This window comes from Neomonachus schauinslandi, chromosome 13, assembly GCF_002201575.2.
Source record: "Neomonachus schauinslandi chromosome 13, ASM220157v2, whole genome shotgun sequence".
Classification (NCBI taxonomy): Eukaryota; Metazoa; Chordata; class Mammalia; order Carnivora; family Phocidae; genus Neomonachus; species Neomonachus schauinslandi.
The window spans coordinates 80,243,591-80,387,769 of NC_058415.1; the positions used below are offsets into that span (position 1 = coordinate 80,243,591).

At 40.2% G+C, this 144,179-nt stretch overlaps 2 protein-coding genes across 2 annotated transcripts; one reads left to right on the forward strand and one right to left on the reverse strand.

The window, feature by feature from the left end:
• Positions 1–13,369: 13,369 nt before the first annotated feature.
• CNTRL (centriolin) lies at positions 13,370–88,789 on the forward strand. Its single transcript, XM_044920482.1, has 42 exons — positions 13,370–13,580; positions 15,637–15,767; positions 19,223–19,353; positions 20,731–20,872; positions 23,228–23,414; positions 27,202–27,395; positions 34,186–34,305; positions 34,964–35,192; positions 36,553–36,662; positions 39,095–39,289; positions 43,964–44,117; positions 45,214–45,434; positions 48,388–48,564; positions 50,991–51,125; positions 55,030–55,175; positions 55,758–55,965; positions 56,443–56,622; positions 58,454–58,633; positions 59,402–59,518; positions 59,803–59,947; positions 60,443–60,594; positions 62,239–62,428; positions 63,905–64,218; positions 65,135–65,340; positions 67,579–67,771; positions 71,038–71,168; positions 71,294–71,434; positions 71,534–71,660; positions 72,647–72,811; positions 73,562–73,721; positions 75,050–75,165; positions 75,248–75,465; positions 77,526–77,683; positions 79,647–79,720; positions 80,869–81,057; positions 81,480–81,705; positions 83,010–83,215; positions 84,223–84,363; positions 84,939–85,211; positions 85,376–85,438; positions 86,691–86,897; positions 88,438–88,789. Exons 1-42 carry the CDS (start codon positions 13,370–13,372, stop codon positions 88,459–88,461), a joined length of 6,987 nt encoding a protein of 2,328 aa, XP_044776417.1. The 3' UTR covers positions 88,462–88,789.
• Positions 88,790–90,212: 1,423 nt separating this feature from the next.
• Positions 90,213–118,495, reverse strand: RAB14 (RAB14, member RAS oncogene family). The gene is made up of 8 exons (XM_021691275.2): positions 118,233–118,495; positions 105,704–105,762; positions 104,542–104,595; positions 103,097–103,274; positions 98,748–98,814; positions 94,221–94,308; positions 93,844–93,874; positions 90,213–92,859 (listed from the first exon to the last, which is right to left on the reverse strand). Exons 2-8 carry the CDS (start codon positions 105,753–105,755, stop codon positions 92,682–92,684), a joined length of 648 nt encoding a protein of 215 aa, XP_021546950.1. The 5' UTR covers positions 105,756–105,762; positions 118,233–118,495; the 3' UTR covers positions 90,213–92,681.
• Between the last annotated feature and the right edge of the window lie 25,684 nt (positions 118,496–144,179).

Below are 144,179 nucleotides of genomic sequence, written 5' to 3' on the forward strand. Positions count from 1 at the left end.
TCCCATGTTTATGACTCAGAAGACTTAATATCATTAATATTGCAATATGCCCCCAAATTGATCTACAGATTTAACACCATCTAGCCCCTTCGGCTGTGGCACCTAATTTACGGTTTTTATTGTTCCAACTATGCTCTAGCCCCGCTGATGAATTTCTGGTTTCCTGAAGTTGCTCTCTCAAATATCTTTGGTCTTTGACAGGCTACCTATTCCCTTTGCCTTAGATGCTCTTCCCACCTTCCTCATGTGAGTAATTCCCATTGGTTGTCTTCAGGTCTCAGCCTACAAACGCTTTTTTATAAGGTATCTTCCTTGATCTACTCTGAAGAGAATAATGCCTCTTTCTGTGTGTGCCTTGAAGACCCTATTCTTACTGAATACTTAAACTTTCTATACAATTCCACCAATCTCTTTTTATATTCTACTTGTCTGGATTCCAGTAATGAAATGTAGTCATGTCTGGTAGGCAGGGCTGAGTCAAATTTGCTGTATTTACTGAACAAAGGAACTGAACAAATTGAAGAACTCACATGCTGATTTTGTCAAATGATGCTTCTTTCTTTAGTTTCCACCACCAACTAGGGTAGTGGTTCTGAGTCTTGTCTGCACATTAAAGTCATCTGGGGAGCTTTTAAAAATCTTGAGTCCTAGGCCATGCTTTGGACTGATTAAATCAAGGTCTGAATGGGGTGGGGTGGGCAGGCATGAGTATTTTTAAGCCCCTCTCATAATTAAATATACAGCCAAGACTAAACCACTGTTCTAGAAGTAGATTCTCTTCTATGTGACTATTTCCTAGGATCAGTTTGATCTCTTTTCTTTTACCTTTTTAGAGTACCAGCTGGAACCTAAGCATTATCCAAATGAAGGTCACCTAAGGCATAATTACTAGGGAGGTCCTCAGAAATTATTACAAGAGGTAGTTAAGAGGAGTTCAAGTTCCTGCATCAGGCTACATGGAGATGGGAAGATAATTCTGACAATAGACATTGCCATTCTGACTTTCCTTGGGTTCAGCCTCAATAGGCTATGCTTGAGCCTCCAGGAAACCCCAATAACAGGCTGGCTAAAAATGCTTACATCTCCATGGGCATTGAGAAGACGAGAACTCAGTAGTATGGTTTTGATTGGTTATAGTGGTGAGTAGCATTAATAATAACAAAGAGTTAATTATATCTGGACAGGACATAAAAGGAAAAAAAAAAAGAGGGTGCCTGGGTGGCTCAGTTGGTTAAGTGACTGCCTTCGGCTCAGGTCATGATCCTGGAGTCCCAGTATCGAGTCCGCATCGGGCTCCCTGCTGAGCGGGGAGTCTGTTTCTCCCTCTGACCCTCCCCCTCTCGTGCTCTCTCTCTCTCTCATTCTCTCTCTCTCAAATAAATAAATAAAATTTAAATAAAAGAAAGAATGATGACGAGAGGCCAGGACCTTCTGGTTCAGGAGACTCCTTCCTCAATACAAAAGCACCCTTATCATCAGACACCAACACCCTCAGCACATACCTTTTGCACTTTGGCAACAGAGTGGGCTGCTTGGATTTCACTTATAGAAAGAACTTGCCATCCAGCTGCAAAGAGCATATTAGTTAATAGCTTCCAGTTGTTAATGCTTTCAAGACCCACATTAGCTTTCAAGCTGAGGCTGTGCCCTTCCCAGGCAGCCCCGAGCCAATGACTTAACACTAGAACCTGGCCATTTCTATGTAAGAAAATAACTTTATCTTTTAAGACTGAAAGATGATGATAATGTTAACTGTAAATTGAAGGAGGTAAGCTAGATGATATGACTAAACCCTGAAATTCTCTCTAGTTCTTACATTCCATAAATCTGTTAAAAAGAATCTAGTAAAGTTTTTTTTTCTTTTTTTTAAGATTTTATTTATTTATTTGACAGAGAGAGACAGAGCAAGAGAGGGAAAACAAGCAGGGGGAGTGGGGGAGGGAGAAGCAGTCTTCCCATGGACAGGGAGCCGGTAAGGGCCTGATCCCAGGACTCGGATCACCAGGTCGAAGGCAGACGCTTAATGACTGAGCCACCCAGGTGCTCCAAGAATCTGGTAAAGTTTTATATGGACTGTCAATCTTCCTCATCTCTGATTCACTGGTCAATATAAATATGGTATTTTCCTTCTTCTAGAAATTTGTCTCTAGTTCACTTCCCATTCTGATGTTATCCTGAATTTATTCCCTTTTGATGATATCTGTAGGGTGATATTTTGAGACCAAGTGAATATCTTATTCCCCAACTATATTTCATGTAATGGTTTCAACATCTCTTGATGATCTGTGTCTGAATCAAATATGTTACGGGTTGCAAAATGGCAATTTCCTAACTTGGGCATTTCATCTGTATTTATTAGCTGGAATGCTTCTGAAAGAAAGGGTTTCCCTTTTGTAGAAATTCAAAATATTAACTTACAAAAGCTTTAAAATTAGGAAGGAACTTACAGGAATCTAGAGCTTAAAATATTTCAAAGCTAGATACAAGCCAATAGCATTTGGAGACTATACTGGTCTTACATATTCTCTGGTCACATGGGAGAGCCACTCCAACCCTAAAGAGGTGAAAGACAAATAACAGTTTCGATTCAGGTGGTATGGTTCAGAGACAGAGGGGTTCAAGGTTTGCCTGAGTAGGGTCTGGTTTGGACCTGAGCACAAAAGGCCTGTTGTGGCCTTTAGATCTGAACTCACAGGGCAGGCCTCAAATTCTTCAAGTCTTGGTGTCATTTCAAACATTGGCACTGGAAACAGCCCAAGGTTAACCTGGATAGGGTTGTTATAAATCACTGGATATTGTAGGTCCTTCCCATCTGGACCCAACCCATACATGGATTCACATGGAACACCACCAAGTCTCTAATTCTATTTCATTATCAGAGTGTCTTACTTTTCTGTATTTCCCACTACATTGCAATCTCTTTCAGGGTAAAAACTGTGTCTATCTCATTCACCACTGCACCCCCACAAACCTGGCACATAATAGCATTTATTTTAAAATACATCTGTAATTTAGTTAACTTTTAAAGTCACAGAAAGAAATGGCAGTAGCAGAAGCTTCATCCCTGCCTGACCAGCTAGTCTGATTCTCCTCTAAAGCAAATTTGCAAAATCATTAAACTGGGTTTCAAAATGAGGCAAGTTCAAACAAACAAAATAACTTTGCTATCATTAGGAAAGAACCAAGGGACAGCCAAGCGACTCTACCATGGCTAATATTTGTATTGTAAATGCAACAGAAGGAAACAACTTCTTCATATTTTGAGTTAAATACAAATTAGTGTGGAATGAACGAGGTACCCTCATTCCTTTCCTATTCTCACTCTTGCTTTGGGGAGGGAGGTTCTTTTAGCATGCAAAGAGACGCAGTTAATATTCTAATTACCTAGAGAAAGATTTCCCCTCTGACATCTCTAAGGCCTGAGGTCTAACACCCTCATGCTAGACACTAGTAGAGGGTACTGTATCTGGATGAAGGAGGAAAATTTGGCAATAAGGGACTGGAGAGTACCCATCAAGGTTAACTGGATATGGACTACCCACAGGAAAAGTGTTTTGCACTATCCTCTGGATTTTGTGTATATTTTTGCTGGAATCAATTATTTTTGTATATTTTGTGTATATGTTTGATAGCATTGATAATGAACTACACCAGCACACCATGATTTGATAATGGAACCCACCTGAATATCATTATAGACGGCGAGGCATACCACTGAGGTTACACAATAAATCCAATTCTCTGGTGGAAAAGAGAAAAAGAAATGAATGTCAAAACAAACAAAAAACGATAGAACTGAACTTCAGCAACGTACACATTCCAAACTAACAAATATCATCTAACGTCAATAAAAAATGGATACATCTTCCTTTTAAATTTAAAATCTGGAGCTTTTCAGGAATTTAGGCTTGTTCTACAACTCCAAGGGCTTCCTTCTGTGTTGCATAAATAGTGGGAGACAGGTAGGGAACATCATTCATGTAAATGTGAATGTGAATAGTGCCCCCTGTTGGAAGTCACCCGAACTTCCTATTGAGGTGAACCCACTTCTGAGGAAAAACTAGAAGTGCCCAGTGTGGCTTATAATATGGCCTCTCTTCCACCTTCTTCTTTTTAGCTTCTTCACTCCAAATTTTTGCACCAACTATAATGATCTACTTAACAACCAGCTGATTGTCATGCTCTTTCTTCCCCCTTTCCTGGGGTTTGCACAAGTTGTTCCCTTTGCCAAGCAAATTCTTCCCCCACTGTCCTACACCTTGACTAAATTCTTTTCCTCTTTCAGGCCTAAGATGAAATATCACTTCTGGAAAACCTTTGCCTAATATTAAAATAACTAAAACATATTGAGAATTTACTATGGGGCAGGCACATCTCTAAGTTCTTTCACAGGCATTAACTTTTATAATTATCAGGAAAACTGTAGGAAGTAGGTATGATTATCCCGTTTCATGGATGAGGAAACTGAGGCACGGGTAGAGGGAATTTCTAAAACATTGTTACAAAGATGGGACCATGAACTCTCTGATGGTTAGAAAGGGATTGAGAGCAAATGGTTAAGAATGAGGGACTGGATATCATAATGAAGTTAAGCATTGTGCTGAGATGGGGGTCTTTTGAGCAAATGAGTTGTTAAGATTCGAAGATTATGGTAAAAGAGAGGTAGTGGCTGCATTGGAGATTTCTGGAGATGGTGAAGCCTCTGATGGTGACACGGTTCAAGCTACAAGCTGGGAAATAGGAGGCTGGGGTGGAGGAAGGTGTCCTTGAAGAGGTTTTTGGTTTTTCTTAAAGATGTTATGTTTGTTTAGAGAGCAAGAGTGGGAGGCAGAGGAAAAGAAGAGGGAGAATTCCAAACAGACGCCCCGCTGAGCATGGAGCCCCACTTGGGGCTCGATCTCACCACCCTGAGATCATGACCTCAGCAGAAATCAAGAGTCTGAGCTCAACCGACAGAGCCACCCAGGTGCCCTAACGGTCTTTGTTTTTAATGCACAGTATCTGCTAAATTTTCTTCAAATAATTGCTGGATGGATGCGGTGAAATGCAGCACTTTCAGGCAAGCCCTAACTCAAGTTTCCTCAGATGCTTCTTGCTTTTGCTTCTGTCCCCAAGCAGAGGAATATTCTCCACAGCCCACGGGAACATTCGCTGCCCGGATTCCCAGGCTGGTCTCGCTCCCTTAACCTCAGGTGGCGGCTGAGTCCAAGCCCAGCGCTTCATCGACGTCTGGCCTCACTGGTCCCTGAAGGGGAGAATTCGTCTCCGAAAATAGGCCGCGCAAGGAGAAGCTGCTGCCAGCGTCGGAAGGGCGGAAGCTTGGCGGCAGCACCAAGTCTGTCTTCTCAGGTCGGCCTCTGACCCAGCCCGCCCCCCGCAAGAGCGTGTCGGAGCCTCGGCGTGAGGCAGCTGCGGCTTCGCCTCAGGGAAGGGAGATGGGCTAGTCGGCGGTGGCAGCAGGAAACTTCACCCCCCACAGACTCCACACATTAGGAAGCCTTGCGTCCCTGAGTACCTGAGGCAGAGGCGGCAAAGGCGGCGGGAAGCCCGGCCCTGCCTCCTCAACGGCTCCGGGAGGGGCGTGGCCTCAGCAGGCCCCGCCCACGCCGCGCGCGCGGCCCCCAGGCAACCGGCACAACACAACAAAATGGCCGCTGCGCCGCTGGACGCCTAGAAGGAAGAAGCTGCGCGTCTCCAGCCCGCCTCGTCCCGCGGGCCTGCTCCGCTCGGCTCCCTGGCGGTAAGTGCCAGGCCTGATCGAGGCAGTTCTCGGGCATCGGGCGGAGCCGTGGGGGCCGCTGGCGAAGGCGCGAAGGCCTGGACCGAGCGTGGGGTGGGCCGGCTGGGGATGGAATCGGGGGCGGGGGCGTGTTCCTGGGAATTGGGATTGGATGAGAAGGAGGGGAGGGCCCGAAACGGGCGTGGAGAGGAGGATCAAAGAGGGAGGTTTGGACGAGTACTGAAAAGGTTACGGGTGGGGATGGCGGGGGCGCTTGGGGATAGAGAACCGGAATGTGGGGAGGTGTGGACTTTGGGGGTGCGGCGCCGAGAAGGATGGGGGTCCCGCCACCCAGAGGAGGAGGGAGGGACCGGGGTGTGCCAGGTGTCTGTGGGGAATGAAAGGGATAAAGAAGGTTTGGGTGTCCTCACGAATGTCGTGGTATTGGACGGCATACAGTACATGGACAATGATGAAAGTTAGGATATGGGGAAGAAATGTTAAATGGAAGAGCAAATATTTTGTTGTATAATGGTTAAAGGATGGGTGAATTTTCATGTCGAAACTTGGGTTCAAGTCTTGATTGTGCCACCTTTTAAGTGTTACTTAACCCACTCTGTGACTTTGGGCATCTTCCTTAATCTTCCTGAGCATGTTTTCTCGTTTGTAAAAATAACTGCTGATTACCTTTGAGTCTACACTATGTGTCAAATTCAGTTCTAAGTCCTTTGCATGTATTAACTAATTCAGAATTTAAAATAACTTGCATGAGGTAGCCATCTTCAGTTTAAAAGTGATGAAACTGAGGATCAGAGAGGTTAAGTAATTTGCCTAATGTCACACAGTAAGTGGAGAAGCAGGATTTGAACTGGGGTTGTGTAGTCCCAAAACCCAAGCTCTTAATTCTCAGTGAAACACTGCCACTAGTAAATGAGGTTAATAATTCTGACCTTATACATCATCTGTAAGAATTTAAATTTGCTAATGTCTTTAGAGTGCTTAGTACATTCCTCTTTTCATCCATTTAACAAATATTTTTTGTACATCAAACAATAGAATCTCTGCCGTATTATAGCTTAGAAGCAAGCAATAATCAAGTTGTTGTACAAATGATTAATTCTAATTGTAAGATGTTATTAAAGGAGACCACTTGGTGCAAAGACCGTGTATAACAGGGAGATGTAATCCTTTTGTGCATCTTGAGTGTAGAAACACCGCTTTCTCAGTTCTATTTTTAAAGCCTCACAGTTCTTAGTGCATAAAAGTTACTCAATAAAATTGAATTACTGAATAAATAAATTAATGGGAAGAGATGGGCGGCATCGGCTTTTAGGATACCTGAGTAGAATGGAGAGAGATATGAGAGGAGAACCCAGGATATTAATAGGATGAAGACGGACACGGGGGGTCAGGGTGTTAGAAAGGAAAGGTTAGTAGTCAAGCAATCAATCACATTGGGATGAAGAGGAATGTGTAGAGGTTTGGCTATATTGTTGGAGGAGGAGAATAATTTGAAGTCAGAATATTGGAATGGATTAGGATGTCAGGATATTTGCTGAGATGAGTAGTTTGGGGAATCAGGACGGATATAGAAGTGTTGAGGTAGGATACTGGAAAGAACTACAGATAAATGGAGACTAATAAAGTGTTAGGAAATTTGGACAGAATTTGTGAGGAAACTTGGCAATGAGAATGGGATGAAGGATAGGAGGCAGAGCTTGACAAGCACAGGATGGGAGGACTGCCTTTGGTGAGGAGTGGGAATCAGCATATTTGAAAGGACTAGAGAAAGTTAAAGCGTAAGGTATTTAAATGTGTCAGAGGGTATGGGATGAAGTGGAATTGTAGGGAAAGTACTGAGATGTGATGAAAAGGCTGCGGGATGGAGAGGGATATGGAGGTCAAGAAATGGGGATGGATATTTGCATATTGGAGTGGACTGGGAAGAGAGAGGGAGGGTTTGGGAATAATGGAGGTCTGTCTTGTTTGGAGAAGATCAAAGAAGATGGAAAATTAGAAGTGTGAGGAAAGGCTGAATAGAGGTGGAGGTATGGTCTCTAGTAAGCTATGTGTCAGGGCAAGGGAGTGACAAGATGGATGGTGTTTTCTGACCCATCAGAGTCATATGACTCTGATAATACCATCATTCCAGTAACTTTCTCTTGCACTGCAAACCCCCTTCTGGGCCTTCAAAATACGTCTCCAGCTCTGGACTTTTTTGCTTGTTTTGTTTTCTCTTTATTCTACCTCTTCATACGCTCTAGCCCTACCCCTCAGCTGTCTTCTTTCTTTTTTTATTGCTTGGTCTCTATGTGATTACAAACTACATCTAGGGTCAGACAATATCCCCATTTCTCCCTTAAAATTGTAGTTGACCATTTACTACATCTAGTTGCTGGTCTCTGAAATAATGTTAGCCATTCTCAAACACAGCTCAGTTCACTATTACTGAGTTAGCTATTTTATGAGATTGTAATATATATCTGTTGTTTCAGTGACCAAGCCTTACAGGAGCTATGGCAGCCCGGGGCAGGGGAGGGGGGAATCTGGGAATGCATTGTGCCTTTGGAACTATCACTTAATCTTTCATGTTACAATTCATAAAAGAAAGGAATTGATCTAGGGGCACCTGGGTGGCTCAGTCGTTGAGGTCTGCCTTCAGTTCAGGTCATGGTCCTGGGATCGAGCCCTGCGTGGGGCTCCCTGCTAGGTAGGAAGCCTGCTTCTCCCTCTCCCGCTCCCCCTGCTTGTGTTCCTGCTCTCGCTGTGTCTCTCTCTGTCAAATAAATAAAATCTTTAAAAAAAAAAAAAAGGAAAGAAAGGAATTGATCTAGATTTCAGAAATCCATTCTAAAATGTTTTTTTAAATCTATAAATGAGTAAAGCAGAGTTTTTCTGATCAAGAGAGGTGACAGAGGACCTCATAATAGTCTAGTGAAGCACTGAAAGGTCTTAATCATTAGAATGTTATGAGGAGAATTCATGATGGTTTAGTATTGTAAGAATTTAGAGAGAAGACTAAGATGTGGGATACAGAATAATTGCATTGCATAAAAATATAAGATGTGCTGCTTTTTTTTAGCCAAGAAACTAAAAAAAAATATAAAGCGTATCTCTGTAGCATATGGCAACATCCTATTATTCTAATTATATAATTTTCTATCCTGTTACAGGGTAGGGAAAGATATGTAGAATTGAGAGCTGGTCCCTGTCACTCCCCTTTTTTATTTTTTTAATCTCCTGCCTTTATGAAAACTACATATAATTCAGGAATAAATATATTTAATTTTATTTATTTATTTACTTATTTTTATAATTTTATTTTTAAAGCACATGCCTCTTAACTATCCTCAAGTTTGAGTGTATTATTCTTATTTAGAAAGAGACACCCTTACAGGTCAGTACAGAATCAGTATTACTAAGAGATTTGTTTCCATGGCAGAGTGGTGTGATAGTAGCGATAGAAGTTTTTGCCACACTTGAGAAATTAGGACCAAAAGCATTGTCACTGGCATAAAGAGCAGTTATGTGAATTGGAGGAGGCTTTTCTGATCTATATGAAAAAATGAAAGAGAAAGTAAAGACACATAGAAGTTTGCAGTTTATTTTTTTTTTTTTGAAAGATTTTATTTATTTGACAGAGATAGAGCACAAGTAGGCAGAGCGACAGGCAGAGGGAGAGAGAGAAGCAGACTCCCCGCTGAGTGGGGGGTCTGATGCTGGACTCGATCCCAGGACCCTGGGATCATGACCTGAGCCGAAAGCAGACACTTAACAACTGAGCCACCCAGGCGCCCAGAAGTTTGCAGTTTAAAGTGAAATGGACTGTTGGCAAAAGGCAGTTGGCCATATTGTAATGTAGAACTGTGAGATAATAACCACTTTTTTAAAAATTTTATTTAATTATGTTAGCCACCATACAATACATCATTAGTTTTTGATGTAGTGATCCACGATTCATTGTTTGCGTATAACACCCAGTGCTCCATGCAGTGTGTGCCCTCCTTAATACCCATCACCAGGCTAACCCATGCCCCCACCCCCCTCCCCTCTAACACCCTCAGTTTGTTTCTCAGAGTCCACAGTCTCTCATGGTTTGTCTCTCCCTCCGATTTCCCCCCCTTCATTTTTCCCTTCCTTCTCCTAATGTCCTCCATGCTATTCCTTATGTTCCATAAATAAGTGAAACCAACCATATGATAATTGACTTTCTCTGCTTGACTTATTTCACTTAGCATAATCTCCTCCAGTCCCATCCATATTGATGCAAAAGTTGGGTATTCATCCTTTCTGCTGGCTGAGTAATATTCCATTGTATATATGGACCACATCTTCTTTATCCATTTGTCTGTTGAAGGGCATCTCTGCTCTTTCCACAATTTGGCTATTGTGGACATTGCTGCTATGAACATTGGCATGCATGTGGCCCTTCTTTTCACTACATCTGTGTCTTTGGGGTAAATACCCAGGAGTGCAATTGCTGGGTCATAAAGTAGCTCTATTTTTAGTTTTTTGAGGAACCTCCACACTGTTTTCCAAAGTGGCTGTACCAACTTGCATTCCCACCAACAGTGTAAGAGGGTTCCCCTTTCTCCACAACCTCTCCAACATTTGTTGTTTCTTGCCTTGTCAATTTTTGCCATTCGAACTGGTGTAAGGTGGTATCTCAATAATCACTTTTTAAAAACAAATGTAGCAGGTCTTTGTTCTCTTCAAACTAGTCACCTTAAGAAGATAGATCATGAGTTCAATGGTGCTATTATATTAAATTTTCTCATTTTCCTTCAGGAATTGTCTTATAGTATATGCTATCTGTTGATCAAGGTCATTTAGTGTCATTTATTCTGGTCTCTTTGTGTGAGGCACCATGCTAGGCTCTAGAGAGCAAATCAAACATGATCTGGACTCCAGAAAACTCAGTCAGCAATATGACACAGTAATGAAGACACGGGCTTTGAAATCAGATCAGGATTCAAGCCTTGGATTAACCAATTAGTTATGGGACTTTAAACAAATTACTTGACCTTTTAATCTTTAAAGGGGGAGATGATAACACCTATTTCATGGAATTGTTATATTTGATCCTTCTAATGTAATGATACAGGTAAGAGCTTATCACAATATTTGACAGATGGTAAAGTTAATGTTCAACCTGGGAAAATACTAGCTGAAGTGATGGGTCTGATTTTCTGGTGAGATGTATAAATAATTCTGAAAGCAGGACCCAAAGAGGAATTCCAGACATGTTTTGGGTAAGGTCAGCATTCCTAGAATGACTATATCATCATGGAAAGATACTACATCTCTTATTTGTTGGTTAATTGATTGACTATATTAATGGCGCCTCTCTTTTCCATGTATTAAATATGTTCCAACCATTTAACAAATAAGTTTCTTCATAATCCCGGCCTGTATAATAATACCTATATACTTGTGAAGGTGTTCACACATCAAACCATTATAATATCTTGTTCTAGTACCACTTTGTATAGCATTAACATTGGAGCTGCCCAAAATCTTTGCATTGAAAACTTTTCTAAAAATTAAAGATTTTATTTACTTGAGAGAGAGTGAACAAGAGGGAGAGCACAACCCAGGGTAAGAGGCAGAGGGAAGGGGAGAAGCAGACTCACCCGCTGAGCAGGGAGCCCAATGCGGGATGCAATCCCAGGACCATGGGATCATGACCTGAGCCGAAGGTAGACACTCAACTAACTGAGCCATCCAGGTGCCCCAACTTTTCTAAAAATTAATTTGTGTTTTGTCTTCACATTTTAAGAAGGGAGAATAGGGGAGATTATGGATATTGAGCAAAAATAGGATCATTGCCTTGCTGAAGACCTATCCATTTTATAAGATTTTTTTCTATCTAAAAGTTTGTCAAACTTACGATTTTTGCAATGGTTGTACTTATAAAAGTAATTGTATATTATGAAAATTTTTTTTGTATAAACCTAACCTTGCACATTAGGACTCTTGGTGTAGAGGACTAATATTGCACAAGAAGATATCCTTTTGTTGTGGTACTAAATAAATGCATTTTATCAGTTCTTCATGAGTAATTCATGAGATAAAATTAATCATCTGCTTTCTGCTAAGTTCTGCCCTAGGCCTGGAATAAATCAGTGAACAATATCCCTACTTTCATGGAACTTACATTCTACTAGAATAGTTATGTGATTTGACTTACAAATTAGTTTGAGAGGAGAACTGATTCTCATCGTTACTATAGCTAGCATTGTGTCTGACCTAGTCATTTACCATTCTGGGCTTTAATTTTCTTTTCTGAAAAGTAAAGGGATTTGACTAAGATCCCTTTCATCAATAAGTGCTTTCATTCTTTCTGGAAGACCTGAACTTCAACAAAATTGATTTTGTGGACAAGCAATAGTAGGCATGCGAGTTTGAAGCGATCAGATGTTTTTCAAATAGCATTAGACAAATCTGAATGCATACCAGAAGCATAATGTTTAACGAAGAAGGCAGATATAAAAACTATTCTATGATTTCATTTACATAGAGATCAAAAATAGTTTATTGAGTGCCTGCCTGGCTCAGTTGGAAGAGCATGCGACTCTTGATCTCAGGGTTGTGAGTTCGAGCCCCATGTTGGATGTAGAAATACTTAAAAATAAAAATCTTAAATAGTTAAAAAAATCTCTGGTATTGGAAATCAGGGTAGTGATTACCCATGTATGTGGGTATGTGGAAAGGGGGTATAAGGTGGCTTCTCGGGGGGGGTCTGGTAATATTCCATTTCTTGATCTGGATATTGGTTGTATTCACCGTATAAAAATTCATGGAGCTGTACACTTATAATTCGTGCGTTACTCTATATGGGAGGAATGGGGGAAGTGATAAATTCAGTTTGGACATGTTCAGTTTAGGGTGGCAATGAAATATCAAGTAGGCAGTTGGAAACAGGAGTCTGGAACTCAGAGAGAGGTTGGATTGAAGATATAAACATCAATATACAGGTGACATTGGGAGCCATGGGTGTGCATTAGATTGTCTAAAGTAAGACTGGAGAGAGAATAGAAGAGACTTGAGGAGCTCTGACATTTGAAGATTGAATAGAGGACTGTGAGCCAACAAAGGAAGCCAAGGAGTGGCCACAAAGGCAGGAGGATACCAGGAGAATGTGGTGTCCCAGAAGTGAAAGAAGAAACTTTATCAGGAAGGAGAGAGTAGTTGTCAGTATTAAATACTGCTGGTTGCCAGACATTTCCAGCTTCCTATATGCTAGGACCCTTTGTGGGTATGAGGGGTATTGTGACTATTTTGGTCCAATAGAGAAGAGAAATGACAGGTAAGACTTCTGGTTGGAGCATGTGTCAATACAAGAGCCTCTGGAGGTCTCTTTTCCCTCTGGCAAGTTGATCAGCAGTGTTTGAAGCAGTGTCTGCTCCCATCGGCTTGGAATAGTATGGGTCCTAGCATCTATAGCCTCTGAGTCATCTTCAGAACTCTAGAAATAAGGGCGCTTAGCTGGCTCAGTTGGTAGAACTGAGTTCAAGCCCCACTTTGGGTGCAGAACTTAAAAAAATTCTAAAAGTAGATTAATAGTTTTGAGAGCTCTAAAAAATTAACCTTGTTAAATATGCTGAAAACTCTCACAGGTTTTGGTGGACACTCGGCTTTAGTCTTGCCATGAAGAAAAGTTCTCAACAAAAATTTTCCAATGCAAAGATGCCACCATCACCTCACTCTCCTAGTCCACCATCCCTTGTGTCCAGTATGAGATCTAGGTCACTTTCACCTCTAAGTGGATCTGAGACTCTTCATTTTGGAGGACAATGGAATGAGCAAGTTGAGATTACAGATGAAAACACGGTGCTTTTGGACTACCAAAACCATAAAGGTAATGCTTTTTAATCTAAGAATTTGAACACATACTCTAGAGATGGAAAATTACCAAACTTACACTTTTTGTCCAAGAGAAATATATATCTTTGTACTAACATGACCTATTGTTTATACCAACAGAAAGTATATAAGGACAGTGGAGGATGAAAGCTTCTGGGTGAGGGTGAAGCCGCCTGAAAGGGTTTGGAGAAGGGAGTTTCCAGAAAGAGGAAGCTTTATTTCCTATGGTGCAAGAGTACCTTAAAGCTCATACGCCAAATTTACCATCGTCCTTGGTTAGAGGAAAAGCCTATCTGTTCACTTCAGAGTGGAGTGCCTTAATTCAGTACAAAAATGTAATCTACCCTTGGGCTAGTCCCGTCTGCTTATTGGCAAACTGCTTATCGTGTCCCCCTAAGGGACATGTATATGTTCCTCCAAGGTTTTGTTTTTATTTTTTTTCTTAAAAGCACTCTGTTCATGTGGAAATCTGTTTTCAGAAATACATTCTTTTTTTCCAAGAGACGATTTAATGAAACTGAATGTGAATGAAAACTATGTGATTTCTTTGCTAAGTCATGAAATCACAGCTATCTATCTGCTCAGTTTTGATTACTAAACCTTATCAGCTATTGAGTTTAGACTATGCTCTTGCTGTCAGTTGTACACTGTTGACTCTAATTTGATTAATATTTTAGAGTATTAGTCATTTTCTTTCCTAGAATAGCCCAAATTAAAGGAAAAAATAATTTTATTTTGAACCAAAATAAATGTAATATTAACTTACTGTAAATAATCATAGGGACACTTTGTCGTACAGCCTGGATCTGAACCCAGGATTAATTTTTTCTGACTCCTAAAGAAAGAATTTTCTTTTTACAGCTGTGATTGTAAAATGTAAGATGGCTTTACCTTTCCTAACCTTAGGACAGGGTGTGCTGTCCATCAAGTTAGAACTTTATAAAATATGTTGTGTTATTCTCTGTTTAAAAGAGCAACAAATTTGAGTTTCTCACCATAAAAAGAAAAAAAGGATTTTTAAGAATTCCAGTGTTTCTGAAGTTTAGATTGGAATTAAAAAAAACAAACAAACCGAACAACCAGATTAGTGACAGCTTATTTAAAACAAAACAAAACAAAAAACTAGGTAATTTAGCACTGTAATAAATGGATAACCATAAAAAAAACCACAAAAAAACCCCCAAAAACTAGGGGGCGCCTGGGTGGCTTAGTCCGTTAAGCCTCCCACTCTTGATTTTTGGCTCAGGTCATGATCTCAGGTCTATGAGATCTAGCCCTGCTTTGGGCTCTGCTCTGGGTGTGGAGCCTGCTTAAGATTCTCTCTCTCCCTTTCTTTCTGCACCCCTCTTTCCCCTTCCCTCTCTCTCTCTCTCTCCTCCTCTAAGGAAAAAAAAGTAATATCAAAAACATTGCTAAAACTTCAATGCTGCATGTGATTAAAAGTATAAGTTTTGGATTCTTTTGCCTGGGCTCAAGTCCTGGATTTCCACATCATTAGCCACGAGATCTTGAGCAAACTATTATCATTTTTTTTTTTAAAGATTTTATGTATTTATTTGACAGAGAGACAGTGAGAGAGGGAACATAAGCAGGGGGAGTGGGAGAGGAAGAAGCAGGCTTCCCGCCGAGCAGGGAGCCAGATGCAGGGCTCAATCCCAGGGCCCTGGGATCATGACCCGAGCCGAAGGCAGATGCTTAACCGACTGAGCCACCCAGGTGCCCCTATAATTTTTTTAAATAAACGGGAATAGTAGTTTCTGTTTTAAATGTTGTACAAATTAAATTGTAAGTGTAAAGCATATAGCACAAGCTTGGCACAGAGCTAATATTTATAAAGTATAACTTACTGACATTACTATATATGTATGCAATTATTATAATATAATGCTATATAAAGTAAAATATTATCAAAACATTGCAATTGGAACTAACCAGCTGTTTTTATATTTGCATGGCTTAAAAAAATTTTTTTTTTGTTATATAACATCAAAATAATTTGCTTTTCAGAGATGTCCTCTTCTACTGATGATGATCTGTTTTTGTAATTTCAGAAGCTGATTCACATGCAGGAATCCGATATATTACAGAGGCCCTTGTTAAAAAACTTACTAAACAGGACAATTTGGCCTTGGTAAAGTCTCTGAACCTTTCACTTGCTAAAGATGGTGGCAAGAAATTTAGGGTAGGTTACCAGCATTGTTTTTTAATTTTTCTATGTTTTAAAACTGAAAATTAGGGCGCCTGGGTGGCTCAGTCGTTAAGCGTCTGCCTTCGGCTCAGGTCATGATCCCAGGGTACTGGGATCGAGTCCCACATCGGGCTCCCTGCTCGGCAGGAAGCCTGCTTCTCCCTCTCCCACTCCCCCTGCTTGTGTTCCTGCTCTCGCTATCTCTCTCTGTCAAATAAATAAATAAAAATCTTTAAAAAAAAAAAAAAAACTGAAAATGAAAAGATTATATTAGATTTACAGTAACATCTCATCCTAATGTCACCTAATTTATAGCAGACCTTGTATTGTTTCCAGTGAAAGTTCTGTATCAGAAGTATGACATCTTCACATTCATAAGATCCTATTATTTTATACATTATTGGATTCTTTCTAGAGATGGGGTTGGCAAACTATAGCTTGTATGCCAAATCGGGCCTGGTGCCTATTTTTGTAAATAAAATTTTATTGGAACACAGCCATACTCATCTGTATACATATTGTCTGTGGCTGTTTTTGCAGTATAGTAGCAGGGGTAAATAGTTGTCACAGAGACTATAGGGCCCATAAAGCCAAAAATATTTACTATGTGACTTTTTCGAGAAAAAGTTTGCTGATCCCTGCTCTGGAGTGTTTATTACTTTATTCGTAAACTATACAACATGAACACATTGTAAGAGACAACTTAAACTTTTTAATTGGAAAAAATATAAACTTAAAAGCCTAATACATTAGTCACAAAAATTAAGTCCAGAAGGTTGAAGATTTAATGAAACCAGAACAAAACCCACAAAAATGCTATAGAAGTATTAGGAAAGAATATAGGAGAGTATATTTTAGAATCTTAGAGTTGGGAAAGCCCTTTTGGCAAGCACTAACCCTAATGCCACAAAGAAAAATATTGACAGACTTAGTGTACATAAAGATTAAAGTGTTTAATGAAAGATATCTTTTAAAAAGTTAAACTGTCAGGGAGTGTTTTCAACATATATAACAATACCCATATGCTATAAAGAGCTTCCACAATTCAGTAAGAGAGATAACTCAGTGGAAGATGTGCAAAGGATATGAACAAGGCATTCACAAAAGTATTATAAATGGCTAATCATAACATGAAAATATGTTCAACTTTATTAAAAAAATATGAAAACAGTAGTTTGATACCATTTTCATTCTTGTATGTCTAATGGACAAGAATTAAAAGGATTATTTCAGTGTTCAGAAAGGTGTGGGAAGTGGATATTATCATATTTTTTAGTGGGACATATACATTGCTCCTGCATTTTAGAAAGACAGTTTGATAGCATTTATCCAAATTTCAAGTGTACTTATTTGACCCAGCAATTGAGTTTATACTTACTGAATTTATACTTACCAACCCAGCAGTTCTACTCCTTGATGTCTGTTCTACTGATATTACACGCACATGTATCCAGAAGTATCTATATAGTCATGTTTATTAAGCATTATTTAAAATAGAAAAATTGGAAATAACCAAATTTCTATCAATAGGGAATCAGTTAAATAAATTATGGTCCTGTAGACCATGAAATACTGTCAAGTTTCTTAAAAAAATAAGTTAGAGCTCTATGTATTAATGTGGGACAATGTCCACAGTGCATTTAATGAAAAAAAAAATTCTAAAACATTTTGTATAGTAAGGTCTAAAAATTCTGTTTTTCTATTTGTGTATATATGGATGTAAATGAATAGAAAGATACAGATGTTTATACGTCAGCCTCTTAACAATGGTTACCTTTGATCAGTGGGATTTTTTTTACAGAGGCCTGGGGACTTGATGAAGAGAGCTTCTTATGTTTCATTTGAAATTTTTTTTAGAATATATTTATGTCTTACTTGTGTAATTAAAAAGGAAAAAGGAGACATTCTGGAGTTTACAAATTGCAAAAATGAAATCAAAGTACTAAATATTTACTGTATGGTAATTATATGCCAGGCATTATGTTAGGCTGTGGGAAAAGGTACACAGGTAAATAAGTTTAGTTTCTGATCTCTGGGAACTTAGAGCTTCCTAGAATGCCTGGGATTAAGAGGAGAAATAGTGAAGGGGAATCAGAGAGAGAGAGAGAAAGCACACACAGGAGAGGCATATCCAATGAAGAAGTCTGAAGGGGCTATTAGAACAGAAGATCTAAGTGTATGATGAATGGAGGCCAAAGGAGGGAGAACTTCAAGCAAGAATGGATGATATAAAATGTCACAGAATCATAAACTAGGACGAAAACTTAGAAGTCATTTGGATTTGGCAGTTAAAAAGCCCTTTTATTTTTCAAACCAACTGGGCCTTTGTATTTTTCTACTCTGCCTGTTATTCTCTGCCCCGAGAATTGTTATTAAGGTCTCAGTTCAGTGTACTACCTCTGTGAGGCCTTCCCTTACCACCCAGTTGCCATTAGCTACCTTCTCCGTGACTCTCATTCTTTCTGCCAACAAATGTTTATTCAGTGCCCACTCTGTGCCAGGCATTTATGCTTACGCAGTGAACACAGACAAATCTGCCCCGTCATTGCCTTGTAGGCTGTCACATCACGTTATCTTTATTTTCTTGTTAGTACACTTCAGTGTCTGAAAATGTTATTTATTGGCTTTCTCTGTGAATGAAAGCAAGAACCTTGGTTTCCTTATTCACCAATGTATTTCTATTATCTAGGACAGCCCCTGGCACATAATCCATGTTTGATAAATATTTGTGGAATGGATGGATGAATGGCAATCTTGGAGAGAACTATTTGAATACATAGTAAAAGCAGAAGATATTTTGCCTTACCAATAGAATAAATGGAAGGCAGAATGAGCAAATGTACACAACTCCTGTGAGAATGTGGTCACCAACAAAGGAGCTAAAATGATAGCTTGATAGGAAAACAAGTTTAGCAGGAGGTGATTTGTTTTGTATGAAAGAGGTTGAGCCTGTCGAACAAAGGCTCCTGTAGCAGGGGAGTTGTCTAGTTCACTGGTGTCCGTTGCCTGGCGGTGCATCTCGTATGTAGTAAGTACATAATGGGTATCTATTGAATAATGGGGAAGATTCAGGAGTGAAAGAGATTAAAGATGCAAGACCGTGGCGAGAGGGGTACATGAAGTTATGCAAGAGCGTAAGTACCTAGCTGAACTTCGAAGAAGGAGAGGAGGGAGGGGCATAGAAAAGTTGAAGTGGAGGAACAGGTGAGGTGGAATTCTTGTTGGATAGTCTTGATTTCCTTGATACATAGGAAGTGTTGTCTACTGAGGGGTGAGGAGAGCTGCTATTTCTGGTTGAAGGAAGCTGTGCCAAGGGATTGTCCAGGAGAGCAGGAAGGGTTTATTCTCTGGTGACTGATCACAACAGCGCCTGATGCACATACATACATGTTGTACTTTATGTCAAGGCATCTGTCATATAAAGTATTTACTCATTTATTTCCAATTAGTATATCGAAAATTTGGAAAAATGCGTTAAACTTGAAGTACTGAATCTCAGCTATAATCAAATAGGGAAGATTGAGAAATTGGACAAGCTGTCAAAATTACGTGAACTCAACTTATCATATAACAAAATCTGGTAAGTAAATACTTCTTTAGGTAGCATTGCAGGGTTGTCTTTGCTAAAGAGGTAGATTAATGTTGCCCACATCACTGAATTGAGAGTCCTTGGAAACAGCAGGTCCTTGGATCCTCATTCATTGCTAGTCTAACCCTTCACATATGATAACTGGTTTCTTGTTTTGGCATTACTAAAGTACAGAATAATATCTTTCTAGCATTATCACAGGAGATACATGAATACCAAATTTTATTTTAATTCCATTTTTGACAGGAAGTTTTCACAGATAGAGTCTTTGATCCACTGCCTTACTACATTAAGAAAGTTGACACAAAGCAGAGTGTTTTAACCCTGTCATTTTGATCTTAACGATATTTCAATGTATTTTGATCCTATGTGTTTATCCTGATGTTCTTTGTTCATTGCTGTAATACACTCAGTCATGCTTCCACTTCATTATATATATTACTGTGAGAAATAAACATAATAAAACTGACAGTGGCAAAAACCACACATAGAAAACTTGTTATAAACAAAATGATGCAAATATCGAATCTTGAAAATCTTTATATCTGTATACTTCCCTCCACTTTAGACTTGGAACATACAGTGGCCAACAAAACAAAACCACTAACAGCGGCAGAAGCTCTAATATGGCAAAAAAAGAAAGGGGAAAAAAATGGAATCAAATCCTTAATATAAAGTTTGTATAAAAAATAACTGATCCTGATAAAAATAATTTCAATAAAATAAACATGAAAATAAAGAAGCTTGGAAATATTTGCCCATAGAAAATTTACCATGGAATTAAAATGACAATTAAATTGTAATCAATTAAATTGACAATTAAATTGGGAAAATATTTCATCAATGAAAATTCATCAATATGAATGATGTTTTATTGATCTAAGTATTCTGATTAAAATATTTATGTTCATAAATATAGTGTCCATAAATATAGAGAATCCATCAGTTCAAAATGGCAGCCATATCCTGCTGTCATAGCTAATCTTTTGGTGATGACTTAGGGTAATAATTAAGGATATCTCTTGTGCAGGACTGTATGGAACATAGGCTGTCCACTAGTATTGCTCCCAGTGGGTAGTGATAATGCCACGCCACAGATAGACTCTCCTTTTCTGTGTTGTGGGATCCTAAAGTCTGATAGTAAGATGGGTAGGATTCCTGGACCCAGTAACGAAGAGTTGGCAGCTTAGCTGTTCTGGTCAATTTCTTTTTAGCCACTTTTGTTTGGTTCTCGTTTATAAAAGGGTTAACAAATTATAATTATGAAAAGTAACCCCACATAAAACCAAGGCTATTTATTCTTAAACATACAGTGGAGGAACTCTATCATTGTATTTACTAAATTTGATTTTATCCTTTGCTTTCCAGCAAAATTGAAGGCATAGAAAATATGTATAATCTGCAAAAGCTAAACCTTGCAGGAAATGAAATTGAACATATCCCAGTATGGTTAGGGAAGAAGTTAAAATCTTTGCGAGTCCTCAATCTGAAAGGCAACAAGATTTCATCGGTAAGTTATTCAAAGTAGTAAAATTTTTTTTTCAAATTTTTAGACTTGTTGAAAAAAATATTAAAATCTCAGTTTTTAAAAATGAGATTTCTTGGGGTGCCTGGGTGGCTCAGTCGGTTAAGCGTCTGTCTTCGGCTCAAGTCATGATCCCAGGGTCCTGAGATTGAGCCCCACATCAGGCTCTCTGCTCAGCCGGGAGCCTGCTTCTCCCTCTCCCTCTACTGCTCCCCCTGCTTGTGCTCTCTCTCTCTCTGTCAAATAAATAAATAAAATCTTAAAAAAAAAAAATGAGATTTCTTCATTTAAGGTTCCTGGTCCTTTGACCAGAGATCAAATTTAGGCATAACCTAGGACCCTCTAGGGTATTTAAATATAGGCATTTCTGGTTTTGCATGGTTCCATGGTAACTGAGAGTTGACCTCTTAGGATTTTTGCATCTATCATTTCCTTTGAGCCTCAGAAAACTTTTCTTAAGGAGGAAGTAAAGGGATTATTTTTTGAATACTATCAGGTAGTATCGTCTTTTTCCCATTTTCAGGTTAAGTCTCTTACCCAAAGTCACGCAGCTTGTGCCAGAATCCAGGTCACTGAATGCCAGGAACTGAGTACTTTTTTTTGTTTTGTTTTTTTTCACATGAATTAAGCTTGATTATGTTATAATCAGGTGTGTCAGGTGTTATAGGAGGTTAATCACTAGCTCTTTTATTGTAGAGCAACTTCGTTATCATGGCTCACATAATCTGATAGTCCTGTATGCTTTCCTTTGGAGTATAATTTATGATTTTTTTCTAACATTTATACAGTTAGGTGTTTAATAAAGTATTTGTTAAGGGACGCCTGGGTGGCTCAGTCAGTTAAGTGTCTGCCTTCGGCTCAGGTCCTGATCCCAGGGTCCCGGGATTGAGTCCCGTGTTGGGCTCCCTGCTCAGCAGAGAGCCTGCTTCTCCCTCTGCCTGCCACTCCCCCGTTTGTGCTCTCTCGCTCTGACAAATAAATAAATAAAATCTTTTTTAAAAAAAGTATTTGTTAAGTAAAAACATTGATTTACTTAAATCTATATTAAAATTGGAACAATCATGCTCAGAGAACATCAGTCATAGAATAGACAATAAAAGATGTGCTTCCTGGGGCGCCTGGGTGGCTCAGTCGTTAAGCGTCTGCCTTCGGCTCAGGTCATGATCCCAGGGTCCTGGGATCGAGCCCCGCATCGGGCTCCCTGTTCAGCGGAAAGCCTGCTTCTCCATCTCCCATTCCCCCGGCTTGTGTTCCCTCTCTCACTGTGTCTCTCTCTGTCAAATTAATAAATAAAATCTTAAAAAAAAAAAGATGTGCTTCCTAATATGGGTCTAGACCTGCCTTCTGTGACCTTGGAGAATCCCTTTATCTCTAAAACTCACTGTTTAAATTGGAGAAAAGAAACCCTACCATGCCTTCTTTACAGGGGTGTTATGGGGCTCAGATAATATGATAGATGTGAAAATGTTTTAAAAACTTTAAAACACTAAATAACTCCTTAAACCTTCACCAGTGGAAGCCAAGTATGATAAACAACATTTGTTTAATTACTGTGCAGTTCACAATGTCCATGCTTTCTTACTTCATCTTTCTAAAGGTCTGGTAAGGTGACTCTGTACCATTTCACTGCAACAGCCCAAGAGCCTCAGAGCCCAAACCCTATATCATGTTGCACAGCATCACCTTGGAGCTCTTGGGGCTTATGCTGTGATGGAAAGAGGTAGCCATGAATCTAAAATTTGCTATAAATATTCCTCCCAAGTAGTCGATTGTTAGATAGTACTCAGTGTCAACTGATGTTAACAGGAAAATCATTCAATAAATATTTATTATCATTTCTAACTTTTTATTACTTTCTCATCCCAGTTTATATTTGACATTGTCATCAGTAAAGATTTACCAAAATCCTTTTTATAGCCATTTGTATTTGTGATGTGTTCAGTCAGTATAATGAAAAAATAATAGGTTTAAAGTTACACAGATGAATTCAAATCCTGTTTTGTCCATTTGTAAGCTGAGCTTTGGGCAAGTTATTTAACTTCTTCGAACCTCAGTTTCTTCATCTACAAAATTAAGATGTTGTTTCTATCATAGATTGTTGTGAGGAGTCGTAAATGAAATGGCATATGGAAAATGCCTAATACTGCCCTGATACACTATAGATACTCAGATACTCACTGTCTGTTCCTCCCCTCACACCACTAATTTTGGATAATGGGTTCCATGACGAGGTTCCTTGCCATGTTGATAGCAATTTTCTTGATTTATTACTTTCTTTAGGTATGTTTTTGTTATTTTAAAACTAAATTATACAGATACTAATATTATATATAATTTCAGCTCCAAGATGTAAGCAAATTGAAACTACTTCAAGATTTGACTTCTCTGATCCTACTTGAAAATCCAGTTGTGACCCTTCCTCATTACATCCAGTTTACCATTTTTCACCTTCGCTCACTGGAAAGTTTGGAAGGTCAGCCAGTAACTACCCAGGACAGACAAGAAGCTTTTGAGAGATTCAGTTTAGGTAAGGTGACATTTAAAAAAAAAAAAAACTAAATTTGGGTGGGGGAGGAATTTATTTTCAGAAGTTATCCAGAAAAATATATTGAAGTGTGAGCTTTATAATGCTATTAAAATTTTTTTGAAAAATACCCCCATAAACCAATTAACATCAATGTCATTATACAACAATTATACATTAATGTCACTAAGAACCAACAAATATTTATTGAGCATGTACTGTGAGCCAGGCACTGGATCTGGCACTAAGGATACAATGGTGAACAAGACATATGGTACTGGACTTCATGCAGCTTGTATTTTAGTGGAAAAGAACGACAAAAAGCAAGCAAACCCAAATAAAGTAACAGAGGAGAGAACCCCCTTTTGGCAAAGGTGGTATAAAGGAATGGCTCTCTGAGAAGTGACATATAAGCTGACGGTATAGGCAGGAGAGGATTAGCCATGTGAAGAAAGATGTTCAGAGAGAGGAACAGCTTGCACTTTCAGGCTGGAAAGCCGCTGGTAAATTAAGGAACTAAAGGTTCAGTATGACTGGAGGACAGCTCAAGAAAAAGTTGGGAGAACTGGGGGAGGGGCGAGATGACACAGGGCCTTGGGGTTTGGATTTTATTTCAGGTGCAGTAGGAAGCAAATGAGAAGTTTTAGGCAGCAGTGGGACATGATCCACTTTATATTAAGAAGATTATTTTTAGAGTACACTTATCCTGATGAACACTGAGTAATGCATAGAATTCAATCATATATTATATCCCTGAAACTAATATAACACTGTATGTTAAGTATACTGGAACTAAAATTTTTTTAAGAGAGGGGCACCTGGGTGGCTCAGTTGGTTAAGCGACTGCCTGGGGTCCCAGGATCGAGTCCTGCATCGGGCTCCCTGCTCAGGAGGGAGTCTGCTTCTCCCTCTGACCCTCCCCCATCTCGTGCTCTCCCATTCTCTCTCTCAAATAAATAAATAAAATATTAAAAAAAATTTTTTTTAAGATTATTTTTAATGCAGGATGGAGAATGATTTGGAGCAGGGCAAATGGAGATAAAGGGACATGTCCAGAGGCTGTTGCGGTAATCCAGGATAGAAGTGTTGGTGGCCTGTATTTAGGTGGTGGATGTGGAATAGATCAGTTTGGGAGGTAGAATCAGCAATACTTTTTAATGAATGGGGTAATTCCTAGGATTCTGGCTTGAGTAAGTGGTTGGATTGGTGATATTATGTATACACAAGGGAGACTTTAGAATACTGAGTTTGAATGTCTGTGAGACAACCAAGAAGAGGGTTAGAAATATGAGTCTGGAGTTCATAGAGACATAAATGTGGGGGTTGTCTACATAACAATTATGCTTAATCCCACTGGAATTGATTGGCTCACTCAGGCAGGGGTTGAGAAGAGCAAGGTGAGCCATCTAAGGAGACCGAGAAAGAGAGGCCATGTAAGGGGAAACCCAGGAAATAGTGGGTTGCAAAAGCCCCAAGAAGATTTCACGAGAGGAAGTGGTCAGTTAGGTTGAATGTTGCAGACATAAAGAAAAAGTAAGATGAGGACAGAGAGGTGCTTTAGATTGACAATACATGATGGTCTTGACCAGCATGGTTAAGGAGTGGTTGGAACAAATGCTAGATTATAGATCCAAGAGCGAATGGAAGGGACACATTTGGGTGAAGGTTTGAAATTTCCTCCCACAATTTCTCTCTCCTAGTACCTAATAAATGGATTTTTAAAAAGAGTAGAGTTTAAGTTAAAAAAAATTCACCAGTAGCTTCCAGACCAGGAAATGGGCAGAAGAAAATGCAATAAACCTCAAAGCTAGTAACTGAAGAAAGAAAGAGAATATTTGAGGGTGGAGTGGAGAGACCATCATGGCTCAATTCTTATGGTCCTTGAAAAGACAAGATGAGATCAGAGAAAAGAGGAAAGATTGTCTCTTGATATGAGGGACACTTTATCAGAAGGGAGCAAAGGTGTGTGCAGGTGTGGGTAGTTTTGTGGCTTTGGTGGTGGGAAAATGAGAAAGTTCCCATGGGTGGTGTCTCTTTTCTCAGTGTAATAGGAGATCATCAGCTGAGAAAGAAAATGGAAGGAGTATGGGAGGTTTGAAGAGAAAGAGGAAGGTATGAATTAACTATTTTAGAGCATTAGGAAATGAGTTTGTAGGTTCAACCATTTGAAATTGATGTTAGTCCATTTTGGCTTACAAAAACGGTATAGGAGTTTTTTGGCTTACAAAACGGTATAGCAGTTTGGCTTACAAAAACGGTATAGCAGTTTCATATGGTCTGATACAATCCTTGAGAAATATGGTAAATATTTATTAGTTTGGATCTCCTAACTCAATATTTGTTACCCTGAGTTTATGTTTTGGAATCTTTAAAAATATAAATAGTGCATAGGAAAGTCCTCATATAAATACACTTCTGGGGGAAATGTTTAAATTACCTAGGCTTATTTATGACTCTGAATATTAATTAGGAGCCTTTAAGGTCCTTGGGATCCAGCGGTGAGCCAGACAGATGCAGTTTCTGCTTTTACAAAGCTTTAGTGGGAAAGGCAGATGCATAGATATTTGACCACATTTTATAACTCATTGTGTGAGGAAGGACACAGCAGAGGTACAGGGTGACCTGAGAGCATCCCTGGGGAAGCATCTCACCTGGGGAGAGGATAGAGTCAGGGCAGGCTTCTCCAAATATTTTTCAAAACTAAGACCTGGAGGGTACAAAATACGCTGGTAGGAGATAGAAGAAGAAAGTTCCAGACAGAGGTGTGAATAAAAGCCTGCAGGGGCGCCTGGGTGGCTCAGATGGTTAAGCATCCGACTCTTGGCTTTGGCTCAGGTAGTGATTTCAGGATTGTGAGATCAAGCCCCCAGGTCTGGCTCTGTGCTCAACAGGGAGTCTGCTAATCCTTCTCCCTACCCCTCTGCCTTTCCCTCTCTCTCTCTCTCTCTCTCTAAAATAAATAAAATCTTAAAAAAAAAAAAAAAAAAAGCTTGCAGGTAAGAAGAGGCATCACAAATCTCAAGAAATGGAGTCACTTCAGAAAGGCTGCAGTGGGTGTACTTGAAAATGAGGCTGGAGAGGGAGTTTGGGACCAAATCATGAAGATCTGTGTGAGTTCTTCATATAAGTTTTGGATGCTATCCTATCCATAGTAGGAAGCCTTTGAAGGATTTTTAAGATCACAGAGTATTTTGCAAACCTACTTGCAGCATCCTTTAAAGTGTAATTACTAATATCAGATAAAATAGTACATGTTTTTAATAGGAGACCTGGAAAAAACCTCATTTACCAACATGCTAATTGAATGAAATACTTGGAAGTAAAGTGTTATCTTTTTTCTTTTTAAGATTTATTTATTTACTTGAGAGAGAGAGAGAGAGTGCTGGAGAGCGGTGGGCGGCGGGGGCAGATGCAGAGGGAGAGAATCTTCAAGCAGTCTCCCCACTGTATGTGGAGCCCGATACTGGGCCAGATCTCACAACCCTGAGATCATGACCTGAGCTGGAACCAAGAGTCGGACACTTAATAGACTGAGCCACCCAAGTGCCCTGTAATGTGTTATCTTTTAAAATTGTTATCCAAATGATAATGCGTTCTCACATTTAGATATAAATCACTTGCTCGCTCAAGATTGTCTTTTTTTTTCCCCGAAACCATAGTGAATAGTCTTCAAAGTAGAATTGTATTTATATTATTCTAAGACTTCTTTTGCTATTATTTGAGAAATATTCTTACCTTTCTTTAAGTAGAAAATATAACTATTAATAAACTATTAAATTTGTGCTGGCAGACGAGGTAGAAAGACTGGAAAGAGATCTGGAGAAGAAGATAATGGAAACTGAAGAGCTTAGGAGTGAGCAGACAAGGTTCCTTGAGGAAATTAAAAGTCAAGATAAATTGAACAAATCCCTGAAAGAGGAGGCCAGGTTACAAAAACAGAGCTATGAAGAGATGGAGAGTAACCTAAACACAAAAAATGAATTGGTAAGCCTGTGTTTTACATTGCTTTGACTATATTCTCTTGAAATAGAGAATTCTTTGTCCTTGGGTCTAAAAACAAAACTTCTTGACTGTAGAATGAGGAAGATGTGGTTTAACAGAAATTTGTGCAGAAGTTTCTACAAATTGTAGTTGACCGTGCACTGCATGACATGGGTCCCCAAAGGACGAATACTATCTTCGCTGCATTATGTGAAGTATGGTATCCAAAATAAAGGAGGACAGTGGAACCCCACACTGAGGAGTTGGTCAGACTGCCCCTAGATGTTTGTATTTTATTTTTAACAACAACATTGTTGGTGAGACTGTATATTGGCAAAAACTTTTAGAAGGCAAATTGGCAAAATTATCCAAATTTAAAGGGACATACCCTATGTTCTATATATTAGAAATATTATATATACTTATTTAATATATAATAGTTATATATGATACACATTTCTAATACATTTTGTGGAAATTGTAGCAAGAATGTATAAAGATATTATGTATCTACACATATACACATACATACAGGGATATTCACTACAATATTGTTTATATTAGTAAAATATTGAAAATAGCTGAAATGTCCCTCGGTGGATATCCATCTGGTAGAATAATTGTGTTGCTATTAAAATGAGGTAGAGCTGTATGTCCTGATATGGAGGTATGTCTAATCCATATTGCTATGTGAAAAAAGCAAGCTATGAAACCGTATATCAAGTACAATGCTTTATAGGTAGTATATATAATAGTATAAGTGTATGTAGGGGAAAATGGTAGATATGTACCAAACTTTTGACAGTAGTTATTTCTGGGGAGTGGAATTATAAAGCACTTTCAAATTGCCATTTATGCATATCTGTAATGTTTAAATTTTATATAATTTGGCTTTATGGTTGAAATAGGAAGAAAAGATATTTTAAAAGAGATTTAGACAGATTAGATAGCTTATAATCAGAAGGTGCCAGACCCAGAGACTGCGAAGGCCTCAAGACCACGCCCTGTGGGGAGTGGCCAAAGCAACAGGGGTGTCCAAGCTGGAGAAGAGGCAATCTAGTGAGCTATGACAGTTATCTTCAGAGAATCAAAGGACTGTTTCTTGGAAGAGGGACCAAAGTTACTGACCAGGATCCCATGAGATAAAATTAAGAAATGGCAAATAGAATTATAACAAAACAATTTTTCATTTAGTAATAAAGAAATTTCTAGGGGCACCTGGGTGGCTCTGTCAGTTGAGCATCTGACTCTTGCTTTCAGCTCAGGTCATGATCTCAAGGTCATGAGATGGAGCTCCACGCCCAGCATGGAGCCTGCTTAGGATTCTCTCTCTGACCCCTCCTCCCTTAGCCCACTGCACCCCCCCCCCGCCCCTCCCCGCCCCGCCCCGCGCATGTGCTCGCACGCGCTCGCTCTCTCGCTCTCTCTCTCTCTCTCGCTCTCTTTCTCTCTCTCTCTCTCTCTCTCTCTCTCGCTCTCTCTCTCTCTCTCTCTCAGGGAAAAAAAAAAAAAAGAAATTTCTAATAACTGTCCTAAGACAAAATGTGATAACTCTGGAATGGGGTTGCTGTCACTGAAACTGGCATATATGCTCAGGGCTTAGAGAAAAGATAAAAGACATTAGCTAGGGAGATGGGCTAAATGACCTTAAAAGGCCTTTTCAACCCAGAGAATCTGATTCTGTAAAATAATTAGGTTACTTTCCTTGAAGGAAAACGTAGCTATTGCTACTCTCTTTTTTTTTTCTTTTGACAATTCTTTTTCTGATCTGTGCATAACTTAAGAGAATTTGATTTCTCATATAACTAGTGATATCCTAGATAGTTCTCTTTCTTTTTGCACCTCCCTTTCAAGATGGGCATTCTGCCTTGAATGACTTGCTTTGTTGACAAGAACTCTGCTTAAGCACTTTTGTTTTTTAGCAAGGAAAGAGTGTTTCCTTCTCTGTGTAGAGATGGAAATTGTTACTTGAAATCTGAATACTTTACTACCTCTTTCTTGAGCTCTTCTTTGCCTGAGGAAAAAGATGATTTATAGCAGGGGGACATGATGAAAGACAGGGCATCTTCCCCAGCTCTGTCAGTTAACTATTCAGAGCATTTGTGGGTTTCTTCATATGCCTCTTATTTGCAGGTAGTTTTCAAATATGTCAGCCATATTCTGAAGGCATATTATATATGATGTTAATAATCTGATAATTATCAGTAGTTTTATATTATACATCTGTTGCTCTCTATTCCATAATTCCATAATGATGATTAATTAAATCATTGGAAACTTACGTGACAATCAATTTTATTTTAGCAGCCACCACTTAACATTTGTATGTAAAATACAAGTATAGAGGCACCTGGCTGGCTCAGTTGGTAGAGTGTACAGCTCTTGATCTTGAGTTCAAGCCCCATGTTGGGTGTGGTGCCTACTTAAAAATAAATAATAAATAAAACTTAAAAAAAGTAAAAGAAAATACAAATATAAAAATCAGTACTTACTATGGTATTACTTGATATTTGTGAACATTTAATAAATTTTCCTGACTTACTGATCTTTTTTATAACATAGAATCCATCTTTTATTACTAAAATAAAAAAACATAATTTCTATATGCGGACTCCCTGGTACATGTTAGTTAGCTCATTGAAAAACTGGGCAAGGGGTGCCTGGGTGGCTCAGTCCGTTGAGCGTCTGCCTTTGGCTCAGGTCGTAATCCCAGGACCCTGGGATCGAGCCCTGCATGGGGCTCCCTGCTCAGCGGGGAGCCTGCTTCTCCCTCTCCTGCTCCCCCTGCTTGTGCTCTCTCTCTCTCTCTCTCTCAAATAAATAAATAAAATCTTAAAAAAGGAAAAAGAAAACCTGGGCAAAATGTTGCATCTTTTGACTTTGCACTATCCCAAAATTATGGATTATTATAGTTGCTAATATTCTTTTTTCTACTTATGTTGATATGTTTGTGCTGTGAATAAATGTTTTATAAATTGTCAACAGTTTTTGCTGGGTTTATTTTCAGTAACTATTTTTGGTTAGAAGACATTGCTCTTCTTTATGTCATTGTTATTTTTATCATTAACCGTTTAAAAACATATTGACATATGAAGTTAGTATATATTTATCGTAACAAATTTAGACCACACAAATGTATACAGTGGAAAATGAAGGTCTCACTCTTTCCCTTCCCTATTCTCTGGGTGTATATAATCCTTTTTAAAAGTTTTCTATGCTTAAATGTACGCATATAGTTATATAATATATATGTAATTAAATATATGTACCTTTAAATATTTTGCGATAAAAAAGAACCTTACTATATTTTTTAATTCTGCATCTTATTTTTTTACAAAGCAGTATATATATCATAGCTCTCCAAGTTATAAAACATACCCACACACATGTGCACACACACATATACACACATATAAATCTTTTTTACTTTTTTCAAAGTCTATATTGTTCCATTATATGGATACACAATAATTTATTTAACCTACTCTTATTGATGAATATTTAGGTTGCTTCCATTTTTTTATTAGAAACAATACACAGAGAAAATCTTTGTAAATATGTACTTATGCATTCATAATAGTAATTCCTTGGTATAAATCACTACAAGTTGGGGTGCTTGGCTGGCTCAGTCAGTAGAGCATGTGACTCTCAGTCTCAGGTTCATGAGTTCAAGCCCCACGTTGGGGGTAGAGGTTACTAAAAAAAAAAAATAATTTTAAGAAATCACTACAAATGGAATTACTGTGTAATCTGCATTTTAAATTTTGGTAAATATTAAAAGCATATACCTGCTTTATGGTTCTACAGCAGTGTGTGAAAGAACCCAATTCCCCACTTGAAATTATTATTTTGAACTTATAAATAGGATAGGAAAAAAATGGAATCTCATTGCTTTAATTTCACTTTTTTTTAGTTGTTTGAGAGTTAGTATTGCATATGTATTTATTAGCTATTTTATAGTCTTTAAAATTTCTTTTTTCTTTTTTTAATCAACAGGCTATTTTTTATTTAAATTCAATTAATTAACATATAGTATATTATTAGTTTCAGAGGTAGAGTTCAATGATTCATCAGTCTTGTATAACACCCAGTGCTCATTACATCCCTGTGCCCTCCTTAAGGCCCATCACCCAGTTACCCCATCCTCCCAACCCCCTCCCCTCCAGCAACCCTCATTTTTTAAATTCATGTTGTTTCACCTGTTTTTTTTAGTATTCCAAAAGACTATTCTGTTTCAAAAAGAATTCTGTATCTTATTCTAAGAGCCCACAACTGAAAAATATTTTCCATTATCTTCTGCAGAATATCTAGTGATAATATCATCTACAGTTATATAATGCTTTCCAGTTTCATAAAGTAACTCTTCACATAGTAGGTCATTTAACCTATAAAAGAAACATAATAACATTAAAGTAAAACTTCTGGTGCCATTTAACTATAATAGTCCCCCTCTTCCGCCACCAACAAATATTAATTTAATTAACTTTAATGTTAATATTACTCTTTGTCTTTTTGCAACTTATTTAACTCCTGTTCTTCAGTTTCCTCATTTTTAATATGAGGATGATTTACCTGTCCTGCCAGCCTCACAGAGTTGTGAGGACTAAATAAGGTAATGAATATGAAAACAATTTGAATTGAATTAAGCTAAGTAATGGAAGGTGGTAAATCTGTAACATAGAATGATGATAAAATGTGTGTCCATATAAGAATGGTGCGGGTTCTAGTAACATTATCTTCCTAAGGTAAGTTGTCAGTAAAGAGCAGCTTCTATTACTACAGCTTAACTCTCCAGAGTTCTCCAGGTGATGGCCTCTGTTTGCTTTTTTCTCCTTTTAGCCCTTGTCTTGGTTTCTTGCAGATCATTTTCTGACGATTCTTTATTCTTCCTTAAAGGTAGTTCCTTCAGGGCTGAATTGCACACTGTTTTTCATGGTTTGCATGATAACTTGTATTAATATGCTGTGTACATCTTAAGTTTTGAAACTGGCTTGCCTTCTCAAGAAATGTGCTTGTGTGTGTATGTGTAATTTTTTTAATGGTTGTGTACATAGGACAGTGAATTTGAATGTGAGGGAAAGAATTTGTATCATTTTTCTTACCGGTAAATATGTTAACTGCAGTCAACTCTTGATTATCCACAACTAATACTGTAAGTAGCCTACTTTCCAGGTCCTTTGACTCCTAATTTGCTCTCATTTTTGCATTTCTTCAGCAGACATTTATTGAATGCTTACTAAATGCTAAGGCTAGTACTAAAAAGACACAAAGGTAATTTAAAAATGCACAGAGTATATATTACTTGCCTGCAGAGACCAAGCCATACATTGTCCACGGTTCCAGTTGCATTTGCCTTTGTTTGGCCCTACTGCCAATGATCTTTGGGAAGAGAAACCCAAGATTAGTTGATGCTATTGGTTATGAGTTGCTTTCTTGAGATTCAGGGACTTAAAAGCATTCAGTGAAAGCATCAATGTGGGTAATGTGCTGGACACCCTACAGCAGGACATCAAGGGCAGCATCGTATAATAGATGAAGTGTTAGATTGGAAATCAGGAGACTTGTAACTGAACTCTGCCTCTTCACTACGAGCTGTGCAACTGGGCAAGTTATTTAACCTCCTGGTGCAGCTTTTACCATTTCATAGGGTAGCTGTCAAGAGTCAGTGAGATAGCACACGTTCTGGCATATGTGAGCACTTGATCAAGATTACCTGTCATTCAGTTTAGCATTACTTCCACTTGCACGGATAATCAGGAGATGACTGTAAGCTAAATTGTGCACGACTTTGAGTTCCTGGGCCTTGTAAAATGTTCATGTTTGTTTATGTTTTATTCTCTTCAGCTTGCATTATTTTCATATTAATGAAAATTTTCTGCATGTTTTTTGTCTGATATCTACTATCTGATGCTGTCAAAAAAAAAAAAGGCAAAAATCACTTAGTGGACCTTTGAAATGAACTCACAGGATTGGTTCAGGAGGAAGGCAGCTGATAGTGGTAGTTAATAAAATATTTAGCTTCTGCCACTAATCTAATATGTAACTTTTGACAAGACAGTTCACCGATCTAGGACTTAATTTCTCTATTTGTAATTCAAATAATTAAATTGGATGATCTCTTTTCTTCTAGTTCCAAAAATTTCTAAGAATAAGTAAAAAGTTGTAATTATAGTAGAATTACTTTATTAAAAATTTAATATTATATATTGGGATCTGATTGACCTTATTCACATCCTTTATCCTCTATTACAAAAGTACTGTTCAGAACACTGAGATACTACAGCAACAACAAGTACAATTAAAACCAATCTCTTATTTTCATCCTTCTCACTCCTTCTTGTGAGTCCTTTGTAATTAATCCCAGATATCATCTCTATCCATAATTTGAAGCTATCATTAACATTGCAGAGTAAGTTAAGTAAATTAGTGTTAATTATTGAAAAATCAGGAAGCAGATACTTAATAGAGTACTTAAAAATAATGGATACAGAATTATTTTCATGTTTGGGTAAAGCAAATTTAAATGATTTTTTTAAATCTTTATTCCTTGTATCCTATTGAAATAGCATATAAACTTCAAAGGTCTTTTACGTGATCTTTTATGAAGTGATAATTTTATACTGCATTCTTTATAATACTTTAGAATGAAGGTAAAATACTGTGAATGTTCTGCTATTTGCTGTGGGGTTTAAAACAATCTAATTATTAGTTATGATGGGAACTTGCCGTGCCATTGTACCTTTATACTAACTTACTGACACTATGTGTGTTTCATATCAACTTGGGGCTGTAGCTAAAACAGAAGACCGTGGAACTAATGCGAGCATGTCAGAAACAGTATGAGATGGAACAGGAATTGGCCTTTTATAAAATTGATGCCAAATTTGAGCCACTAAATTATTACCCATCAGAGGTGAGTTTAACTTTTATTTATTTATTTACTTAGAGTTTAACATTTTAGTAATCCAGAGTTAAAGCCAACAGAGAGTGGAGTGGGGTAAGGTGGATGGTAAAAATGTTTAAGAGACTTTATCAGTAACCATTCCACTTTCTTGTTATGAGGGCATCAGCAGAGTAAACGTATTGTGGTTGAATCAGTGAATTTTTTGGTTCAGTATGTTAGAGCAGCATCCAAAAGAGATAAAAAGCCCCAAGAGAATCTGTGTGATTCCAACCAATAGTTCATAAAAAAAAAATCAATTACTAAAATTTATTAGACTGAGATTTTACTTACATATCAGCTGCGAAACCAAAATAAAACACCTAAATCTCTGATTGGAGAGATTAAGCAGTGCTATTAATCACAAAACTGTAGGCAGTTCTTTAATCAACCAAACTAACCCCACTTTTTGGGGATAGGAGGTATTCTTAGAGACCATTTTTTGTTTTAGTTCTTTTTTGGTATATTAAGAGTGAGATAAAAAATGGTATATATTTTTCAACTTCTAGGCATGTAGGATTAATATTTAGGCAATTCTGTGATATGTTCTTCACTAATAAAATGAATAATATCCCTTGGCTGCTTAGAAGTTACTTATTGAACCATAAATATTTACTTATTTTGCTTTTAGTATGTCGAAATTGATAAAACCCCAGATGAAAGCCCTTACATTGGCAAATCCAGATACAAGAGAAATATGTTCACTACAGAGAGTTATATCATTGCAAATGCCCAGACAGTAAAGATCAAGAAGATGGAGCCAGACGAAGGGGAACAACTCAGAAATGAGCATGTGAACTTGGGAGCCGATGCATCACTGGACATACAACTGGAAGACAAAGAAAAAAAAATAAGTGCAGGTTAACAAAAGTTATTTTAAATTCTTTTAAAAATATAAAAAGATTGAATATATAGGCAAATTTTGTTTTATAATTCTTTTCATTAAACATGCCGAAGGTACTTATTTTGTTGTTTACATGAAAAGCCTAAAAAAAAAGTAGTGATTCATTGAGCAAATCATTTTTTAATGATTCTTGTTATGGTTGAAAATGGAGTTCTTGACAGTAATTTGGTGGCAGCATGTCCAGGGGATCCAAGAATGCTTAAATCTTGACCTGCCAGCAGGTCTTTCTCACTGTTGGAGCTGCACATTCAAAGATATAATTGGTCATAATTGTAGCAAGTACCACTTTACTGATTATTATGCATGTAGCCAAAACCTAAAGCAGTGCTTTGGATAAGCTGGATCAGTGCACCCTCCTTAGGCTTGGGCCTAAGACCAGCTTCTGACTCTTACCAACCTGTCCCAAAACATCTAATTGAAAGGATCTTACCACTTCTTGGCAAGTCATAAAGAAGAAGTCAATCCAAGAGGGCTCTTAGAGACCCTGCCAGTGGCATACTCTAAATCCACTTACCCAGTGAGCTGCATGGATATGGAAGAAGAAAGCAGATCTGAGTTTATGTATCCCCCTAGTAATTGTGGCCCATTCTGGGGCTCTCACCAATCCAGTGAAGCAGCTCATCTTCCCTTGGTTGGTAGCTAAATGGAAAACATGGAAGGCCAGTAGAAAGGTTGGCTTGGAGAAGGGTTGAGAAAAGAGACTGAGTTGTCTGTCTCATACACCCTGTACAAAGTTCCGGAAGAGGAAAGCAGAAATAAATCAGATATATGTGTAGACTAGCTTCAAGGGTCTCATAGTTTTATAGGAGGCAGGGAGGGAGGGAAGGAGAGAAATTGGAAATTTGAGATAGAGAGTAATTGATTTGAGATCACCCCCAGCTGGAAGACATTGTTCAGTGGTGAATTTCTTGATACCAAGCCCTATCATAAAGTAATTACCTCTAACAGAGTTTTTGTAATAGCTTGAACCTAATTATAACTTAGTGACACCTAAATGCGTATTTACCAATAAATCCTTATTCTCTCAGAAGAGTTCTTTAGTGTTGGATGCATCAAGTAAAGCCCCATTTATGTTAAGAATTTTATGAATAAAATGATCAATTATAATTCAATAGCATATCAAAAAACTATTCTAGAGATTAACTGAGTGGAAAACTGTCATAAATCACTTTTCTTTTTTTTAAATTTCTGTGATCTATAACAACAGAATTTAATTGGGAGGAGGAGGTTATTGTGAAGAAAAAAAATCTGGTAGAAATTTGAGAATTCAAGATTTTTCTTGTGTGTGTCTATGTTCATGGTTTTTAAATCTGCAGCACAAACTCGACTATCAGAGCTACACGATGAAATAGAAAAGGCAGAACAACAAATTTTAAAAGCTACTGAAGAATTTAAACAGCTGGAAGAAGCTATACAACTTAAAAAAGTACGTAAAAGCCAAGTAGCAATGCAGGAGGAAATGAAAAAAATGAAATGTGTTTTCTTCCTTCATAACCATGTTAAACATTTTAAATCAGTGCTGCCTAATTAATTACGTAGTAACAGTTTTCAGCATCAGCTGTGGTTCTAGTATTTTCCAGTTACATTTTCCTTCCATTCATGATGACATTCTATTAACATTTTATAAAGCATACAGAAATAAATTACTTATAGTTTATGTAAAAAGAGGTGTTCTGTCTACTCTATTATGAAAGTGTCTACTTTACCCGGGGAGGTTGATGCTTTCTGTTATATTGGTTCTTTTTTTTTTTTTTTTTAAAGATTTTATTTATTTATTTGACAGAGAGAGAGAGAGAGAGAACAAGTAGGCAGAGAGGCAGGCAGAGGGAGAGGGAGAAGCAGGTTCCCCGCCGAGCAGGGAGCCCGATGCGGGACTCGATCCCAGGACTCCGGGATCATGACCTGAGCCGAAGGCAGCTGCTTAACCAACTGAGCCACCCAGGTGCCCCTGTTATATTGGTTCTAATTTACTTAAGCACTACCACCTTTAAGATCCTGGGACCTAGATTAAGAGTCAGAAGACATCTTTACTATACGTGCACATTATCAAACACAAGCAGCAAAAATGTAAATGATATAAAATATGGTGAACAAAAAGATGGAGGTGTTACACTCTCAGAAATTACCAGAGTATGTCATGAAGAAATAAATAGCTTAAACCCATGATGTAATTGCATAGGGAGTATTTAAAAAGGAAGTATCTTGACAGTTTTTAAGTGTGTAAAAGGTTTTACAGTTATTTGCAACTTTTAAAAATCAGTATTTCAAAATTATGTTGGTAACTGCATGCATACCATAGTAGGTAAAACAAGAATGTGAAGTCCAAATTATAGATTCTTTCAAAAGATACACTATATTGTGATTTTAAAATTATATAGTAACTAGAAATTGATTCAAGTTTATTGGAAGCTTACTATATGCTAGCCCCTGACTGGGGGGCTATAACTTAGTGACACCTAAATGCGTATTTACCAATAAATACCAATAAATACTCAGGGCTGGGCCCTGAGTGATGAATAAAACAGGTATATTTCCCTCCCACATGGACAGGAAATAGGCCATGAACAAGCATTAAAAAAGTAAAAAGGAAATATAGTTAAACAACATGTGTGTTGTAGGAAAAAAACAGAAAGTTAGGAGAGGCAATAAAAAGGATATAATTTAGATTGTGGAGCCACAAAGGCCTCTCTGAGGAGGTGACATTTGGGCTGACACCCAAAGGATGTGAAGGAGCCAGCGAGGTAGTGTTAGGGGATCGAGTATTCCAGGCAGTGGGTGCAAAGACCTTCACACTAAAGTTTTCTCTGCCGAGGGAGGGAGACTGTGTGGAAGATGAGGTCAAAGATTATGCCAGGCTTCATAGGCTGTCCTATGGTAGAGAGTAAGGCATTTGAATTTTAGTCTGAAGGTAATGGGAAGCTTTTGAAGGACACTAGGTAGTAGAATGACTGATCCTGTTTGTATTTTTATAAGGTCACTCTGGCTACTGCCTGAGAGTGAAATAGGGTGAGGGAGACAGAAAGAATGGAGATGGGTGAATCTCCTATGGGGCTGTTGTTCAGTACAGGCAAGAGATGGTAATGGCCTGGACTAGGGGGGCAATGGTGGATGTGGAGGGAAATAAACTGATTGTCAGCAAAATTTGGCAGGTGAACTGATCAGACTTAAAAATGGATTGAGGGGTGCCTGGCTGGTTTAGTTGGAGGAGCATTCGACTCTTGATGTTGGGGTCATGAGTTCGAGTCCCACATGGGGTGTAAAGATTACTTAAATAAATAAAAACTTAAAAAAAAATGGATTGAAAGTGGGAGATGAGGTAGAGGGAGCCATCAAAAATGATTTTAATAATTAAAAAAAGAATGTTTTATAATAATGTCGACCAAAGCCTATATAGGTAGATCAATAGATGTAAATAATGTACCTAATTTTTAAATAAATGGATGCTTACAAAATGTGCTTGAAAAGTTATTTTATGAGTACATATAAGCCTAAATTTTCATTATACTATTAATTTGCTTGACATGCTCATAACAGGGGTAAGTACTATATAAAGATGACTATTAATATTATGGTTATTATTGTTAATAATTTACAAGTTGCTTATACTGGAATTGACAACTTCACTTTTACCTGCTTTTATGAGTTTTCATAAACTTTTATAAAATAAGATTTTCTACATGTAATAAGCATAAAGTATAAAATATTAATGGAATGCCTAGATGACTTTAACATTTTACTTTATTAAAAAAACTGGTAGAGCACAGAATACCTTTTTAAATTTTAGAAGTTTTCTTTAAATTTGTAAATCACTGTTGCTATCCTCTGTTAATTGTGTGTTGGGGTATGGGGGGTGATTAGGTTTCAGAATCGGAGAAAGACCTTCTTTTCAAGCAGTTGAGTGGTAGGATACAGCTTCTCAATAAATTACGCCAAGAAGCTGTGGATCTAGAAACACAGATGGAAAAGCAAAGGCAAGAAATTGCTGAAAAGCAGAATGATATCAAGGACCTGCAAATAGCCATAGATAGCCTGGATTCCAGAGACCCAAAACATGTAAGTAAATGAAGATATTTTGGCTTGTTCTATAGGGACTAGAATATCATTCCATCTAGAAATTATGTCTCCTCATTTTTAGCCTCAGAGTTCTTTCTGAAAGTTTTTTAGTTTGCTGCACAAATTGGAGTAATACATATGTTTATGTATGCGTGTATGTCATATATATCTGTATGTGTATTATATATACCCATATGTCTGTATATACATAACATACGTGCATATATACTTATATATAGAAGTATATATATCTCTGTGTTGAAAACAAAACCTAAGGCTTGAAGGAGATAGCTTTCAGTAGAATGATAGATGCATGGTACACTTACCTTTTTTTAAGTGGCTGTTGAATATCATTATATTCCAAATCAAGAGAAACCTGCTCCATGTGCTGTCCAAACAAACCTCTTACCCTTTCTCTTTTCTTGCTTTGTTTTCTTAAGAGCAAGGTGGTGAGATGAGAGAGCTGAAAGGGGTTTAGAGTCCTTTCTCTACCTCTTCTTTAATCCTTTATGCAAATATTACATTAAAGCTATTTGTTGTTTCATATTGTTTTGTTTTGTCCTTAAAAAGGAAACATTTCTCTAGACCGTGTCTTCCTAATATGTGGCGAGAGGTGGTCTGGTGGCTGCAGGATGGACTTAGGTTCTTGTCTCTGCCTCTGAGAAGTCTTACTAATGGCTTACATTTTACCCAATATTTGTAAAAATATTAGTAAAAATATTTCCTGCATATTTCACTGCTATACTTTGAATAATAAGGTTATTTTTTAAAAGAACATTAACATCTCTGATTTAAGAGAAATCATTAGAATTTAACATGGTAAGGTCAATGCACCATCATTACTTTAAATACTGGTCAAATTATTTGGTTATCCCTTTAAATATTTCAATAATGTATTGTAGGTAAATTTTTTTTTTTGCAGGCCAGCTAATTTTGACTAAAGGTAACCATATCATTCACAGAAATAAGGCCTTTTCTAACAAAAGCTTAAGTCTAAGTATTAAAATTGAAACTAAAAGAGGACTTGATTATTTTAAAGAATTTTCGTTACATGAAAAATCAGATTTTAAGTAATGTGTAATATGGTCAATAATATCTTGCCTTATTGCATTAATTTGTTTGGAAGTCTGCCACCCTATGTAGGGCTCCTAAGGACAGGAACTATATCCTACTGCTATCTGTATTCCCGGGGGCCAGCCCTCTATTTATGAGTGTTTGCATCTGGGAAAGGTAGGAAGGAACCCAGCGTGTAGGCACTATCCAAAGCTGCTTTGCTGCTCCCTCCAGTACTGTGATCTATGAGTCTGATTAGAACCTAGATTGTATGTTTGCTTTTAACAAATGAGTTTGATATTCTTGGTAGACAGGGAGCCTAATCCTCATGGATTTCTGTAAAGAATTACGCACAGAAAGGAGTTAAATGAGAAGCAGGAATGGCATCCACATTTTGAAAGTCAGTCAGTCTCTGCTCTGTTAGAGGGGATGAAACATACAAACCTGTTTAAGGTTCCTTTTTGGTATTGTTAAAACGACTAATGGTTCGTTTTTAAGGTTATAGCTTTAGTCAAAGCCCCAGAGGGTGTCTCTTTAATTTGTTCACCGAGAGGGAGCATCTTTTTCTAGTTTGCACAAAGTCACCTTCTTGGCTAATGTTAGGCTCCTGTTAGGCATCATATTCTACAACATGTGATCATTTTAGCAAAAGGGAAAGAATCAAGTGTGGTATCCCTGCATATTTTTCTATAGATGGAGACAGATTTTATTCAGTTAACTTTTATTATCTAATCAGATAAAGTGCAAATAGAATTTAAAAGTAAAAGCTTGAGAGATTAGAAAACATTATGTGGCTCTGAGATATGATGAGAACAAATACATTAAGTGCCAATGAAGTCTTCCATGTTGGGGTTTTTGCATATACTGGTGAGGAGCTTCATCCCAGCATCCATAGGATTGGTGACTTTTTTTTTTTATTTGCAGAAGATTAAAATGTGATTTTAAAAGATTGATTTCCTAAATTCACCCTTTTAGGAAGAGGCTGAGCCCATGCTGTGCTACGGCAGTGACCCTTTACCCACAAGAGAATTAAAGGTCTACAGAGATTAATTATTTTTAAAATTAGCTCAGAGCCAAACCAGTCAAGTTTTCAACAAACAGAAGCATTTAACTAGGTTTCAAAAGGAAAAAGTACTATTTAAAAATCAAATCCCATTTTAGCTATACAAAATGTACATAGCTAGAGGCACAGACACCACAGCAGCACACATAATAAAGGAAGATTTGTGTTGTTCTTCCCTACCTGGCAATGCCCTGTGCAAGCGAAAGGCAACTAACTGTTCTCGGCGGGCAATCGGCCTGTAGTAATGTTGCAAAGGTTGTGCGTGATTGGCCCTTGGGAGCTTCCTGTGTTGTGATTTAAAGCGCGGAGGGTGGGGCCTGCCTACAACGCTTGCTCGTGATTGGACGAGCTGGGCTGCCGCTCACTCTGCCAGGAATGTGGTTTGAAGCTCAGGGAAGTTACTGAGGCTCGGAGGCGCTTACAAAAATGTGGCTGTCAGAGAGGGAAGTGCATGTGAATTTGAAAACAGCTTTAGAAAGCCCTCCCGCCCACTATTTCCCTGTCTCAACGGCTCAGTTTTAACAGGACAAATTTTAAGTTAAGGTATGATGATTTTCTCTCTCTTTGTGCAAAAGACTTGAAAGGAGGAGGAGTCAGAGATGTAAGTTCCTGTTTTTATAACTCGTTTGTGAGCTCCATGGTCGTGAAAATCTCAGAATGTACTTTTGTTCCCATGTGCTTAATGCAGATCATTGGCATATTGAGCTTTTTTTTTTGGTCCTGCGTGTAAGGAGATTTCAGTGGAATTTTTAATGGTGAATTTTAAAGGTTTAATGATAGAGACATGAAGGCAGCTTTTTTTTTTTTTTTAATTCGTTCGTGAGCCATAAAAATCCTAAATTTACTTAGAATTTAAGCTGTTATCTGCAGTTACCTTCCCAGAAAGATTTCAGATGGGTATTTGGGGAGGGCAGGGAAGGAAGAATTTTGAAAACCCGGTCAAGTTTTACAATAGTAAAACAAAAACGTTCTGAGCAGGCTGCCATTCACTTGTTTCTTAAAAATGAAGGGACTTTTCTTTCTTGTCTTTGGAGGCAGCAGAACATCTAAAATATTCTTTTATAATAAAATGAGTATTAGACTTGAGAGCTTGGAGTTGGTTCTGACTGTGATGGAGTTGTTTCTCCTGATAACTCTCTCTTGGTTTATTGTTCTGTTCCTCTGATCTTGTGGGGGCAAGCTTGAGCCATGAGGGTGTGAGTGAGAGGGAATTATTTTAATGTCTCCACAGGAACAGTTGCCTCTGAGGAGACCTGGGCAGGTCATTGGTAGATCTGGGATTCATTTTCCTCACATGTAAAAGGAAGGGTTAAACTAGACCGTTGGTTCTCAGGTTTTTTCCCCTGAGCACACCTGAAAATATAATCTAGTCTTTTCAGTTTACAGTAGCTCCCAAATGCATGGCTGTCGGGGTGTGAGTGGGTATGTGAGTATGGGAAAGCTCTGCTTTCTACCAGGGGCATATGTCCTAATAGAGGAGTGTGCCTCCAGAGGGCCCTCCATCTTGAGAATCACTGGGCTGAATGGTTTTGGAGGTTTCTCTCGGCCCCCAGTTTATCAAACTGAAAAATAAAATGTTTCTTTGTACAAGGAACTGAAAATAAACCTCAATTCCAAGTATTTCTTCCATGTCCATTTTTCCCTAAGAAACCTTTTTTTAAACTACGTGCTTTTTTGATTAAAAAGGTGACTATTACAAAAATTTTTAGATATTAAACATACTCATAAAAAAGAAAAAAACCTCCTGTAATCCTTCTACCCAGTTATAATTTCTTTTTAAAAAAATTTTTTTTAAAAGATTTTATTTATTTATGTGACAGAGAGAAAGCACAAGCAGGGGGAGCGGCAGGCAGAGGGAGAGGGAGAAGTGGGCTCCATCCCAGGACCCTGGGATCATAGCCTGAGCCGAAGGCAGATGTTTAACCCACTGAGCCACCCAGGCACCCCCCAGATATAATTCTTGTTAACATTTTGGAATATAGTCATTTTCTATGGATATGTGTATATATAATTAACTTTTTTGAGACCTTGTTAGAAGACACATGCAGTGCCAGGAACACTGAACTTGGCTACATTACCTCGTAGGTGTGCCCTTGGAAAAATCATTTAAATTTAACCTCCTTGATTTTCAGTTATCAGATCTAGGAAATGGAGATGATTTCTAGATCAAGTTACCACGAGATTTAAATGAAAACTACCTGTGTGAAAACAACACAGGGCCTGACACAGACTCAAATTGTTACATTTTATTTTCCATTCTTCCTTTAGAAATGTTAAGCATTATTTTTTTTTTTTAAAGATTTTTTAATCTATTTTTTGACAGAGAAAGAGACAGCGAGAGAGGGAACACAAGCAGGGGGAGTGGGAGAGGGAGAAGCAGGCTTCCTGTTGAGCAGGGAGCCCGATGTGGGGCTCCATCCCAAGACCCTGGGACCATGACCTGAACCGAAGGCAGATGCTTAACTGACTGAGCCACCCAGGCGCCCCGCATTATTATTATTTTTAAAAGAGTTTAAAGGACTCAGGGTTTTGTTGATTTCTTTTTCTTTTCAATTCAGTGCCATATGAAGGCTCAGAAAAGAGGTAAAGAACAACAACTTGACATTATGAACAAGCAGTACAAACAACTTGAAAGCCGTTTGGATGAGATACTTTCTAGAATTGCCAAAGAAACTGAAGAGATTAAGGACCTTGAACAACAGCTTACTGAAGGTGAGAATTTAAGTATGATTTAAGGTAAATCAGTATTTAAATTTGAACATTTAAGATATTTCAGTATTAACAAAAGACAACTGACACCCTGTCCGGCATTAATCCAGATATTAGCTGAATATGCTTCAGCTGTTCATACTAGTGTTTGATAGGGAAATATTCGCAGAGGACCCAAAAATGTTCACTAGAAGTAAAACATTTTTTCAGTTTTAGTTTTGTTGCATCGATTTTCTGGTGAGTCAGGTCATTGCATTTGGTAGGCAAGAAGTCAGTACATGATCATGATAAGCTCTGGCATGTCATTGTCTTCTTCCAAAGCCTATGATCCTTTCAGGAACAAAGAGCTCATTGACACCAGGGCATTCAGTGTCTAGTTCTAAGGGGAGTGTGGAAAGAATTTGATGATCTACATTTGCAATGCAGATTTAGATTGTGACATTGCCCTGCTAGTGGAAGAGGAAGATAATAGAGGTTGTAGTGGTGAGGGCCTAGGATGGGGTAAAAAGAGCCCACTTACCGTTTTGCCGTTATCAGCTGTGTGACGAGTTATTTCTATCTCGATCACTAGTTGTTGGGAAGATTAAATGAGGTGGTGTTCATAAAGTGCCTGGCACATAGTAGGTATGCAATATATGGTTTGGGCTTTTTTGTAAGTCTTCAAGTTACATGTTTATGCTGCCAGTTTGGGATTAGTCTTGTATGTTGAATGGTTTTATTTTGTGTATGTAGCAGCAAGGACTCAACAGTTTTATTGAACATTTTTCATTATTTTATTTGGAAATTTATTTGGAAAAGTTTATTTTCATTATTTTATTTTAAACTTTTTACAGCCCGAATTGAGCATTTTATAAGCAGTGCCCACTGAATAAACTGTTTTTATTGTATAGCTAGTTAATACTACTGTACTATGGATAATAGAGGGAAAAACAATCATTATATTTTGAAAAAGAAAAACAAGATGGTACAAATCATTGAAAGCTTGGAATTTCTTTCTTAGCCAGTAACAAATAACTAAAGAGACTAAATGCAGTAATTCTATATCTTGAAAGCATTTTCTCACATACATTATCACCTTGCCTTTTTCCATTTTGCATAGGACAAATAGCAGCAAACGAAGCACTGAAGAAGGATTTAGAAAGTGTCATCAGTGGGTTGCAAGAATACCTGGAGACTGTCAAAGGCCAGGCCGCTCAGGCCCACAATGAGTGCAGAAAGCTACAGGATGAGAAAGAGACATTGCTGCAGAGATTGAGTGAGGTCGAGCAGGAGAGGGACCAACTGGAAATAGTGGCCATAGATGCAGAAAATATGAGGAAGGTATGATTTATTTCTTCTTGCCTGTTTCCTCAGCCTCAGAAGTAGGTGATGTCCAAATTAAGTTAGCTAAGGAAGTTAGCAACCCTGTAATTTGAAGTGACAAAAAGTATTAATGGCTACTTAATGGGGTTTTTCCCTTTAGTAGTGAAACACTTGGAATCACTATTTTTCTTTTACTAAGAAAAGGAAGATTATTCTAGCTGAGTTTTTATCCCTGAAAGGGGTTGTTATCAAAGAACGCTAAAAAATAGGAAATTGTAGCTATTACAGTTGGTTATTAAGTGTTCGTATTTTGTTATTTGTGCAGCGAAATTAAGCACAACATAATTTTCTTATTCTTGTTGTTATTCATAATTTTAACTTTGTTTTACAAAACAAGACACAGTGTTCTAAATTATACCCTTCCATACCTGGTTTGTTGCCATTCATTTGGAGATTTCACTTGATCTCTTTTAGTTGTTTGACAAACTCTATCATGTATGAGAACCCAGATTCCCAAATTTCATCCCCAGTAGGACTTACTCTGGAAGTTTGAATTCATACATTTAATATTATGAAAATTCTCAGGCAGATAAAAATGACAAAAATTATATTTAACACCATGTACTCTGAACTCAGCTTAAGAAATAAAACATTGCAGATCATAGAGAGGTAACAGAATCTCATTGAATATACTTAATTCCCTGCATCTCTTTTATTATATATGTGGCTATCCATAAGCAACATGTAGCATTGCTTTGCATAATTTTAAGATTTGTATAAAAGATAATCATTGTGTGCATATTCTTTGACCACTTTTTTTCTTCCAATTTCTGTTTTGGGGAATTATACACATTGATACATATAGCTGTAGTTTGCTTATTTTTATTAGTGTATACAGCATTCCATTATAGGTACTGCCACAAATTTATTGCTTATTCATTGTCCTCTTGGAGGACATTTAGGTGGTTTCTGGTCTTCTGCTATTACGATATTGAGTGTAACATCCTTGCACACATCTTGAGCATGGGGACTATATTCAAGATTGGAACATAAGTCAGAGGGTATGTGCCCCCCCCTCAACTTCACTAGACATTGTCCAGTTACCATCCATAGGGATTCAGTCGGTTTCTACTCCAACCAGCAATGTGAGCACCATCATCCTTGCCAACACCTTAGTGTTATCTGACTTTTATTTTGAAATAATTTTAAATTTACAGGAGAGTTGCGAGAATAACACAAATAACGCTGTGCCATGCATTCAGAGTCATCAATTAATATTTTGCTACATTTGTTTTCTCTTTCATATATAATTTTTACATGTTTTTATATAAATTTTTTTCTAACCATTTGAGAATTAGTTGTGGACATCACCCTCCTTAGCTCCTAAATATTTCATCATGTGTTTCCTAGGAATAGGGACATTTTCTAACATAGAGTATCTAACACAGAATGATTATCACATTCAGGAAATTTAACATTTTGTCAGTCTTAGTGTTTGCCATTCTGCTGAGTTTGAAATGGTATCTTTTTATTATGAAAATTTTACATTTATAAGGAACGTTAAAAGAATAGTTCAGTGAATACCTGTGTGTTCTCCTAGATTCAAAAAATATTTTGCTGTATTTGTTTTTTTTTCCCTTGAGTTATTTGAAAGTTGCAAACATCAAGACATCATCCCTTAAGTACACAGCTCTTAAAAATTAGGACATTTTCCTACATCACTACAATGCCATTATTATACCTAGAAAAATTAATAATTCCCTAATGTCATCTAATATCTGAACCATATTCAAGTTTTCCCAGTTGTGCCAAGAATGTCTTTTGTAGCTGTGCATGTAGATGTGTGTGTGGAAACCAGGCTAATGGTCCTGTAGAGTGTCCCACGTTCTGAATTTGTCTATTATTTTCTCATGATTTGTTTAACTTGTTCCTCTGTGCCCCATGTAAACTCATATCTTGTTATAACTGCATTTTCCCTTGATTACTGAAGAGATTGGGCACCTTCCCTTTGTTTATTTGCTATTCAGGCTTCCTCTTCAGTGAATTCCCTATTCATATTTTGTGTCCATTTTTCTATTGGATTGTCTGTCTTTTTCTTAATGATTTGTAGGAATTCTTTATATATTCTGGACCTTTGTTGGTTATAAGTGGAATTTGCCTCTTGCACAAGCAACCCCAATAATTCAGATGCCAAGTGGTTTTTGGACCACCCCTGAGAAATCCTTCTATAGAAGTTCTCGTCACAAGACCCTCCTCTTTAATTTAGAATAGTTCAATCTCGTTTTTCAAGATCCCAAATAAATAGGTAAAAGCTGAAATAATCATAAAAAACAGATGGACTAAAATGAATCAGAACTATGGTATGCTAATCAATATGTACTTATATTCTTGTCAGCACTCATTCAAGTTACTGTATCATCCTTAATTAGAGAGTGCTAATCCCATTTTGTTCTAATAAATGAACAAGCTGTGGTTTAATAGAAAGGGTGTGGGTTTTGGAGTCAGAGATCTGCGTTCATATCCTATCTTTTTTAAGCTACACAGCCCTGTGCAATTTACTTAGATATTCATTCTCCAGTTCGTCTTCTGTAAAATGGGGATAATACTGTGCCTTACACAGTTGCTGTGAAGATACGATGAAAGAATCAATGTGAAAACATTTATTCCAGTGTCTGATGGAAAATAGGCCTTTTCTTCTTACGTATTCAGACACATTTGAAGTATCACACAGCTGATTACTTTGGAAAACATGTTGGTAGCTTACTGCTTTTTCTGATTACATTTAGTCAGGATTTTGTTTTCCAACCTGGATACGCACAGCCTGCAGCTTCATTGTATTGCTAATGAAAACTTTCCGTGCCAGGCCAGCATTAGCTGGCCATTTGGTTCACAGTGCTCCAGTTACTTATAGTGACTTGCAGATGCTTATGCAGAACAGGGAGGGTTCCATAAACATACCGAATCCTTATAGGAGCTTGCAGAACTAGAGAGTGCCCTCCAGGAGCAGCATGAGGTGAATGTGTCCCTGCAGCAGACCCAGGGAGATCTCAGTGCCTATGAGGCTGAGCTAGAGGCTCAGCTGAAAATACGGGATGCTGAAGCCAGCCAGCTCAAGGAGGAGTTGGAAGAACTTAGAAGGTTCAGCCAGGTAAGTAGGGGCATAAAGCCATCTAGAATCCGATTAACATATCAGCCTTTCTTTAATTTAATGTAAGATGAAACAGTTTTTAATATAATGTATATGGAATGATGGGAAGAGTACATTTTTCGAGTCAGAGGTTCTGAGTTCATATACTACCCCTGTGAGCCCCTGTGTGAGCATGCAAATCACTTCATAGCTCTTGAGCCTCTGAAAAATGCCTCCTTGTCTATAAAATGGGTTATCGTGAGGATAAGGGAGACATTGGGCATGAAAGCACCTAGCAGTTGGTGTTCAATAAATTCTAGTTTTTCTTTCTCAAAACAAGGTTAAGAGACCTCTTTTAAGTTAGTGTTATATTTTATTTTGCTATTTTCTGTTTGGTTGGATGACGTATCCACTCATTGAAATTGTACTCTCAAATTAGAGAAATAATTATTCATCCAAAGCCACTTACCAACTGGCCATTGAGGGCGGGTGCTGTGGGTGCTGCAGTGAGTGGCACAGACATGGTCACTGTCCTTGTGGAGCTGACAGTCCAGCAGTGGGAGAAAGAAGGGGATAGCATTCTGTAGCAGGGGAGGGGTGGTTAGGGAAGACTGCCGTAGAGAAATGTCTCAGCCGAGACTCAAAGGATGAGTTGGATTTTGGTGTGCAGAAGGAGCGGGGGTGAAAAGGGTAGGGATAAGGAATGAGTGTTCTAGGCTGACGCAAGGAGAGGGAGCGTAGTGCATTTGAAGTGCAGAAAGTATGCCTCTTGGATGCTAGGAGCAAGAAGAGTAGGGAAGAGGGAGAGAGAGAGACAGAGAGGCAGACAGGGGCCAGTTACTGCATATTCTTTATCAAATTAAAAATGTAATTTTGTTGGGCGCCTGGGTGGCTCAGTTGGTTAAGCGACTGCCTTCGGCTCGGGTCATGATCCTGGAGTCCTCGGATCGAGTCCCATGTCGGGCTCCTTGCTCGGCAGGGGGTCTGCTTCTCCCTCTGACCCTCCCCCCTCTCATGTGCTCTCTCTCTCTCTCATTCTCTCAAATAAATAAGTAAAAAATCTTAAAAAAAAAATTATAAAAAAAAAAATGTAATTTTGTTTAGCTATTATTCATACAGGCTGCATCTTTCTCCAGGAAGCCCCCTGTGACCTTCCTCCTGTGGCTGCTGGAAATCTGGGTTCAGGATCCTACTTTAGTTTTCCTGTAGCCTGTGCTCAGTCAAAGCATTTTAGATTTTTAGATCCAAAATTTTTAGATCAGCTTAGATTGTCCATCTCTCCCGCTAGAGTCGGAGCACGGTGACTACCCAGATTGTATATGCCTGTTTCTGTTCTCTCAGTCCCTGGCACATAAAAGGGGTCAAGATGCACTTATTGGATGGAAGTGAAATAGAATAAAATAGTTTGAATCCCAGGAATGTATGGAAAATAGCATTCATGTGATTAGAAAAGGAAATAAAAATAGGTCATGCTTATTATAGTAATTATGGTAATTTGTATCCCTTATCAGATACCAAATGACCACCTGACAATTGTCAGGATTATATTTTTCAAGAGTATCAAGTTTTACAAAACCATAGTTGATAAGATCAGAGTACAAAAAAATGGGAAGTTGGGGGGAAACAATTAAAATAACAGTAAATACAGATTTCTAAATAATAATAAATTCTAGATGCCATCTGATTTCAAATAAATTCTCTTAAGTTTTCAAGCCAGCCTTTACTAGCTTGAAATCTATTGTCCTTTGTATTTCCATTGTCCTTTTTTTTTCCTCATAAGTCTTGACAAAAATATTATAACAGCCTAGCCTTTTCACAGATTTACTTGATATTAAGAGGGATATTCCCCTTCTTGGGAGGAGCACTACCAGAATTGGTCTTCAAGCCATATATTGAGAGTATGGAGCATAATAGATCTCTCTGATCTACAGATCTCTAATTGGTATACATTAGCTGTATGAAATCGCTTGTGAAGCTTATTAAATGCAAATTCCTGCCCCCCCCCCCCCGATGCTTCTGGCCCATTGAGGCTGAGATGTAATCTGGGCATCTGCATTATTAACAAGCACACCAAGTGATTTTGATATAGGTATTTGAGGACCACAGTTTGAGAAATACTAGTCTAAGGGAAGGAAGAGCAGTAACTGTTGAATCACTCATAGAACTTTTGAAGGTAGGTACTTGGGCCCACCCCTGAGGTTCTATTTGGTATATCTGAGCTGAGCTGATTCTGATGTCTACTCTTTCTTAAGTATTAATGGTTGAAGGAGGCATGTGAAAAAGATTAACTTGGGCTTTGAAATTTGAACATACAAACATAAAACCGAGTTATTATAAAACCATAGCTATCAAGGGATTGTGTGTGTATATAAATGTATTTATGCCTTTGTAGATTAAAAAAAGTGTTGCTATTTATGTTTTCATATTGTTGCTTCCCATGGCAATAGTTAGAACAATCGGCCCTTCAAGAGGAACTTGAGAAGGAAAAGCAAGCCCTCAAGAATGCGGTCAGAAAAGCCCAGCTCTCAGAAGGAAAGGACCAAGAAAATAGTGAACTCCGCACACAGCTCAGACAGCTGCAGGTAGAGACATGTCTGTTCAGGATATATTCTTACGTAGGACACCCTCAGTGTCTTCAGTCAGATACTTAACCTGCTCCAACCTGTAGTAAGCAACTTGAATTATTAGAAAAGAAAGATTCTGGATGGGATGGTACCATAGCCTCTGTTCCCTTGTGAGCCCATCTCCGTAAGATTATTAACACAAACATCCTTTGTGTTGTTCTGGTGGTGTGAAGAGGTAGAGCCAGGGTCGGGAGTACACAGCAAGGACTGTGTAAACTCACAGGTGAAAGCAATACCTGACATTTCTCCGAGAAGCAGATTTGTCACCATACTGAGCTAAAAGGATCAGATTGATGCATTCTTCTTCCACTGAAATATCTTTGTAATTATCCAGGAATTTAACTAGAGTGGGTTGCAGAACTTCTTAACTGTAAACAATTTTCACAATCCCCTCCTCAGAAAGGATACTATTAAAAATGCAGTCATGGGGCGCCTGAGGGGCTTAGTCGGTTGAGCGTCCAACTCTTGGTTTCGGCTCAGGTCATGATCTCGGGGTCATGGGATTGAGCCCTGGAGTTATGGGATCAAGCCTCATGTCATGTCGGGCTCCCCGCTTAGTGGGAAGTCTGCTTCGCCTCTCCCTCTGCCCCCTCCTCTGCTTGTGCGTGCGTGCACGTGCATACTCTCTCTCTCTCTCTCAAATAAAATAACTAAGTCTTAAAAAAAAAAAAATGGAGGGGCGCCTGGGTGGCTCAGTTGGTTAAGCGACTGCCTTCGGCTCAGGTCATGATCCTGGAGTCCCTGGATCGAGTCCCGCATCGGGCTCCCTGCTCGGCAGGGAGCCTGCTTCTGCCTCTGACCCTCCCCCCTCTCATGTGCTCTCTCTCTCTCATTCTCTCTGTCTCAAATAAATAAATAAAAAAAATCTTAAAAAAAAAAAAAATGGAGTCATTTTACATCGGGGGGGGGTTTGCTTTGGCAGAGTATTTTTACTGCCACTGTCACAATAATCTGCCTAACAAACTGCCAGAGAAGCAGGTGGACAGGATTTTCCAGATAATTAAACTCTCAGAGAGCACAGATGTCTGAACAAACAGGTACCTGGATCAACACTCAGGTCTCAGTCTGTGAGGCCAAGGGCCACTTGGCTGACTGAGGTGGCATGTGTTATACTTCACCAGAAATAAAGGGGCAGAGTGGCCATGGTTTTAGGGAAGGCTTCCATGCGGGGGATTGTAGTAAGACTAATAAGCTCACCCAAATTCTCTCTCTTCTTCCAATGCCTTGAATATTTTTTCCTCAAAGTTTAAGGAAATGTAATAACCTAGAATTTAATTTTTGATGCTATCAGCTTAATTTCTGAAGCAAGTATCATAAAAGACATACAGATTTTCCATTCTTGTTTGACTTGTGTGTCAGGTGTTCAATAGATTACTATTTTTTACTTTTACTATGGAAATTTTCAAATAATCACAAAAACAGAAGAGTCTTAGGTCCTTTTGTTTACCCTGCTTAAACAGTCAGCATTCTGCCATTCTAGGTTCAGTCAGTCCACGTGTTTGTTTTGCTGGAATACTTCAAAAGAAAATCTCATACATCTTTATTTCACCCATAAATACTTCAGTATACATCTCTTAAAGAAAGAGACTAAAATGTCTTCTTCTGGGGCCTTCTCCTCCAAGTTAGAAACTGAAGTCAGCTTTCCAGAATGCTTAGCCCATGCTGTGAGACTACCTTCTTACTTGGAACTCGGTCCTTGGCCTAATAACCTCCTGAGACAGAGTTCAGGTTAAACTCACTCTGCATTTGTCTTTGTCAGAAAATCATTTAGCTGTAATGAACCAAAACCTCCTAACACGAGCTCCAGAAGGGAGCCAGAGCTGCTGTGTCAGTCAGTCTTTCAGGAGCTACAGGGCTCTCTCATTTCTCCTTCTCTGACTCTGTGGGTGTTGTATTTGCCCACCGTGGACTCCAGCCCTGAGCTGACATATCTTTACAAGGCCTGCTCTTATGGACTTGATGTCCTGGATCTTGGTCCAAACTTTGGAGAGAGTGAGAACTTGTTTTCTGGCTAGTCAGCAGATTGTCTGGCCTTGGGTCAGGTCACCTGTGGCCAGGCTTAGACAGTGGTACAAATCTGGGCACCTCAGGGCAGTGGGCAGGACAGTTTACAGATAACAGGCAGTTAACATGTTCATTGCAAGTCTGAATTCTCCATTTTAGTTAAGAGTATTTCACTGAGTTTGAAGGTTAAGTTAATCACTCAGGTGGAATATAGGTGTTCAGGTGAATACAGTCAGCACCTTAGGATGCAGAACTATTTTTCTTTACAATTTAAGGTGATTTTAGCAGTTTCTTTTTACTTGAAAGAGGCATTGTCTGAATTTAATTCTTGGGATATTGTGTTTGTTAAGAATAAAAATATGCTGGCATGTAACAAATACTCCCACAGAGAATTATAAGTTATTAGAGAAGTTTCAGTATTAGAGGTTTCATTTTTAGTTGCTTGGTAGACAGAGTCTCATGGCAAAGTGTTTTTTGATTTTGTTTTTTTTAACTTTGAATTATGGACATTTCAAACAGATACAAAAGTAGAATACGGAAATTAATCCTCATGTCTTCACCAGTTATTAGTGCGTGGCCAGCCTTACCTCATCTGTCATGCCTGCCATAACACACCCCTCACACCTGTTCACACACTGAATTATTGTGAAATAAATCAAAATCTTGGGGTGCCTGAATGGCTCGGGTCATGATCCTGGGGTCCTGGGATTGAGCCCTGCTTTGCATCGGGCTCCCTGCCCAGCAGGGAGTCTGTTTCTCCTTCTCCCTCTGCCCCTCCCCCCCCACTCATGCTCTCTCTCTCTCTCTCTCTCTAATAATAAAATCTGAAAATCTTATTTTATCTGTAAATACTATACAAAGGCTTTTTTAAAAAGCATGAATAGATAACACTTTATATCTTAAAATTATAGTAATTCCCTAATACCAAATGCCATATCATATGCAGATTTTCAAGTTATCTCATACAGTTTGGTTTTGTTTTGTTTCAGAGAAAGAGAGAGAGAGGTGGTGGGGGAGAGGGAGAGAGAGAATCTTAAGCAGGTTCCACACTCAGTGTGGAGTCCAGTGCGGGACCCAATCCCATGACCCATACCTCTCACAGTTTTGCCAAGTGTTGGTTGGAATCAGGATCCAAATAAAGTGCACACATTGCATTTTGTTGACTTGATTCTTAAGTCTGTTCTAATCTATAGGCTTCTTCCTTCTTTCCCCCTTTGTAGTATTTTAGAGAAAACCAGGTCTTTGTCCTGTATAGTTTCCTGTATTCTAGATTTTGCTGGTTGCATCTTTTCTGGTATTGATTAATATGTTCTTATGTTGCCTATGGAGGCTTATTTAGATTCAAGTTAGTTACTTCTCAGCAAGAAGACGTTCACAGGTAGTGTTCACAGGTACTTATTTTTGTATCACATCAGGAAATACTGTAATGCCTGGTTCTGTCTTTTGTGACTTTAGATTGATCAGTAGATTCAGATATTTGTCAGCCCCAATAGAAAGCATTTTTTTTATTGTATTTATTTTTTTATTTATTTTATTTGTCAGAGAGAGAGAGAGCGAGCACAAGCAGGGGGAGCGGCAGGCAGAGGGAGAAGGAAGCAGAGGGAGAAGCAGACTCCCCGCGGAGCAGGGAGCCCAATGTGGGACTCAATCCCAGGACCCTAGGATCATGACCTGAGCCGAAGGCAGACGCTTAACGACTGAGCCACCCAGGCGCCCTAGAAAGCATGTTTAAAGAACTGGTAAAGGAAGTTGAATAGAACTATCATATGACAAGTACTGTAGTCTGTGTATGGGTATGTGTGTGTATTTTAAATTTGTTTTGGTAACTTTTACCTCCCCATTTCACCACCATCCATAGGATGACAATGACCTATTAAAACAGCAACTTAAAGACTTCCAGAGTCACCTTAACCGTGTGGTTGAGGGTTTGATTCGTCCAGAAGAAGTGGCAGCTCGTGTGGATGAGCTAAGGAAAAAACTGAAGTCAGGAGCTGGGGAAATGAGGTAATGAAAAATCAGGACCTCCAGGTATTGAGGTTGCTGAGTTATGAAAATAAGGTGCGTATAGACTCACCTTCCCAAGTTCTGTTAACGGCTGATTTCTTTTGTAAGCGTTCCTGTGTCATATTTTCCGTGACTGAGACACAAGATTGCTTCATTCAAACTGCCTATCACTGATTTTTTTACATTTAGATCATTCATACTTTTTGGTATTATTTAATTTAAAAAGCAGAAGTTTTAAGAGTAACTCTTTTCTTGAAAATTCCTTGCATATGGTCAGGAAGTAGAGCCATATTATGCATTTTAAATAGAAAATAAATATCAAAACCAAGGCTGATGTAAATACATGAAATGGACATTTATTCTTTGAGCAAACATCCTTAGCCTGCTAGGAGCCTGTGTTTCCAGAGTGACAGCAGTCACTGCATCAAACAGTGACTTGCACTTCAGGGGTGCTGAGTTGCCGACTACGGGTCCCGTCCAGGCAGCTCTCTCTGCTCCCGCACGGCTACCAGCATGTTTGCGTCGCATCCGGCCCGAGACCTGAACCGTCACCTTTATGCCATCTTCTCTTCCCCTCCCCAGAATCCATACTTCTTCGGATGTCTTAGGGAAAAGTCTTGCTGATTTGCAGAAACAATTCAGTGAAATCCTTGCACGCTCCCAGTGGGAGAGAGAGGAAGCACAAGTGAGAGAGAGAAAGCTCCAGGAAGAAATGGCCCTGCAGCAAGAGAAACTGGCGAGCGGACAAGCAGAGTTCAGGCACGCCTGTGAGAGGGCCCTGGAGGCGCGGGTAAGGAAAGGGCGAGAGGCAGCTGCGGGGCGTGTTTGGCCAATACTCCTGTTCTTTCAACAAATTGCAGTGCTTCCTTCTCATGTAAATACGGACACATACTGTTCTTTTCACTCTTCACGAGTCAGACTGCCTGTGACTGAAATTCAACCCTGAATATGGTTACTGATGTCAGTCAGGCTTCTTTGGGGCTTTGTTTTCCTTGTTTTGGAAGCAGGTGGGCATGCAGGTAAACAATACTACATTGCTGGGGTGTAGTGTCGTGCCAGAATCTGATTTTTTGGATGCAGTTCTTTTAATGATGACGCAAACATGAAAATCCTAGATTTTAGATCCTAGAGAACATTCAAGATGAAACCATGCCCTGTAACTCATTAGTACCAAATTTCATTACCTTCTTTAGTAAAATGAAATGTGATTCCCTAAAAAGTTTTTATTTTGCCTAAAAATCCTCTTCAAAACTTGATTTCCTCACAGATTAGTTTTGATAAGAGGCAGCACGAAGCGAGAATCCAGCAGTTGGAGAATGAAATTCACTATTTGCAAGAAAATCTAAAAAGTATGGAGGAAATCCAAGGCCTTACAGATCTCCAACTTCAGGAAGCTGATGAAGAGAAGGAGAGAATTCTGGCCCAACTCCGGGAGTTAGAGAAAAAGGTGGGGAGGACTCGGAAAGCGTGACACCTGGGTCCTCACACCTGGGTCCTGCCCCCCAGGAGCAGGCCCTCAGGGCGGAGTCTGATCCACAGTCACCTGTGGCAGCGTCACTGGTCCAGAGGTGGACTGGACCCAGGGGAGGCCAGGATGCATGTGGTCGAATCAAGGTCCTGAGACAGGTGCCGCATAGATGAAAACGAGAGAAATGGCGTGCGAGGAGGGACCTTAGAGCTTCAGTGCTGATGGCCTCCTCAGAAACCCCTCGCCCAGTTGGACACATCCATACATCCATGGGCAATTACTGTTTAACTCCTCATCTTCCTTTCTAACATGCCGGCTTCTCTCCTTGCTTCTCCATCCCACCTCAACCGTCTCCTCCCATCGTCACATCCTCAACCTTGTGCAGCTCAGAAATTGCGCCCACCGCCTCGGAAATCCTGAGCTAAGCAGCCCGCGCTTATCATAACGCTGTCCACTGCACCCCACGCTGACACGTTTTCAACCTCACTGACAACTCCAGGGCATGAATCCCACCTTTTCTGTCTGTTAGGGTTTCCTGTCTACCTTCCTCATCATCGCCCAACCTAAATTCCATGGTCCCCTTGATACCCATTTTTGCAAATGTCCTCAAGTCCCTTGTCCTTTTCTCCTGTCTCACTTGCCCAACAGAACTGCAGCTGTATGCTTTGGGCTGATACCCATCCTGAGTATTCCTGCAGAAAAATATCACCCACCCAGGCACAGTGGTATCGTTACAATCTCTTGGTCCTCAACCTCAGATGGGCAGCATCCCCCTTCTCTCTGGTCAGTTCTCTCTCCCGTGCTCCACTGTTTGATACCTTGTCACCCCGCACACGTGCCTTCTCCCTTCTCCCAGCCTCAGTGAATGACTTGCTTCAGACTTGACCGAGAACCTTTCAGTTCCCAAGTCCTGTCATGTCCGCCCCCAAAATATATCTGGAATATAGTTCCTTTTTTCTTCTCTGATGCCACCACCCCCATCCAGCCATCATCTCCCTTCTGAACCACTGGTGTGGCCACCTGACAGATGACCCCGCTTCCCGGAGCCGCCACCATGCTCTTTCAAAAACAGGCATTGACTCCTGTTAGTCCCAACCCCCACCCCCACCCCCAGCCACTTCCCCTGTCCAGGAACTTCTGTTGTTTTTATGAAAAAGACCTAAATTCTTAAGCCAATGAGGCCTGGCATGATTTGCCTCCCTCCTGTTCTCACCAGGCTCCTTCTTTCAGTTCCTCAAAAATGCCAAGTTCTCCTGGCTTTCCCACATGCCGTTCCCTCTCCTGGACCATGTTCCTCCATCCTTCTCTCTGACTGCCCCCTCCCCACCAATCTCCATCTCTCCTGCTGTTCTCTCAAATAGTACCCTGTTCTGTCCCTTGATAGCTACTAACCACCATTTTGAGCATGTGTTTGTTTATTATCTGTCTCTCATAAGCTCCTTGAAGGCAATAGCCCAGTCTGCTTTATTTACCACCATATCCCAGTGCCTGACTCAGCAGTCACAAGGGGCTGGTCCATCACTTGGTGATGGTGCCAGGAAATGGTTTTCCAATGAATGAATGAATCTGTGATCGCAAAGGTTCTTGACTAAGAAGACTGATTTCATTCTAAGTTTACCATACAATTTTGAATTCATTTTATTTATTCATTCACTCAGTGAATATTTATGGAGCACCTGCTTTGTACCAGGTATTATTCTAGGTACGGGCTGGGTAGCAGTGAATAGAGTCCCTGCCCTCATGGAGCTTGTGTCTTAATTAATTGCTGCCAAGTGATTCATCTGTTCAATTAATGTTTCTTTTATTTTAGAAGAAACTTGAAGATGCCAAGTCTCAGGAACAATTTCTTGGTTTAGATAGAGAATTGAAGAAACTAAAGAAAGCCGTGGTCGCCTCTGATAAGCTAGCCATGGCTGAGCTCACCGTTGCCAAAGACCAGCTCAAGTCCCTTCATGGAACTGTGATGAAAATTAACCAGGAGCGAGCAGAGGTGAGTCCACATGTCTAGAATAAGCTTCCACTGGCCCTGCTGCCCCAAAACATAGCCACTTGTTTATTGCTTTTATTATTATTTTGTTATAGACTTTGGTTGTCTTAGAAACCACTGTAAAGTTGCTGTCTCCCTTTAGACCTAAGGATTGTATTTCTCCTGTCACAGCCCTGCCGTGGGTCCTGCCCCCTCCTGAGCCCTGACAGGAACCATCAAATGAAACATACTGTCCCCGCCTCAAAGTGTAGCGCTTTGCCTAGGGAGATGGCTGTGCATACACACCTGAACCAGGGTTTTAAAGGCTGGCCATCTCATCCTTCCAAACCCCAGACTTTTCATCCTGTGCAGTCAGATAACACGTGACCTCTCGGGCTGTTCTGCCTTCTGACTGAAATGCTGTCTGTAACGGTTTGAAAGGGGGCAGATGCTCATGAGATTAAGACAATAGATCATAGGAGAGACAATCTAATGATGAGAGTCCAGAGAGACACTAGTTGTGGAAGACCGGAGAATAGTGAAGAAAAAGTTAGCTCTGGTTCTTTCTGATGCAGCCCCCTGCCCACCTGGCCCCATGCAGGGGTGGAGCCAGGCTGCCAAGTGATGGGAACAGCACGGGACAGGGTGGGACTGGCGCCGCACACGCACACACGCACTCACGCACGCGAGGCTGGCGATCGGACGAACACAGAGGAGTCTGAGAGGAAGAGAGAAATGAAGGAGACAGCGAATGATGGCAGTGCTGCCTCTCTCCTACCTCTGTCCCAGTAGGAGCTGCAGGAGACGCAGAGGTTCAGCAGAAAGGCAGCACAAGCGGCCAGGGATCTGACCCGAGCAGAAGCGGAGATCGAACTCCTACAGAACCTTCTCAGAGATAAAGAGGAGCAGGTCAGTGCTGGGGTCTCCCCCTTATTGGGCCTGTATCAGTTGCTCAAAGACAAAAGTAGTGGAAGTGGCCACTCAGAGAATTTGGAAGTGTAATCAGTGGTTCGTCAGCACTTGGTCCCCTACTGCGTGCCGGGCGGAGTGCGATTTCAGTACAAGGAGTGACGCAGCATCCTCGTGAGTAAAGCATGGGTAAAAGTTCTAGAAGTACTAAATCAAGCTGCAAGGATAAGTGCACCTGGGAAAGAGTATTTGTGGGCAACTTTGTGTATGTGATTTTTTAATAGTTTCAAAATGAGATGGTGAAAGTAGATGTTGGCACTGGAGGAGTGAACTCACAGGTGCTGGAGATGGAGAAACTAAATGAGACAATGGAGAGACAAAGGACAGAGATCGCAAGGCTGCGGAATTTACTGGACCTCACCGGGGCTGGTAAAGTATTGGGCTTTGATTTGGGTAGTAGTTTTAAAAACAGTTGTTCTAAAATCAAATCATGTGAAAAAAAGATCATCCTGTTTGTTTTTCACGTAGCAAATTTATTTAACTGTGATAGATCAATTCCATGCTTGATTTACAGAGCTGTGATAATTAGCTTAATGAATAAAAACAAAGAATTTAAAAAACATTTTATGTAAGTGAAGTATTAAGGAACTTGATTACAATGAGACGAGATTTTTGAATTTTCAAAAGGAATAATGTTTACAAATCTGTTCTCTTTCCCTGGCTTACTTTATAAATGAACAACAGAGGGGTATGTCTATCCTCTTTAAGTGTTAGCAAAAACTTGTTACCATGGGACAGGCTGAAAAGTCAGCTTTGAGGAGCTGATCAAAGTCATTGGCTGCCGTGGCATCACTTGGGTACGTTGAGAGAGGAGGGAAGTAGAGGATTTCATGCTAAATTTCACAGAATGGCTTTCTTTTGCAGATGTTAACAAAGGAAGCTTTGAAAATGTTTTGGAAGAAATTGCTGAACTTCGACGTGAAGTTTCTCATCAGAATGATTACATCAGCAGCATGACCGATCCTTTCAAAAGACGAGGCTATTGGTACTTTATGCCACCATCAACATCATCAAAAGTAGGAAGTCTGTGATGCTGGGAGTGTGTGTATACTGAATTTTCTTGAAGGAAATGTGACAGTGTTCTCATCTCCCAGTTTGTGAAGAAGGTCTCAAGAACAATATGTCTAGGCTAAGCCATGCATTGAGGTTCTTAAGTGTTTATAATATTTGAGATGAAAATAGGGCCTTCCTGGGAATATTGCTGTTGCCCGTCCATGCTCAGGTGGTATGTTGTGGGTCCGTGAAAGAAGATTCTGCAAGGGGATAAGGTGACGAGCCCAGAGGGCCTGTTGGAAATGGGTAGAAAATTGTGCAGAGGCTGACAGAAAACTGGGCACCTGGATTTCATTTGATTTTAGCCAACATTTCATTCTGTGTTCATGAAATCTAGGTCAGGTGCTAGGTGGGATGGGGTGCCATGAGGAATGAATGATGTCCAAGAGCTCATGCGCTGGTCGGGAGACCCGTACACCAGTGTAATTACAACAGTGGCATGCACGTGACAACAGACTTGACCTGTGTGCTCTGTTGTAGAGAAGTGTTAGGGCTTCCTTGCATGGGGAAGTTCAGGAAAGAAGGCTTCACACACAGTCATGAGGTCAGCACTTAGCCTTCAAGGGGTGGGCTTTTAGGAGGGAGGAAATGTGTGGAAGGGGAGAGTTGGTTTAGCTGTGGTGAGTAGCCTTGTGGGGTTGGACGGTTGGATGGGAACAGTGAAAGGTGAGGCTGGGAAAGTAGATGGGGCTCATGCTTTTGAAAAGGGCCTCAAAATCTCTTGCACTGACTCAGGGAGGCCTTGAGGACCGCGGCTGTGTAATGTGATCAGAGCCGTAGTTTAGGAGGAGTAATCGGGCTGAGTGTGGGGGCCTGGCTTGCGGGGGGTGAACCGGGGGCGGGGGCGGGGGGGCGCTGTGTGAACTCATTCCATGAGGGACAGAAGCCAGAGCTAGAGCAGTGGAGCTGGGGGAGAGATGGCACCGAGGGATGTCCAGGAGACACAATGGTCACGGCTTGGGGCTTGAAGGTGGGAAGTGAGGAGAGGACAGTAAGCGGCCCGCATCTGGAGCAGCGGGGCTGGATTACCTCCTGCTAGAATCAGCAGACAGGCAACAGTCAGGGAGAAGCGGCTGACACACGGGCATCCCAGGGCTGTGTAGACTTAACCAGAATCCAGACAGCCTTGACATCCAGGGCTGAAGGTGGAAGCTGTGTAGGTTAGATGTAATATTGTAAGGCTGAGCTGGGCGAGGGTTTGGGAAGTAGACCTATTTATGACTGGGAAGGAGGGAGGGTAGCAGAGTAGAGCTTCCCAGCCACACCAGGCTCCCAAGACAGCAGGAGACTAATATCCCATATGGCCTTGAAAATTCATTGGTTTCCCTGGCCTTCATTGGTGGGTCATCAGGGAGAAGGCAAAAGGGGAGAAGCCACCAGGAAAGATGAGCACTGGAGAAGAGAGGCCGACACTCAGCCCATTTACCTGACTTGACTGTGTAATCATGTCTCACTTCTTTCTGAAAAATGAGAATTAGAATCTATGAAAAGAAACCAGTTCTTTCTCAACTTTGCTACATCTCAACGATTGTTCTAGACTTTGGCATTTCTCCAACTCAGTCTTTTCATTTCTAGTAAATAGTGGGCTCTTCTATCATTTATTTTAGGTTTCCAGCCACAGCTCCCAGGCCACCAAGGACTCTGGCGTCGGCCTAAAGTACACAGCCTCAACTCCTGTTAGAAAACCACGTCATGGACAGCAGGATGGAAAGGAGGACAGTGGTCCTCCACCTGTCTCGGGATACTGGGTGTATTCTCCCATCAGAAGTGGGTTACATAAATCGTTTTCAAATAGAGGTAAGTTAAATCACAGAAGGAAAGTTGCATTTCTCTTTTATTGGTTCCCTGAAATCCATAAGACACAATCCAGACTCCTTAGCTTGTTCTGCAAGGCCCTCTGTGCTGCGGCCTTGGCCAGTGACCTCTTGTCTCCCCTCCCATTACTGTCCCACAGTCAGCCATCCCAGCTGCCTAAGATACCCAAAGCATGCCATGTTCCTCTAACCTCCCTGTTTTAAACCCTTTGTTTAGAATGTCCTTCTTCCTTCCTCTCCTAAATCCATTCCTGTTGAACGTTCAACAAGACCCAGGCCCTCAAACAGCACTCCTTAATGGAGCCTTCCTCCACCCTGCCTCACCCAGGCTGACTGAGCGGCTTCGTCACCTGCGCTCCTGGAGCATGGCAGGTGCTTACCTCCTTGTGTCATGGCATTGACTAGCTCGACTAAAATGAAGTGGTTTTTTTAAAGATTTTATTTATTTATTTATTTTATTTATTTTTTTTTTTTAAAGATTTTATTTATTTATTTGACAGAGAGAGACACAGCGATAGAGGGAACACAAGCAGGGGGAGTCGGAGAGGGAGAAGCAGGCTTCCCGTGGAGCAGGGAGCCCGATGTGGGACTCGATCCCAGGACCCTGGGATCATGACCTGAGCCAAAGGCAGTCGCTCAACCGACTGAGCCACCCAGGCGCCCAGATTTTATTTATTTTTTGACAGAGAGAGAGACAGCGAGAGAGGGAACACAAGCAGGGGGAGTGGGAGAGGGAGAAGCAGGCTTCCCGCCGAGCAGGGAGCCAGACGTGGGGCTTGATGCCAGGACCCCGGGATCATGACCCGAGCCGAAGGCAGACGCTTAACGACTGAGCCACCCAGGCTCCCGTAAAATGAAGTGTTATAGGTCCATCTTCTAAAGCTCTGAGAGGAAGAGTCAGACTTGGGAGTTAATCATAGCTCTTGCAGTAGGTAGCTGCGTGATCCTAGGCAGTGTAAAGTAGGAATACCCCCTTTGAAGAGTGTGTTCGTTCAGGAGCTATTTACTGAGTGCCTGCTGCGTGCTAGGCTGTCATCAGTGAGAAATGTAGATCCTGCTGGTCAGGGAGATAAGCAGGAAGGCCAGCAGCTTGGAGAGCCATGCGCCGTGATCGTGGTCAGTGCTGAGGGCTGTGGGTCTCACTGCTCCTCTCTGCATCTCTGTTGATCTCTTCTCTAGCCTGAAGCAGGCACCCAAGTTGTTGCTGAATAAATGAATGAAGACTAAAAAAAAAAAAAAAAAAAAAGGCAAATCAACAGATAGGCATAAGAAAAACTCAAGTATCAGCCACTGAAAATATATGAATCCCTGTTTTGATCAGCTTTTCAAAACTGCTTTTGACCTTTTTGGCGAAATTTCATTCTCACGTCTTGGGATTTGGGTCTAAGTGCTGCCATTCTGTATAAATTTATTTACCTAATAAGCCATGGGGGTAAAACACTCTTCTGTTTCTTTTAAGATGCAGACAGCGGAGGAGATAGCCAGGAAGAGAGCCAGCTAGATGACCAAGAGGTCCAGCCATTTGTACCTCCCCCCGGATACATGATATACACTGTGTTTCCCGATGGTTCTCCTGTACCCCAGGGCATGGCCCTGTATGCACCCCCTCCTCCCTTGCCCAACAATAGCCAACCTCTCAACCCCGGCGCTGTTGTTTATGGCCCACCTCCTGTTGGGGCTCCCATCGTGTATGGTCCTCCACCTGCCAGCTTGTCTGTACCCCTCTTCCCCGTGGGGGTGCTGCATTGCAACGTCCCAGAACACCATAACTTGGTAAGTGGAAAGACGTAAGACTCCCTGTCCACACTGCGTCCACGGGAGACTGAATAAGGGTATATATGTAATGATTCGACCTATTTATGAACGGATTATGTCCCAAGTGTGTTTATAAGGTTGGTGTTTAGAGTGGAGTAAGCATTCTTTTATTAAAATACTCTTCCGGACAAGAGTTAGGATACCAGGCCAGTCTGCAAACTTTGTTTAACCATCTTCTAACAAAAATGCTTTCAGTCTAGAAATTAACTATTTTTGGAGAGCTTATTGTGTATTTTTCTATTGACAAGTACTGATGTGTATATGAAGGTGTATTCGCATAGTAGTTCCTGTACTTGTGCCCGCATGTATCCGTGTGTGTACACTCACACACATGTATGTGCTCGTGTATTCACATATATGAGCAGCAGGGTTGTGGTGGGGATTATCTCTGGGTGGTGAGATAGGTGATTATTTTTTTCTTTTCATAATTCGTACACAGGTTTCATATTCTGTTTTTCCCACTTAACATTACAGGCATTTCCCCATGGTTTTACAAATGTTTTTAAGTAGTATTTTCATGACTTTAAGTAGTATTTTAACTCCCCTCCGCTGTGCCCAGAGGAGGGAGACAACCTGTGTCTGTCTCTTCTGCTACTTGCTGACCTCTGGAGGTAGAGATGATCCCTACGAGGTGTTTGGTGAATGTGTATCAACCGTAGTTGGGCTGATGGAAAAGTTAAAAGTTCTGTTCATCAATTTCATCTGTGGTATGTGAAAAATTGGCTTGACTTAATTTTTCTTTTCACACTGAAGTCTTAGAAGCTACCACCATTTTCACATTGTAGATAGCACTTCGAGTTAATTGCAGCTCTTGGCAGGAAAGAAGAGAAACATCAAGTGATGTTCTCAGTACTGTGTTTTTTTCTTTGTTTAGGAGAATGAAGTTTCTAGATTAGAAGACATAATGCAGCATTTAAAATCTGGGAAGCAGGAACCGTGCATGAGAGCATCTAAGCGGCAGTCGGAGAAAGAACTGGAAGAACTGCATCATAATATTGATGGTCTTTTGCAAGAGAAGAAAGACTTAGAGTATGAAGTAGAAGAATTACATAGAACCATCCAGAAACATCAACAGCGAAAGTAATTATTATTAGCCATTTTATTTTTATAATTCTGATGAATAGGATATTGGCTCATTAAGGTAACCTAAGTCAGTGTTGTCCGGTAGAGCTTTCTGTGATCTTGGAAATGCTGCAGATCTGTGTTGTCCAGAACAGTGGTCACTAGCCACATGTGCCTTTGAGCCCTTGAAATGTGGCTAACAAGTGAGGAATAGCGTTGAATTTAAAGTATTAGCCACGGGGTGACTCCCAGGCTGCGCAGTGCAAGCCTGAGTTCTCTTGGCCAGTAGTCCAAATCAGCTCTTCTTGTAGGCCCTCTTGGAGAATGGCACAGCCATCTGCCCTCCCCAGTTACTCTGGCTAAAAACATGCCAGGTGTCCTCAGCTCCTCTTTCCCCACTTTCCCAAGCCTCCAGCTGGTGTCCAAGTCTTATAAGTATACACAAAGAGCTGTCAAGCTGGTCCCCTTCTTTCGTCACTGCTGCCCTGGCCTTTAATCATGTCATCCTTGGTTGTTGGACTACCTTCCGCATCAGCCTTCCCTGTCCAGCCTCTCCATTCTACCCTACATATAGCCAGGACCTGAGCGTGCCACTCCGCCGTATGATGCGGTCCCATCACAATACACACCCGCCCTCCAGATCTGAACCCTGCCTGTCTGCCTTACCCTTCTCTCCCACACAAAGTGTTTGTTCACGCCCTACCTACTTTTCTTTGGTTTCACCAAACACCACATTTTCTCCTGCCTCCCCACCTGTGCACATACTGTCCTTGCCTAAAATGGTTTCCCTACCCCCTGCCTACTCCACCTTGTCTTTCCAGGTGAAGATCAGGGATCCCATCTCTCACACAAAACCTTTCTCATCTCCGGCTCCCGCAGTTCAGGGCTGGCAACCTTGGGCATAATACTGTTCACGCCATGTTGTAAGGAGCCCAGGACGGCAGTAGCTGGGCCTCCCTCTTTGTGCCCCGGCATCTGGCATAGGGTCCGTTAACAAATGCAGTATCTGCTGAGTGCGTCAGATGGGTAGAAGCCCATCTTCTGCAGTAGCCCATGAGTTCTTGATGGTTTCCCCAGTTTTTTGTCGTGTAAGCCAGACTGGCCCAGGCACCAAAGTTAGGGGGAGATCTGTGGAGGTCACAGAGGTGAGTGAGCTATGGCCTCTGCCTTCTAGGAGCTCACACGTGACTGGCCAATAGACCTGGCAGGGACAAGCAAGGGTCACACCAGGAGAAGATGGGGACTAGATGTTTGAGGGTTTTGAAGATGAAAGATGATTATGCTATTACTTTTGTAGGTATGTGATGGGGAAGAGGTTTTTTGAGGGAGGATAGTAAGGCAATGGGATAACCACTTCTTTTCCTAGTTATAAAGGTATAATATATGATCATTTTAAAGAATTTGGATAACACAGAAATGTCCGAAGAAGACAATAAAGATCGTCTGTATGCCTTCATTTAAAGAGAAAGAATCTGTTAATATGTTGATGAATTTATTTTCATGTTTTTCTGTCATAGTTTCATTTTCAAATTTTGACACGTTAGCCTTGAGTTAGTGAATCCCTCCTTGTCTTGCTTTCTGTTTGTCAAATATTGTCACTATAATTTTACTCTAGTAGAACAGGGTAAATCACAAAATTGGTCTTTGAGGCAGCTAGTGAGCTGCAAGTTGAGAGATAGTTTTAAGGGAATGGATGATTATTATGGTAGTAGTTTGTTTTATTTTTTATACCACAGAAGAATAGAAGTAACATTCTCTTGACAAGTGCTGACCAAAAAAAAAAGAATCAAAAAAGATAAAACAACTACATCATACTTCATATATATTGTGTACTTACTGTCAATAGTATACCATGTTTGTTTTTAAGATTTATTTATTTATTTTAAAGAGAGAGAAAGATTGTGCATGCATGTGAGAGCAAGGGGAGGGGTAGAGGATGAGGGAGAAAGAATCTCAAGCAGACTCCACGCTGAGTTCGGAGCCTGATGCAGGGCTCAATCTCACGACCCTGAGATCATGATCTGAGCCAAAATCAGGAGTCGGACATTTACCCGACCGGGCCACCCACGTGTCCCCAACAGTATATCGTGTTAAATGAAAGGGTAAACGTATCCTTGAACATAATCAAATGTAGCCGGTCTCCCACTGCTTCTCATATGAAATTAGAAAATCATCCTACATCTTCTTATCAAGCTACAAGTGTCTATATTGTCTGCATTTAAAGTGTCTTAATGTGTGTGTATATGATTTTTTTAGAGACTTCATAGATGGAAATGTTGAAAGTCTTGTGAATGAACTAGAAATAGAGAAGTCACTCGAACACCATGAAGATGTTGTTGATGAAATTGAGTGCCTCGAGAGGACCCTTCTGAAGCGGCGCGCAGAGCTCAGGGAAGCCGACCGCCTGCTGGCGGAGGCCGAAAGGGAACTTTCATGCACAAAAGAGAAAGTATGTTCTGTTGTGGTTTGGGGTGAGGCAGCTTACTGTTGGCAGCATGAAGGACTAGAAAGAAAATATGACAAGAACACAGTCATCCAAGGCAGACGGTTGGGTTTCAGGCTGCGCTCTGCTAGTTAAAGAGCTGCAAGAATTTGGGCGAGCCCCCTAAGTCTCCAGCTTTGCTCTCCTCATCTGTTAGTTCAGGCCAGGAATACCAAGGCTGTTCAGTAAGGGTTAAATGAAGTAGTGTATATTTTTTTAAGATTTTATTTATTTGAGAGAGAGAGAGCGCAAGAGTGGGGGGGGGGCAGAAGGAGAGGGAGAAGCAGATTACCCGCTGAGCAGGGAGCCCGATGTGGGGCTCAATCCCAGGATCCTGGAATTATGACCTGGGCCAAAGACAGATGCTTAACTGCCTGAGCCACCCAGGCGCCCCTAAATGAAGTAGCATATTGAAAGCTGCTAAAGTCATTTAGTTCCTAATGCACCCCACTTCCTTATCCTGTGTGTGTCTTTTTAAAATTATTTGGGCTCTGATAGCTCTGTGTATTAAATAGGTCAGTCTTATATTTTAAAACAGCAGTGGATCTCAGAAGACTTGTTCCTAGTATTACTTTGTTCTCCAAGTGGACGTTATAAAATCAAATATTTTTTGGTCTGAGGTAGTGTTCTTGAGACTACAACACAGAAGGAAATCAAGGAGGAAAAGGAGCTACCTGTCACTGGGCCTCTACTCTGGCCACACATTGGCCATTTTATGAATACCCCTTCATTTAACTTTCCTGGCATCCTGTAAGATAGTTGTTAGCCCTGTGACGATGTGGCATAGGGAGGCTGGTAGCTAGCCCAGGGTCGCGCAGCTAAAGTTCTGCTTCACCAAGAGAATTCCAGAGTGAAGACATCCCAGACCCACATGGAGCATTTCAGGAACTACTATGTGTATGTTGTTATTTCAACACGGATGGATTTAAATGAATAGAAATCTATTACCCGGGGACTGAAACGAAGACTTTATTAAAGAAATTCTGTGAGTGATGGCTTTAATAAATGGAAAAACATCCTGGTGTCTTTTCAGATGATCAGTTCCTTCTTCTGTCACACGTTAGATGATTGTGAGAGAACATGGGTGTGAGCAGGACTAGAGAAGAATTTATCACTGGTATATAAACGAAAATTAAAGATATTGTTAGCTGGCGGAGATAGTAAGTGAACCAAGGCTAGTAAGCTCTTTCCCCTTCAGCCTCCCAAAATGACTCAGGGAGGCAGCTGGCTAAGGGGGAGGAGCGAGGGAGAAGGTGGTGTGTTTTGTAGAGATGCCAGATGTGTTAAAACCTCACATAGAAAGAGACCAAAAACTACTTAGAAAGGTGACTTTCTGGAGCATGTAGTGCATTTTATCTGGTGCTTTGCTGATGAAACTGACAGGAACCGGCTCTCTGACATGGAAAGAAGTGTGGTGAAATATCTAGCTGTTATGAATGGATAAAGAAGATGTGCTGTCGATATTCAATGGAATATTACTCAGCCATCAAAAAAAAAATGAAATCTTAATCGTTTACAACGATGTGGATGGAACTAGAGGATATTAGGCTAAGCAAAATAAGCCAGTCAGAGAAAGACAAATACGATATGATTTCACTCATATGTGGAATTTAAGAACCAAAACAGATGAACATAGGCGAAGGGAGGGAAAAATAAAATAAGATGAAATCAGAGAGGGAGACAAACCATGAGACTCTTAATCATAGGAAACAAACTGAGGGTTGCTGGAGGGGAGGTTGTGGGGGATGGGGTAACTGGGTGATGGGCATTAAGGAGGGCATGGGATGTAATGAGCACTGGGTGTTGTATGCAACTGATGAATCCCTGAATTCTACCTCTGAAACTAATAATACACTCTATGTTAATTGGTTTTAAATTTTAAAAAATATATATCTAGCTATTTGGGAGCCTGCCAACAACTCTTTTGCCTCCACATGGGGTATTTAGTAGACTAGTTTAACATACGCCTGTGAGTTTAGTGCAGCTGCAGAATGGGAGCTTTTTGCCTGAAGGTGAGTCACTGCTTAACCAAGTGCAAACCAAACACTATTTTTGGACCTTTGATGACATTGTTTTAAGCCTCTTATTTTAGACAGAAAAAGGAAACCAAGTTGATTAAAAAAAAAAAAATCTGTTTTTGCCAAATCTTGTATAGGAAAATTTTTAAATACTTCAACAAAAATATTTAGTATTTGTATTTCTCAGCCATAATTAAATCATCTTTCAATCAGTAAGGTTTTATTTAGCATGATAATACAGTACAGCAATAATCTCTACGAGGAGGGAATATTGGTAAAATCAGTTTGTTGTCACTTAATTGGGGAGATACTTTTAATTTAAAAAGCGTAATAATATACAGGTTATTTTTTTTTTAAGATTTTATTTATTTGTCAGAGAGAGAGCACAAGCATGGGGAGAGCGGCAGGCAGAGGGAGAAGCAGACTCCCCACTGAGCAAAGAGCCTGATGAGGGGCCCGATCCCAGGACCCTGGATCATGACCTGAGCCGAAGGCAGACGCTCAACCAACTGAGCCACCCAGGTGTCCCTATACAGATTATTTTTGAGTAAAAAGATTCACAGACTCACTACCCTCAAGGGACTGTTTCTTTTTTGGGTAGCCTTTCTGTCTTTGTGGGCACAGATACAGTTTTACATAGTTGCTCTTAGTACTTGTACCATTTTAAATTTATTTTTTTCGGGGGCACCTGGGTGGCTCAGTCATTAAGCGCCTGCCTTCGGCTCAGGTCATGATTCCAGGGTCCTGGGATCGAGCCCCGCATCAGGCTCCCTGCTCAGCGGGAAGCCTGCTTCTCCCTCTCCCACTCCCCCTGCTTGTGTTCCTTCTCTTGCTATGTCTCTCTCTGTCAAATAAATAAATAAGATCTTAAAATAAATAAATTTATGTTTTTCAGCCAACATATCAACAACATTCTTCCATGTTGCTATGTTGTCATTTTAAAGGCTACACAGTATTCTACTGTGTTGATGTGTTATCACTTGCTGAATCTATTATTTGTCAAGTCGTGTATCAATCCACAATGAGGATTTTTGTGCAATAGTTTTTTACTCCTGAGTTCTTTTCTGAGAATTGGAGAGTCAAAGTGAGTGAACATCTTTACCAGTCTTTTTGTCTTGCCTTGGTGTTTTCCGAAAGAGTTGTACCAATTTACACCACAGTAGCTGTGAGGGAGTATGGTAACTGGATTGCTTTTAATGACAGTGTCTTTTTTAGACAAAAAATGCCATCGAGAAGTTCGCTAATGCCAAGAGAAATTTATTGCAAACCGAGAAAGATGCTGAGGAGTTAGAAAAGAGAGCCCAGGAAACTGCTGTTAACCTTGTCAAAGCCGACCAGCAGCTCAGGTAGGTGGAGTCCCTCAGCTACTCAGTAAGATGAGGGAGGAGTTGGGTTCTGACAGGATAATAAACGCCTTACGATAAATAATGCAGGTCTAAGGGGCCTTGGAGAATAAAGCGATGTGTTTTAGGTTGCTCCAGGCTGACACAAAGGATTTGGAGCAGCACAAAATGGAGCAAGAGGAAATCTTGAAAGAAATAAACGGAGTTGTGGCAGCAAAAGACTCAGACTTCCAGTGTCTAAACAAGAAGAAGGAGGTCCTGACGGGAGAGTAAGTGCAGCCTGTTGGGCGTCAGGGGCTCGAGCTGGGAGACAGCGCTCAGGGTCCAGCCTCGCTTCGGCCCTGCTCTAGTTCTGCTGCTCTTTGCAGGCTGCAGCAGCTGCAGAAGGACATCGAGACTGCACAGCACAGTGAGGATCACCACCTGCAGGTCCTCAAAGAGTCCGAGAACCTCCTGCAGGCCAAGAAAGCCGAGCTGGAAAAGCTGAAAAGGCAGGTAGGGCAACAAATGCCTTGAAAAACCAGCGCGTGCTGCTTTGAAACCTACATCATTTATAATCATAATGTATGATTACAAAAAGTAATGCATGTTCGAGTGTAGAAAAGACTGGAAAATACAAAAGAAGATATAGAGCATAAATGTGGCTGTACCACATAAATGTGGGTGATTAAAAGTAGATTCCAGGGACACCTGGGTGGCTCAGTCGTTAAGCGTCTGCCTTCGGCTCAGGTCATGATCCCGGGGTCCTGGGATCGAGCCCCGCATCGGGCTCCCTGGTCCGCGGGAAGCCTGCTTCTCCCTCTGCCGCTCCCCCTGCTTGTGTTCCCTTTCCCGCTGTGTCTCTCTCTGTCAAATAAATAAAAATCTTAAAAAAAAAAAAAGAGTAGAGTCCAACCCAAATTTGAATCCTGACTCAATAGAATATGTTATTGAGTGAAAGAAGCAAGTCTCAAAACAGGATGCACCCTGAGATCACTTATAGTACAAAAGCAGTCATCTGATAAGGGGACATTATGAGTATCCTCTGTTTTCTTCCTTTTACATGTCTGCATTTTCTGCTTTTTTTATTAAAAAGTGTGTACCGTCCTTAAAATTGTTAGTAATTTTTAAATTTACAAAATGAATCAATTTTTTAAATCCCTGCCTGACTTCCATTGCCAAGGTAGTTGTTAAATGGAATAAGATATAGATATGTAAGTATTTTGAAAACCATAACCTGAGGCATAATCATTATTATCATATTGTTGTTTTTGCTATGCTTTGAGTGCTTTTATGTAGATGAGCTCAGGATCTTTATCAGGCATTTATGCCTGCACCCCCGGCCTGGTCCTCCTGACTCATGCAGCTGGGATAATTACACTTAGGCTAGTTCCTAACTGCCCCACTACCGTTAGCTGGATTGGGTATTCTCCATCACAGCAAGCACTGAAAGTTGCATGGCCTTTGGCAACCTTTGCATTCTTCCCTTTTCTTTAATGCAGGTGTCGGGTCAGCAGCAGGAGATGGCCGTCTTGGACAGGCAGTTAGGGCGTAAAAAGGAAGAACTGCATCTCCTCCAGGAAAGCATGGTCCAGGCCAAAGCTGATCTCCAGGAAGCACTGAGACTGGGAGAAACCGAAGTAACTGAGAAGTGCAATCACATTCGGGTGTGTTTTTCACTAGGTTTTCTTAAAAGTCCTAGAATGATGTTGATTTATTTTGAGATATTTTAATTGGTTTCCCCTCCAAATGCAAATATAAATTCCTGAATCTTGACCCCTCTGTAACATCAGCTTGATGTGGTGTTACGTATCCAGGCTGTGGCTGCGTGGGTAGCTCTCCCATAGAAGTTCTCTGCCTCTGTGCCTTTTCTCATACTATTTCTTCTCCAGGAATTTCCTTTTTGGGAATGTCCAGATCCTACCCATTTTTCATGGTTCAGCTTGATGCTTCTAAGACTTCCCTGACTTTTCCTTTACGTTGGAAGGAGTTTCTCTCTTTCCTGAGTTTGGAGGCACTCTGCACATTTCCTAGGGCATCATAGCCTTTCATGATCATGTTTATGCTCCTTGCCTAATTTCCCGCAAGGTGCTCAGCCTCTTGAGGGCAGGAGATGTATCAGAGTCAGCCTTTTCTTTCTATGACAGATTGCCTTGCATAGAGTAAATACTGCTTATGCATTTTAAATGAAGGTAATATGTGACTTTCTTACTTCTATTATACAGAAATATGTTAGTATAAAATAAAATAAATTGCTGTTCTTGACATAAAAGGCAAAATTGAACTCGTTTCCAGATTAGAATTTTTGTGAAATGAGATAGTTAATAACAAAAGTGATTTCAGTGTAATTTCTATTCATAATTTTGTAAAGCAGAGTTGACTTTTTTTTTCTTTTGTTTTTGTGGGGGGTTGCACAGGAAGTAAAATCTCTTCTGGAAGAACTCAGTTTTCAGAAAGGAGAACTGAATGTCCAGATTAGTGAAAAAAAAGCTCAACTCGCACTCGTAAAGCAGGAAATTGAAAAAGAGGAAGAAAATCTTCAGGTAGTTTTAGGACAGATGTCTAAACATAAAACTGGTAAGTTTAAAGGAAAGCAATCATATAAAGTCGGAGTTTGGAAATCTCTCTATTCCAGATCACAGAAAAAATACAAACGGTGGAATAAACTTCTCTTAAAGTTCAACTTTGTTATAGATGAGCAAAGAAAAGCAGTATTATAAAAGTATTTTATAATAAAAGTATTTTAGTATTTTCTGCCATTCAAATTGATAAAGTTTATTTAAGAGCATAATAGTCATAATAATTGCTGACCAGGATGTGGAAAAGGAAGAACACCTAACAGGCTATTTGATAGAAAAATAAATTGGACCAATCCCCCAGTGTTTCAAGTCTGAAAATTCACACCTATTGAACCATTTAGCCCATTTCTAGTTACTGAGAGAAAGGAAGTATTCATATACATTTTAGCAATATTGTATTTATTTAGTAAGTAAGTCTTTATTTGCTTGTTTCACAAATTAAGCTGGCTGAGTTGGGTTACTTGCAGCAAAATTTATAATAGAATTTGGAAACTTGGCCAATTTAAAAGCCACATTTTAAACATTTAATGGCATGCAAAAAATGCTGATGGGAAGACTGAAAATATAGATACAAAACTGAATATAGAGCATAGTCCCAATTTATTTTGAAAATCTGTGCGTGTGTGTGCACACACGCATGTCTGCACGCTCCTGGAAGGAAATACATCAAAATGCTATTGCTGTAGTGATCATCTTTGGGTTTTCATTTTTTCCTTGAAATTTCCTGTAGTGAGTAAATATTTGTATAGTCAGAAAAGAGAGTTAATACTTGAAAATCTATATTTTAAAAGATAAAAAATTGTTATCTGAATCTCAGATTTTAACATCTTTCCTATTTATTTTGATTAAAATCCATTTAGATGGAGTAATTGCTCTTAAAACTAGATCTTTGTTAATGTTTTTGTTAAAATATTTTTAACAAATTAAAATTTAACAAGTTAATGTTTAGCAATATTTTAAAGGATTTTTTTTTTTTTCATTAAAATACAGTTAGCTCCAGGGTACCTGGGTGGCTCAGTAGGTTAAGCTTCTGGCTTTGGCTCAGGTCATAGTCTCAGGGTCCTGGGATCGAGCCCTGCTTTGGACTCCCTGCTCATTGGGGAGTCTGCTTCTCCCTCTTCTCCCACCCCCGTTTGTGTGCACGCTTCTCTCGCTCTCTCAGATAAATAAAATCTTCTTAAAAATACAATTAGCTCTATTAATTCAGCACAATAGATATGTTTTGATGACCTATTGTTTCTTATATCAACAGCATTATTTTCTGTTTCATTTTGTAAATGTTTTCAACTACATTTAATAGCATGGATCGTGCTCTGTTTCTCTTAGAACTAAAGAATATTCTGGACATGTTGCAACTTGAAAACAATGAGCTGCAAGGTTTGAAGCGACAGCATGATCAAAAGGTGTCTGAATTAGAGAAGACTCAGGTTGAAGTGCTGGAGGTAATGAACGAAGCCGTTTTACCCTTAGCCAACTGCAGTCTTTCTCTTTGGGCATGTGTGAGTCCCCTTTTATCTGATTTAGGAGAGACTGGAGTTAGAGAGCCTGCAGCAGACAGCCCTGCGACAGAGAGGGGAGATAGAGTGGCAGAAGCAGCTCCTCGAGAAGGACAAACGGGAAGTAGAGCGGATGACTGCCGAGACCCGAGCGTTACAGTCATCTATTGAGTCTTTGTGCAAAGAAAAGAAAGATCTTGAAGAAAAACAGGACAGCTGGGAAAAGAAGTTGGCACAGACCAAACGGTGAGAGCAAAAACCAATAAGCTTACAAGATCCCTTCCTGAACACTAAAGCATAATAATATACACAGTGGAAAATAAAGAGGAAAAAAATACTCCACGAACTCAGTATCACAGTACAGCTCACCAGTAGCATTTCTGGGTGCATTTCCTTTTAGGCTTTTCTTTTTCCAAAGCACTTTTTAAAATAACCTGTTGTGGATTTTTTTAGGTAAAATAACAAATGCTAGAAGATATAGCTAAGTGGAGAGATACCTGTTTGTGGGTAGAAAGGCAATATTGTTAAGATTCAGTTCTCCTTAAATTGATCTGTAGATTCAGAACAATCCCAATCAAAATCCCAACAGGCTTTCCAAATAGAAATTGACAATCAGGTTCTGAAATTCATGTGGAAATGCAAAGGATGGTCATAGAATAGAATCTAAAACTTTTTAGCTATGACACCAGAACAACCCTGAAAAAGAACAAAAGTTTAGGGCTAACACTACCTGATTTCAAAACTCAGTGTACAGCTATGGTAATCAAAACACTGTGGTACTGGTATAAAAATAGAAAAATCAATCAATGGAACAGAATAGAAAGTCAAGAGTAAATGCACAAATGTGTGGACAACTGATTTTGACAAAGATGCAAAGGTATCTTTTTCAGTAGAGAAAAGACGGTCTTTTCAAAAAATATTGCTGAAACGATTGCATATCCGAAACCCCAGAAGTGAACTTCAGCCCACACCCACACTATTAATAAAAATTACCTCAAAATGGACCATAAACAAAAATGTGAAACCTAAATATAAAACTTCTAGGAGAAAACATAGGAAAAAAACCTTTGTGACCTTGGGTTAGGCAGAATTTCCTAGATACGATACCCAAAGCATGGTCCATAAAAGAATAAATTGGTAAAATTGAACTTCATCAAAATTCAAAACTTCTCCTCAAGAGACACTGTTAAGATAATGAAAAGACATGTCGCAGACTGGGAGAAGAATCTTTGCAACCATGTATTTTCAATAAAGGGCTTGTGCCCAGATCATATATATACAAAGAACTCTCATGACTCAATAATGAAAAAAAACGAACAACTCAGTTTTTCAAATGGGCAAAAGATTTTAGCAGACATTTCACTTAAGACGATGAATGGATGGCAAATAAATACATAAAAAGATGCGCCTCATCATTAACCATTAGGAAAATGCAAATTAAAACCACGATGAGCTAATACTACATACCTATTAGAAGGGCTAAAATTGAAGTCTGACGATACCAAATGTTGGCATGGAACTTTCATACACAGTTGGTGGGAGTGTAAAATGTTAGACCACTTTGGAGAACAATTTGGCAGTTATTTAAAAACTCTTACATACATTGACCAGAAGAGCTAGCCATTCCACTCCGAGATATTTATTCATGAGAAGTGAAAGCATATGTTCATACAAAGAATGGTGTACTTTAATGTTCATAGCAGCTTTATTTGAAACAGCCAAAACCTGGAAACGACCTAAATGTCCCATCAGCTGGTGAATGGATAGACAAATGATAGTATATCCCTACCATGGAATACTATTCGTCAGTAAGAAGGGAATGCAGTATTGATACACACAACAACATGGATGAATCTCAGAGCGACTATGCTCAGTGAGAGAAGCCAGACAGAAACTAGCCCATACTATGGGACTCTGGTCATGTAAAAGAAAGCAGGCTCGTGCATGTCTGTTTTTTGGACAAATCCTGTTACACAGTTGTGTTTCCTGCTTTCTCACTTATCAGAAGCTAGCCATCTATTTTAATTGCCAAATTTGGGGAATTCTGAGTGCTGTCCATGTTTTTATCCCTGATTTTTATAAAACTTCAGTTTAGTGAGTCACTTTTCAAAAAATCTCCTGTTTGGAAAGCTGAAAATAAGATGTCTTTTGAAAATGAGTTGAAGAGCCGTAAGTTTTGTTAAGGTTTATAATCATTCATAGTCCATAACCATCCGGTGAAAGCAGAACACTGTTCCTCGGCTGTGTCTTGTGCGTGCTTGGACATTTTATGTTCGATAGTCTGACTTACTCTGCTTGCGCGGTAGGGTTTTAGCAGCGGCAGAAGAGAATAGCAAAATGGAGCAGGCAAACTTGGAAAAGTTGGAATCGGATGTCAGAAAGCTGCAGCAGGAGCTAGACCGACTCAACAGAGAGAAGCTCTCACTGCAGGAAGACCTGAGAGCAGCTCAGCAGCAGCTACAAGGTACGAGGCTGCCTCTTGGGAGGGTGCGCCTTCCTTCGGGTAGGTTCTTCTTTCCTTTTCTTTCCTTTTCTTTTTACTGAATATACAACCTTTTCTCTTCCTTAAATTTGGAGTTTAATTATACAAAGATGAGAAGTCAGGTTTTGTGACCTAAAAATATTTCCTTATTAAAACTATATTACGGGGCGCTTGGGTGGCTCAGTTGTTAAGCGTCTGCCTTCGGCTCAGGTCATGATCCCGGGGTCCTGGGATCGAGCCCCACATCAGGCTCCCTGCTCAGCAGGAAGCCTGCTTCTCCCTCTCCCACTCTCTCTGCTTGTGTTCCCTCTCTCGCTGTGTCTTTCTGTCAAATAAATAAAATCTTTAAAAAAAAAAAAAAACCAAAACTATATTACTACTTCGGTAAAGTATATAGAAAAGATAGGGAGACACACCTGTGTACTTACAGAGCTGCAGGGCAGTCATGCCAGCTCCCTGGGGAGGGAATTCCCAGCACGCCCTCGCTCATCTGTGAGGACACAGAGCCGTCCAGGTTGAGGCGTACACATTCAGTCCAGCATGGTCAGCCCTCTGCCATGAATGTGCCTATCCAGTTGTCTGCTGCTTAGAGCAGACATTTACCTTCTGCATCCCCCAGCCATCGGGGGAGGACGAGGGCCGTTCTTCTGGGAGGGTTTCCTTCTGACTCTCTTTCATCAGCATCAGCATATCTGGAATCAGAGGAGTTTCCAAAACCTCTTCTCTTTTCACATCTTGCTGCAGCAGAGTCTTGGAAAACAAAACCAGAACTCAGCTATTCCTCAGAAGGAATCTCTTACCAAGATCATCTCCATGGGGACTGACCCTGCCTGTCCAATGCTTGTCCATTCGGGATGTAAACCATCTTTGCCCCTTGGTCTTGCCTCCCGGGTTCTTCTTTTAATTGTTTGCTTTTCTTATTATAGAAATAATTCATGCTAATGGGCATGGGATTTATTTTAGAAGTGACAGAAATGTTCTAAAATTAGATTGTGGTGATGTTTGCATGACTCTGTGAATATACTTAAAGCCAGTGAATTGCATATTTTAAAATGGGTAAAATGCTTGGTATGTGAATTGTATCTCAGTAATGCTGTTTAAAAAAAATTAGTTCATGTTCCTTAAAGAACAATTTAAAGACAAGCAAAAAGATGAAATAAAAATTACTATTGACCTAACTCCTCAGAGGTAATTCCTATTAACAGTGTGGTGAATATCCTTCCAGATTTTTCCTTGGGATATGTGTGTGTGTGTGTGTGTGTGTGTGTGTAGTTTTAAAACAAAAAACAAAGATGCAGATAACACCTTTAGTACCAAAACTTTGTAAGCATCCATGATTAGAAGTTACTAAATAATTCCAGCTAACAATGTACTTGTACTTGTCTTGTCGAGCCCTTACTGTGTCTCAGACATGATGCAACTATTTTATATGCATTTCTTCATTTAATCCTTGTAACATTTTTATGATAGAAACTGTTTCACCCATTTACAGATGAGGAAGCTTAAGCTTAGTTTCCTTGTGACTTATTCAAGTGAGAAGTAACTTCCTCAAGGTCATACAGCTACTAAGTGACAAAGCGAGCACACATAGAAAATCTATTCCCAAGTTGTCTCCCTTTAAGGTTGTACCAGATTTACATTTCTCCCAGCAATGTAGAAGGTATTCATTTTTAAACCATGCACATCGTCAACACTAGGTATTATCTGTACATTTTTTTTTTATTGTGAGGTTTTGAACATGTAAATCTAAAAACCTGAGCTCCAAGCCCAGACATAGGTTGTGCGTGTTAACTCACTCTTTTGACCTTTTAATAAGTAAATGCATAGCCATACATTTAACAGAAATAAGTTTATATTCACTTCCACTCTACTTTTTTGGGGGGCTGATGGGAATTTGGAAAATGCATATAAGTGTATTTATGTTACGTAAATGTTATTTCTGTAGAAAAACGAGAAGCAATAAAGTCACTACAGGAGGAACTAGCTGATGTCCAAGATCATTTGAACCGAGCGAAACAGGTAAGTTTAACTAATGTAATCTTCTGGTAGTATCCTGAAGGTGTGCAGACAATTGGTTAAAATAAAAAACAAATCAAGTAGGTTGGTTCCTTTTCATACCAGCAGGTCCCATAGGGCCATTTATAAGACATAAACATATAGACACAAAACTTTTGGTGCAGAGCAGTGATTTTCTCATTTATGTTAGCCCTAGAACTCTTGAGTCAAAGTTTTACTCGAAGATAATAAGTAAGGTGGTGGCTAGATCAGAGCCTAAACCCTCAGCCAGCCCCTCTGGGGGCTTCAGGCACCGGATGGACCATCTCTTATCCATGGCACAGACAAGGCCCCCACAGGCTGGGCTCAGATTTGGTCACTCACTGAGCGGCAGAGTAACTGCCAATTTCAGAGCAACTGGGCTTCCATCTTGTCAGATGTTCAGTAAAGCTGATTCTTGACCCTTATACTTCGGATAGTCTTCTTAAAGACAATTGAGTGTTGTCCAATGAGAAGAGTGCTGTAATTTGAGTTTCGAAGAACCTCAAGCAAGTTCTGGGCCTCAGTTTCCACTATGTAAACTAGGGGTTGGATTAGACATCTGAATTCTTCCAAAAGGTCTTTAGGAGTCTGTGTTTCTAAGATGTATAAAACTTAAAGTATTCCATCTTTAAAAAATTCTTACATGGGCTCTAATGAATATTTTCTGTGTTGTTAGAAATAGAGTAACTTTTTCAAAAAGGTTTAATTTGGATTCCTTGCAGAAAGAAGAATTTATTATTTTCTGAGTTTTTCAACCTACATAAATATTTCAAAGAGAAACAAAACCATGACTTTAGGTTCATTTTCAGTGAGAATTAAGCCTTATTCACAGCTCTCCTTAATCTTCTTAGCAATCTTGTTTATTCCCACCTCAGTGACAGAGCAACTAAAGTTTAGAAGAACTGGGTCTCTTAGTTTGTGACATCTTCTGTCATCTTCTTAGACACTAAAAAGAGGAAAGCTGATGATTAAATTGCGTTCTGGGTGCCTTCGGTAAGTTTGTTGAGATAATGAAGGATGCGGGACTTGCATGTTTATTTTGTCAGACTTGCTGGATCTCAGGAAGGGCACTCACCAGCCCCAGAGCAGATGGCTTTGTTAGTAGTTTCCATGTGTTCTTTCACATAAAGGACGTGCTTCACACCACCAAGCATAAGGACGTGCTGCTTAGTGAACAGACCAGGCTCGAGAAGGACATTGGTGAATGGATGCAGAGGCTTGAAGACTGCCGGAAAGAAGGGGAGACAAAGCAGCAACAGCTTCAAGTGCTTCAGAATGAGATTGAAGGAAACAAGACTAAGCTAGCCCAACAAGAAATGGTACTACATACATTTATGATTTTATAGAAAAGGAAACACTTGTCACTCGGGTGAGCTTTTCCCAGCCAGAAGCTGCTTGGAAGGGTCCCCCATAACCGCCCTGTGTAACCGGGAGGATTTTACAGCAACGCTTTGACTCTGTCGGTGTTGATGTTTGCGGACCATTAAGACCACAGAACGTGGGTCCTGTAAAGAATCTTGCTGGCCCCGTGCCGCTGGCTGCGTGAATCCCCTCCTCACGTGCTGGCCACATAGCTTTCCAGGCCCAGCACGATGACCTCTGTGAAGGGAACTCACTGTCTCGCACCGCGGGCTGTTTCCTCCTTTCTCTGGAACCGGAACCCGGCTAGTGTCCACGAAGGTTCCCTCATCTAGGACACACTGTATTTGTTATGTGATGACTGTAGTTTTTCTCTCTCAAGATGTTTCAGAGACTCCAGAAAGAGCGAGAACGTGAAGAAAAGACGTTAGAAGCCAGGAAAGCGGCTCTGATGGAGCAGCAGGAGCAGCTGGAAGGGGAGGTGGGCGAGCAGAAAGGCAGGCTGGACCAGGTGCTCGCCAAGCTGCTGGCGGCGCAGGAGCACGTCAGGACCTTGCAGGAAGAGGAGAGGTGGAGTGACACCCTGGAGAAAACGCTCTCCCAGACCAGTACGTGCTCCCAAACATGGCGCTGCGGCGGGGGGGGGAGGGGGGCTGTCTTGCCAGGTGTCTCCAGAGCCCGGCCACCACCCAGAAGGGGGTCTGGAGGCACGCGGCAGGGAGGGGATGCCCCGCTGGAACCTGCTAGCCCTGGGAGAGGTGACAACAGGCTCAGAGACACAGGGCGTTTGTCTTTATAGAGAAGGGATTTGATCCTGAGACTGTGAGGTCTTTCTACTTGACCATATTGCCTTCTTCGAGAATGCTGCCTCAGGAAGAGGGACGTTAAGGCAAAGAAGTTCCAGAAGGCACTCTAAAGGCTTTCTATGAAGTACAGTATTTTGAGCTTTGGAAACGATCCATTTCATCTCACCCAATCAAAAAATAATATTAACAATTCTACTTGTGTCCAAATTTGACATAGTGAATGGTGCCAAAATACAGGTATTTGCTTTTGGGTCTGTGTGCTCTCTCTTGAGCCATTACCAATGACACTGACATGGAAATCCAGGATAAATGATTGTTCCCACATCAATAAATGATTTCTTTTTTTCCTTTCTTGGGCTTCAGGGTTTAATAAGGCTCAGAAAATGTTGTTCTCCCTCAGGTGAACTTGGTGAAACGGTTATTACTCCTCCCCCCCTCCAACTTTCGATACATGCGGACCAGCCATTTCCTTGTGAAAATGAAACTTACCAGATGTGCTGAGTCTGACCACACCAGACATGTGAAAGTGAAATCTGGACAGGGTGTTATTCCAGAGAGTGTGGTTAGAAAAATCTATTTTAACTGTCACTGTTCTTTATAAGCATTATTTATTGAGTACTCACTGTGTACTATGAGTTTGCATACAAGATTCCCATTGAACACCAGGACGTAGGCACCTCCTGTATAAAATAGGGCTCACGCCGCTCCAGATCCCATGTTCTTTCTACCGCGCTGCCTTACGTGAAGGAAAAGTACGGGTGCACCTCCCTTTATTAAAATCCGGGTTTATAAAAAGCAATTCAGCCATCTGTTCCATGTCTCCTGCACCTCAGGATTGCTGTTTATTCTCACTGGTCTCTGGCACTCGAAGGGAAGACAATAGCTGTCTGTCACTTTGGAATCCAGCCCTCTAGGACCCAGTTTTGTCAGGAGGCACCTTCATTAGGGCCTTTTTCTGGGCCTCTGATGTGGGTCGGGGCACGGGGCTGGGGGGGGGGGGGGCCTTGGAAGACCCAGTGATGCCTAAGTGAATGGCATGTCGTTAAGCAACCTGCCCACAGCTGGCCCAGGGCCTCTGGCTAAACTACTAAACATGCTCATTTCAGAACGACAGCTTTCAGAACGGGAACAGCAGTTATTGGAGAAGTCAAGTGAGCTGCAGGCTCTCCAGAAAGAGACAGACTCTATGAGGGCAGACTTCAGCCTCTTACGGAACCAGTTCTTGACAGAAAGAAAGAAAGCCGAGAAGCAAGTTGCCAGCCTGAAGGAAGCACTAAAGCTCCAGCGGAGCCAGCTGGAGAAGAACCTTCTGGTGAGTACCTACTGCCCTGGCAGCTCATGAGGAAATAACGCATTTACATTTTTAAACTAAAACGTTGCTTCAGTGTGGAGAAAACAAGTTACCCGGCAGCCCAGTCCCTAACTCAGCTGTTGTTTTTGGTGTATTGATGCACAGTGTGATCTTGAAGCTGATGGTGGGTTTTGCCTGAGTCTGGGCTGTAGCCCTAGAGGAGCCCGGCTGGCTGGAGAGATGGTCACGTGCACAGACGGTGTCAGCACGAAGCAGAGAGCACTCTCAGCAAGGAGCCTCTGTTCACACCTCCAACTGGCAGGGGCTGCAGCAGTTTGGGGGGAAGAAGCCTTAACATGTTTGCCCAGCTGTAGTCACTGCTCAGATTTTTCTCATCCTGCCCTTTTAAGTCAAATTAGCTTTAATTAATCATTATCCTAAAGCCAAGGAGCTCAGTCTACCATGCTTTTATCCCTAAAATACATTTGGGATAAAAATTTGGGGAGAGGATACTCTTAAGTCCACAACAGTCTATGATGGGTGGAGGCAGATGGGCAGTGGTAGAGACTGTCACGGGAATGGATTTTTCTAACACCCTCTGGAGAAATTATGTAGCCCTGTTGTGCGAATGGGTGTGTGTTTCCCAGAGGGTGATACACTTACCACTAGTGATGGGCAGCATGATTGTAAAGATAGCACGGAGGTGTCCAGGCTTTCATCCTCCGGGTAGCTCTGTGATGATGCGTATTGTCGTTCCTGTTGCGGACCAGTAATGGAGGCTCGGGAAAGGAAAGTAACATATTATCAAAGGTAATGTTGCAGAGCTAGGATTCAGACTTTGGGCTAACAGACTGTGACCACATATGTACTCCAGCTCCACCACAGCTGCTAAAGAAGGCCGGTAGTGTTATCCCCACGTTACAGCCAGAGCCCCAGTGGGAGATGGAGTTCAGAGCTAGTGAGTGTGTAAGCCAGCAGCACACGGCCCCATGCGCCAGAGCCCAGTCATGTCCCTCCTCCTGCGCTAGGAGCAAAAGCAGGAGAACAGCTGCATGCAGAAGGAGATGGCAACGATCGAACAGGTGGCCCAGGACAACCACGAGCGGGCCAGGCGCCTGATGAAGGAGCTCAACCAGATGCAGCATGAGTACACGGAGCTCAAGAAACAGGTGCGTGCCCAGGAGCCCCCACTGGCTGCCCGGGGCAGAGAAGGCTCGAAAGGCATGCTCACTGCCTGCTGGGCTCAGACAGATTTTGTTTCTTAAATAGCTCTTTTCATAGGAGTATTTCTTTGTGGAAACTGTGAAAGCTGATTATAAGAATGTCCTTTAAATCAAATCTGTTTTTCTAGTCTTAAAATTTAGAAATGCACCTCTGCAAGAAAAAAGCATTTGTTCAAAATGTACTTTTAAAATCCCCTTAAGTTCAGCAAGGATCTTATGTTTTTAAAAGAAAAATGGCAGTTCTTCGGCATGAAATTTTATCATGTCCCGAAGAACTGTGTTGAAATGTTAGATTTTATGCCAGAAACAAGTCTAGAAGACCCAAATCCCTAGGAAGGAAGAAATGACCACAGGAGAAAACTCTGATACCCTGTAATGTAACCAGGCTGAGAGCAGTTCACACTTAGACTGGGAGAGTCTAATCCTACATGGAAAGTTCCATAAGTACATGACACATTAAACAGTTCAATTCCAAGTAGGTCCCAAACTTTACCCACTGGTATTTGACTCTCACTCTTCAGATGACAAACCAAAAAGATCTGGAGAGAAGACAGATGGAAATCAGTGACGCGATGCGAACACTTAAATCTGAGGTGAAAGATGAAATCAGAACCAGCCTGAAGAATCTCAACCAGTTTCTTCCAGAACTACCAGCGGATCTGGAGGCTATTTTGGAAAGGAATGAAAACCTAGAAGGAGGGTTGGAAAGCTTGAAAGAGAACTTCCCATTCACCATGAGTGAGCGACCATCACCTTTTGAAGAAAAACTGAACTTTTCCCAGACTCACATAATGGTAAGGGTGTATCCTGCTGCTCTCTGGACTTCATTAGAAGATAATTTATTCCCACCTCCCCCGAGATAAGCTGGAAAAACAGACGTGGGACTGGGGGAGGGCGTGAGGAGGGAAAGGCTAACAACGTTTGGGGACTCTGATGTTTCCCTCTCCCTCTGAAAAAGGATGAACACTGGCGTGGAGAAGCACTCCGAGAGAGACTGCGTCACCATGAAGATCGACTCAAGGTTGCCCTTTAACACAGTACAGTATGAGATGCCTGGCATGTTGAGGACGGGGGGACATTGCTTACCTCCACGTACTGCTGTCATTCCCTCTGTTATGGCATGAGCAGCTTTCTAGATTACGTGGTAGAAGCTCAGAGAAGTTGGCATCACACAGTAAGTGGCAGGGGTTAGCATTCAAACCATGAATTCTGGAGTTAGGCCCAGTGTTCTGAGTAATGCTGCTTTGCCTCAGCTAAAACTGACAGAACCTAAGGACTTGGGACAGAAAACAGAGATACAGGGATTAACAAAAGGGGGCTCATAGGCCAGTGGTTGGGAGAAAGACTGGGAATCCTGGAAAAGTAGGCTTCCTGTCAGACAGGAAGTTGTTTGGCTCAGAACACGTGGAGTCGTGGGGCCTGTGAGACATCCAGGGCCCATCTCTCCATAGGCAGCTTTCGAAGAGCCTAGTATTTAGCGATCAGCATTCACCTGAAGATTTGGGGGTTAAGAGTAGGTGGGGAGTTGGAAAATGAGAGGAAGATAGAACGAGAGGGCAGAATGTGTTTGGAGAAAGGCTCCATACACAGCGTGAGCTGAGAGGGAGCCCGGTGCCGTGTTGAGGGAGTGGAGGTCCTTGATGTCTGGTAGCCTCCGGCCCCATGTGGCTACTTAAATGTAAATGAATGTAGTTGCATCAGGTTAACAGTTCAGTTCTTCAGTTGCCACAGTTTTAGTGACTCAGTAGCCACAGGTGACTAGTGGCTGCTGTATTGGACAGCACATATACAGGGCATTCCCATCATCACAGAAAAGTTCTGTTGGACAGAACTGCTGTAGACTTGGAGAGAATCCTTTCAAAGAAGCAGCACGGGGACAAGCCGGAAAGTAGCGTGGGGTTGAGGAATGAATATATTGTGAGAGGCACTGAAGATACCAAGTATAAACCAGTCTTCTGCTAAGTCTGAGCATGAAAGGGAGAGACAGGGTCGTAATTCAGTGGGGAGGCCAGGGACACAGAAATCCAAGGCATTGTTACAGTGGAGAGGAGGCTGAGCAGAAGGCCTGGTTAATGACAGCACAGCATCGTACAAGTTCTACGCACAGAGTAGCCACCAGCACCTTCTACATTTCCTTTTTTTTAGGACGAGCATTTTCAGCAGCCATTCCTACTTGATGATAATCAGATTTGCCCATCCCCTGTTAAGCATGAGGAAGCTACTAAGTACATTTCTTCTGTGTAAAACCCGAAATTTTACTGTAACGTTTTCAGGCCCAGCTTCGACACTGTATGTCCAAGCAAGCAGAAGTGCTAATTAAGGGGAAGCGGCAGACAGAGGGCACGTTACACAGCTTGAGAAGACAAGTGGATGCTTTAGGGGAACTGGTCACCAGCACTTCTGGAGACTCCACATCGTCACCCGGTCTGTCTCAGACAGAGTTTTCCGTGGCCGAGGATGCTCAGCCTGGACCAAGCCAGGTAAGAGGAAGCTCTGTTGTAGACATGGAAAGTCCCTGAAAGCTTTGGGGTCCCTAATCTAGATAGAGGAGACTTCTCAGAAGGCCACAAATGCCACCTTTAGGTCTCTGGAAAACTTGGCTTAAGACAGATTTGCTTTTTCAGAAATGGTCCCTGGGAAAACTGGAATGGGTTGGTTGGTAGACCTACAAAGAGGACAAGGTGATGGCTTAGGGAATGGCTGGAAATTGGAGACTGGATGACCTGTCAGGGACGTAGTGAATTCTCCTGATGTTCCCCACTGGTGGATTTCCTTGTTCTCTACTCTGTGTCTGGAGGGCATTTAGGCTGTGCGGCCAGTGTGAGTCCTGGTTCAGCCTGTCCCCCTGCGTCTTGGGGAAGGACGACTGGCTGTGCCTACTGTTCCTCCTCAGCACAAGTTTGAACCCAGACCTCTTAGCCCAGGGTCTCTACAACCCGAGGTTCACAAAGGCTTTCTGCGTGAGACCTTGACAAGGTTAACGATCGTTTAGGAGGAACATGAACTAGACTCATGGAATCGGTCAGTAGGGACCCAGAGATCCGTAAGAGCTACCACTTTTGAGTGCCTACTATGTGCGTGTACTAAGCACTTTACAGTATTATCGTAGGAGGTAGGAAGTATGCCTTTAATAGATGAAGAAATTGTGTAAAATGAAAAATGTCATAGCAAAAGATGAAACCAGGACTTCGGGGCTCATCTGTCACCACCACAGAGCAGTATATGGCTGAGCCACAAGGAACGTTCAGAAACAGCTGCCTCTCTTGTAGGCACACAGCTCAGCAGCAGCAGAACCAAGATCTGAATACGATTACCTTAAAACCTATGGTGGGACCAAGTCAGGCACAGGCCGAAACTACCATGGGCCTCAGGACAGGTCTTAAGAAAGTGTCAGGAGGCACTGAGTATTAGAAAGGTGGGTTTAGAGGAAAGACAGCCCAGAGTAGTGGAAGATGAGTACATGGGGGGTTGGGTGCCAGGTTCAATTATCAGCGCGGGGTGGCAGCCCAAAGAGTTCAGGTGCTCCAGATGCAGGAGAGTAATGGAGGTGTTGGAGGTGCGGTGGGTGGGGGGAGATTGCTAGAATTCTTTTGGAGTCTGGGGTCATAATCCAGGTATATGGGATGGAAGCCTAAACTAGGTTGGAGTTAGGGGCTGGCTTCTGAGCTGTGTTTTCATCTCCCTTCTTTTCAGAGCTCCTTCCAAGTTCTACAATGTCCGTCACTATTACTAGACAGTTACCAACACTGACGCCATCCCCAGCTCCTGCTCGCGGGGTACATGTTTACAGAGTTCTTTTAACTACCACTTTCAGTTGGAACATGCTGAATTCTAGCTTATCCTACAGTCAAGTAGCCCTTTAACTTTACTCTTGGATAATTTTGTACAGTGGTTCATCTCAAAATATTTTTCCAAAGAGGTACATATTTTACCTGTTAGCCATCGTGCTGCCCCTTAGTTCTGTTCACTGAACACTTGTTTTTACTGTTGCAAGAATGCATCCTCTTTGTGTTCCTGCAGGAAAAGAACTGCTCAGCCGGATGAGGAAATCTCTGAGGAAACCCCTTCTCTACTACCTCACTGCAGAACTGGAATGCCGCTTGGTTTCGCTCCAGATGCGGTGAACTCGGACCTGTGAGCTGAGCTGTAGCTCAGCTCACTGTGCTGTGAATGCCGGGGTGTCTGTAAATCACATGTACATATGGGCAAAGCTGTATACAGTTTAAACCTGGACGGCTGGGGGGTTTGTTTTTTTACCTTTGATACGTGTTGCCATTAAAACCAGTGATTGTAATCGCAAATCTGAGGCTATAAATTGGTAAAATCTATAGCTACCAAAGAAAAAAAATGTACTCAAGCCCTTCGTCATTTAGTGTCAAATTTTATTTTTGGATTTTATTTAAAATCTCTATTTTCATATGAAAATAAAAGATCAAATAGTCTCATCTGACTTTACATTTCATAGATCTACAGTAAAGCCATCAAACATTCACCTTCGTTCCAAGAAAACGGCCATTTCCAAACGGCTCTCATCTTTGGACTGGAGATTGAAGTATATTGTGCCTGTCAGTGAACCTACACCACATGGAAATAGCTTTTATAAAACTACTACACGTGAGGTGCATTTCCTCAACCAAAAATATTCTTTGGTGGAAAATTAGCAGAATCTAACCCGGTAGTAAATTCAAATTGTGTTCGACTTTTAAATCTGAGCTACTGTAATTAATGGCTCCGCTCCATGATGTACAAATACATTATTTCTCTAAAAACAAGAATAGCACCTACTGTCACAAAAGACCGTGTGGCAATAGACTTCTTCTCACGGGTAAGGGGAAGTATGAAACTACATGTTCTAGATTAGATTTTAAAATACTCTCAAGGCCTGTTCTCTAGGCCCGTAGACAGCTTCTGAACCATAACTATAAAGAATGGTGCAGTGCAGTCACCCCTCTCCACCCACGGAGGTTTGTATTCCCAAGAAGTTGTTTGGCCAGACCTGGACCATTAATTAAGGTATGGGATAAAGAGAATTACAGTAAAGGCAATGGAAGTGATAGAACACAGCAAGTTCTAGAAGGCATCTACTTCCAAAATAAAAATTGGTTTGTTGTATAGCTTTTGTACTTAACATTCTCCTTTGTTTCATTTTCACAGGCCTTAGCAAAATGCTGAAAAGTCAGGCCTCTGCACAATTACTGAGATTCCTCAGGGACACTTTTTCCCATTCTGTCCCTGTGCTGAGGGCAAATACTTTCTTTCTAAACTGCCACATGAACCCCCTCTATTCCCCTGTGGACAGGAATGAAAGGTAATCATTTGGTCTTCTGTGTAAGGGGGAGTGACTTGAACCACACATCTATACAGAAAGGTAACACCTGAAATGATATGTGAACAAAAAAGTTCTCAAAAAAACCCACAAAAAACAAAACAACTATAGTCTGGAATTAGGGGAGGTAATATGTGAAGCCAAACACCTGGTTCCAAAAAAGACATCTTTCCGAAGAAACTTTACTACCTCTAGTATTATGTGAACATCACCACCAAAAAAAATTTTTTAATCAAGGTTACTGCATCGAACACTTTATTATCCATGAAAAACACTTGAACATTGCACTGGAATATCTAACCCATAAAGAGTACGGAGCACCAATTTACTAATCAAGAGGGCCTCCTCACAGGTGCAAGGTTAACTAGTAACCCAGAGAAGCAGGTGGCCCCACAAGTAGTAAACTCTCATGGATTAAAGATTAAAAGAACTTCACATTCTCTCCAAAGTGTACTTGCCCAGTGTCTGGCACAGGTATGTTACAATATGACAACTTGCTCTCTATTTTTGAGCACCCAAGTTTATTACAGGGGATTACACATGCAAACAACAGAATTTGGCCCCAAGTACAGTCAAGGGAGAACATTATCAGGCACCAAGTGTGCTGATCTCACACTGAAAAAGGTCTACTGAAAACATTGCAAGTGTGATCCAAACACAAGGACCAAACTAAGTCAATTACTGAGTGATGTGGAGGTATATGCTATATACGTAGACTTCTCTTTATACAGTAAGGACAATTCTCCAATAAAAACTGACAACTTCTGCCAAATAATTGTTTGCCTGAAGAAAATACGAAATCCTATTGTAGTTCAGAAAATAATGCAAACCATTTTAATTTAATCTAGATACAGGTACTTTATTTACAAATATTTAGATTAATAGCATTTTGTTACATCAAATGAAGAGTACAGCAGTCTGAATAAATCCTGTCACAAAAACAATTAAGACCCACTGTAACTAACTTTGGGAATCAGGGTATTGCACCTAAACAAGCCGCAGTTTTTAGTCTGTGATTGCTACCTCATATCCCAATGGGTGGTTGGTTTTTTGTAAATATATACACACACCAGCAGGTCATGGTCCCTGGGTGAGTCCCTTGTGAAGCAACAGGGTAAGCAAAATAGGTCACTGAAAGTCTTTAACAGAATATACCAATCTACTCCAGGAATCTTGTTTTTAAAAAAGTTAAAGACAAAAATAAAGATGAGTCCACAAATTAACCGAATCCTATTTTCTGCACATTCCAGTTTTGGCTTTTATTTAACATTGACTATACAATACTCCAGTACTACCACATGTTTACGACCCAGAAAGCCATATTTTTTATTTTTACTTTAGTGTCTGTAAAGAGGGATTTAAAGTGTGTATTTTAAACACAGCAGTTGAGCTGAGTGATTTTATAGAATATACTAAGGTTTACCTATCCTACTTCGAATAACCTTAGTTCTCCATCTGAACCATGAACTCAATCAGAATCAATCAAAAGAAGTGAAGAACTTGGTAAAACATAAGTCTGTTGTCTAAAGAGATTGTTTCCTTTACAATACAGTATTCTTTCAGTGGCCAAACCACCTAGTGCAAAGTAATATTTACTTTGTATCAGCACGAACACTGAAACACCATCAGAAACACTTTCCCTTTTACAAAACATCTTATGCCAACATGACATAAAATAGCCCCTCATACTAAAAACACATGGGATATCTTACATTACTTCACTGTAGTGTTAAAAATGCACAATTTAAAATCCCTTAACAGCAGACCTGTGGTTCTGACTGTCCGGTACACAATCTCACCATTCCAAGATAAAGGTATAAAAGCTTAAAATGTGCAATAATAAACCCAGCCTTTTTTCTTTTTCTATACAGTAAGGCAAGAAATGCAGCCTGTAATGCAAAATGTTTACAAAGAGAAAAGCAGGTTAGCACATTGTCGATTGCACAAGAACAGTTAAGAAAATCAGCAGGTAAGAAGCCACAGTGCAAAGATGGAACAGCATCTGCTAGTGTCAATCCTCTCACGCTAGGAGCTCTTTCCAGCATAATGTCCCCAAACACTGCCAGCACCAGAGGCTGGAGCCGGTATTACTTGTGAACTGCAGTTCTATTTCCTTGTGTGAAATGGAAGGGAGTAACATGGTCACATATAGGTCATACTGTACAAACTGGTATTTTATACTGTTCCAATGCCAGTAATCAATTTATTTTCTTCATTAAAATAATATACACAGAATGTATTGTTAGTTCGGTTCCTTCAAATTTTATACATATTTACTTTCTGCTAAAGAGAAAAGGATAAAATGGTGTAAAAAAAAAAGATAAAGCTATTAATTAAGCACAAGAGAAAAGATAAGTGGCTATTTTCCCTGTGCAAGGCTAAGACAGAAGCAAACCTCCACAAGAAAAATGCCACCCACACAACAGGAAATTTATCCAATGAAAACAAAACAAAAGCAGTTACAGAACCCATTCTCTATCAGAAGTCATTTCACAGCAATAAACTTATTGGTTACAACAGACATACTTGAACAGTTAAAGATGGGAGAAAGGCTTAAGATATCCTCAAATTAAACCATACAGTAAGACAAAGCCTTGCCAAAAAGAGGGAAGGATAAAAATCATTTAAGTCCAGCATCAGTGCTCAGTTTAAATCATGTACTGGTGACATACCTATCACGAGGACAATCAAGGGGAAAAAAAGTCTAGATTTACCATGCAGGAGAGATTTATTACTCTACTTGCCTTTTGATAACCTGATTACATCTAGTTGTTTAGCAGTTTAGTATTGTGTTAAACTGTTTTTACAAGAGTTGTTTTTTTCTTTTTTTTTTTTTTAATTAAACCCAGTAAGATGTACAGAAGACAACGAGGCAGTAAAAAGTACTGCTTCCAACAGACAGGTGAAAGGTCAAATGGGAGCTACGGCAAAGAGGTCACTAGCAGCCACAGCCTTCTCTCTGGGGTTGGGGTTCGCTGGTTAGCCGGCCTCCCTGTGGGGCCGAAGGTTTGTGTTGTACACCAGACTCGGCAGCATTCAGATCCAGGCTTCCATCCTGAATGTTCTGATAGATTTTCTTGGCAGCCTCAAGGAAAGCATCTTCTACATTCTCTCCCCTAAGAGGCAAATGACAACTTTATTGGAGAATCATAGCTTTCTACAAAAGATAAGACATTACACACTGACCTTTTGCTAACCTTTAGTCAACTGCCATGATGTCTTCAACTTAGCCACTGTCATCTAATAAGAGATTGCCAGTAATGACTGAACTAAGAGAACAACATGGGGAAATATTCTCTGTGGAAAGCATATAAACACAGTACTAACAGCTGTTTCTACAAACCCTATCTGGATAACTGGATGTGTTCTAATTATTAAAATGTTATATATTAATATATAATGAAAGTGAAGATGGGCCATTTTTGTAATAAGATATTCCAAACAGAAATGAGATTCCAGGATTTGTATGATCCGATTAGCCAAGCATTAACTATACTTTTTTTTTTTCATGTGATGGTGACATATTCGTGCTCGACCATGTTCTCACTTCAGTTCTCTTAGTACTATGGATGAAGCTTAAAAAAAGGCGGGGCTAGCTTCTCACCACAGCAAGGAATTTCTGGCTTAATAAATGAAGAACTCTGATGGTAGTCCTGGAATTCAATAATGGACATGGAATAACGATTAAAAAACATTAATTATGCTTCTGATTATTCTTAGACATTGTTTCCTTAAGCCATGCTTTTTAATCAGAAGTATTAAATGAACAGATTACCCAAGCTTGAGTCCAAGATACCAAACTCAACCTCAATTGGGAAAGTCAAACACTTTTGAAATGCTAACACAATTTCATTTATTAACCTGGGTTACCAGGGGGCATAATCAAGGTACAATCTTTAAGGTGCAGTAACAAATAAAATTACCTTTGAAATGTGAAACAGGAAGCAAAGGGATGCCTGCTTACTGTTCTTCCCACAATAAACATTACACATATACATATTATTATATGTATGCAAATACATTACACATTTCTCACATGTATGGTTCTACTTTGAGAAGTCTGAATGTAACTGAAAATGATTAATTTTAGCAATACTTACGTTTTCGCACTTGCTTCAAGGAACAATAAGCCTAAAAATTAAAAGTCAGACTATGATTAAGACATTTCAAATTAACTCACAAGAGCATTTTCTTCAGTAACATTTGAGTAAGAGTTTCCCATCAGCTATCAGTACTCATACCATAGTATTTTATGAAACAGTACGTTAGTTTGAGATGGGGGGGGGTGGGGAGTCTTTATATTTGTCATTAAATACTTGCACTACCCCCAACATGATTGTCAAATAGAAACACATTTCCTCATTCTTGAGATTTAAGCAGCTGGCATTAAAAGAAAAGTGTCAAATAATCTGCAGCATCAAAATCCCACCTTTTCTATGTGTGACCCCAAAAAAGCCATTAAAAGTCTTAAACCCACCATTTTCTTCAGCAAACTGTTTGGCTTCTTCATATGTAACATCTCTTTGTGCCTCCAAATCTGCTTTATTTCCTATGAGAATTATTACCTAATTTGTAACGAAAAGAAAGACCTCTTAAAACAAAAGCAACCATTTAAAATCAACCATGAAAATTCTGAAATCCAAAAATTTTGACAGAAAAAAAAACATGTGGGCCTAAAAAAGAAACCAAGTACCAGCAATCATCCAGCAGACAGATATGAGAATCATTAAGTCAGTACTATTAGGAGGGAGGTCAGCAATTATCTAGGCCATGGGCTAACAAATTTTCTGTACAGGGCAAAAACTATGCATTTCAGGTCTCTGGAGCCCAAATGGTCTCTTTGCATATACTTCTTTTTTTTAAATAACCTTTTAAAAATGTAAAATCCATTCTTAAAGGCTTGCAAGCCATTATAAAACAATACAGCCCATGAGGAACACCTGGTCTGGGCCAAAGGTATATGATTTATCTGAGTAAGATTACTCAGGGTCAATGCACAAGCTCCAGGGGATCTGTGAATACGCTGAAATTAAGCACAGAATGCTGTAAACAAGAACATTTCATTGCAAGAGAAGGCTCGTGGTTTTCATCAGATTTTTGAGAGTCTCTGGGACCCTCAAGTAGTTAAACTACTAGTTCAACTCCTTCAGGCTATTGGTAAGGAAACTAGTGCTCAAATAAGGCAAAGAGACTTGTCAAAGGTCACTCAGTGAGCCAGTGGTAGAAGGACATTAGAACCAAGGTAAAATACCCAAACTGTGACCTTCAAATACTGTCTTACTCTACACTAGCCCGAGGCAGGCCTAAGTTTGTAGCAACTGAAAACAAATGTCTGTGTTCCATGGGGAACAGGGGTGGTGGGAGGAGGGGGTGGGGGTACACATATGCAAGCGAGTTCAAATCCAAGGCAAAATATCACACACACCTACACCCACTTTGGAATCATTTATGTAAGTGACGTCAGGCCAAAGTTAAAGGCAGCTCTACAAAGTTCTAAGAAAAAAGTTTGCAGCCTTAGGGAAATACAGCTTTTTGATCTTTATGGTGGTTTCTGGGGGTTGGGGGGTGGGGATTTATGGATAAACTGTCTCTGTCTATATATAAGCTTATTTGATACCAATTGGTGATCCCCCCTCCTTTCCCTTCCAAACAGATGTGGTAATCCAGATGCAGATACTTTAGGAATGGATGGTTTCAACCAAAAGTGATTTCCACCGTTAACTTTTTCTCACGTGAAACTGCAGCCCCTGACTCTCCTGTTTCTTAAAAATGATGTCCAATGAACTGAAGAACCATTGTAATCTGAATGTAAACCTTGAACAAGAACACTTAAGCAGTATAACAAATGTGAGCATTCTTCCAGTGTGGACAAGGGCCCAATGAGGAGGGAGAGATATTTTCCTATGAAATTTTCCTAGTCTTTTATTTTTTTTAAAGATTTTATTTATTTGTTTGAGAGAAAGAGAGAGACAGAGAAAGAGCGTGAGAGGGGAGAGGGTCAGAGGGAGAAGTGGGCTCCCCGCTGAGCCGGGAGCCCGATGTGAGACTCAATCCCAGGACTCCAGGATCATGACCCGAGCCAAAGGCAGCTGCCTAACCAACTGAGCCACCTAGGCACCCAGTCCACTAGTCTTTTAAAGAATAAGGTAAGAACACTTAAAAAAGGAAATCAATTTTGTTTTTTTTTTTAATCAAGGCTGGTAAAGTCACGATGGCCTAGTACAGGGCCATTATATGACAGGTACTCGAAATGTCTTGTATGTCAACTATACTTCAGTAATAAATTTTTAAAAAGTTAACATTGAACTGCACACTTTAAATGGGTAGATTATGTTAATTATATCTCAATAAAGCGGTTTTTAAAAGATAATTCTTTAAAAAATTTTAAACATTTGCTGAATGGAAACACTGCCTCCTCTCCCAATTCCTTAAGAATTTCCCAGCTGTGCTTCCCATCATCCTGAAAGGACACATAAAAGTGGCATGCTAACCAGACCGAGGTACAAAATATACCACCAACAAAATGGGAAAGTATGTAATTTCTCCACAGAAACTGAAGGCACCATCATAGAAAACATAACATTTGAGCTGGACCTTAAGAGATTTTCTTCTGTAGGGGAGCAAATTTTGCCATCCCAAGATATTCCTCTTTGGAATATTTATTTTAAGCTGGTTTATTTTTAAGAAACAGCAGACACAGGTGAGGCTCTGAAAACCCAGAAGTTATCCTTTAAGAGACATTTACATTTATAAGAAAAATCTCCATTTGTTAAGGGTGTTTCCCTCTCAGTACCAGGAAGAGGGGGTGGACTCAATCTCCAGAAATTTGTAACAACTCTATCAATTTATTTCTTAGACAAGCCCTAAGAATCTTGAAGGGTAAAGTTCTTCCAAAGATCTGGTAAAATGTGAAGAAGCATAAATGAGGCAGGAAAGACATGGCTCATTTGTCATTAAACTCCTCTAAGCACCTCTACAATGAGTTTTGTTTGCTTCTTAATATTCTTCCTGAAATAACTACAGAATCACAGAAGCTTACAAGAGTAGAGCTTCTATATACCCTTCACCAAGCATCTTCAATAGCAGCATCTTACAGACTCAAAACCAGGGACGTGACCTTGGTGCAATCTATGTCCTTACTCAGATTTCACCAGTTGTACACTCTCATGTGTGTGTGTACAGTTCTATGCAATTTTACTACAGATACAGATTTGTGTCACCACAATCAGGATATAGAACTGTTCCATCACTAGAAAGGAACTGCTTTGTGCTGCTCTTTATAGCCTATGCACACCACTCATACCCTTCACCCCCATTTGCTAACCCCTGGCAACAATGCATCTGTTCTCCTCCACAATTTTGTCTTTTTGAGAATGTTTTATAAATGGATACATATATACAGTATGTAATTTTTTGAGATTAACTTTTTTCACTCAGCATAATGCCCCTAAGATCCATCTAAACTGCTGTACCAATAGTTCATTTCTTTGTATAGCTGAGGAGTATTTTATAGTATGAATGTACCAGATTGTTTAACCATTCACCCCCTGATGACCATTTAGGGTGTTTCCAATTTTTGGCTATTGTAAATAAAACTACTATGAACATTCAACTATAGGTTTGCATGTATACCTACAGTAGGTTTAAGGTCATTATGGATATGAAAGTTCCAGGCACAGTCCCTAGCGTAAGCGGCAAATCACGCTGGGGCACCTGGGTGCCTCAGTTAAGTGGCTGGATCTGGATTTTGGCTCAGGTCATGATCTCAGGGTCATGGGATCAAGCCCTGAGTCAGGCTCCGCACTCAGCAGAGCGCCTGCTTGAGGATTCTCTCTCCCTCTCCCCCCCCCCCCGCTCATGCTCTCTCTAAAATAAATAAATCTTAAAAAAAAAAAAAAAGGCAAATCATGTTAACTTTCAGTACAATTTATTGCTGTTCCCTGATAAAAGCCAATCTTACCACTGATTACCTATTTATTGAATCAGACCTCTGCTAGATGGTGAAGTACAAAACTAAATGAGACACAGGGCTTGCTCTGAAGAAGCTCAGGGTCAGTCACAGCTCAGTACCTTTCCTTGCTTGTTCCTGGAATGCCCCCCTCTAGCATTTACTAAAACCTTACTCACCCTACAGTCCCAGCTCAAACATACCTCTCTCTGTAAAGCTGGTTTCTCCAGATGGCACTGCTTATCCTGGGCACTTCCCGCAATGCACATACCAGTTGCTCTATTTCTAACTTATATCTCTCTCGGCTTTTCAGCATAGTTATTTGTATACACACAGCCATCTCCTTACTAGACCATTAACATTTTGTGGGCCAAGGGCCACATTTATCTTTGGATACTGCAGAGTCTGGCATGGGAGCTGGCCTTTAAAATCTCAATAAATATCTTCTCTGTCTGGTGAAGAAGCTAATTTTTATTTTCATTTAAAAAAGAAAATTTTTTCAAATTTGCAATTTGAAAATGTAGCACAATAATGGCTACTTTAAAATTTTTTTTAAATTTATTAAAGTATAGTTGAGATGTTTTTGTAAAAAGAAAAAATACTTAAACTAATTTTTAAAAGCATGCAGAACTCTATTTTTAACTGAAATTTTACTGAGATAATTGTAGATACACAAGCAGTTGTTAAGAAATAATAGATCCCTTATACTTTGCCCAGTTTCTTCCAATGGTAACTTTTCACAAAACAAATGCAGATCCCTTTTTAAAGTGATTGTTTCAGAGTTCATGGTCTCCACCTGACATGAAATCACCACCCCATTCATAACTTTCATTTTTTTTTTTAACCACAAACACGAACAAAAACTAAGTATAAGATGTAAAACCTGGGGTAATTAGTATTCAAAAAAAAAAATGTTAACTTCTCTTCAATTAATTTAAAAATAAAGGCTCTCTCATTCTTAGTACTCATATACAAAAATCCTCCTAGCAAACGACTCTCCTTTTGGGGTTAGCATAGATCTTACATTTTCTGTGTAACAGATGTTATTGAACTTACAGTATTTGGATTGGTGAGATTCCTTGCATCTGTCAACCAGCTGCTTAAGTGATTATATGTACTTCTTCTGCAAAAATTAAAGTTTACATTTGTGACTACCACATAAAATTGCCATTTCAATTTTTTAAAAAAGAAATCTCAAATAAATAATATTCCCTTTCATCAAAAACTGTGGAAGGTGAACACATACTTTCCAGAAATCTTGCCAAACCTATTATTTTTAAATAAATCAATATCCAACAACTTTGCTAATTACATACAGAAGTAAATTGTTTACATTTAAAGGCACACTCATAAACAGACCAATAAGCAAGCAAGGAACAACACAGAAAATTAATGGAAACAATTCTGAACTCAGAATTTCTAATCTGAAGTAAAAACTAAGATTATTGTTAAATCATCCATATTTTCAATCACAAAATGGGAGAAATAATACCAAAATGTCTAACAAAGGATATGTTCAATGGCAAACATGTTTGCATCTGTTTCAAATTAGAAACCAAGATGGTCACAGTACTATAGACTGATATAAAATTCACCTTTCTTTCAAGAGAAAGTTAACTATGACAACATAAAAACTGGCTTTAAAATGGCACTTAATATATTGGACTGGAATTCAAGCCCCCAGGTATCAGAGTGAGTTTATTCTAACTTTGTATTCTGATTTACCAGTAGCTAAATCATTTTGTGATTCAGACTGCCCTATTTCTCCACTTTCTCCAAGCAAGAGTTTAGAAACTCATAGGCTCATTTGCACTAGCCAAACAGGACCAAAGAGGGCAAGCAAATCCAAATAATTTACAATATTATATGTAGTAGGTAGAATATTAATATTTATCAGACTTCACCAAAGGGGTCAAATAAAATTCTGAAAGTTAAAAATGTTTGATCTATATACATTCAGAGAACATTAATCCATCTTATTCATTTAACAGGTGAGAAAACAGAAGCTCACAAAAGATTTAAATGAATTTCAGAGCCAGGCTTTGAACCCTTTATGCACATAGTGTCCTCAAACTGTTTCAAATTTAGCCTTGTGAATATATTCCATGAACTCCAGCTGCCAGTACCCCCTATAAAGTTGGATATTCCAAACACTTAATCCTTTCCCAGTGGAAACTGAAAAGAAGTTGTAAGATTCTCTTTTTACTGTGCTAAATTATGTTACACACAAATCACCACCTAACTGTAAGAAAAAAAAAAAAGGTCAAATAAATAAAAGCAACATTTCCCCAATGTTCTTAAATTTTCTAAGTAAAATCTTCTAATGGTCAAATATTTTTAAAAAGTACAAGCCGTATCATTTATTGTTCAATATTTGTAGTTACTGGCATACCTTGCCTTTACACAATAGATTTATCCTACTTTGTGCACAAAAACTGAAATAGCACAAATCCAAAAATATTAATACTGATTTTGATAAATTTTAAAATGTCAAAGCTGGCAGCAAGAGTGGATTACAAACTGCCACCACTTTGGTAAACAGAAAAATCTACACACCCTTTTTAAGTATCAAGATCATGTAAACTGTTATTATTTAGATGTGCCCATAACCTCTGCTAATAATTCTGGTAATTATTATTAATTTAAAATTTACCATAATTTCAAACCTATAACTATAGCAGCATTCCAATATTCATTAATTGAGTGGTAATGGTGCTAAAAAAAAGTAAAAAATATCCCTAACTTTCCCAAGGATGTTAAATGACATATCAAACAACTGATACAGCCAAACAAACTGCCATGATCAGCTATGCTGTCAATTTAAGGAAGTATCTGGTTAACAATTATAGTTAATGCCAAGAATAAAGATATTATTAAAGCAGAACTTTCAAGTTTGCAAAATGTCAAGGAATAATAGAAATAGAAAAAAAAGGGAAAAAATCAGTGTCATGGATGCAACATAAATGTCACTACGAAATATCAACAAAGCACCTGTCTAAAGCCTGAAGTACTTTTTTCAATAATAATTTTATTGGGATATAATGAACTTAACATAAAGCTCATCTTTTTAAAGTATACAATGTTGTGGTTTTTAATATATATCCCAAAGTTGTGCAGTGATCACCAGTATCTAATTCTAGAACATTTTTATCAATCCCAAAAGAAACGCTGTACCCATTTGCACTCTCCACACCCTGGCAATCCACTTTGTCTCTATGAACTGGCCTATTTGGGTATTTCATATAAATGGAATCATACAACATCGGCCTTTTATGTCTGGCTTCTTTCACTTAGCAAAATGTTTTCAACATTCATCCACTGCATAGCATGTATCAGAATTTCTTTCCTTTTAATAGTCGAATTGTATTTCATTGTATGAAAACACCCATTTATCTATCCCTTAGGTAATGGACATTTGGGGTGTTTCCACCAGAAGTACTTTTGATGACTCAAATAGACACAACTTTTTTTTTACCAGAAGTATTTACTATGCTTAAAAGGTTATGTTTAAAAGCAAACCATAGGGCGCCTGGGTGGCTCAGTCGTTAAGCGTCTGCCTTCGGCTCAGGTCATGATCCCAGGGTCCTGGGATCGAGTCCCACATCAGGCTCCCTGCTCGGCAAGAAGCCTGCTTCTCCCTCTCCCATTCCCCCTGCTTGTGTTCCTGCTCTCGCTATTTCTCTGTCAAATAAATAAATAAAATCTAAAAAAAATAAAAATAAATAAATAAATAAATAAAAGCAAACCATATAAATGTATCAAATCATCACCCTGTAGACCTTAAACTTACACAATGTTGTGTGTCAATTACAGTATCAGTAAACATGGTGGGGGAGAGGAACACAAGCACTACTCGCACAAAGCAAAACAAACTACAACACTTTAGATTGATAGACTCTAAGTACACATCACCACATTTAAATGTATTAATAATGGAGTTTTTAATTATGCAAAGTCTTCAGGAATGCATCCCTCATTAGGATGTCCTGCAGAGAAGGCCAGGTCTTTAATATTCTTCCCACAAAACCATTTACTTATCATGTTACCAGGTGCCATATATATATACAGGGCATTATATACAGAAGAGCATTAAGGCTATTTTGCTCTCTTCTGCCATGAAGATTACCCAATTCCGGAACTCAATAAACTTCAACCACTGTAATTATAATCAGCCACTGTCTTTATTCTAAGTCCACATTTCCCAAAGTGTGTTCCTCAATAAAATAAGCTTAGGAAACACCAAACTAAACTAAGTATAAGAATTTCTTTAATGTGGGGCACCTGGGTGGCTCAGTCGGTTAAGCGTCTGCCTTCGGCTCAGGTCATGATCCCAGGGTCCTGGGATCGAGCCCCGCATTGGGCTCCCTGCTCCGAGAAAGCCTGCTTCTCCCTCTCCCACTCCCCTGCTTGTGTTCCCTCTCTCACCGTGTCTCTCTCTGTCAAATAAATAAAATCTTAAAAAAAAAAAAAATTTCTTTAATGCAGAACTTCTCAGGGTGCTAATATGTTAATGTGCACTGTATTGTGACTCTTCAAGAGGAAACAGTATAAAGCATTTCTCAAAAGGAAATATGCTTGAAAGTCCATTTGGTGCCACTCACCCATCCCTACCTCCCCCCCCAAAAAGTAAGACAAGAGTCACACTGCTTTAAAATGACACTCTGCATTAATATGAAAGGTGATCCAGTTCATTTTCTAGCTTAGCACAGTTTAATAAAGTGGCACAATTTTCCATGTTTTCTGAAGCCAAATATTTATGGCCCAGTTTTGTTACTTTTTATCAAGTGCTTTCAGTTTCCAGAAATAGTGAAGTTGAAATAAATTTAATCTTGCTTCATGAAGTACTGTAAACCATTTCATTTTAGAACAAAAAAGAATTTAAGTAAATGAACAATTAAATACCTCAAACACCTTCAGATGCAAGCATAAGAACTTTTTACAATCTACCATGTTGGATTAAGAAAACTACTTAATTCCTTCCCTGACCTTATTTTGAAAAGGTGTCAACTTTAACACGAGAGAATGAACAGAGTAACCCCTCAAGACTTGCTTGCTTTCTACTGAAGTGAAAAGAACAAAGTTTGGTATAAAATATTTCACCTCAAATAATTGAACTGATGCTGCTTTTCAGAATAGTATTCTTCTATTAGCTCCACCAGCATCTCCTAAAGTTTTTCTTCAGTCATATCCACTTTCAGAAAAGGAAATCAACATGTTACATCAAGTCTTACACAACAGTGTAGAGAAATAACCGTAAGATCCAAATAAGCTCATGTATAGTCGTACAATCACAAACTAAAGAATGTCTAAGTCAATAAAAAAAAAAAAAAAAAAAAACAAGCCACACTGCCTAAAGGAGATTTCTTTTTTCAAGTATGAAGTTTGAAAAAGTATTAATCTCTTACCTAGTGATATCATACACCATAAGCGCTCCCGCAGCTCCTCTGTAGTAGCTTCGTGTAACAGCCCTAAACCTCTCCTGTCCCGCTGTATCCCAAATCTGCAGTTTGATTTTTTGGCCACTAACTTCAATTATTCTTGTACCAAATTCAACACCAATTGTGTGAGGACAATCAGCCATAACTGTTAGAGAAAAAAGAAATATAATATTCTAACTTCCAGAAAGCTTCAGATTAAGACCAGCAGGGAAAAATTCCACTGGGTAATTAAATAACATATTAATGCTTGTAGGCTATAAGTGGACTAAGCTAGCACTGAAAAAAAATTAGCAAAAACACAGAAGTCAAAGAAATTTGACTGCACTAGAACAGGGGTCAGCACACTTCTGTAAAGGATCAAATAATAAATATTTAAGTTTTGTAGGCCAAAATGTCTGCCACAACTACTCAACTCTGCTGTTGAAGCACAAAAGCAGCCAAAGACAGTAAGTAAAATGAACATGGTTGTGTTCTAATAAAACTTTATTTACAAAAACAGGCAGTATCTGGATTTGACCCACGGGCTATTGTTTGCTGACCCCTGGACTAAAAGAATCTGCTAATTAAAAATAAAGATTTTTATTAAGTTCTTCATAACACCAACATTATGCTATTTAGACTTCTGACAATTATTACATATAACAAACAATCAATGGTTTTAAGACTCTAGGAGTTGTCAAGTTTTTATCCTGCAAAATACTACCAATATCTCAAAGAAGAACACATTTAATATGTATTTACAATTACATACTGGCAAGTTATATATTTCCAATCCAATAAGACAAGTTTCTTAGTCCTTCCTTATAATTAGGCCACTGAAAACCTAAACCCACTATTCTCTGGTACAAGTACACAAGACTGCTACAGATTTCATAAAATTTACATTAAGCAAGAAAAAAAAAAGCCATAAAAATAATTTCAACTGTATTTAGCCTATTCGTTACATAAAATAACATGGTCTCCTCCCCTACCACCCAAGACAGAATTATACTTCAAATATTAATCAACCAGTCCTGGATATAGAAAGAATTTCATTTAAATATTTCCAATCTATTATTATTTAGTTAACAAATCATACATGCAGCAAACTTCTAAAATGGAGAGTGAGAGAAAAGACTATTTAAATTTGACATTATAATATACATTTTTTAAAATTTTCTACCACCAAAATAAACCTAAACAAGTAACTCAAATTATATATGGTATATAAATTAACACTCTATACATGCAGGTGTATTTCATTTTATATGCACCTATTTAAAAAAAATTCCCTCCCTAAAGATGAAAGTGTATATATATATATGGAAAAGTTATATTTAAATGCAGAGAGCACACTGAAAATGACACTTTTTTAAAGATAGGAAAGTGAATATAAATTTATTTTATTTTTTTACCTTATATATTGAACTTACATTTTTTTTCTGTAAATTGATGAAGTAAGCAAGATTTCCCTACTCCCATGTCCCCTGTTCAAAAAAAAAAAAAGTTTCAAGTGGCAATTACATTTCTCAATTTTATGCTCATAATTATATACAATGACTGCTATACCCCCTACCATATTACATCACAAATTTCTGGGACACTTGAAAAGATGAGTCTGAAAAACCCTACAGGTCACTTTTCACTGTGATCTATAAACTGACTATTCCCAACCTTTAGCCGTGATAGAATTGTTATAAATTATGTTAGTAAATAACTATCAGCTGGGAAGTGCTTTTCAACAGAGAAACTGTTGTAAAAGGAGCATTTTTTACTTTGAACTGTTTCACAGTTTTGTACTTTTTCCCCCTTAATTCATGCATAAAAGCAAAAGACTTCTGGGAATAACAAACAGGGCAGCATATAACAAGCAAAAATAGTTAAGTTTTGGTAGTTTGATTGACTAAATCCCATCTCTTCTTACATTCCTTGTATTTCTTATAGAATTCCACAAAAGAAAAGCATGTGCATTATATGAAAACCGTAACAGATGTCCTCTCTAACTATATTACAGCAATTTAACCCTTCGTGAAGGAAGTACTGAGCCCACCATTACACCACACTGTTCTAATACGAAGAATTAACTGAAAAGTATGTGTACTTTCAACTGACTTCTTACAACTATACCTGGGTAAACAACCCTGTCTTTTAATTTGAGCAACATATTGAAACTTAACAGAAGAACCACCAATATTATATTTTATGTATATTACATAATTACTCTGAATCAACAATGTTCTCTATCAATTTTTGGAATCCAGGGGGCTCCATGGGCTTTCATGATATTTCTGGAATGTTACCAGTGCTCCTAGGAAATTAGTACCATTTCCAGGATTAACAAGCTTTCAGGTAGCCCTGAAGAACAATCAATACCACTTCAAAAGGTACCCACCATTGTACTACAGAAGTATCCACCAGGGCTACAATGCAAAACATACATCGTTACCACAAAAATAAATTAAAGAGGCTTTAATTTGGCAGTAAAAAAACAAAGACAAAACACTTCTTCTGGAATGGTATGTTAAGTATTAGTATATAAATATTTCTTATATTAAGTTTCTTTGTAGAACAAGAGCATAAGTTAAATAAACTTACCAATAATAATATATTTAAAGATGTAAGAGTAGTTGTATGGTGCAGTTGCCATGGTGGCACTAAAAACAAAGAAAACTGTGTTACTTTAGAAGGATATACACAAGTTATCCAGTTGATCATTGCTAGCCTTTAAAGATATATAAAATACAGCATACTGATTATAAACAAAATGTTGGCTACAATAAGCCAGAGTAAAATTGCATTTTCCAAACTGACCATTATATCAGACAATTCCATTATTTCACTTTAGGGAATATCCAGTAAGAAAAGTTACTGTGGAAAATTTCAAACAAGAAAATCTTTATAAATTTGAGTTAAGCTTCATTATAAACAGTCTTCCCCCTTTGAAGTCCCCGCCCATGTCAACTGATCAACTGAATTACTGATGGCCAACTTGTTCAGAACTGATTTTACAACAGAATGTTATAAAAAGTAACCACTAACTTATAAACACATAAAACTTATAAAAGTTATAAAAAATAACTTTTTTTACTCTACTTTAAATCATGGTTAGCATAGCATCCAAAAGACCAATCCAACTATTTCCAAACCAAATTACTGCCAGAATTAGATAAAACCACATGAAACTGTTGTTCTTACAGACTTTTTTTAAAAAGTCAATTATTTGCAATTCATATGGTTCAACCTAATACAGGATTTGAAGATCAACATGTAACAAATGCTTACTATATAATAGTACTCTAAAAGCTGAAATAATGGCATAAAATACTACTTATGGTTGTAAAATCTGCAAGTTTATGTATTAGAAGACATTTAGAAAGATCACAGCCTATTCTCTGCCTTCAGGTATACTTAACGTAAATAATGCTAATTTCTGGGCGCCTGGGTGGCTCAGTTGGTTAAGCGACTGCCTTCGGCTCGGGTCATGGTCCTGGAGTCCCTGGATCGAGTCCCACATCGGGCTCCCTGCTCGGCAGGGAGTCTGCTTCTCCCTCTGACCCTCTCCCCTCTCATGTGCTCTCTCTCATTCTCTCTCTCTCAAATAAATAAATAAAAATCTTAAAAAAAAAAAATGCTAATTTCTTTCTACTTTTAATAAAATAAAAACCTCTCCAATTTATTCAAATGAATGCCTTGAATGTGTCAGACACTGTGCTAGGTGCTAGAGAAACAAGAGGTAAATTCTAATAATGGTAATAATAACTTCCAGTAACATTTATTCTCAAACCAGTTTTCAGCTTAAGGAAAGATAAAAATCACGCACGTGCACACACATGCACGCACATACAAAGATTTGGCCCCATTTTTAAAAATTTGGTTTCCGATTTTTAAAATATGATTTTTACTGTTATGGGCAATTGTCACATTATACAAGCCAAATGTAGTATGACTGAAGAAAATCATTTACTAAAACTGACAAAATTACTATATAATAAAATTTAACCTGTAGAAAAAGTATGTATTTAAAATAAATGCATTATTGTTACCAGGGAAGAGAAAATTGTTAATTACATCACTTCACACAATATAGTCTTCTCGCTTAGCTGTAAGCATTACATTTAACAAAAGTGGATGCCCTGCTACCCATTCCAGCTTGATGTGTTGTAGCACTTTCATAATCAGTCTTCAACATCACTGAAAACTCCCCTAACCAGTTCGTTCAGGAAGGGAGTTTTTCTAGTTAACTGATTCTGAACATCATCATAATTTGTTTCCCTTTTTCCAGACACTGGGGACTCAAAACTTTTTAAAAATGAACTTGGTCCGGAAGCTAAAATTAGTGTAGATTATTCACCAAATCTCTGAACCAGATCCCAAACACAAGGAACAGAATAATCTTTCACAATAAAAATATTTAAAAGTTACTAAATTCTTCACCTGCATTCTTCCCAGAACCCTGTAAATAATTTTTAACTCCTTTTTTAAACTCCTCTTTTCCCATTCAAACTTGGGGAAAAGTAATCATTTAGTCACCTTGAAATTAGTTTCTTCCATGCTCTTCCCCTTCCTTTCTCTCTTACTGAAAGTTGCAGCTCTATATACACTTTGCTTCCTTCCATTTTATTATGTTAAAACCAAGGCCTCGGGATGCCTGGGTGGCTCAGTTGGTTAAGCGTCTGCTATGGCTCAGGTACTGATCCCCGGGTCCTAGGATGGAGCCCCACATCAGGTTCTCTGCTCAGTGAGGAGCCTACTTCTCCCTCTCCCTTTGAGCCTCCCCTGTACTCAGGCTCGCTCTATCTCGCTCTGAAATAAAATATTTAAAAATTAATAATAATAAAAAAAATAAAACCAAGGCCTCAGCAATCCTAACTTCTCCTTGACATGCTCTAAAAGTTAATCATTAAATTAAAAGCCAATTCCAGTATTAATTTGTGTATTGCAATTATCACACAGCATTAAATATCTACAAGATGACTAGTTTTAAAACTTTTTTAAATTACCAAGCATTAATTAGCATAAACTATTCCCAAATAAAAGAGAATGATCACTTTTTCAGAATAAAAACCAGTCTTCACCTCACCACACAATTTTCTGGTTCAAGTTTCTTTCTTTCTTTTTTTTTTTTTTAATTCATGAGAGAGCGAGAGAGAAAGGCAGAGGGAGAAGCAGGCTCCCAAGGAGCAGGGAGTCTGCTTCTCCCTCTGGCCCTCTTGCCTCTCATGCTCTCTGTCTCTCATTCTCTCTGTCTCAAATAAATAAATAAAATCTTTAAAAAAAAAAAAAAAAAAAAAAGCTACTGGGATGCCTGGGTGGCTCAGTCAGTTAAGCAGTTCTTTTGGCTTGGGTCATGATCTCAAGGTCCTGGGACTGAATCCCACTCCCCTCCCACCTGCTCATGCTCTCACTCTCTCTCAAATAAAATCTTTAAATAAAAAAAAGGAAAGCTATTCAAACTTAAATTTCAGTAGACAGTGAAGGCAGAAAGTATCTAGCACTGTAGCCATTAACACAACAGGTCCTCCCTCTCTTATTATAAGCTTAGATACTAGCTGGTTTAAATATACTCCCAAAGTTTATTGCTAACATTCACTCAAAATTATGTATTTGCGGTAAAACTACATTCAAGTGGGCCCTTTTAAATATTAACCATGCTTAATATTGTTCTAAAGATTTCTCAACATCATTTCTTGAACATGAATGAAACATACCACTGTTAAGGTGAGGAATGTACTTTTTAACTAGCTTTGGAAGGGGAAAAAAAGTTTTCCCCCTATTACTTAAGGATGTTTTTGCTTTACTCAAAAGTTAAAAACGGGGGAACGGGGGCAAAAACTGGTGGTCTAGTTCACTCTGAAAACACGAGTCCATTCTAACACTACCATCTCCACTAATTAAAAAAACTTGATAATATTCTGTAACTTGTGCACAGCTGATGTGGTTAAAATGTGTTCTCCATGTGTTACAAAAGCACGAGAATAAAGTTCATAGGCAGATAAGACCTCCTTCAATGCCTCTGATTTCCTTAACAGTACTACTTTCAGACAATAAGCATCATTAAATACAGATGAACAACCTGTAAACTAACAATTATTACAGTTACCATTTATTGGGCATTTAATATACTCCAGGCAATGTGCTAAACATTTTACATGCAATCTCAATTAATTTTTACTACTACAGCCTTATAAAACAGTGACTATAATCCTCATTTTACAGATGAAGACTCAACAGGTTAAGTAACATGCCCAGGTCACACAGCTAAGTGGTCAAGTCTATACTGAACCTAAGACTGTTTTAACTGCAGAGAATCCCCTCTTAACCCACTACACCATTAAGCCTCCTCCATAGTTATGAGATGTACCATGAAACCCTTTAGTGGTACTTAGGGACACAAATCTTTCTCAGTTCACTCACGTGGTTCTAATTTAATACTCTAGGTAGTATTAAAAAATTATATTCAGAGGATGTATTGTAATCAGGATTTATAGATATGGATAAATGATAACACTAATTCAAATTATATCTACTTATAAAAAAGTTTTTGAAGGTAACATCTGAGAGTAAACCGTGTGATGATCAGCACTACTTTTCCCTACATAAAATTCTTAATTCTCACAACTTTGCAGAGTTATTATCATTATGTCTATGTAAAAACTGAAGAAATAGGGGTACCTGCGTGGCTCAGTCGGTTAAGCGTTTGCCTTCGGCTCAGGTCATGATCCCAGGGTCCTGGAATCGAACCCCACACCGGACTCCCTGCTCAGTGGGGAGCCTGCTTCTCCCTCTCCCTCTGCTACTCCCTCTGCTTGTGCTCTCTCACTCTTGTGCTCTCTCAAATAAATAAATTAAATAAATAAATAAAATCTTTTAAAAAGCCCAAAAAACTGAAGAAATTGAAGTTTGGAGAAATTTGCTAATTTGGCCTGTGTTACAAAATAGTAAGTGGCAGGGGGCGGAGCAAGATGGCAGAGGAGTAGGAGACCTGGATTTCGTCTGGTCTCAGGAATTCAGCTGGATAGGGATCAAACCATTCTGAACACCTACAAACTCAACAGGAGATCGAAGAAAAGAAGAGCAACAACTCTCTCATCAGAAAAGCGACCACTTTCTGGAAGGTTTTTTCTGATTTGTTTAGAGTATATTTTCTGGGGACGTTGTTACTCTGCTAGCATTTTGTTCTCTCATTAATCTATTCTCCTCTGCACAAAATGACAAGACGGAAAAAATCACCTCAACAAAAAGAACAAGAGGTAGTACCGACTGCCAGGGACCTACTCAATACGGACATTAGTACAATGTCAGATCTGGAGTTCAGAATCATCACTTTAAAGATACTAGCTGGGCTTGAAAAAAATATGGAAGTTATTAGAGAAACCCTTTCTGGAGAAGTAAAAGAACTAAAATCCAACCAAGTAGAAATCAAAAAGGCTATTAATGAGGTGCAATCAAAAATGGGGGCGCTAACTGCTAGAATAAATGAGGCAGAAGAGAGAATCAGTAATATAGAAGATGAAATGATGGAAAATAAAGAAGCTGAGAAAAAGAGAGATAAACAACTACTGGATCACGAGGGCAGAATTCGAGAGATAAGCGATACCATAAGACGAAACAACATTAGAATAATTGGGATCCCAGAAGAAGAAGAAAGAGAGAGAGGGGCAGAAGGTATAATGGAGCAAATTATAGCAGAGAACTTCCCTAATTTGGGGAAGGAAACAGGCATGAAAATCCAAGAAGCACAGAGAACCCCTCTCAAAATCAATAAAAATAGGTCAACACCCCGACATCTAATAGTAAAACTTACGAGTCTCATAGACAAAGAGAAAATCCTGAAAGCAGCTCGGGAGAAGAGATATGTAACCTACAAGGGTAGAAACATTAGATTGGCAACAGACCTATCCACAGAGACCTGGCAGGCCAGAAAGGACTGGCAGGATATATTCAGAGCACTAAATGAGAAAAATATGCAGCCAAGAATACTATATCCATCTAGGCTGTCATTGAAAATTGAAGGAGAGATAAAAAGCTTCCAGGACAAACAAAAACTAAAGGAATTTGCAAACACAAAACCAGCCCTACAGGAAATCTTGAAAGGGGTCCTCTAAGCAAAGAGAGAGCCTAAAAGCAACATAGACCAGAAAGGAACACAGACAATATATGGTAACAGTCACCTTACAGGCAATACAATGGCACTAAATTCCTATCTTTCAATAGTTACCCTGAATGTAAATGGGCTCAATGCCCCAATCAAAAGACACAGGCTATCAGACTGGATTAAAAAACAAGACCCATCGATATGCTGTCTGCAAGAGACTCATTTTCGACCCAAAGACACCCCCAGATTGAAAGTGAGGGGGTGGAAAACCATTTACCATGCTAATGGACACCAAAAGAAAGCTGGGGTGGCAATCCTTATATCAGACAAATTAGATTTTAAACCAAAGACTGTAATAAGAGATGAGGAAGGACACTATATCATACTTAAAGGATCTATCCAACAAGAAGATCTAACAATTGTAAATATCTATGCCCCTAACATGGGAGCAGCCAATTATATAAGCCAATTAATAACAAAAGCAAAGAAACACATCGACAACAATACAATAATAGTGGGGGACTTTAACACCCCCCTCACTGAAATGGACAGATCGTCTAAGCAAAAGATCAACAAGGAAATAAAGACTTTAAATGACACACTGGACCAAATGGACTTTACAGACCTATTCAGAACATTCCACCCCAAAGCAACGGAATACACATTCTTCTCTAGTGCCCATGGAACATTCTCCAGAATAGATCACATCCTAGGTCATAAATCAGGTCTCAACCGGTACCAAAAGATTGGAATCATTCCCTGCCTATTTTCAGACCACAATGCTTTGAAACTAGAGCTCAATCACAAGACAAAAGTCAGAAAGAACTCAAATACATGGAGGCTAAAGAGCATCCTACTGAAGAACGAATGGGTCAACCAGGAAATTAAAGAAGAATTAAAAAAATACATGGAAACCAATGAAAATGAAAACACAACTATTCAAAATCTTTGGGATGCAGCAAAGGCAGTCCTAAGAGGAAAGTATATAGCAATACAAGCCTTTCTCAAGAAGCAAGAAAGGTCTCAAGTATACAACCTAACCCTACACCTAAAGGAGCTGGAGAAAGAACAGCAAATAAAGCCTAAACCCAGCAGGAGAAGAGAAATGGGCAGAAGACATGAACAGACATTTTTCCAAAGAAGACATCCAAATGGCCAACAGACACATGAAAAAGTGCTCAATATCGCTCGGCATCAGGGAAATCCAAATCAAAACCTCAATGAGATACCACCTCACACCAGTCAGAATGGCTAAAATTAACAAGTCAGGAAACGACAGATGTTGGCGGGGATGCGGAGAAAGGGGAACCCTCCTACACTGTTGGTGGGAATGCAAGCTGGTGCAGCCACTCTGGAAAACTGTATGGAGGTTCCTCAAAAAGTTGAAAATAGAGCTACCATATGATCCAGCAATTGCACTACTGGGTATTTACCCCAAAGATAAAAAAGTAGGGATCCGAAGGGGTACGTGCACCCCGATGTTTATAGCAGCAATGTCCACAATAGCCAAACTGTGGAAAGAGCCAAGATGTCCATCAACAGGTGAATGGATAAAGAAGATGTGGTATATATATACAATGGAATATTATGCAGCCATCAAAAGGAATGAGATCTTGCCATTTGCAACGACGTGGATGGAACTGGAGGGTATTATGTTGAGTGAAATAAGTCAAACAGAGAAAGACATGTATCATATGACCTCACTGATATGAGGAATTCTTAATCTCAGGAAACAAACTGAGGGTTGCTGGAGTGGGGGGTGGGGTGGGAAGGATGGGGTGACTGGGTGATAGACACTGGGGAGGGTATGTGCTCTGGTAAGCGCTGTGAATTGTGCAAGACTGTTGAATCTCAGATCTGTACCTCTGAAACAAATAATGCAATATATGTTAAGAAAAAAAAAAAAAGAAGAAGAAGAAGGCAGCGGGAGGGGAAGAATGAAGCGGGGGAAATCGGAGGGGTAGATGAACCATGAGAGACGATGGACTCTGAAACACAAACAGGGTTCTTGAGGGGAGGGGGGTGGGAGGATGGGTTAGCCTGGTGGTGGGTATTGAGGAGGGCACATTCTGCATGGAGCACTGGGTGTTATGCACAAACAATGAATCATGGAACACTTCATCTAAAACTAATAATGTAATGTATGGGGATTAACATAAAAATAAAAAAAAATATGCGCTAAAAAAAAAAAAAAAAAATAGTAAGTGGCAGAGCTGGAACTTGAACCCAGGCCTGATTCTAAAGAACATGATTTTCTATCTAAGGTAGCTTATTAAAGGCATATATATGTACAGTGATACACACACACACACACGTGGACTGATAAAACCTAAAAATCAAAATCAAAGAAAATGGAGAATAATTACACTAAATATTTAGGGTCACAGTTTTACTATCAGTGCATGTAAAACTTAGCTCTAAATTTCCTGACTGTCAAGAGAAATGATTACTAAATGCACACTGAACATGGATGACTGTTGCGTTGCCCCTTTAAATATTAACTATACCTAATATTGCTTTAACAAAGGATTTTTCAACATTAACAGTAACTCTTAAGCACAAGAAACACATCACCATATTTAAAAATGGGGTGTGCTACTACGTAAAACTCTGCAGTGTGTTTTTCACTTAACAAAATGATGGACCTATTTCCAGGTCCATACACAGAGCTCTACGTGGTTACTAAATGCATATTAAATGCTAATCATTTTTGCCCCAAAAATAAAATCGCACGGTCTCCATATAGTTTATCAGACACCTCTCCAAATAAAATTATACAGACATATAAATGACTGGATTTGAAATGTGCAGACAGAGGTGAAGGTTAAGGAACTTTCATACACTCTGCTTATGGGAATCTGAATTGCCACATTTTTGGGAAGTAAAGAATGTATTTTAAAATCTTAAAGATAATCCAAATCACCCTTTGACTAAGAAGTAGCCCAAAGATACAAAATCTTTAATCCATAACGTTACAGGTCTAAGTGCATCTAATATAGCATTTTTACAGCAAAAAAAAAACAAACCCACAAAAAACCAAAACTGGAAAACAATTGATCTATTGGGAAATGACTGAATAAAGTACATCTGTATTATGAAATAATATGCATCTAGTTTAAAACCATTTAGATACAGATGTATTAACCTGAAAAAGTATCCATGATTTTAAGTGAAAAAAAGTTGACAGAATTTTATGCGATAGCTTCTCCAATTTTTAAATACATACACACATATACACGCTCTCTCTCTCAATCCTGTATACAGATAATATGGAAGGAGACACACCAAATTGTGAAAAATGAATACATGGACTGAGAGCAGAAAAAGGATAGGAAAAAATTATTGACTTTCTTTATATAACCCTGCACTAACAGTATAAGCATATACTATATTCATTGCTAATTTTCTAAAGTATTCAAAGTAGAGAAAATAAAGAACTGTGAAATATCTTTAAAGCATTTTTATATATAATTCTAATACAAAACAAATTAAAAAAAAAAAACAAAAACAAGCAGCGCCTGGGTGGCTCAGTCGGTTAAGCAGTTGACTCTGGATTTCAGCTCAGGTCATGATCTCAGGGTCCTGGGATGGAGCCCCACGTGGGGCTCCACGCTCAATAGGGAATCTGCTTGAGGATTCTCTCTCCCTCTCCCTCTGGCCCTCCCCCAGCTCGCGTGTGCGCGCTCACTCTCTCTACAATAAATAAATATTAAAAAACAAGAATTAAAAAACCCCCAAAATTCCCATTCATAGTACTTCCAACATTACTTCCACATTTACAGTAATATGGGGAACATCACATGAAGTCAATCATATGATCAGCCTCAAAAAACACTCCAATAATTGACAGTATTTTTTTCCTTTTTTTTTTTTAATAGCTTGGCTTTTTACTGTGTTAACTTATGCACTATGTCTGACTAATCCTTTCACAACTGTTTTACAGCTATTTTACTCTACTCCTTAGGACATATGATGTTACCATGTAATTTTTACATAACTTATTCAAGACAACACAAGACAAAAACCACCCACAAAATATTCCAGGTGATTTAAAATCTGATCTTCACTGTTAAATTAGTAAGCTTGGTTTTGTTTTTGTTACATACAAGACATTTTGTTATAAACACCACAATCAAGATAGACTGCTTCTGTGATTCCAATACAAAAATATTTGTTGAGCATTTACTAATAAGCACAAAGCCTTGGGCTAGGCTTTGACAATACAGTAATGATCAAAAAAAACCCCAAAAAACAAAAAACATTGTTCCTGTCTTCATGAAACTTAAAAACAGAAACAGTTTGATTTGCTTACAAGCTCTCTAATGTGGATTGCTACTTGATTTGTCAGTCAAGTGGACACAAAACTTGGGTAGTTATTCTAATAATCTAATCTAATCAAATGAGTGGTCAATTTCCTTTCCTCAGCAGTAACGCAACCTCTGAAAAGACCCACCCATTTCTGACACCCCCTTTAAAAAACTCACTTTTGACAAGAAATTTAATGTCACACTTTTACATAATAAGAACTGGATTCCTTACTGTGTCAAGACAAACACAAAATTTCCCAGTTATGATGCTATGCTATGAAAAAGAAGTACTCCAATACTTCACCTCTGTTCATAGAGTGAAAGTACTTAAAGGAAAAAAACAAAACACCAAAACCCTGTACTTACTAGCAGAATTAAAAGGATTAGTAAGAGCAAAAATTTTACTGATGAAATATCATGTCTGAAATTTGCTTTAAAATAATTTGGTGGAGAGGGTATAGGTGTATATAGATAAACAAGACTGATCACTGTTGACACTGGCTGATGAGTATGTGAAGGCTCATTATACCACATATATTTTGTATATGTTTAAAACTATCTAGAACATAAAATTTTTTTAAAAGTACAGTATCTTTGATACCTCTATTTGCACACTGCTGTCTCCAACCATGCCTGGCATTTTTAACCACACAAAATGTTTCAAGCTTTAAAAGAAACAAACTATTTTAACATATTTGCCTTAACCAAAAGCTTACTCTAATAGTACAAAATCTTACTAAGATTATGCAAAGATATTTAATACTGATAAAGATTAGTTTTAAGAACACTCCAAATTCTGTTGCACAGTTGAAGTATGCCACAATAAAGTTTAACATGAAATACAAAAAGCAAAAACTTTTTAAAATGTAGCTTTAATTTCAAGGAATTTTTAGGTTATTAGAATCTAAAGGAGTCTTACATCTTTACAATAACTGACATATTATTGAGTGCCTGATACATATGCCAGCTACTTTATAAACAATCTCTAACCGTAAAAACTCATTTTACAGGTAAGGAAACCAACTCAGAGAACTGATATATCCGCAGTCATACACTACCAAAGGGAAAAAGATTAATAAGGCCCAGGTCTAACTGTACAACTCTCTGAAGCCATGCTCCTCTCTTTATTCAACAAATATTAAACATCCACTACATGCCTGGCACTGTTACAGACAATGAGGCACTTAACTATATGCTAAGCAACGTGTTAAGGGTTTTTTAATCCCATTTAATCCTGAAAACAACTCTAAAACGCAGGTACAATTATTCCCTGTATAGATAAGGTCTCTGACTCTGAGAGGCTAAGTAACTTGCCTAAGGTCACTCAACTAGAAAGTGGCAGTATTGGAGTAGGAACCCTCCAAAACTCTTAACCACTACATGCCTCAGGGCATGAACAAATTAAAGGACCCAAGCAGAACTCTGAAGAAAAATTTAGTAAAGTGCTGAGGGAAGAGGGAGTGGGAGCTGGATTACTGCAAGGTCAAGTCTGTCTTCAATAACCACATATAAATAAAAGACAACTGTGACAGTAAACTTTACAAGGGTTCAAGTGGGCTCTGACACTTGTGTGGGACCAGCAGAAAAGCACTTGCCTTCTGGGAACCCCAGTTTCTTCTTCCAATATAAAATGAAAACCTTGCCATCTCTCCTCTGGGGTTGTGAGGAGGAGGACTGGGCAGTGGAGCAGCTGACACTACAGACTTTCAGTTTTATTATAAAGGAGTCGTCAGTTGTCATCCAATGCAAACACAGGAAAAGAATTAAGCTGCAGGTACATTTTAAATGGTCACGCCTGTAACACCAGCCTAACTTGAGTGTAACAGTGTGGGGGCAAGTGTGGGGAGAAGCCAGTATGTCGGTACCATCGTTAACCAGTCACATCACAACTTCAAGCCTCAGTTTCCTCACTTGTAAAATGGAGATAACTTTACTTATCACCAAGGGCTACGCGAAGCAAGAAAACCCGGTGTGAGGACAGCTAAATCTGCGCCTGGCTCACAGTAAGGTACAAACCATCAAAACAAACGCTCGTTTTGCCTTCTTTCCTTAAATTCTAGAAATGCCGAAAAACTTTTTGTCTTCTTCACTGCTTCTACGTGCTACCTAAGCTCGACGCCTTATAGGATGTCACAGGCCTTGCAGGGCCTCACCCAAACCAGAACCTCGCCAGCACAGACCCTTTCCCCAACCCCAGTCCACAGTCTACCCACAGCGACAAGGACACCGGAGCTCCTCCAAGATGCCGGCGAGGCTGCGAGGTGCTGCCTTTTGTACTCCGGGCAGACGCGGCCTACGGGACGGGGACTGCCACGTCTGGACTCGCGGGCTGCGAGGAGGCGCGCCTCGCGTGGATAAATACCGCGGGGGTGGTCTGCAGCCGCCAGAACGGCAGCGAGGAGAGGGGCCTGCGGGAGGTGCGTGTCTGCCCAGTCCCGCCGACGAGGCGGGGAAGGCGAGGCCGAACACACCCTTCCCCGCACGCCCCGCAGCTCTCTGCTGCGCGGACGCAGCGCGGGGACACCCCCACCCCCGCACGGGAGTCCCGTCAGGCCGGGCGCCGCGGCGCCCACAGCCGACGCGGGGCTCGCCGCGGCCTGGCAGGGCCTGCCCTGTGGCGCCACCCGCCCGCCGCCCAGCCCGCCGTCGTCCGCACCCCGGCCCCCGGAGAGCCGGGCGAGGAGGCCTCGGCCGGACGGACACTGCGGAGGGCCCGGCTTACCTGGGGGGTTGCTGGTGGCTGGGCAGCTTTCCGGGCGGGAGGGGGGCGTCAGGACGAGGAAGAGGAGTGCGGGCGCAGCGGGAGAAGGGCGGGGGTGGTCGGCCGAGGCCCCGGCAGGTAGCGGGCTGGCCGAGGAGGTGCAGACGCGCCGGCGGTAGTAGCGGTGGCAGCGGCGACTGCTCCTGCGGCTCCCTCAGGATCTTCCTCGGGCAGGTCCAAGATGGCGGCGCTCCCTGCACAGGGTTTCCTGTCACCCTCGCAATGGGCCGGACCACAAAAGAAGCGGGGGGAGGAGAATGCGCGCGCAGCTGGCGGAGCCCGGAAGAGGGTGGCCGGGCCCGGGCCTGCTAGCCACGCCCCTTCCTCAGCCCTTCCCTCTGGACTAGTCGCGCCGCCGCCGAGGCCCGCCCCACTGGCCGTGGAGCCTGAAGGGGCGGAGGAGAGCGCCTAAGCGCAAGCGCAGTCGCGTGCTCTCGTGTCCTGGGGAAGTTACTGCGCAGGTTCAGGTGAGGTACGACAGGGTCTCGAAGGGCTAAGCTTGTCACTTTGTGGACTTTTTACTCTGGTGTCTCTTCAGATCGCATAAATCTTTCGCTTTTTTACTATTTTTAATGCCAGCAAGTACTACTTACTGGACGCTTGTGCTACACTGGCCACAATGCTAAGCACACATTTACTGCGTTCACTCAACATGTATGTATGGAGCGATTCGTACGTAGCAGTGAACAAGGCACACTAGGTCCCTGTCCAACAACCCCAGGAGGTACTTATCCCCATTTTATCAATGGCGAAACAGGCTCATGTTGATCAAGTCACTGGTCCAAGATCATGCAGCTAGAACGTGGCACTTTCAATGTTTCATCTCTGTCCTTTATAACCTCTCTTTGATGGGAGGAGAAAAATTGTGACCACATATTCCACAATTTAACCACCTCCCACCACCCCTCCGCTCTTCCAACTTGGTCTGCTATTATCATCTTCCCAGAAAGTTTAGCGCACCTCAGCACAAGGCCGATTTGACTTTCGTAGAACCTCGACACTTTGGCCTTGTGTTTGTGGAGATACACACATGCACACACACACATATATTTATATAGTTCATACTTTACAACTAAATTGGTATAGATGAATATATTAATGTTATACAGCAAAACATTTTCTTTAACCTAAAAGTTCATCTTTCTTTTCCGACCTTAAAAGCACTTAAAACATTTTTGTGGGTCCCTAAAAGTCCTTTGGGCCCCAGGCACTGTGCTTGCACCTAATGGATAAGACTGCCCTCCCTCAGGCCACCAAAATGAAGTTCAGGCTCTCTCTCTTGGCATTGAAGAGCTTTCATAAGCTAACTTTGCCTTAGGTAAGTGAGATTTCTTCGAAAAGTGTATGGCAGTTTACAAATCTCTTAATTTCAGAAAGATCTGGGTGTGAATCCCTGATCTTCAACTTACTAATGATTCACCATTGGGCATGTCACTTGATTCCTCAGATCCACAGTCTTTTCTGCAAAATAAGGATAATGATGGTGGGTGCCTATCTCACATGGGTCCTGTGAAAATTAAATGAGATAATACAAGATGCTTGACATATAAGTTTTTAATACATGGGAATGGCTATATTTGTAATTTCTTTTGTAAAAACAGGTGTTTTCCTATTCTTTATCTTTTTCCAATATAAGGTTCTAATATAAGGTTATGTTGAAATCCCTTCTAGCCCTAAAGGTCTATGCTTCTATTCCTATATTCTTTAATTCCGATAAGTATAGTTTGTTTGTGGTCATAATTTAACATCTCTGAAATCAAGAAATTTGCCTGTGCCAAGTAAAGAAGAAAGCTGTGCAACAATTGCCATTACTTGTCCAGCTGTGAACTTAGGTCTGGCTAGAAAGTTTCTGTATATCCAATTGTCACCTGAATTGAAACCTAGCTAATGCTTATTGAACACCTAGTGTGAAACGGGAACTGACCTAAGAATCATGTATACTTTCTTACTTAATACCTACAACACCCCCACAAAGTCAGTGCTATATTTGCCCCATTTTATGAATGAGAAAACTGAGTGTCATATAGGGCAAAGACTTTATAAAAGACATAAAAATTGGCAGTGCTGGGACTTGAATTCAGGCACATGTGACTTCAGAACACCCATTCCTAAGCACCATTCTATACTTCATCCCTCATTTCCACTTGTAGCAGCTTAGGTGTAGATCCCTGGTTGTTACTTAAGTCTCTGTGGAAGACATTACCTTGGATGCAGCACTGAAGAGAAACATTGTTGTGAATGCAATGTGCCTATTACATACTGAGCAATACAGTTGAAGACTATAGAAATTGTCACTTCTTGTAATAAGTCACAGAATTTTCAAAGGAGGGATTATGACCAATTGCAGCATAATTAGAACTGTTCATTGGATGCCTATCAGGGTTTCTAGTTAACTTTTTTTTTGTTTTGTTTATATGGAAAGAGATGTATACACAAAATATTGAGTGTAGCACTGTTTGTAAAAGACTAGAGACAAACTATCACTAGAGAGCTGTTGTCATACATTTTAATACATCTGTACTGTGGAATGTGTGCAGCAATTAAAGACTGAGGCACATGAGTGTGTCCTGATATGGAACAATCTCTAAGAAATACTTCAAGTGAAAACAAGAAGGAGAAAAGTAAATAGTATGCCAATATCTGTTAAACTATGTAAGGAGGTGGGGGGGGAAATATATATATTTGTGTAAATGGACATTGAGAGGGATTTTTCCTACTGTCCTGAAACTGCTACTGAGGCCCAACTCCGGAAACCAAAAAGTCCATAAGGAACCCACTACCAATGACTGGAACTAGCTATCTTCCAGGAGAACATTTGAGGAGCCATTGTTCGAGAAACCAGCCCTTCCACCAACCCCTACCTCCACTCTACTACTCCCCACCCATTCTCCATTCCCACCCCCTCTTCCCACAGACAAACCATCACCACTAATCAGTGGAAAGAATGGAGAGTTGAGAGGGAAGTCAGGCTTAAGGAAAGAACAATGTCCTAGAAAGAGACTCATCCCTTCTTCTCCCTCCATGAGGGAGTGTATCACTTCCTAGAGGCAAGGGAGGAAGGCTCCAGGAGAATCACTAGTGAAGACTGGGTGTGCCTATAGAAAGAGGAGACTGGCAACCCCCCAGATAATCTGTTTGGGCATTGGACTAACTGATAAGCTCTGCCCCATTGTATCCTTGGCAAAGGAAAACACAAGAGAGAGACCACATGGCAGGGGGCTTTGGATGGCATGGTGGAGGGCTCTAGATGGGGGGGGGGGGACTGAAACTGCCCCACCAACCCACACATACCTTGTTCTCTCAGTCCTAGATTGGAGTGCAGCAAAGAGATGTTCATCATCGGGATGTGGCATGAATGACACAAGCTGGCAGTCAGCTGGAAGATAAAGCAAATTGATGAGGGGTCACCCCTTCCTAGGGAGATGAGTGGGATCACTCGAGGTACTGTTGCTTTGTCATATCTACTCATTCTTATTACATTTTTACCTGTTTATATATTTATAATTTCTTTTGTAAAAATAGGTGTTTTCCTATTCTTTATCTTTTTCCAAAGGCTAAACATTTGAAGTTACTTTCAGATCTATCATGTTTATTTAATAATAATCTCCTTATTGGTTTTAAAGGCTTAATTTCATTGGTTAATTTTGTTTATTTATTTTAGATTTTTCATTCATTGTCATATCTTGGATTATAGATTTTTTTCCCCCTCTCTCTCTGTCTCTCTCTACGCTTACCCCTTTTTGTCTAGTGGTTTTGGAGTTGCCACCATTCCAGAACCAGATATTAAAATATTGGTATTCCAATTTCTGGGTAATATTGAAGATACAGCAAAACCAATACAATTTATACTCTGAATTTTATTACCGTGTACATGTGCTACCTGATTGAAAAGCCTAATGTATTTTTAAGTTTAGTTGGTTACTCTCCAGTGATACATAATTCAATTAAGTAAAAACAAACAATAAAAATAAACTACTACATCAATCAAAAAAAAAAAAAAGCAATTGATGAACTTCAAAATTTAGCAGATCGACAGAGAAGTAAAAATCAAGTGCATAAGACTCTTTAGTCTCTGGATAGGAGAAAGGATTAGATGCAAATTCATGATACAAAAGAAGAATGATGCATAAATGTAAGGATACGTATGCGTTTTACTCAATTGTAAAAGAAATATTGTGACCGTTTAAATAGTCCCCCCTCCAACATACCCCTCCACCTTACACCAATCCCCCCAAAACATAATCCTCTGGCATCATAGCTTATTAGGGCATGATTTCTAAAGTTAACAACAACAGCAACAACCACAAAATTATATAAGGTGAAAAGTGTACTTAAAATTTTTCAGGAAAGCTCCGCACTAGAGACTGATCTGTCATCTCTTAGTTTTCCTCTAGTGTCAGATCTGATAGCCATCTCTTTGGCTGACCACCAGAAAAAGTGGGTGGTTTGGATTTAGAGGCCATGTTACATGAAAAAAATGTGCATCTTTGAACTTTAGAATCACACTCACTATGGCCAAATGAGCACGCCGTGAGATCTACACGAAAACTGAGATCTACTAAGAAAATAACAGATTCAGCTCTTTTATCACATACAGAGTAGTATTTAAATTTTCTTTATTGCTCTGTTGACCTTTACATTTAGTTGAAATAATGTAAGTTAAAAGCATGTGTGATGTGACACAAGTGTATCAAACTGATGGTGACTGTCACCATGACACAAATTTGGCAGGTGCTGTCAAGAACTGGGATTTTACCCTAGTTGCAAGCTGAAAATTTAACCTAATGCAGTTTCATGGATAGAAGCAGAAGACATGAAACTTCTGGGTCAGAGACAAAGGACTATATTCTCCACAGCACAGCATGCAGCATGAACGTCAACACTTTTGCATCCGTTCTTGGCTGTCTGAACACACAATGTGTTACAGTAAAGGAACTCTGAGCTTAAGGAAACCAAATCTTTCATAGTGGAGAGTAAGCATTTCTGCCCTTTGCTCTGGAGGGAAACTATCTCTATCTTCGAAGGCTGTTTGCTAAACAAACATCCTTGAAAAAATAGTCTGGGTTAAACGACAGTCAGTGCCTCTGCTCACAAGACGTGCAGAAACAGAAGAGACCCATGGAGGGTTGTCTTCCAGCCGGGGCAAGATTTCATTGTGTTGTACTACATTTGGTGAGTGAGTGAGGGGTATGCCGTAGATGAAAGAAGGTGGTTTTGAGAACCACAGTGACTTTAGCTCCATTTCTAGTGAACATTTTATTAGTTATGTGATCTTAGTCAAATTACTTAACTTCTCTGAGCCTCAACTACATAATGGAATAATAAATGTATCCCAGTGGAATTGTTGTTCAGATCAACTGAGAAAGTATAGCTGAAGTGTCAGGCACAGTATCTGGAATACCCTAAGCATTCAACAAATGCTCAATCCTTCTATCCTTCCCTCATTCACTGATTCCCTCATACATGTCAATCAGGTGCCAGATCCTTCCATCCCTCCCTGAAATTGGGAAGCAACTTCTTGGGTTCCTACCTGTGTTAGTTAGGATACATGGGGTTCAGATGCTGTAACTAAGGGACCCAAAAATGACAGAGGCTTTCACAAGTTAGAGGTTTACTGCTGTCTCACAAGGAAGTCTGGATAGGTAGTCAAGGGCTGATATGGCAGCTTGAAGGTGGCCATTTTTCAGATCGTCCTTGGTTGTTGCACTGCTACCCAAAAAACATAGCTTCCCTCTCATGGTTCAAAATACTTACTTCAGCTGCCACCATCATGTCCCATTCCAGCCAGCAGAAGGGAGGAAAAGAAGCGGTTAGTAAGGGCCTTCCCTTTAATGTATGACCCAGAAGTTGTGCTCATCACTTCTCATTACCTCCCATTGATGAGTCATGTGGCCACACACCTAGCTGCAAGGGATGCTGGGGAATTTAGTCTTTATTCAGGGCAGGATTATTATTAATAGGGGGAGAAAAGAACAGACACTGAGAAACAACTAGCCATTTCTGCCACACCACCTTTCGCTTAAGAGGGGGCAGGCATTAGACCTCGAAGGCCTGGGGAAGTTGGAGTTACACTCTGAAGTCACCAAGGTAAGGATTGGAGCCAGCAGCAGACCATGAAATTTTTCCACCAGTGTAATTCCCCCAGGATGCCCCTTTTGGGCTCTCTGAGGGACTCTGAGTAAATGGCATCCCATTTGCTTTGCCTGCATTCTAAACAAGCTGGGACATAAAACAAAAAGGAGCAGAGGGGAGCCAGTAAAGATCACCTTTACTAGTGATAGTAAACCAGGTTGGAGAAGAAGCTGAAGGGCTGCTAGCTGAAGGGCACCACTAATAGTGAATCCCAGAACCCGGCTGCAAGACCAGGACAGCCCCCACGGCTAACAGGGGGCAGAGCCCCAGGAGTAGCTCCCTCCCAGTAAGAAGGAGGACAATGCTGAGTTGAGCACAACCAGGTATTCTCAAATTTACCAAAGGGAGCAGTTCCTCATCTACCCAGGAATGGATAAAGCAGGGAGAGAAAGCAGGAAATGTGCTTAGAAAAAACCCTTCCGCATTGAAACCCAGACTGGAGAAAAGGGGGTTCCCCTCTACCATCCACAATGAACACAGAGCAAGGCTTAGAAATAGCGGAGGAAGCAACCATAACACAGCCAACAAATACAAGAAGGACCCACACTGACAGGTCGGAAATTATCCGACACTGTAATTGGATTTGAGCCCCAGCCTGGCCTCTGAGGAGCTGTGTGTCTTTGGATAGGTTCCGTAAAGTCTCTAATTCTTCATTTCCTTGCCTCCAAAAGGAGGAAATAGGAGTGTCTAATTCCTCTGGTAGTTGTGAAGAGAAAATGAGGTAAAGCATGCAAAGCTCTTTGCCCAGTGCCTGGTAGTGAATGAGCCCATGGGAAACGGTAGCTGCCATTATTATTTCTGAGGGCCAAAATGAATAGCTCCTGGAGCAGCTTCTCCATGTAAACTGGGAAAGGAAAAAAAAAACCAAAAACCTTTATCTGCTGTCATGGCATTCAACCAAGATCAGAGGGTTTCTGCCGAATAATAAAAATAATTGGGAGAGAGAAAGAAGAGGGGAAGAATGGGAACAAGGCACCTGAAGGCTCAGCTGGTCAGAAAGACTGACTGGAATAGGGCCCAGGGCAAACTGGGCTGGGCCTTCCCTTTCCCATACCTGCTGTGCCACCCCAAACATTTTGGGAAGGGGCAGAGGAGGGATGGAGCACACCTATTTGAACCTCCCTGGCATACTCTGGGGTCCAAGTAGGTGGGCTCTATCCCCTGTCAATCCCCTCCTTAAGCACCCGCTCCCCGCAAAAAACCTCACATAGCAGTTAATATTTTGAAGGTTTTTATGGATGGTACTTCTGTTTAAAACTTTAAAATCTGCTGGATAAGGGAATCTGAGGTCTCATAAGTTCTGTGTTCTCTTACTGAGAAAGCTGTGAGATCCGTTTGGGAGTGAGCACACATCACAGTTAACAAGGCATTCACTCACCAGTGATTCACTCTTCAGTGACTAATGATTGCACTTGGACTTGAGCTCCTCTCCCCTCCTGTCCGTTGGAGCCCCTCAGGGCCTCCTTCCTGTTTTTCTGCTCAGACTCTTATATTGGCAAACCAGGAAGGGTCTATGGACACCTTTTTAGCCAAGCCTCCATTATGCAGAAGAGAAAACAGAGATCTGAGATGTTAAATGACTTGCTCAACAGTCACTCAGCAAGCGGGTTCAGACCTGGGACTAGAAACCAGACTTTGGATTGCTAATCTATTGCTTTGCAAAGACTTAGATCCCAACTCCACAGCCTATTAGCTCTCAGACTTAGGCAAGGATCTTAATCTCTCTGGACCTTAGTTTCCTCATCTGTAAAATAGGTATGGTAGTCCCTAGTTTATTGGATTGTTGTGAAGGTTAGAAATATATCTAAAATTCCTCTCTGCCATAACCCGCCCCCCTCATTCCCACCCCTCTTGGGTGCCCAGGGTGTCAGGTCGCTTCTGGAGGACGTCCCTGCAGACTTCCGGCCTAATTCTGGGCACTGCCTCTGGCTTCACTGGGGGGAGAGGTGCTCTCTCCTTCCTCGTAGTGCCTCAGTGTAGGTGAGGACTTAGTTATTTTAGAATCCCCAGAACACAGTATCTGTGACACAAGTGAAACTTTTGAGAGCAGATAGACATAATTTTAATGGATTATTATGCTTAAAAATCTTTATCTCTCATTCTTCGATCTTGCCTAAGATTCTTTTCCCATCCAGATACTGGAGAGAGAGCAGAGAAAAGGGTGTGTGAAGGAAGAATTCTTTCTTGCCTTCATTGTATTCTGGGTTTTATAGGTTTAATGTCTGACTTCCGTCACCCTGAGCTAAGGAAGAAGGGTACCATTTCTGTTGGATTACTGTTTATACCTGATACAAGTATGTACAAGACATAAAAACAGAAACAAATAATCTGCTTCCTCAGTAAATGAACACAGGGCATCTGGGCTTCACTAAGGGACAGATGCCTTCAAACGGTCTCTGTTTTGGGACAATAACTGGGGTCACTGGTTTTCAAATCTCTTGGGACTACTACTTTCTGCTTCCCTGATTCCCACATCTATTCTGGTATCAAAATGAAAAAGCCGGCTGACCAGAGCATTGCGGACAAGCTCCACAAGAGGGTGTAATAGGCCCACACCAGGCCAGCTCCCCAGTCAGAACTCCTGGACTTTGGACATTGGTCCCAGTTGTGTTGCTCACATGGATCTGGTTTGGCAGCAGTATGTCCTCCGTCTCTGTTTTAGTTCCTCTCTTTTCCAAACTCGGGGAAGTGGAGAAGCTTTTGGTACTTGGTGTACTTGGATTCAACTCCTGGCTCTGTCATTTATTTGCTGAGGCGTTGGCAAATGAATTAGCATCCTGACCTGTTGTATTAATGATTGGTAACTTTTTCCCAAGGCTGGGGAATCACAAAAATATAGACTCTTGGTGCAAGAAGGGACCTTCAAGATCGGCCAGGAGAATCTGCACATTTCACAGATGGGGAAACTGAAGCCCAGGCTAGACCAGAACCCAAGTCTCTGAGCACTTGAACGTATACTCTCTCTGCTACACCCAGCTGCCCCCTTCAAATACGCATGAAACATAAAAGCATTCATCGGTGAACAAATGAATGAAAGATGACCAGCAAGTCCACGCCTTTATAGAGCAAGGGCTGTGGATCCAGACAGAAACACAGAGAACACGGAATGCTGCATCCATCATCCAGCTCCAGTGGTGACTAACTGGAGCAAGTTACTTGACCTGTGGTGCCTCACTTTCCTCATCTCAACAGGGGAGAGGGGAAATAATTGGAGTTACTAATGGTACCTACCTCGAAGGGTATTGGGAGGATTCAGTGGGCTCACACATAAAGGACTCAGCTCAGTGCCTGGCACCTAGTAGGCAATGATGCAATGTTAGTTCTTATCACCTAAGCTGTGTAACCTTTCCGAGCCTCGGTGTTCTCATCTGTAGAGTGGGGATTTTATATAATGTTGTGGGGAGGATTAAGTGGTACAACATATAAAAGACCTCAGCAGGGCACTTGGGTGGCTCAGTCAGTTAAGTGTCTGCCTTCAGCTCAGGTCATGATCCCAGAGTCCTAGGATGGAGCCCTACATTGGGCTCCTGCTCAACGGGGAGCCTGCTTCTCCCTCTCCCTCTGCCCTTACCCCCCTGCTCGTGCTCTCTCTTGCACACACTCTCACTCAAATGAATAAATCTTAAAAAAAAAAAAAAAAAAAGCCCTCAGTATAGGACCTGACTCATGGTAATGATATAAAATATAATCTATAATACGTAATAATAATAAATATTACTCTATCCCCTTCCACAAGGTAAAGAATGGCCATTTCTAAGAACAAACCTTTTCACCCATTGCTGGTGCGTTAGTTGAGACCTCATCTCTCTCCCGAACTATTGCTGCAGAGTCCACATCTTAGGAGGAATGAGGGATGCCACCTGGGAGGGGATGCCAGCCAAGTGTTGCCAGGAGGGCACACAGGTTCCTTATTGTATGCTTCCTACAGAAGCGGTCACAAACTACCACACACTGGGGAGTTTAAAACAACAGATATGTGTTCTCCCACAGTTCTGGGAGTCAGGAATCTGAAATCAAGACGTTGGCAGGGCCCTCACCCTCTGAAAGCGGGCTGAATCCTTCCTTGCCTTTTCTAGCTTCTGGTGGTGACCGTCAATCCTTGCTGTTCCTTGGCTTGAAGCTGTATTGTTCCAGTCTCTGCCTCTGTCATCAGCCACATGGCATTCTCCCTCTGGTGTATCTGTGTCCCTTATTCTCTTCTTATAAGGACACAGTTCATATTGGATTAAGGGCCTCTCCTGCTCCAGCATGACCTCATCTTAATTGTATCTGCAAAGACTCTATTTCCAAATTAGGTCAAATTCACAGGTAACCAAAGGTTAGGACTTCAACATACCTTGTGTGCAAACACGGTTCAACCCACAATGCTTATTAAAAGATTTTTTAAAAATTTGAAATTTTATGAGCTCTTCCAACTTATTAATATCTATAATTTACATATAAATATATTAACATGATTATAAGAGATTTTATTTCATTTGTTCATATAAAATTAATGTAATATTTATTATTATAAATATGTACGTTCAAATTATATTAATAAATTATTAATTGAATTATTCAAATTATTCATAATTTGTTGATTGTTAGAACAGTTAATTTAAAAAAAAACTAGAAGAGCCAAACAAAACATTTCTGTGGACCTGATTGGAGGTGCTCCACAGAAGGTGCTCGGACCATCACTTTTCAACCCCTGGCTCATGGACTGTCAGGGTGGTCTTCCTACAAAGTAAATATGATGACGTTACTCCCTCCATGTTAGCCAATAGCCGACAAATGGCACCTTCCAAAGAATGCTTCCAGCTACATCTCCCTGGTCTTCTTGGGAAGCCTGTGCTCAGGTGTAGCTCCCCTGTCTTGACCTGACCCAGAGCAGACCTTCACTGCCAGGTCTTTGCTTGTGTGTTTCCTCCAGAAAGAGTCCCTATCTTTCCCACTCCCCACCCCCAACAACCCACCCCTGAGTTCTCTCTGCTACTCATCATTCAAGGCCCAGCTTAAAAGCCACTTCCTCTATGAAACCTGCAGACCCAATAGTGTCCTCCCACCCTGGGGTTCTGTAATACCTTACTTCTGCATTTGTAGCACCTTCCCCAGTTTTTCTGGTATTGTAGTAGGGTTGTACTGTTAGCTGCTTCTCCCACGAGGCTAGAAGCTCCTGGAAGTCAGGAACTTACCTTGGTCATTGTATTCATTTGCTGGGACTGTAACAAAAATTCTTTGCTTGAGCAAACTTTAGTCAGCTTCCTGAAGCTTCTCTTGGACCCATCTGTGCATTCCCTTATAAAATCCAGTTTTAACAAGAACCCTGCTAAGTCATTTTATTTATTTATTTTTTAAAGATTTTATTTATTTATTTGAGACAGAGAGAATGAGAGAGACAGAGAGCACATGAGATGGGGGAGGGTTAGAGGGAGAAGCAGGCTCCCTGCCGAGCAGGGAGCCCGATGCAGGACTCGATCCCGGGACTCCAGGATCATGACCTGAGCCGAAGGCAGTCGCTTAACCAACTGAGCCACCCAGGCGCCCTCCTGCTAAGTCATTTTAGCAAGAACCCCCAACTCTTGATACCTGATCACCTTCACTATCTGATCAGGTTCCTCATCCTCCACCATCCATCAAATGATGTCCAAACACTGGGCCTGTCTTCAATAAAAATCTGTTAGGTCAATTTAGCCAGTACCCCGCCACACACACCTCCTGATGTTTCCTCTTAGTAATTTTCCATCCCCTGACCCCACGCTACTCCCTGGCTACAAATTCCTAGTAGCCCATGCTCTGCTTGGAGTTGAGCCAATCTCTCTGCCCCACTGTAAAATCCCATCACAGCCCCTATACCTAACACTATAGTCCAGAATGAAGGCTGCCTTACCATCGTGAACAAGTGTTATTGAATATTTTTTTCATTAGCAGTGGCCATAACAAACATCATAGACTGGGTGGCTTTTAAACAACAGAAATTTATTTTCTCACAATTCTGGGAGGTGGAAGTCCAAGATCAAGGTGTCAGGGGGTTGGTTTCTTCTGAGTCCTCTCTCCTTGGCTTGTAGATGGCCAACTTCTGCCTGTGTCTTCACATGTTCTTCCCTGTGTGTGTCTCTGTGTCCCAGATTTCCTCTGCCTGTAAGGACACTAGTCATGTTGGATTAGAGCCCTTCCCCATGACCTCATTTTAGCTTAATTACCTCTTAAACACCTTATCTCCAAATACAGCCACGTTCTGAGGTGCCGAGGTTAGGACTTTCAACATATGAATTGAGGCTGGGACACAATTCAGCTCATACTGTCATTTAAAAAAAATTTCAATAACCCAAATAATATAGAAATGTATTATTATTATTATTATTATTATTACTACTACTACTATCTCAAACAATACAGGTAAAGCTAAAGTCCCTGTTTCCCTACCTGACTCCACCCAGTGCCCACTGCTACCAGATCTATTTCTTTTTTTTTTCCCAAAGATTTTATTTATTTGTCAGAGACAGAGAGAGACAGGCAGAGGGAGAAGCAGACTTCCCATTGAGCAAGGAGCCCAATGCGGAACTCAATCCCCGGACCTGATCCCAGGACCCCCAGATCATGACCCAAGCCAAAGGTAGATGTTCAATCGACTGAGCCACCCAGGTGTCCCTACAGATCTGTTTCTAAGCCTTTGTATATGTGGGTGCACATACATGAAGATATAGCTTCACTGTTTTTTCTTTTACATAAATAAGATCATGTTGTCCACTTTGTTTTACAAATCCTCATCTTCTTCTTATTTTTTAATGTGTGTATCCCAGCGCTGCCCTGACCCAGGGCTTAAGCATGTTGAGAACATTTGTTGAAATACTGAAAAGAATGAAGGCATGGGGCGTAGGTCTGCTGTGAATTTTCTGGCAGCCGCCTAGTATTATAGAGTCTCATTTTCCTTGTATGTAAAGTGGAGGACAGTAATCATAATACTCAGCTCCTCATTGTTTGGCATTTAGCAGTTATCCTTCGCTTTAGTACTCAACCAGTACTGTCTGAACATCCATCCCCCATGACCACCAGAAGTCCAATATCCTTATTCAGTTTCACTTCCTTGACATTTCTGAGAATCCAGAGAGCACTTCCATTTTGCACAAACCCATCCTGGTGGGTAGCTCATTTCTGCGGACCCAGTGGCTTTTCTGCTGCTCTGCCTGCACTCTTCTCTCTGCTTTTCTTTGCTTAAGCAAAGACCCAGACTAGTAATTCATTTCCCCAAAGCACACCGAACACTAGCTTAAGGAATTCTACCAGTGCCTCCCTGATAGCATCATTATCATCCTCATCATTATCACCATTATTATCTCTCAGAGAAGCCTCTGGATTCATTTCTGCCTACATAGCCCTTTTGCAGGTGAGGAATTGGGGGTTCAGAGAGGTAGAGGAGCTTTCCCAAGGTCACTCAGCTAGTTGGTGGGAGAGCAGGGTCCCGTCCACAGCATTTTCTAAAGTATGGCTAGTATAGTGGAGGAACCACACCTCACTGAAGCTGTTTTACACAAAGGCATTAAGGAATTGAACCACACATGATCTCAGGGTGGTGGCATTGAGCCCCACATTGAGCTCTGTGCTCAGGGGGGACTCTGCAGGAGATTCTCTCTCCCTCTCTCTCTGCCCCTCTCCGCCGTGCTCTGTCTCTCTCTTTCTCTCTCTCTCTCAAATAAATAAGTAAATCTTTGAAAAAAAGTAATAACCACATTGTAAAGCAGTTACTCTATTTTCCATTATCTTCCATTCCTTCTGATTAAATTCAGGAAAGCCTCTCATAGTATCTGATTTCGTTGTAAAACTTCTCTAACATGTGCCAAACTCCCTTTTTAACAAAGAGAAAGCAGGCGACAGTATCTAGCTAAAATTTAATCACACTGTTCTGTTTTCCTTGTATTTATTTTTATGGAAATGATGTTGATTTCCCATCTACGTTGCCATATAAATGTCCTTGTTATTAAAAGTGAATAGACTGGGGCACCTGGGTGGCTTAGTCATTAAGCGCCTGCCTTTGGCTCAGGTCATGATCCCAGAGTCCTGGGATGGAGCCCCACATGGGCTCCCTACTCAGTGGGAAGCCTGCTTCTCCCTCTCCCACTCCCCTGCTTGCGTTCCCTCTCTCTCTGTGTCTCTGTCAAATAAATAAATAAAATCTTTTTTTAAAAAAAGTGAATAGACTTACAGAAAAATATTAAGTAAATAGTAGTGTAGGTAGTTCATTGAAATGGCAAAATTGTGCAATTTGGGGCCTCAAGGCTGAGGAACACTACACATAATAATGAGGAACTTAAGACTGGATGCCAGAATCCACTGCCTGGCCTGGCCTCCTAGGTCCCGGGAGAGGGGGATGGCACCTCTCTCCCCAGTTCCTGGCAGGGACCATGAGGAGATGCCCCTCGCCCCAGTCCAGCTCCAGCCCCAAGAAAAGCCAGTTGACATCACAGTACTCCAGACCTACCAGGAGCTCAGCCCTTCCTTTATGCTGCCTTATTATCCTAAAGGGCTCCATTTCAAGGGGGATCTCCATCTCTCTTCATATAACAAAAGTCTCCTAACACTGTTTTTCCTCAAACAAAAAAATTGCACCCCTCAAGTGCAATTAAAATGGCAGGCAGCTTTGCAATGACAATTTATTAAAGGTCTATAAAGTCTTAGGTCACAAGAGTAGCCTCCCTTGCCTGGCCCAGCCCCCAGATGGGGAGGGGTATGCTAATGCCCAAGTTCTGAATGAAGACTTCCTAAAGCCCAGCCCTTGCTTGATCTTGGAGCTGGCTTGTTCTGTTCAACATGCCCAGTTTTCATGGGCGAGTCTTCTTGGCTTGGCATTGGAGGCCCTTCACCATCAGTCCAATCTGGTGAGGTAGAAGCTCATTGGGCCAGGACTTTGGATTCTGGGCTTCTAGTGCTAGAATGATCCGTAATTTGCTCTGTGACCTCTGCCGTTTCCCTCCCCTCCCCAGGCTTGTTTTCCCATCAGTAGTAAGAAGGGACCAGAGTCTCTTCCAGGGCTGATTTTCTGTTGGCTGTGGCTTGAGGCTGAATTAATTGATCAGCTCAAGATCAAAGAGGCTGAAAGAGCCAGCAGTGAGGTCCAAGCCTCATACTTGACCACCCCCAGGCTGGCCATGGAGAACACTTTGAGACTTTGCCACTTCAGGTTGTTTTGGGCCTGAGTGCCCTATCTCAGGAAAAACAGGTCTGCTGGAGACTAAACTGGCCTCCCTGCTTGCCAAGGGGTTTCCTTACCTAAATAACCAACCACAAAGCCCTACAGAGTGAGGAAGCTGTTCACACTTGACCTCTTATGACTCTCCTCCCATCCCAAATGACTGGTTCCAGCAGGAGAATTTTCTGTTTTGTCTTTTAAAAAGGAGAATTTTTTTTTAACATGCCATAAAACAGATGTTCTGCATGAAAATGTTTGGACAGTATAGAAATGTATAAAGAGGAGACTCAGAGTCAACTGAAATATTATTTACCTACCCCTGCCCAAGACATTTTTTTTTTCAAGATTTTATTTTTAAGTAACCTGTACATCCAATGTGGGGCTCAAACTCACAACCCCGAGATCAAGAGTTGTACGCTCCGCCTCCTGAGCCAGCCAGGTGACCCCTCCCTGAAATATTCTTCATAAACATTTTTTGTTTTCATCCTTCTAGGCTTTCTCTAAAAGTATAAAGACATGTATCTTCATAATGAGGAGAGGATCAAACTAGAAATACTGTTACAAATTTTTAAAAGGCAATATTGTGACTCATACAAATATAAAAGGAGCACTTGTCAAAGATTGTATGTAACTCAATAATTAATGAAAGAAACAGTCATAAGCTAAAACCAGTTCAAAGGAGAATCAGATAGATCTAGATCTAGATCTATATATAAATTTGCTAATAGATGCAAAGTTGGTTATTATCTTTAGGGCAATAAAGTGGTGTTTGGAATTATCTCTTAAATTGTACATTTATAGGACAAGATCAATTTGCGTTTCTGTGGGCAAGAATAATTTGTATTACCATCACTTTTCTGTAACTTACAGGGTTGTGAAATAGTCTGGTCAAAGACAATGAAAGACTCAGACCCCTGTAGAATCAGGTAACCACCAAAGATAGCACTCAACATATCACTGAAACAACACTCCATAAATTTTCAAAATTTTCACCCAAACATATATTATGGTTATAATAGCTCATATTTTGGGGGTGCTCACTATGTGCCAGACACTGTTGTAAGTACTTTATAGTATTAGCTCATTTAACCCTCACAAGACTATGAGGTAGACTCTATTGTCACTCCGTTTTTACTAATGAGAAAACTCAGATACAGAGAGGTTAAGTCATTTGCACAATGTCACACAACTAGCAAGTGGGGAAGCCAGAATTCAAACCCCTGTTAAAGAACAAAAGTTCAACCAAGTAAATTTTAAAGGTTGAATTAGCTTTATGAATCAGTTCATGAATCGGGCAGCTTCCCATCTAGCAAGTAGAGGGGAGCTCCAAAGGGCTACAGAAAGGGAAAGGTTATTAAAGGCAGGGCAAGGAAATCATAAACAGAAGAAAGGATTATTTTGGGTGAGGTCACCTTCCTTTGGGGACAAAAGGGTCTTATTAGGTGGATTACCTCATCTTGTTTTGGGGGATGGAGAGGGCCCATGTGACAGATTACCTTACTGGTGCTGACCATACGATTCCTGACTGACCAGTTAAGACTATCTCTGAGGGAGGTCAAGACTGCAGTGAGGTTAGCTACTAAGCCCCAGTTTGGTGACATGGCCTAGCATAACTGACTCTATTTTGGGTGTGCGGTATTCTTTTTAACACCCCTAACTACTACAGTATATTATAATTTATCCAACTTTTGATTGATAGACATTTGGGTTGTTCCAGTTTTTTTTTTCAATAATGAACATTTCAGTGAATATCTTCATCTCATTCTCTACTTTTCAGAATTCCTCCAAGTGGAATAGCTGGGTTCAAGAATACGTGCATTTTACATTTGATAAATGTGGCCAAATTGCCCTCCCAAAAGCGGAATCCATTTACACTCCCATTAGCAGCCAGCTTAGGAGAGTTTATTTTCCTACATCTTTGCCAACAATGAGTAAGTACATCAATCTTTTCAGTATTTGCCTGTCTGATAGATGTAAAAAAAAAAAAAAAAGGAAAAAAAGGTTTCTTGGTGTTATTTTAATTTACATTTCTTTTTAAGGCAAGAATTCTTTAGGAATCTTTTAGATGGATAATTATCAGTGCCAGAGATCACTTTGCACTCTCTCTCTATGCCCCCCACCCCCACCCCAGCATAGAGCTTTAAACTCAGAGTGAGGTGCCCAGTGAGAAAAGGACCTGTCCAAGGCCATCCTGCGAGTCAGGGGTGGACCTGGGACTCTCCTCGGGATTTTCTGATTTCTTTCAGAAATAAATACAGCCTTTCTTATGAGCTTCCCTGACACCAGTGTTGTCTTTAGTCTGAATACCAGTGGGAATGATGGGAACCCATCAGAGAAGTAAGTCCTTTGGGTTAGTCAGTCAATGGAGATGATATAATTAGTAGGCCATTTGAAAAACAAAACAAAACAAAAACCTGGATTCCTACCTCACCACAAATGGACCAAACACTTAAATGTAAAAAAAAAAAAAAAAAAAGTTGGAGTGCCTGGGTGGCTCATTCGGTTAAGCATCTGCCTTTGGCTCAAGTCATGATCCCAGAGTCCTGGGATCAAACCCCAAGTCTAGCTCCCTGCTTCTACTTCTCCCTTTGCCCCTCCCCCTGGCTCGCGTGCGCTCTCTCTCAAATAAATAAATAAAATCTTTTAAGAAAAAGGTAAAATCAATAAGTAGACTATAAGAAAAATAAGAGTAAATTAGTTCTATGATTTATTTATTTTTAGTTCTATGATTTATAAAACAAATCTTAAAGAAAGGTTTAACAAATTTGACTACTAAATGCTTTAAAATGTCTATGTGGCAAAAATCAACAACAAACCACCACAAATGAGTTTGAAAGACAAAAGGAGAAAGTACACAAGATCCCACTTTTTTATTTTTTTAAAGATTTTATTTATTTATTTGACAGAGAGAGACACAGTGAGAGAGGGAACACAAGCAGGGGGAGTGGGAGAGGGAGAAGCAGGCTTTCCGCTGAGCAGAGAGCCCGATGCGGGGCTCGATCCCAGGACCCCGGGATCATGACCTGAGCCGAAGGCAGACACCTAACGACTGAGCCACCCAGGCGCCCCGATTCCACTTTTTTAAACAAAAAAAACATATGTCAGAAATCACTTAGGCATTCACCAACTGTTAGACCAGTTATAAGACTGAAAAAGATAATGCCTGTGAATGTGGCTTACGCAAAGGCATTTTTCCTCAATGTAGGTAGGCATAGTTGTTAGGATCGCCTTCATGATCTTTCTAATTTCCACTGATGCAGCCAAAATCCCTGGAAAAGCATAAGACAGGGGTGCAGGTATGAAGGCGGCTGTGGGGGTGTCTTTGAAAATAACCATACTAGATTTGAATCCTGGCTCTGCTGGCATTTGCCGGTCTGTTAGCCGGATGTATACCGTCCCTTATCTCTTCATTTGTAAAATGGGGCTAGTGATACCCACGTCTCAGAGTGTCTCTGAGGAATCAATAAGATGATGGATGTGGACTACCTGGCACAGAGCCTGGCACTTATTAGACAATTTAAAAAAATGTGTGTTCCCTTCCCATTCACTTCTCTGAGAAGCCGCAGAGATTTCCTGGACTCTTCATTCAGCAATGTTTATTTCATCCCCATGCATGCAGGGCACCATGCAGGTGCTGGGGAGACCAGTGTGAATGTGAGAGAAGCAGTTTCTGTCCTTTTGGAGTTTATAGTCTAATGATGACATTGGACACGGACCAGATAATTTTGCAAAAATGAATTCTTTATGGCTGAAGCAGAGCATTGAAGAAAAGCAACCCAGAGTGCAGCAGGAGCCTTGGGAATGTTCAGGAAAGGCTTCTGAGGAAGGGATCTGAGGGACGGGGGAAGTAGATTGGTTGGAGCTGCGGAAGGTGGACCAGGGTTACCTGGAGAAACCAAAGGAAGGCCAGTGTGACTAGAGCCTGGGCAGGGCATTCCCAGCTTGAGAATTCCGATTCTCACATCCCAGACAGAAGTTCATCCCAGTGTCGGTCTGGACATTCTATGGCCAGGAGCTCAGTACTTAGGTAAGCTGGCCCGTCTGGAGGATGGTTGGTACACCCAGAAATTCAGTTGCAACATGTTGGCTACCGTACCACTGCAACCAGGAAGTCGACAGCTGGTACCAAGTACTTGGTCTTAACCTGGAAGCAATCAGTCACTCTTTTACCAAGCCTCACTTTTCCTCTCTGGCATTTATCTGTGTTGTAGTCGCCTGTTCTTACGTCTTCCTCCACTGTCTTTTAAGCTCCCCATCAGAAGAGAATGTGTCTTTTTCTTCCCTCTGTCCCCAGCTCCTAGCACAGCCCTTGCACATATAAAGTGCTGTTGAGTGTTATGTTTGTTGGATGAATAATAAATGATGCTTTGCAAAGGTTTAGTCATTTGATCTTAGGTAAATATTAACCCCCAATAGTGTTTTATTGAGCATCTACTGTGTGCCAGACTCATTACTGATATTACCTCATTAAATTGCTTTTTAGAGACTGTCATTATTTTGCCTCCATTTTCCCCCCAGCTTTATATTTTAAGAAATTCAGATAAACACCCAGTAGTGCAATACCTGGGTCATAGGGTAGCTCTATTTTTAATTTTTTGAGGCACCTCCACACTGTTTTCCAGAGTGGCTGTACCAACTTGCATTCCCACCAACAGTGTAAGAGGGTTCCCCTTTCTCCACAACCTCTCCAACATTTGTTGTTTCTTGCCTTGTCAATTTTTGCCATTCTAACTGGTGTAAGGTGGTATCTCAGTGTGGTTTTGATTTGAATTTCCCTGATGGCTAATGATGATGAACATTTTTTCATGTGTCTGTTAGCCATTTGTATGTCTTCTTTGGAGAAGTGTCTGTTCATGTCTTCTGCGCATTTTTTGACTTGATTATTTGTTTTTTGGGTGTTGAGTTTGAAAAGTTCTTTATAGACCTTGGATACCAGCCCTTTATCTGTAGTGTCATTTGCAAATATCTTCTCCCATTCTGTGGGTTGCCTCCCTGTTCTGTTGACTGTGTCCTTTGCTGTGCAGAAGCTTTTTATCTTGATGAAGTCCCAAAAGTTCATTTTTGCTTTTGTTTCACTAGCCTTTGGAGATGTATCTTGAAAGAAGTTGCTGTGGGCGATGTCAAAGAGGTTACTGCCTATGTTCTCCTCTAGGATTTTGATGGATTCCTGTCTCACATTGAGGTCTTTCATCCATTTTGAGTTTATCTTTGTGTATGGTGTTAGAGAATGGTCGAGTTTCATTCTTCTGTATATAGCTGTCCAATTTTCCCAGCACCATTTATTGAAGAGACTGTCTTTTTTCCATTGCATATTTTTTCCTCCTTTGTCGAAGATTATTTGACCGTAGAGTTGAGGGTCCATTTCTGGGCTCTCTATTCTGTTCCATTGGTCTATATGTCTGTTTTTGTGCCAGTACCATGCTGTCTTGGTGATCACTGCTTTGTAATATAGCTGAAATCTGGCAACGTGATGCCCCCAGCTTTGTTTTTCTTTTTCAACATTTCCTTGGCGATTCGGGGTCTTTTCTGATTCCATACAAATTTTAGGATTGTTTGTTCCAACACTTTGAAAAATGTCATTGGAATTTTGATCGGGATGGCATTGAAGACACAGATGTAGTGAAAAGAAGGGCCATATGCACCCCAATGTTCATAGCAGCAATGTCCATAATAGCCAAACTGTGGAAAGAGCTGAGATGCCCTTCAACAGATGAATGGATAAAGAAGATGTGGTCCATATATACAATGGAATATTACTCAGCCTTCAGAAAAGATGAATACCCAACTTTTACATCAACATGGATGGGACTGGAAGAGATTATGGCAAGTGAAATAAGTCAAGCAGAGAAAGTCAATTATCATATGGTTTCACTTGTTTGTGGAACATAAGGAATAACATGGAGGACATTAGGAGAAGGAAGGGAAAAATGAAGGCGGGGGGGAATTGGAGCGAGAGACAAACCATGAGAGACTATGGATTCTGAGAAACAAACTGAGGGTTTTACGGGGGAGCAGGTAGGTGGATGAGTTAGCCCAGTGATGGGTATTAAGGAGGGCACATACTGAATGGAGCACTGGGTGTTACACAAAAACAATGAATCGTGGATCACTATATCAAAAACTAATGATACATTGTATGGTGGCTAACATAATAAAATAAAATAAAATAAAAAGAAATGCAGATAAACAGAAAAGTTGGAAGAACTGTACAATAAACACCACACACCTCTCATATAGGTCCACTAATTTTGCCATAGTTGTTGTAGCTCTGTGTGCATGTATGCACGTACACACACATACACATTTATCCTCTGAACCATTTAAAAGTTGCTGATATGATAACTCTTCACTCCTGAAATCTTTAGCATGTGTCTCCTAAAAATAAAAACACTTCTCTACATAATTGTGATGTCATCATCACACTCAATAAATACAAGATTGATAAACTAATACCTAAGAATGGTCCATGTTCGAATTTCTCCAGTTGGCCTGATTATGTCCTTTATAGCTTCTTAGTTTTCTTCCAGAAGCATTGAAAACATTTAAAATTGTCATGTCTTGGGGCACCTGGGTGGCTCATTCCATAAGCGTCTGCCTTCGGCTCAGGTCATGATCCCGGGGTCCTGGGATCGAGCCCCTCATCGGGCTCCCTGCCCTGCGGGAAGCCTGCTTCTCCCTCTCCCACTCCCCCTGCTTGTGTTCCCCCTCTCTCTGTGTGTCTCTCTGTCAAATAAATAAATAAAATCTTTAAAAAAAATAAAAATAAAATTGTCATGTCTCTTTAGTTTCCATTAACCTGGAACAATTTTTCCCACTTTTTTTTTTGTTGTTGTTGTTCTTTCATGTCATTGGCATTTTTGGAGTCTAGGACAGTTGTTTTATAAAACATCCCACAATTTGGGCTTCTCTAGTGTCTCCTTGTTATTTGATCAGGTTATACATCTCTGGGCAAAAATGCTATTCAGATGATGCCATGTTTTTTCTAGCGCATCACATCAGAAGGTACATGTTGTCAGTGTGTGCCATTGTAGGTGATGCTAAATTTGGTCACTCGTGTGAGATAATAGGTCTCTGCCCTTCATTCCTGGCACAGAGCACCTGAACCCTTTGTAATTTCCTAAGTGATAGGACCACTAGCATCATTTTTTGTTCGAATATCTTGTCTTTCACCCCGGGTCCTGACACAGAGCTCCTGAAACTCTTATGATTTCCTGGGGTGATAGGAGTGTCTTTTGTTCTAATGATGCAACTTTGGGTGGGCTCCTGGTTGGCTCTTGGGTAAGGGCTGGTTACCTGAAAGACAAAGCCGTGACTAAAAGTGTGGAGCTTTCAGCCCTGCCTCTCATCCTCTCCAGAAGAGAGAGGGGTTGAAGATGAAGTTAATGTTCAATCATGCCTGTGTAATGAAGCCTCCATAAAAATCCCCAAAGTATGGGGTTCTGTGTGCTTCCAGGTTGGCAAACACATCCACACATGGAGGATGACGTACCCCAACTCCACAGCAACAGAAGCTCCTGTGCTCAGGACCCTCCCAGAGTTCACCCTATGTATCTCCATCTGGCTGTTTATCTGTATCCTTTATCATAGCCTTTCATAAACTGGTCAGTGTCAATGTTTCCTTGATTTCTTTGAGAACTCTAGCAAATTATTTGAACCTGAGGATGGGGCCATGGGGACCTCCAATTTGTAGCCAAATTGCACAGAAATGGTGGGTAGCCTAGGGACCAACTACTTGCGATTGGCATCTGAAGTAGGGTGGGAGCAGTCTTGTGGACTGAGCCCTTAACCTATGGGATCTGATGCTATCTCCAGGAAGATAATGTTAGAATTGAGTTAAATTTTAGGATATCCAACTGGTGGTACAGAGAATTTCTGGTGTGAACCCCCCCCCCCATTTGGTGACCAGAAATGTAAGAAGTGAAGTGTTCTTTGTGAGTCATAAAGGGGACACACGGGACTGAGATGAATTTTTCTTACACAACTTGGTTACGGTGGTGTCCACCAGATGGTCTTCATTGTAAAGGTACATTTTCTTTTTGTAATTAATAAGTGATTTCTGGGGAGATACTTTAAGACTATGTGACTATTCTGTTCCCCAACAATTTTTCACCAATGGTTTTCACATCCATGAATGATCTTACCTGAATCGATTATTGCTATGGTGATTGCAAAATGATGATTTTCTAATTTCTTTTACACTTATTAGCTGACAGTCTTCGATATAGTAGAACTCTCTCCATTCACATGGAGAGAGCTTCTTTTGTTTTTCCTTTTTTTTTTTATTAGAGTGTCGTTATACACTCATGGATTACTTTTTTATTTAATGTGTAGCAATCCTTTATCACCATTATTCATTTTGATGTTCAAATTGTCCCAGATCTGACCAGTGGGAACTGCTTTGAGCCAGCTCCTGTGTGCTGTGATGGGTCTCCAGTAACTTTTAGCACTTCTTTGCTTTCTGTCACAAGAAGATATTCTAGGTTTCATTTTACCCCTATTTTAAATAGGAGAAAAAGGAGGCCCAGAGAGATGAAGTGGCTTGCCACCTTACAGTTTATGTGAGATCCTAATCAAGCTGAGGACTTTCAATTCCAAATTCCTAGGACAGTATTAACCTGATAGGCCAGCGATTCCTATAATGCAGAAGAGACCTTATCAGGACATGTAGATGATCCCAAAGCCAGATAAATCTTTAGCTGACTGCACACAGAGCTTTCCTAATAAGATGAAAACATTTGCATTATACCTTTGAACTTAGACATTTAGCAACACATTCCGAGGGTATTTTATTTATTGAGGAAGTTATAATTTGGGGGATAAGAGAATAGGTTTTGGAGTCAGAAAGAACCAAGTTTTCTTTTAAGACCCAGGCAGATTCTGCCCTTGTGTTTGTCTTTGGGCAAGTTCCTTCACCTTGTTGAATCCCAGACTCCTCCATCTGTAAAATGGGTTCATTCATATAAACTGCTTAGTCTAGTGTCTGACACATCTTAAAAGTTAAATAAATGAAAGCTAGCTTCACCAACAATGCTGTTATTATTATTAAAAGCTGAGAAAATTCTGTTATTCAGTAGATTGAGGTGATAGAAAAAACAATGGATTTGGATCTGGATTTGGATTTTGAAGATCCTACTCCATCTCTGTGACCTTAGACAACTCTTGTCCTCATTGGTGTATTTCATTTTCCTCACTTGTAAATCAGGGCTCATAATTCCTCCCCTGCAAACTTCACAGCATCACTCACCAGATTTCGTGAGCACTTACCATTTGTAATCACAATCCCAACGTTAAAAGCAAAGGGTAAATGTTGTTGTACCCCTCCTTTAACACATGATTAATTGGCAGTTCAGAGCCACTGAGCAGCAAAGCAGGGATTCCATCCAGCTCTCCCAGACCTTCAGGCCTGCCCTCTTTCCTTTAGGTCATAGGTTTTGGAAGAGCAAGTGAGAATATGACAGTATTCTGCAAAGCTGCGGGACCCTATAAAAGGAAAAGAATATGATCAGCAGCATAATAACATTCCTTCCATGGAAAACGTCATTGGGAGGAGAGCAGGAGGCTTTTGGTATTTTTTTTCCCTTTTTTTCTATCCTCAAGATAATTTGTGAGAGTCTTAGGCTGACATTATCTACCAAAGACTCCTACACTTCAAACAATAACTAGGTGAAGGTAGCCGAGATCTAAGCCAGCCCAGAAACAAATACCTCAACTGAGAACGCTAATAAGAAAAGCTCTTTGAAACTGTAGTTTACCTGGGACACTATTTCTTTTTTGTTTGTTTATTTTATTTTATTTTTATTATTTTTCAAATTTTTATTAAGTTTTTTTATTTTAATTCCAATGTAGTTAACATACAGTGTTATATTAATTTCAGGTGTCCAGTGTAGTGATTCAACAATTCTATACATGAGTCAGTGCTCATCATGAGAAGTGTCCTCTTCATGCCCTTCCCATATTTTGCCCATCCCCCATCCACCTTCCCTCTGGCAACCATCAGTTTGTCCTCTATAGCTAAGTGTCTGTTTCTCGGTTTGTCTCTCTCTCTCTTCTTTCCCCTTTCTTTGTTTAGTTTCTTAAATTCCACACACGAGTGAAATCATGGTATTTGTCTTTCTCTGACTGACCTATTTCACTTAGCATTATACTCACTAGCTCCATCCATATTGTTGCAAATGGCAAGACTTCATTCTTTTTTATGGCCAAATAATATTCCATTGTATATATATACATGTATACATGTATACATATATATACATATATACATACATATATATATACATATATATACCACATCTTCTTTATCCATTCATCTGTTGATGGACACTTGGGCTGCTTCTATAGTTTGGCTATTATAAATAATGCTGCAGTAAACATAGAGGTGCATATATCCTTTCGAATTAGTGTTTTTGTATTCTTTGGGTAAATAACCCATATTGCAATTGCTGGATTGTAGGATAGTTCTATTTTTAATTTTTTGAGGACCCTCCATACTGTTTTCCAGAGTGGCTGCACCAGTTTGCACTCCCACCAACAGTGCAAGAGGGTCCCTTTTTCTCTACATCCTCACCAACGCTTGTTGTTTCTTGTGTTTTTTATTTTAGCCATTC

What these genes read in the sequence shown, in the direction of transcription:
- CNTRL (XM_044920482.1), top strand. Translation starts at nt 13,370, where the DNA reads ATGAAGAAAAGTTCTCAACAAAAATTTTCCAATGCAAAGATGCCACCA. An exon ending in GATGTCTAAACATAAAACTG is followed by an intron (nt 73,722 to 75,049) that starts GTAAGTTTAAAG and finishes TGTTTCTCTTAG; the next exon opens with AACTAAAGAATATTCTGGAC. An exon ending in GAAAACGCTCTCCCAGACCA is followed by an intron (nt 81,706 to 83,009) that starts GTACGTGCTCCC and finishes TGCTCATTTCAG; the next exon opens with AACGACAGCTTTCAGAACGG.
- RAB14 (XM_021691275.2), bottom strand. Translation starts at nt 105,755, where the DNA reads ATGGCAACTGCACCATACAACTACTCTTACATCTTTAAATATATTATT. An exon ending in ACAGTTTGCTGAAGAAAATG is followed by an intron (nt 93,875 to 94,220) that starts GTGGGTTTAAGA and finishes TTTAATTTTTAG; the next exon opens with GCTTATTGTTCCTTGAAGCA. An exon ending in CTTGAAGCAAGTGCGAAAAC is followed by an intron (nt 92,860 to 93,843) that starts GTAAGTATTGCT and finishes TTTGCCTCTTAG; the next exon opens with GGGAGAGAATGTAGAAGATG.